At 52.6% G+C, this 135922-nt stretch overlaps 8 protein-coding genes across 13 annotated transcripts; 7 read left to right on the top strand and 1 right to left on the bottom strand.

Moving 5' to 3' along the window:
- Positions 1-2137: 2137 nt before the first annotated feature.
- Positions 2138-10576, top strand: SEPTIN4 (septin 4). Its single transcript, XM_086475360.1, has 12 exons — positions 2138-2173; positions 4091-4391; positions 4621-4714; positions 4861-4947; positions 5827-5950; positions 6101-6235; positions 6338-6455; positions 6816-6917; positions 7361-7457; positions 7620-7782; positions 10131-10230; positions 10517-10576. The coding sequence occupies exons 2-12, from the start codon at positions 4266-4268 to the stop codon at positions 10574-10576; spliced, it is 1206 nt and encodes a 401-aa protein (XP_086331486.1). The 5' UTR covers positions 2138-2173; positions 4091-4265.
- A 4837-nt stretch (positions 10577-15413) lies between these two features.
- LOC104341497 (lysophosphatidic acid receptor 1) lies at positions 15414-16382 on the top strand. The gene has a single exon (XM_009950787.2). It carries the CDS (start codon positions 15414-15416, stop codon positions 16380-16382), a length of 969 nt encoding a protein of 322 aa, XP_009949089.1.
- A 1993-nt stretch (positions 16383-18375) lies between these two features.
- Positions 18376-19710, top strand: ZNHIT3 (zinc finger HIT-type containing 3). 3 transcript variants are annotated; one of them, XM_086475330.1, is made up of 5 exons: positions 18376-18455; positions 18626-18657; positions 18731-18830; positions 18906-18982; positions 19213-19710. In XM_086475330.1, the coding sequence occupies exons 1-5, from the start codon at positions 18376-18378 to the stop codon at positions 19401-19403; spliced, it is 480 nt and encodes a 159-aa protein (XP_086331456.1). In that variant the 3' UTR covers positions 19404-19710. The 3 variants fall into 3 exon arrangements, with proteins under 3 accessions (XP_086331456.1, XP_086331455.1, XP_086331457.1); XM_086475329.1 differs by having other exon boundaries at positions 18731-18826; positions 18902-18982; XM_086475331.1 differs by having other exon boundaries at positions 18731-18776; positions 18882-18982.
- Positions 19711-20139: 429 nt separating this feature from the next.
- On the bottom strand, positions 20140-41106 carry MYO19 (myosin XIX). Its single transcript, XM_086475119.1, has 28 exons — positions 41088-41106; positions 40403-40592; positions 40165-40250; positions 39576-39602; positions 39045-39067; positions 37347-37491; positions 36406-36554; positions 36020-36133; positions 35134-35266; positions 34848-34917; positions 34383-34485; positions 34077-34173; positions 33519-33595; positions 33060-33150; positions 31876-32047; positions 31486-31559; positions 31276-31397; positions 29419-29532; positions 28851-29027; positions 27809-27955; positions 27228-27335; positions 26245-26315; positions 25182-25295; positions 23162-23321; positions 22359-22488; positions 22102-22187; positions 21476-21757; positions 20140-20581 (listed from the first exon to the last, which is right to left on the bottom strand). Exons 1-28 carry the CDS (start codon positions 41104-41106, stop codon positions 20453-20455), a joined length of 3210 nt encoding a protein of 1069 aa, XP_086331245.1. The 3' UTR covers positions 20140-20452.
- A 76-nt stretch (positions 41107-41182) lies between these two features.
- On the top strand, positions 41183-43029 carry PIGW (phosphatidylinositol glycan anchor biosynthesis class W). Of its 2 annotated transcripts, none has more exons than XM_009949760.2 (2): positions 41183-41409; positions 41490-43029. In XM_009949760.2, the coding sequence occupies exon 2, from the start codon at positions 41504-41506 to the stop codon at positions 43022-43024; it is 1521 nt and encodes a 506-aa protein (XP_009948062.2). In that variant the 5' UTR covers positions 41183-41409; positions 41490-41503; the 3' UTR covers positions 43025-43029. The 2 variants fall into 2 exon arrangements, with proteins under 2 accessions (XP_009948062.2, XP_086331396.1); XM_086475270.1 differs by having other exon boundaries at positions 41183-41391.
- A 4356-nt stretch (positions 43030-47385) lies between these two features.
- GGNBP2 (gametogenetin binding protein 2) lies at positions 47386-67435 on the top strand. Of its 3 annotated transcripts, XM_086475077.1 has the most exons (14): positions 47386-47410; positions 48381-48542; positions 52406-52486; positions 54541-54794; positions 55745-55843; positions 58952-59065; positions 60721-60930; positions 61925-62099; positions 63609-63803; positions 64449-64599; positions 64778-64903; positions 64983-65197; positions 65517-65765; positions 66777-67435. In XM_086475077.1, exons 2-14 carry the CDS (start codon positions 48450-48452, stop codon positions 66978-66980), a joined length of 2166 nt encoding a protein of 721 aa, XP_086331203.1. In that variant the 5' UTR covers positions 47386-47410; positions 48381-48449; the 3' UTR covers positions 66981-67435. The 3 variants fall into 3 exon arrangements, with proteins under 3 accessions (XP_086331203.1, XP_086331202.1, XP_009945186.2); XM_086475076.1 differs by lacking the exon at positions 47386-47410 and having other exon boundaries at positions 48425-48542; positions 64983-65134; XM_009946884.2 differs by lacking the exon at positions 47386-47410 and having other exon boundaries at positions 48425-48542; positions 60721-60924; positions 64983-65134.
- A 4743-nt stretch (positions 67436-72178) lies between these two features.
- On the top strand, positions 72179-96667 carry DHRS11 (dehydrogenase/reductase 11). The gene is made up of 7 exons (XM_086475352.1): positions 72179-72310; positions 87163-87372; positions 93346-93440; positions 93907-94036; positions 94720-94812; positions 95475-95540; positions 96533-96667. The coding sequence occupies exons 1-7, from the start codon at positions 72179-72181 to the stop codon at positions 96572-96574; spliced, it is 768 nt and encodes a 255-aa protein (XP_086331478.1). The 3' UTR covers positions 96575-96667.
- An 832-nt stretch (positions 96668-97499) lies between these two features.
- MRM1 (mitochondrial rRNA methyltransferase 1) lies at positions 97500-109792 on the top strand. Its single transcript, XM_086475120.1, has 9 exons — positions 97500-97626; positions 97867-98044; positions 98675-98831; positions 101141-101332; positions 101802-103018; positions 103471-103564; positions 105422-105542; positions 109468-109587; positions 109743-109792. Exons 1-9 carry the CDS (start codon positions 97500-97502, stop codon positions 109790-109792), a joined length of 2256 nt encoding a protein of 751 aa, XP_086331246.1.
- Positions 109793-135922: the final 26130 nt, after the last annotated feature.

Genomic DNA, 135922 nt, shown 5'->3' on the forward strand with positions numbered 1-135922 from the left:
CTGACACCCTGCCCAGAGCAGGGACCTGTGCCGCTGCCTGTGTGTCTATAGGGTACCCATCACACTGCTCCCGTTAAAGCTGTTGGTGGACTGTTTCCCACCTGAGATGCTGCTGACAGAACGGGAGGGGAGAGCTGGGGCTAAGAAACTGGAAATCCCGTGCGTCTGCAGGCAGGTCCGAGCAGGCACAGCCCAGGTGCTGGGTGCCCCAGGGAAGAGCCGGGCTGGTCCCGGCAGAGCTGGGTTTTGGTGGGGGCCACTGTCCCCTCATCCCACGTGGAGCTTGTGCCTTTGGGACAGGGTGTTTGTGCCTGGGACGCTCAGCTGTCACGCTGCCGTGGAGTGGGGCGTGCTGTGCCGGGGGTGGCACATCTGGATGTCACCTTTAGGTGGGCTGGGGCTGCCTCGACCCCGCCTGGCAGTGAAGACAGCACCTCACTGGGATGTTCCCTTCTTTTCGCCTGCAGAAACAGGCTGGGAAAACACATCCCATGAGGAATGTGGTGCCAGGCAAAAAGATGCTTGTGGGCAGCCGGGGGCTTTCCCAGCTCAGGCTTTGCCCGCTGCCCCTGTGCCCTCCTCTGCCACGGCCCTTGGGCTGTCACCGTGCAGGGAAGGTGCAACACAGCGTGACAGGCAGGGATGAGGCAGTGCGTGTGCCACCTCGCTGGAGCTGCCAGGCCGGTGACAGCCCCAGCACCGAGTGCCGGCTCGCGCGCGGTCAGGCGTGTAATCCGCTTACGGGGGCACCGGCACAGCCCCAGGCTTTCACGGAGGTAAATCCCTGCTCCTGCCGGGAGTGCAGGGTGGGACAGTTGGAAAACGGTGGGTGTTACAACAGCACCAGGAGAGCTGGGCCACACCGGGGTTTTTGGGGGTGAGGGCCACCACTGAGGGGTGCAGAGCTTGGCCAGGCTGGGGGGGTGGCAGTGGGGTACTGCAGCCTGCAATGGGGCAGGCGTGGGGAAGGGGTTGCAAAGCCATCGGGAAGCTCTTTTAGGGAGATTTGGTGTCAGCTGTGGATGGTGGCACTGCTCCCCTGGCACGAGGCTGAGCAGGGAGGGCTGAGGCCAGGTGGGGACAGCAGGGTCTCCGCCACTGGCGTTGGGTGGCCTTGAAGTTGGGTTTAAGAGGGTGGCTGGGACCCAGGGGTGCTGGGGACCGGCACAGAAGCATCCAGGCCCCTCTCCGTGTCTGGCAAGCTGGCGGTTCACTGCACCTGTCCTGGCACCACCCGATGCTCCGAGGCTTTTTAGCGCTTTCCCCGGGAAACGCCGCCCTTCTGACCCCAGCTCTGTGCCATGCCTGAGCTGCTCTGATGCGTCTCGACATGCATCAAGGTGAATCACTGTCCTGGGTGACCCCAGCAGTGACAGCTCAGGTGCCCTTGCTGCCACCCGCAGCTCCCCCTGGGGCACCGTTAACTCTTCACCTCCCCAGTGATGAGGTGGGGAAGCTGAGGCAGGGATCCCTGCCAGGGATCCCTGTGGTGGGCATCATCCCTGCTTCTCCCATAAGACCCAGCCGGAGCAGCAGTTTGGAACCTTGTGGGGAAGCTTTAATTGTTGGGCACAAAAGCGTTGCGTTTTCAAACCGTCTTTCACGGGAAACCAGGTTTCTCCCCTCAGAGAGGCTGGGGGGCACTGCTGGGGTGGTTGTGGGGCACTCCAGGGTGGGGAGCAGGAAAGGACCTGGTGTGCACTGGGACGGAGGAGGCTTTTGTCCTGGGATGGAGGTGTGTCCAAGGGCTGAATGTCCTCCTGGGCTGTAACCAAGCTGTGTGCTGAGCCCAGGGGGGGCTGGTGCTGGTGGCAGCGGTGGTGGTGATGATGGTGGTGGTCATACACCCCCCCCCCCCCCCGGACCTGTCTTGCCACCTCCTTGGCCAATGGTGCTTTGCTGGTCCTTGACAACTTGACAACCAGACAGGAGCTGGGCTTGGCTCTGCCCCGGGGCTCCCTCTCCCCTCCTGTGCTCCCCGCACTGGTCCTGCTCCCCCGCAGCACCTACAGGGGCCGTGCTGTGGGTGCCTGGGTGCCAGCCCAGGGTGGAGTTATGCTAATGCTGCTCCCCATCCCTCGGCGCAGCCGGTGCCGCTCGGCATCTTCTCCCTGCCACGGGCAACGCCGGCTCTGCCATGGCCACCTGCCCTGAGCTGCAGCCTGGGCAAGAGGTACGGGGGCAGCGTCCCTCCCCGGTGGGGCAAGAGATACGGGGGCAGCGTCCCTCCCCGGTGGGGCAAGAGAGAGGCCAGATGAGGATGGGGGACCTGGAGCACCCTGGTGCTGCAGGGAGGCGCCACAGCCGATGCTCCGTTCCCGGGGCGGTCTTGCTGGGGGTTGCGCTTGCTGCAGGACCCCCGAGGATGCGGTGTGCCAACTGCACCCCGTGCCACACAATTGCCAAGGCCGTCGGCTTCTTTGGGGTAGGGGACGAGGGGGGTAGCCCTGAAGGGGTGAGGGGTAGACCTGAAGGGCTGGAGCCCTGTGGGGTGGAGCAGCAGTGGGGCTGGGAGCGCTCGGCGGTGGCGGCATCACCTCCCACCCCTGTGCGGCCCCCAGCTGGGCTGGGCTGTGGTGGGGGCTGGTGCTGTGGCCCCCCGAAAGTCAAGGTCGGTGAGGAAGAGGATGCTGTGGTCACCGACTCGCTGAGCGCTATCGACCCGCTGGGGGAGGGGGGAACACGGGGGGGGTCTGCAGCCCCTGCCATGGGGGCACTGCCCACCCAGCCTGGTGTTGTGGCCCCCCGCCCCGTGCCGGAGGCTGCAGGGGCACCGAGGAGCGGGGGCAGGCGTGTGATGCACAGCCCCAGCAGCGCCGTGACCTTGTTTCCAGCCCACTAATTCGGTGCATCTCGCCTTGCCGCTGGCACGGCTGCCCTCCCCACCGATGGAGCGGGGACATGGGATGGGGGAGGACACGTGTCCCCATGGAAGGCTCTTGCCTTGAGGCCATGATCTGGGGAGGGGGGGGAAGGGGGGCACTGACCTCCATGTGTAAGCCTACAGGGTTGGGGGGGGGGGGGGGTGTGTGTCCCCCAGACCCTGTGTGCCCCCTCATTTGGGGGTCTCCGGCTGGGATCTCCTGGCAGTTGCCATGGCGGGGCATCGGGAACTCTGGTGCCTGCTTGGCAGGAGGGCTTGGTGCCGCAGGAGCCACTGCCGGACGTGCCCTTGGGAACGCGTCTCCTCCCGCCAGCGCTTGTAAACAGGATGTGGAGCCGTCCCAGTCCCGGCGCCCCGTCCCTCATCCCAGCCCTGCCACCCCACGGGGACCCCACCAGCTTGGGGACCGCTATGCCCAGGCCCCCAGGCCCATGCCTGCACCAGCTCCAGGATGGGCCGAGCTGGGGCGAGGGGTTGTCGGGGTCCCGGTGCATGTGAGGACACGGCCTGAGTGCGGCCGTGGGGTTTGAAGCCCCTTTGAGCAGCAGGTTATGTTGCCCCGAGCCCTTTGCACGTGGAGTTGGCGACGGCTGTGGGTCAGGTCCCCTGCCCTGGGTGTCCCCTGCAGGGATGGGAGCCCCTCGTGCCACCGCCTGCGCTGAGACCCTGCGAATGGGCACGGAGGGGGGGGCAGAGGCAGACCCCTGCCCACCCTCTGCCTCCTCCCTGGGTCTGGACCCCACTGCTAGTTCTTCCACTGCTGCTATTCATCTCTTCTTCGTGTCTCTCCCTCCTCCCCGCCACCCCCTCCCCACCCTCCTGGCAGGCCATGGGGTGCACAGGGATCCTGGCTACCCCAGAAGACCCCGAGAAGCAGCAGGGTGCCCAGGGGGAAGGTCTCCATCCCTGTCCCCTGGAGTGCCAGGAGCTGGCTGCCACCCCCGCGCCGCAAGCTGTAAGCGCCCGGGGTGCGTGGGACCGTGGTTGTCCCCACTGCCATCCCCACAACTGTCCCCGTGGCTGTCTCCAGGGTGGTGGCCGTGTCTCCCCTTTCCTCCCATCCCTGCCATCCTTGGGGTGCATGTGTCTGGCTGCTGCAGCTTGGGGGGGGGGCTCGTGATGCTGACTTGGGTGATGCCGACTTGGGTGATGGCACCTCGGGCTGGCGCTGCCACCGTCGGTGTCACCTCCTCCCTTGGTCCCCAGATAAAGCGTCTCCTGAAGGAGGACTCGGAGGAGGCTGAGCTGACCCAGCTCCTGCGGGATTGCCCCCCGGCCGACAGCCCCAGGAAGGTGGAGCCCCCAGAGAGCCGGCGGGAGCCCGGCCACCCTCTCTGCGGCGTGGGCAGGGTCCCCCCTGACGAACCCGTCGACGAGAGGGATGCCAGGATCTTTTCCCGGTCTCGGCCCTTGGATTTCCAGCAGCACATCGCCGCCCCCCCCGCCCCCCAGCCCCAACCGCCCGCGGAGCCCCTGGGGGCAGCTGGACCCCTACGACTCCTCCGAGGTGCAGGATGTGTCCGCGGGGGGCATGGGGCGAGGGGCTGCAGGGGTCACGGCGGGGGATGTTCCTACCCTCCGAACCCAAGGGGTTTGGGCAGGCATGGCTGCATCCTGTGGTGCTCCAGCCGTAGGGGACCCCTCGGAGGTGGGGGGGGGAGGGGAGGGGGTGGCCTGCCGGGATGGGGGAGGTGGGATCGTGGTGTCCCTATGTCCCATGTCCCCTCTGCCTGCAGGATGACAAGGAGTACGTGGGCTTCGCCACGCTGCCCAACCAGGTCCATCGGAAGTCGGTGAAGAAGGGCTTCGACTTCACCCTCATGGTGGCAGGTACAGGGAGGGGGGGGCGAGCCTGGCGTGGGGGATGCTGACCCCACTCTGCATCCCAAAAGTCATGGAGTGTTTGGTGGGGGGGTATGGGCTGCCCCCCGCGCCTCCCCCCCCCCCCTTTCCTCACCCTTGTCCACATGTCCCAGGGGAATCCGGGCTGGGCAAGTCCACCCTGGTCAACAGCCTCTTCCTGACGGACATGTACAGAGACCGCAAGCTGCTGAATGCCGAAGGTGAGGTGGGGGCACAGTCCCAGCGGTGGGGTGTCCTGGGTGTCCCAGGGGGTTGGCAGAGCCCTGTGCTGCTCACGGGTGGGCTGCAGCCCCTCTTCCAGCCCAGCTGGACTCCTCTGGGTCTCCAAAGCGGCGGGCGGCACATGGCCAGCTGCCTGCCAGCGCTGGAGGCCGCTCCAAGGCAGCAGCGACCCCCCCCCCCTCCCTGCGGGGGCTTTGTCCCCATCGGGAAAACAAGCCCCAGCTTGTTGGGGATCGGCCGGAGCCGCAGCAAATCCGGGAGGCTGTGGACAGTCGGGGTCCAGGGCACAGTGCCGTTTCAGCTGCAGCCAGGTTTTGAATTAAAATCGCCCAAACTTGCCCAAATCCCCAGGGGTTCGAGGCGGTTGTTTGATTTGTTTTGACGTGGTGGTTTCACTTGTTTCCGCTGCTTGGAGTGAAAGCCAAAGCGCGTGTGGCCACACGCACGTGAGGCCACGGGTGTATCCCTGGGGGTGCAGGGAGACGGAGGGGTCCTGGGGTATGCACAGTCCCGGAGGTGCGGGATCGCAGGTAGGGGGTACAGGGAGCCAAAAGTGCTCCCACAGTGATGCCCAGCCCCAGCAGACACCCCCCCTGTGCTGCCAGAGCCAGGCTGTCACCAAGGGATGGGTGGCTCATCCACGTGGATGTGGAGTGCCATGGCATGGAGCGGCATGCCGGAGCTCAGCCTGCGTTGGGGCTGATCCTGCAAAGCCACCCCAGCCTCCCAGAGTTGAGGGGGGGGGGTGTGTGTGTGTGACCCCCAGGGGCTGCAGAATCTCACCCGTGTCATCCCCATCATCTCTCGTCCGGGCTGCCCCCGCCCCCTCCCCGTCGGTGTGTCTTCTGCCGCTGCAGAGCGCATCACGCAGACGGTGGAGATCACCAAACACGTGGTGGACATCGAAGAGAAGGGCGTCAAGCTGCGCCTGACCATCGTGGACACGCCGGGCTTCGGTGATGCCGTCAACAACACCGAGTGGTGCGTCCCGTGGCGGGGGGTAGGGGGGTCTCCTGGGGACCAAGGCGGCACCACTGTGGGTGCCCATGGCGGTGTTGAGGGGAGGAGGGTTCAGGGAAAGCCTGGGTGGTCCCACCGCGGCGTCAGACGATCACCTCCCTGTCCCCACAGCTGGAAGCCGGTGGCTGACTACATCGACCAGCAGTTCGAGCAGTATTTCCGTGATGAAAGTGGCCTCAACCGGAAGAACATCCAGGACAACCGAGTCCACTGCTGCATCTACTTCATCTCACCCTTTGGCCATGGGTACGGGCAGTCCCTGCCTGCACTGCTGGGATGGGGGGCGGGGGGTGGGCGGGTTGGGGAAGGGGCTTTTTGGGACAGTGCTCACTGGGCTCCCCTCCACAGCCTCCGGCCCCTGGATGTGGAGTTCATGAGAGCCTTGCACCAGCGGGTGAACATCGTGCCTGTGCTGGCCAAGGCTGACACCCTGACCCCCACCGAGGTGGAGCGCATGAAAAACAAGGTAAGGGGAGGCTGGCCCAGGCTGGAGGCATCCCAGCGGGTCCCTGGGGGTGGGGGGTGCCCTTGGGTCCCTGCTTGGCTGGGGGCTTTCTCCAGCCCCTGCCCGGGCTTTGCCATGGAGCATCCTCCATGCTTGCAGCACTGTAGAGGGCCATGTTGTCCATGTGGCCCCCAAGGACCCGTCTCTGATGCTCAGCTGGGGGCTGGAAGGGTGTATGGGGGTGTCCATGACATCTAGTCTGGGGGCTCCTGCAGGGGGCAGGGTTTTTTGGGCCCTTGGGCGACACCAGGGCTGTGTGGCACTTTCCACCCCATTTCTGAGGGCCAGAGCCCTGCCCTCAGCAGGACTGTCTGCCTCCAGATCCGGGAGGAGATTGACCAATACGGCATCCGCATCTATCAGTTCCCTGAGTGCGACTCGGATGAGGATGAGGAGTTCAAGCTACAGGACCAGGCACTGAAGGTGGGTCATAGAATCATACAACGGTTTGAGTTGGAAGGCACCTTTGAAGATCATCGAGTCCAATCCCCCTGTAAAGGGTCGGGCTCCTCCAGCTCTACCCTTAGGCAGGCAGAGCCCCGTGGCTGGGGGGACGTGTCATCCTGGGGGTACCCTTGGGACTCTTTGGGGCTATGCAAGCCCTCCTGCAGCCCCAGCATGGTGGGGCTAAGTACATACCACACTACCCAGCCACATCACCAAGACCCTGTAGGTGCCACCTGCAGCTTGGTGGGATGGGGCTGGGGTGGAGAAACCCATGCCGAGACTGCTGCCGTCCCACCTGGGGTGCTCCGTAGCTCCCAGGTATCTTGGCAAATGGGTGCTGGGTACGGCCGAGGAGATGTGTGTAGAGGGATTTGGGCCAGAGCAGGCAGGACCTGCTAACTCCTGCTGTCCTCTTGCAGGAGAGCATCCCCTTTGCCGTCATCGGTAGCAACACGGTGGTGGAGGCCAAAGGCCGGCGCGTCCGCGGGCGTCTCTACCCCTGGGGCATCGTGGAAGGTAACGCTGAGCCGTGGCACGGGCGTCCCACCAGCTTCGGGGGGGCACAGGGACACAGCGTGCCCCATCTCCACGCTGCTCAGCCTTGAGAGGGGAGGCTTAGGGGGGATGTGGGGGGGGCTGGCTGTGGCCCCCTGACCCTGAGCTCCCCCCTCCCCGCAGTGGAGAACCCATCCCACTGCGACTTCGTGAAGCTGCGGACGATGCTGGTGAGGACCCACATGCAGGACCTCAAGGACGTGACACGGGAAACCCACTATGAGAACTACCGCACCCAGTGCATCCAGAGCATGACCCGTATGGTGGTGAAGGAGAGGAACCGCAAGTACGGGGCCGGGAGCGGTGGGCTAGGCTTGGGGGGGGTGGGCCGTGCGTGTTTGGGGGGGGGTATCCTCCCTCTTTGGGGTCCCCCCAGCCCGTTGTGAGAGGTGATCTTGGGGGGGCTGGGGCTGTGCGTAGGTGCCTGCTGGGATATGTGGTGGGCTGGGTGAGGAAGCCTTGGCAGCGTGGTGGGGTGCCCCAGTGTGGTGGAGGGTCTTTCCAGTGCCGTTGGGCTGGGGCTGGCTTGGAGGGGGGCGGGGGAATGCTCTGGCAGTGAAGGGGGACCCTGCTTCCCCCCAAGGCTGGGTCTGTCTTACGGGGGATGCTCCAGCAGCGATGGGAACCCTGTATCCCCCCAAGGCTGGGGCTAGCTGGCAGGGCAGGGCCAAATGCTCCAGCAGCAAAGGAGGACCCTGCATCCCCTTGGGGCTGGTTGCGGGGGGTGGTGCTCCAGCAGCAAGGGGGACCCTCTGTGTCCTCCTGGGCTGGGTCTGTCTCAGAGGGTCCAGCAGTGAAGGGAACTCTGTCCCTGCGGGCTCGGGGCTGGAGCAGGAGCCAAGCAAACAGCCAGCGCTGGGGCTCTGCTGCCGGCACCAGGGAGATTCATGGCAATCGCATCCCCTTTAGCCACCCCAAGATGCTGGGGAGAGCCCCCCCCCCCCCCCCCCCCCAAAGCAAAGACCCTGGTGGAACCCTCCAGCCAAGGGGCTGGAGTGGTGTGGGAGCGAGCGGAGGCTCTGTGGGTCACGGGGAGGGGGCTGAAGCAGCGGTGAGGGGCTGGTGGCAGCGAGAGGCACCTCTAAGCTGGTTTCTTCATACGTGCCGCTGGAGAAGGCGGCATCCCTCCACGCTGAGGCTGTGCTGTGCCGACTGCTCTGCTGACTGAGCCAGGATCCGGCCGGGGCCATGATGGGCCCCCGCCACCCTCCTTCCCCTGCCCGTCCCCCTGGCTCCTACATAAAGTACTTGCTGGTACCCAACGCTGTCTTGGTCCTTCTGTGCCCACGCAAGGGCCAGGCAGCTGCTCTCGGGGAGAGCCGGCCCTGGGGTCACCCACCAAAGTTGCCCTTGGGGTGCCGGCACCCCCCGGCAGTGCTGGGAGGATGTTGTGTGCCGGGGGGGGGGGTGTCACCCCGGCTCACCCAGGCAGGGTGGTGTTGGGGGGGGATATGTCACCCTTTGGTGGCACCTCGCTTTTCCCAGACAAAGGCTGCCCAAGGGAAGGGCTGCAGGGTGGGCACCCCCATCCTGCTGCTCCTCCTAGTGGGATGCGATTTTGGGGTGCAGTAGGCAGGCCTGCTGCGTTTTCTAGGAAGGCAGGTTTTCCTGGGCGGGTGAAGCTGCTTGCCCCGCTGCTGCTGCCCAACTCAAGCCTTGTCTTGCTGCCAGGGATGGAAGGAGCTCAATACGCTTCCCCCCCTGGGTGTCCCCCACAGCGAGGAGCCGTGACAACGGGCAGCAACTTCCAAAGCAGCTCAAAACACGGCCAAAACCCATCCCCTTGCTGTGGCACCCTGCCACAGCCCCCCCCTGGCACAACAGGACCCTGCAGGGCAGGGGCAACCCAGCCCACCCATGCGACACCCGCTGCGTCCATCACCCCTTTGCACGCGGAGGGGCTGCGGCGGCGGTGGCACGTGGCAGCACGCATGGATGGCAGCGTCCCAGCCACGTGGTCACCCACCGGGGCAGCACGTGGCATCCACAGGGACCCCAGCTGGTCCCTCCCCATTGCCGTGGGCATGGGAGAAGCCATCGATTCGGCTGGCCGCCATCCTGCGCAGCGGGGTGGCCCCTGTCGAACGCCTGCAGCTCCCTCCAGCAAGGATGGGCTGGGACGGGAGCTGATGCTCTGGAAGAGGGATGTGGAGCATCCCTGGGGCTGGCTGGGCAGCGTCGTGCCCGGGGAGTTTGTCCTGTGGTGGGGCCGCGTCTGTTGGGGTGAAAGGAGATGCTGAGTTTAAGATGTTTTAAAGCAGCAGAGAAAATGTTGGGCGAGGAGAGCCCGACCCCCAGCTCGAAGCACCCAAGCAGCGCTCTGTGCCCTGGGGGGGGGGGTCCCTGGCACCCCTTGCTGTGGCGGTGCCTCCCTGGGTCCCCCCCAAACTGGTTTGCAGTAGGTTGGGGGTGCTGAGGTTTGGGGGGATGCCTGGGGCTACCCGTGTTCCCCCCCCACTTGCTGGAAAAGGGATAAGTGGAGCCCTGGCCAGGGAGGCTCATGGTCTGTGCAGGTGGGTGTTGGGTACCTACAAGGTTTGGGGTCTCTGGGGCTGCAGCACCCACGGGAGATTGTTCCCCACGGGGGACAGGCAGGGCTCTGGCAGCACTCTCACCTTCTCTCTCTGCCTGCAGCAAGCTGACACGGGAGAGCGGGACAGACTTCCCCATCCCTGTCATCCCGCCAGTGCCAGACGCGGAAACGGAGAAGCTCATCCGGGAAAAGGACGAGGAGGTGAGTGCGGGGGAGGGCTGAGCCCCCAACCCACCGTGCCCCCAGCCCCAGCGATGGCACAGCCCTCAGGGGCCACCCTTCCTGCAGCCCCCCAGCAGCCGCTGCTCCTCAGGCCACGGTGAGCAGGTGTTGGAGGGGCATCGGAGGGTTCTTCCCTCTCCCCAGCCCCCAGCTCTTGGTGATCCCAATTCACTTGGGCTGCTTGACCCAAATACGTTTGCGAGGGAGCTGGGGTGGCTGGAGGGTGCCAGCACCCCTCCCTGACCCCTGCTCTGCTTCATTCCAGCTGCGGCGGATGCAGGAGATGCTCCAGAAGATTCAGAAACAGATGAAGGACTCGCACTAGCCCCCTCCTCCTCCCCTTCCTCCTCCTCCTCGCCCCTCCTCGGATCAGAAATGTTTACATCACGCCTCATCCTGCCCCAGCCCCGCCGTGAGACTCGGTACCAACACCGCACCCACCACCTTAAGCTGCTGCGGTATCGCCTTATTCCACCGGCCAGCACCCATCCCATGGGGCCAGATTGCTTCGGCTTTCCCTGCAGGTCTGGGGAGGGCCCCCAGCCAGCCTGCCCCCCCATGTCGTGTCTCTTGTCCCTGTGCCACCTCCTGCTGCCTGCTTACAGTCATTATGCTCAGCTAGGCCCTGGCTTAAGGATAAAGGAAAGGAGGAAACTGGTCCCAGACCCACCCCCCGCCGCCCCAACCACCCAGCTGCCCTGCTGTGGGGACAGGGTTGTTCCACCCCTGACCTTGGTGGGCATGGAGGGACAGGAGCTTCTGGAGAAAGTCCCTTGAACCCTAAATCAGAGACTGTGTCCCCAGCCTGGCCCCCACCTTGATGTTGGCCCTGTAAAGCAATAACGACTGTCCTGTGCCCTCACTGTGTCCCGACCCAGGGCAAGAGCATCAACATCTCGCTGGCATTTCAGCCCCTGGTGTCACTTGCTCGTCTGTGGTACCCCTCTGTGTCCCCAGGCTGTCCCTGTCCCTGCTGCTTCCTGACAGAGCATCACTCAGTGTCCCCCAAGTATTTCCCCCCCCCCATCCCTGTTTCTTCCCACCAAAGCACTGCTGCGTGTCCCCACGTTCCCCCGTGCCCTCCTCATCAGTGTTGCTACCCTGCAGAGCGCTGCAGCGTGTTCCCCCCCAGGCTGCCCTCAGCCGCAGAGTACTGCCATGTCCTTGTCTCCCCTCAGGGGGTCTCCATCTGCGTTGCTGCCCTGCAGAGCACTGTGGTGTGTCCCTGTGTGTCCCCCCCCCCCCCCCCCAGGATGTCCCCATCTGTGTTGCTTCCCAGCTAAGCACCGCTGCCATGTCCCTGGGGCAAGCCCTGGCCGGTGCCTCCTGCCTGGTGGCTGCAGGGCATCCCTGGGGAGATGGACCCATACCCCTCCCCCAGCTCCCTGGTGTCCCCCCACCCCGGGTAAGGGGAAAGATGAAAGGGGACGGCAAGGCTGCAGGGTGAAGGCAGAGCAGGGAGCAGCGGAATCCCTGGGAGCTCACCGGCGTGGGGATGCGTTCCCTCCGTGTCAGGCTCACCTGACCTGTGGTCCCCCGGCTGGGTTCGCCCCTGGGCCAGCAGTTTGCATCCCGGCAGCTTGGGCGATGGGGGCTGCATCTGGACGAGGCCCGGGATGGGTGCTGCAGGGTGCTGGGGCAGCATCCAGCGTATGCCACCCATGTCGCCGTGCCAGCCGGGGGGGTCCCTTGGCCCCCGCGGGCAGGGCCCCGCACAGTCTATTAGCGCTTTCCTTTTTTTAATCTTGCTATTTTCTTACAGAAGTACCTACCTTTGCATGACGGTCATAGAGGCATTTATTAAAGGATAAGCAGAGTATAGGTTTATAAATTCTTATAGAGCTAGTGGAAATATTTTTATCCCTCCACAACTGTTCTCAATAAATACGGCTGACCCAGCTTGTCTGCAACCCCGTGTCGCTTCTGGGCGGGCAGTGAGCACCCCACGTCCCTGAGCAGGTGAGGATGCTGGGGTGGCGACGGTGGCCAGCCTGTGGCCTCTTGCTCCAGGCTCTTATTTCCCTGGCAAGAGAATGGATATTGGGGGGGGGGGGATTTGCACCACACCCACAGGGGCACCCAGCTTAGGGTGGGGTGGGACCCAGCGCTGGGGATGAGTGGGACACAAAAGGCAGAAGCACCCCTGCCTGCCACTGGCTTGTGTGTGTCCCCCCCCCCGCTGACGTGCTGCCTTCGGGTCCCATGGCACTGGGCGCTGCGGGTGTTGGGGCTGTGATGGGAATTGCGAGGCCGGAGCAGGGAGCCTGAGCCAGGGATGGAATTGCCTTCCCCATCCTGCCCCCAGCTATCCTAATGCCCCCCCACAGTGGGGTGAACCCTGCTGGGAGACACCCCCATGGGCACTCGGCAAGGCTGGGCCTCCCCTGGGAGGGCCGATGCCCAGTTCCTCCAGTTTGGATTCACAAAAAGTTCTTGTGCTCCCCTCTGCTGGCACTTACCCCCCCTGCCTATAGCCCTGCCTGGCCCCACCCGGGTCGCCCCCCCCCCCCCCCCCCCCCATTCCTCTTTACCCCCATACCCCAGCCAGCTCTGTTCCCAGCTGCAGGGCTTTGCTTGGGAAAGAGACCCCGGGGTTAAGTGCTGAAAGGGAGGTGGGTGCTCCAGCCCCAGCGGTTCCCCGCCTCCACGTCCCCCTGGAGAGGACAGCCCACAGTGCCCAGTGCCACCCGGGGCTGAGCTGCTCCATAGCTCTTCCCTGCGGCCACCTGCACCCTCCCAGCTGGGAGGACGGCTTGGGATGGGCCATCCGGGAGAGCCCCGTGGGTGTCCCCAAAAGACCACAGCAGGGACGGAGCCCTCGCGCACCTCGTTGTCCTCGTCCAGGCCGCGCATGTCGGGGGACAGGTCGGCCGCCCGCTGCACCAGGTACTGCAGCTTCTGCTGGCACTGCTGGAGCTTCTCCTCCACGCTGCTGGCCTCCACAGAACCGTCCTGGAGTCAGAGAGAGAAGAACCACCGTGGTGGGGGAAATGAGCCCCTGGGGGTGACGGCGGCTGGTCACCGTGCTGTGCTCTCGTGCCACCGAGCAGCGGCTGGGGCCGTGCTCACCCCAGCACGGTGCCAGTACCTGGCCGGGCACGGTGATCCCACGCAGACGGGCAAAGAGGCTCTCGATGGCATTTTCAATCTGGAGCAGGACCTGCTGGTTCCTCAGCACCGGGGCTCGCAGCTGCTCCAGCCGAACCTCTTCCTGCTGCGGGTGCATCCTCAGCTCCTCCAGCCTCCTGCAGCCAAACACACTCACATCCGTACAACTGCGTAGGCGTGCCGAGACACCCCCAAATCTGCTGCAAAAGCTGCTCAGGTTGCCCCCCCCCCGCCGCCCCCAAGTGCGGAGCAGAGATGCTGCCTGCAACCCAGCTCCGTGCTGCTGGTCCCACTTCCCACGCCAGGCAAGGAGCAAGGGTCCCCCTGCTGCCACAGGCGGGAGCTTTGGGTGCCCTGCCAGGAGCAGAGCTGGGCGAGCACCCTGCCCAGAACACCTCCCGGTGCAGGAGGGGTGGGTGGCTGCAGGGGGACGGAGGAAGGGGTGCCCTGTTGGGACACGCATGATGCACGTGTCCCCCACGAGGGTAGTGGCGCGCTTGGCACGACTGCCCTGAGGCCAGCAGCAGCACCTGTTGGTCTTGGGGGACAGGCGAAACTTCGGCTCGGCCTTGCTCGCAGTCCTTGATACACTTCTGCAGGCCCATCGAGGACTTCTTCTGCGCCAGGAGCCTTCTGGGGATGTCCTGGCCGGGGGAGAGCACAAGGACTCAGCCCGTGGCGCTCCGGCACTGTTTGTTCCAGCAGTGCCCTCTGCTGATAGCACTGGATGTATAGGTCCCAAGAGGGGCTTTTTTTCCCCGCAAGTATTTTAAATCCAGCTCTCAAAAAATCGTTTAGCTCTAAAAAGACCAAGAAAGAAAAGCTATGACGCTATTTTGTTGTTTTATTAAGCTACAAGTTGCACATCGGCTTTAAACAAGCAAACGCAAAATATCTCGTGGCAAAGGTGTGAGTATGCATGTCTGTCATTTCCTAGCTACGTTCTCATCCAAGAATTAAGGTGGGAAAATGGCATTTGGAGAACTGCTTAGGCATCTTAAGTCTCCAATACAATTAACCTACTAAAGGGTTAAGCCATTCTCTTGTGCTTGAAAATTAATTCAACAACTCATTAAATGCATCTTTCTTTTTTTTTTTTTAGCTTGTGAAGCACCAGTACCTCCAGTTTACGCAAGAGAAAGGAAGGCCGTACTATTGCACGTGTATTCTGACAACTTCTGAGCGCTCCAGTACTCAGTACGGAGATATTTCTGTGGGCCCAAGCACAAGAGCACCTGTGGAGACAAAGACTCTTTACCTTTTTGGATCCCTTTTGAAGTGCTGCAGTTCATCGTATGGTTTTGCTCACCAGTGTGGGGAGTGTTCTGTAGATGTGATCTGACCGTGCTTACAAAAACAGCCACTGTTGCCCGCATCAATTTGTGACTCCAAGCAAGGGACAGGGAACAACTCGCTTCTGTTGTCTCTTGCTCAATTTTGAGCACTTTAGAAGTTTTGAGATGTCACTAGAGTTGATCCGACGTTCAGACTCACATCCTCACTGAACTGGGGTCCAGGTTAGTGACACAACAGTGACGTTTCTCTTTGAGTTCCATCAGTCACGTACTCCCCCCCCTGCAAAGCAAAAAGACTACTGCTCTCCATCTTCTGACTCACTAATCCTTTATCCATCTGATTTATTGGTGAATTCAAGCTGAATTCACACTCATTCCATTTTAGAATAGCACTAAACATTTCCAAACTACCGATGTGCTCATTCATCCTCACCAGAACCGGCCAGGTTTTGCGCTTGATAAAGGTTGCTTTACGCCGATCATCTGTACGGCAGTAAATGTGTTTTCCACTTTTGGCTGTCCTAGCAACTTAAAGGTAATGGGCTATGCCCTGGGTTGGCAACCCAAGTATTTGAAAACACGAGTGGTTAAAGTTTAATCCACCGCCGTCATGATGTTGTGGCAACGGAAGCCGTGCGCCAGGATTCATTCTCCGCCGGGAGAACGAGGTGGCAGTAACACGCACGCAGCATGGTCTGGTACGGACCATGGGATGAGTGAAGCAGACCTCGTTAACGGTCGAGAGTAGGATTTTCCGCCATGAATGGATACGCCAACTGCTCTGCTAACCACACCAACATCTGGAGCCATTATTTAGTGCTTGCGCTCGGCATCCCGCAGCTGACCATCAACATCGCATCTGTGATCTTCAACTGCACGGTCATCTTCACCAGAATGGCCACGAAGGACCTGCACAAGCCCATCTCCATACTCTTCTGCAATTTGGCTTTTTCCGACCTCTTCACCAGCTTTTCTGGCTTTTGGATTTCGATGCTGTTCATCACCAACCCTGACATCACCATCTTTGGCTCCAAGGACATGCTGGCACCTTACGCCTTGTACACTATGTCCATTTTATCCACCATCTACAACCTGGTGAGCATCGGCATCGAACGCTATCTGGCTGTGGCTAAAAGCATGAGGACAAGATTCAGGGTTGCCAGGAACCACTCCATAGCCATAGTTTTAACTAACTGGGTCCTCGCTTTCTTTTTGGGCTGCTTACCGTTGATGGGGTGGAACTGCTTGCATACGGAAAAAAACCTCTCTGTCCTCTACAGCCCCTTTTGCGTCAACTACCTCATCTTCATCGCCATTCCCAACGTTGTGGTGGCTTTTATCATCCCTCTGTTCACTTACCTTAGAATCATTATCATCTTGAGGAAGAGAAAGCTGAGAATGAAAGCGTGCGGACAAGCTACCGGCACCTACAAATCAGCTGAAATCCAGGTGGCCAGAACCAGCATTTTTATTTGGCTCCTGGCGTTGATCTCCTACGCTCCTTTTTTCGCAGGAGTCATATTCGATGCGACCAACCACCAGTGCCACGTCGATCTCTACCCAGACGTCTACATCTTCCGGAACTGCACGGCTATGCTGATAACCATGAACTGCTTGGGAAACCCCATCATATACACGCTGAAAGTCAAAACGCTGGGCGCTAAACTCAAGGCTCTGAAGTGCCTCTCCACCAACCGTGTCCGAGCCTGCGCCATCGAGAACATCTAGCCGGGACTTCTCTGTGTCCAGGACGGCTGCTGTGCCTGACCCGGTCAGCGCAGTCAGAGAGAACATCACCCACCGAGGAGGAGGGCTGGAGCTTTGGGGCTTCCCTCGGCAGCTTTCGTAGCCCCCCGGTAGCGAGGGACTCGGGCGCGGCGGCGGTTTGCAGCTTCCCTTCGTGGTCTGGTGCGTGGCGGCGGGTGGGTCTGGCCTCCGAATGGAGCCAGGAGAGCTGGTTTGCTCGGAGATAAAAATAACGCCGTTCGCCACGTCTGCTTTGTGCTTGGAAACGGGCTTCCGCCGCGCGCGCTCTGCTCCCGGGGTTCACATCCCTTTTGTGTTTCTTGTACGGCTTTGGAGACGGTCGGGTGGCTAGAAAATTTTCAGTACTGTGTATATGTGTGTGGGGGGGGTGGTGTAATTTTACTTTCTCATTTTCAGTCAGTCAAATTGTATCGTTGTTTGATGGATCTCTCTGTTCGCGGGGGCACTCAGCACTGTCTTACTGTTGTAATTTTAACTGCGGTACGTAGCTGGATTACGCGCTTTTGTGAGATGTTTGTGACCACGGTTTTCCTGTTTCTGCTTATAAACAGGGGACACTTGAGTCCACAGCTTTGGAAATCTGCACTGTTCTAGGAGAAAACCTCACCTGAACTCTTCAGTAGCGGAACAGCAGTCAGGTTGCTTGTACAAAACTAAATAAAAATGTCAAGACCAAGTATTTTGTGAAAGGGAAATGTCTTACCCCCTTCCTCTCCAAAAAAGAATTTGGCTACTGAATAGTTAATCTGTCAGATCCCAGTAGGATGAATGCTTGTTCTTACTTATACAGGGATAGAGCTGGAAAAACCTCTGTGCTTAAACGTCTGCTTTCGTGTACCGTTGCCATTCTAGGAGCCTTGGTGACATTAGCTCATCTTTCTGTTTTTAAAGTATGCTCAAACACTGCTCAGTGGTGTTACACCAAGGCGATAATCCATGCTGTGGAGACGTTCACACGTTCATGAAACACACACGCACGCACGGTCCAACCAAAATCAGCCCTTCCAGTACAGGTGGGGGTTTTCAGGGATTTCTTTCCAGTTTGCTTCAGCATTTCGAAAGGCTTGAGCGAACCAAGAACAAAATCCCGTTCTTCTGTCCCTGAGCGGGTATGAGAAAAGAGCATGTTTTGTGTAAGAAACGGGTTTGCCTGCTAATGTAAGAAACGGGCAAGTGCCGTTACGTTAACGAGTCCGACGGTGGGTTACATTCAGGGCTGTAGCCCTCTCGCCTGTGCTGCTTTACATGGAGGAACTCCGGGAGAACGTCTTTTGTCTGAATGACAAACCAGACATTTAAGGAAATGGATGGCGCTAAGCAACGCACAATTAAAATGAATTATTTAAATGGATAATGTAACTCAGGGAAGACAAATGGGGCTCCATTTTCCCTCCTGAACGCTGCTGCTCCTGCCCAGCCCCACCAGCCTCCCAAGGGTCCGACTGGAAACGGCCCATCTGGCTCCCGCGCGGCCTGTTTCAACCTCAACTTCACAACGGCAGCTTCAGCCCAAACTTCCCGCAGGGCAGATGGCAGGAGATCGACCCGGGGGTGGATTTATGGCGGGATATTTGCGACGCGGTGTGATTTCTGCTCGGGAGGGGAGGGAGCACCGGGATCTGTAACGCACCGCGCTCTCTCGCAGCGGTGGTGGCTCCAAAAGCAAAGTGACAGCCGGGATCCCGCCAGAGCACCCTCAAGAGGCGAGATAGATATAGATATAGATATAGATATAGATATAGATATAGATATAGATATAGATATAGATATAGATATAGATATAGATATAGATATAGATATAGATATAGATATAGATAGAAAATACACGTATATAGCAGCCCCGGGGGCGGGCCGCGTTGCGCTCGGCCCCGCCCGCCGCTCGGCGATGGACTAGCCAGCCTGGGTGGAGGCGCTCGGCGCTCCGCTCGCCGGAAGCGGCGCAGCGGCGGGGGCCATGCGGGCACCGGGGCCCTGCGGCGTCTGCGGGGCGGCCGGGGCGGCCAAGTACCGGTGTCCGCGCTGCGCCGCCGCCTAGTGAGCGCCGGGCCGGGCAGGGGGGGGTGGTGGGCACGGCGGAGGGGGGCGGTCCGGGGGCGGCAGCGGCGGGGGATGGGGGTGGCGGTGAGGCGTTGCTCGCCCGGTGCGGCCTCGCCCGCCCGGTGCGGGGCCGCCTCCCGCCCTCACCGGCGGTTCTCGTCCCACAGCTGCTCCGTGCCGTGCTGCAGGACCCACAAGGGTGAGTGACCGGCGGGCTGGCGCCGGGGCTGGGTGGGCCGCAGCGCTGCTAACGCCGTCTCCCCCTCCCGCAGAACGATGCACACCGGAGCCGAAGCGGGAGCGGGCGGCGGCGGCGGCGGCGGGACAGGCCTTCCCCGGCGGGGTGAGCCGCGCCGGGCAGCACGCAGGTAGGTGGGACGGGCTGGGCTGGAGGGCTCGGGGCGGCCCCGGCCCCCCCTGCAGCCTGGCTGTGCCTCCCGCAGACAGCCGCCGGTCGGTGGAGGAGCTGCTGACGGAGGAGGACGAGCAGGACCGCGTCCCGCTGCAGAAACTCCAGCTTTTAGGTAAATCTCGAGAAGGCAGAAGGCGGTGGGGGGGTGGGGGTGGCCCTTGCGGAGATATTCAAGGTTCCCGTGAATTCGTGGTGGAGCGCTGCAGCTTATCCTCCTGGCCTTTCACCACGTTTCTTTGAAAGTTTCTCCTCAAAATAAGGGTGCTCTGAACCGCATTTGTAACTGTTCGGGATTAGAACTCTTGTACCTTTTTCTTTGGTTTTGGTTTTTCTTTTCTAAAGGGGAATCTGAAGAACTGAGAGGCTTGCTTCTGAATCCGCATCTCAGGCAGCTACTGCTGGCAGTCGATCAGGCAGAAGATAAAAGCTCCCTCCTGAAAAAGTACATGCAGGAGCCGTTATTTGTGGAGTTCGCCGACTGCTGTTTGAGCATTGTTGAACCTCCGGAGAAGGAGAACATTCTTCCCGAGTGAGCTACTTTGGGAACATTTTTCTTTCCTTGAAGTTTTTTTCCCCTCCTGACAGAAGAGACTCGGCAGTGCCCTGTGCTGCTGTGCTGCGCCGCTCTGCGTTTCCTCAAGGTTTGGTCACGCCGTGCTCATGGATGTCAGCCCTCTTAATTTTCAATCCAGAGTTGATAAACCCTGACATAGTCGTGTTGGACAGGTTTGTAGGCGCTAGGAATTAACCTTGACGTTCTGTGGACTCGCTTTCTGTCGGCACAGAAATACTGTCAACCATGGGAAATCAATATTAAATATATTTGCATTTATTTTAATCCACAAACTAATCTGAGATGTTTTTGTTAACTAAACCTTGTTGGGAATGGTCAGACACCGTTATAGAGTATTGAATAGTTTATTTAAGTGGCATACACAGAAGAGCTGGACATGTTCAAGACCCATGTAGCAACACAAAGATGGCATAGAGTGCCTCCGAGAACTTTGGCCGAGGTCTTGCCACTGGCTGGGGAGTGCTAGAAACGCACGGCCGTTGTGAGAGTACGGGTATTTTGGTCCTAGAGATAAAAAAATCAAGAGTCCAGGCTCGCTTTTCCCTGAGACATCTGCCTTTAGTGTTACAGTTGATGGATAATTGCTGCCAAAGTCACCATCGGGGGTGTCACGGTGGCAGGGCACGCTCGGGGTTGGTCGGAACAGTCGCACCTCCCACCTGAGCCCAGCCCCCATTGGCAACACTGGCCTTGCTCTCCTGTTACCAGCCTCTTGCTTCTCCCGGGCGGTGCCAGAAGTGTTCAGTTCAAGTATATATTGCTTAAAGCACTTGATCTGTTTTAATTATGTTGAGTGTTCTCATAGTACTGATATTTCCTCTAACATGTGCGTGTGTGTGAGGGGAGGAATTCCCCCCGTGCGTTCTAAATTTGTAGTATATGTACAATGCATTGATATGGAAAGCTCTGAGGTAGCAGCAGAGATGGACGTGGACTAATTTGAAAGCAGCAGCTTGCAGACAGTCCTTCCCTGAAGGAAAAAGTACAGTATATGCAGATGGCCAAAACCTATGTTGGAAGGAGGTTTTTTCTGTCCAGTAAAATCTGGTTAAATCCAGTGATGGAACAGGCATCCCTGTGGGGGCTGACATTGGCGTAATGCAGGGGAGACTTCTTACAATGAAACTTGATGGAGCCCTGCAAGAAAAAGAGGTGGAGAGGTCAGTCGATGGTTTTGCCATGTTTTGAGCTCATTTTGCTGTTCAAATTAAGGAGTGCTTCAGTACGCAGTAACTAGTGAGTATCAGTGAGGAGGGAGGAAGACCTCCAACGGAGTCCTAGTACAAATGGATTGAAGAGAAATGATTACTACAAAGAGCACCAGTACTGCAACTGGAACTGAAATTAGCTTGGACTCTGAAGGTTTGAGTATTTAGTCAGTGCTTGGCAGTGCTTCTTCCCACTTGCAGTAGCTGTGACCAGGCACAGGCTCCATTCCTGCACGCGTAACTTTATGGAACCTCAAAAACTCATCACTTGTCACCCGATGGCAACTTCTGAGAGAGGCTGGTGTGGGCTGTGGCTCCTTTGCAGTAAATGGTATCTAAGACTGTTCTGCACGGGGGTGGGAGATGAAGAACGGGAGGGTTGCTCCCCGCTCACTGCCCTGAAAATCCCCCGTGTCTGTGCGGTGCCTTTAACACGGAATTACTGGGATATTATTAATACACCCGGTGCTTTTCCCCAAGTGGATGCTTTTTCATGTTTTCACCTGTTGTGTGACTTGAACCCCCTCATGCACAGCAGCAGATCCCTCCTGGGGATCCTCTGCTCTCCGTTTCTGAAGCAGAGCTTTGATCAGTTTGTCCCTGTGACCGAACTACCAGGAGTTTTCATGCTTAGTTGGAAGCCTCGGCCCAGCCCTGGGTCCAGCCTGACCTGCTGGTGCCAGAGCCCCCCTGGCTACTGAAGCCAGTGAAGAAGGGAGGGTGCAGCCTGAGGGCAGGCTGCTGCGGTGCTTTGCTCAGCAGCAGCGTTCAGGCTCCTGAGCTCTCGGGGCAGCTGCTGACTCGAGCGCACGAGGGTTGTTACCTGTGGGAGAGCTCTAATGGAAGTGATGCCACAGCCAAAGAAACAGCTTTCCACCTTGTAGCAGTCGCTCTCCTGAAGCCCTCTGAGGCACGCCAGCAGGGACAGGTCTCTCCGAAGTCCCGTGACAGTGACAGGCGCAGCAGCCAGGACGAGGCCAAGAGGCCAGAACTGAATTATCGCCTGTAGAGGCCGAGTTGTTTCCAACGAGCGGGGTGGTCTGGCCAAAAACTCCTTTTCTTCACCCTCGTCCAGTTCCGCTGCCGCTAACGCAGCCATCTTTGCCTGAAGGAGAGATGCAGAACAACATCCTTGAACGAGATTCTCAAACATCTTGAACAAAACTTAAAACTGCAAAACTAAAAGTCTAAAAAAAAGAGGGTATTTTAAGGGAAATTTTCCCATTTTATGAAGGTAAGGAACGAGTTTATTCTGCATCTGTATGCTGGTACCCTGCAGAAGCAGCTGAACAAGGCTGGCATCCATCGTCTGCTCTTCAGCTCGAGAAGAGTATCCTGGAGACTTGACAGTATTGGTTTTGTACAGTTGCTTGACAGAGGTGGAGTCTCTCAAACACTACAAAGCCTCGCTCGCTCCACTTCAGTGCTTTCCCCTACCAACGTACTTACTTTCCAGTTCCTCCAGCCGTGCTTAATGACATCAGCAGCCCTGCGCATCCTTTGGAAGCGATTCTTGGCTAACCAGGAACGAACAGCTGAAGATTTAATTAAAAGAATCTGAGTCCAAAGAATATCAGAAGCTCTTGCACACAATGTCACGGAGATGGCATTTAAGCTTTCTCCACATTCAATTAACATCACCGCTCCCGCCGCCTCAAACGCCCAGTGTAACTGGAAATGTTTTGGCCACACCCTTATCAAGTTACCTGCTTGGATGACCGTTGCAGACCATCTCTCCTTTGCTAGTTTCTTCTGTTTAAATCTTCTCCAGCAACACTGAATGCAAAACGCTTTCTCATTCAACACCTCCGCTCTTCTAGCTTCAAGCTGCTCCAGCTGCATTGGGGATACGAGCCGGCAGTTAATACTCGGCGACGGAGTTGTGTTCACAACTCTTTCCTCTTCTACAGTCTCTTGGTATTTGTTAGAAAACCACGTGCACGTTTCAGTGTCCTAAGACGGCTGGATGAGGCTTTAGAAGTGAGAGCACTTCGTTAGGGCTTATTAGGTAGCGCATGCAATGAAAATGTGAGCACCTGAGGAGGAAAAGAGTGTTGTGGAGGTAAAAAGTGGACAATCCTAAAGTCATGGTAGCAGCTGGCTTAAAACTAGCTCCACTGAAGGGGGTTCTTCGGCGGCTGCATCCTCCAGCGTGCAAACTTTGCACAAGTGCCTTTGTCTCCTCCATTTCTTTCACAAAGAAGCTGCTTAGGCCGGCCAGAGTAGCCCAGTCTGGCAGTGGAAGCTAAGGAAAGCTGTAATCTTTACTGGAACTGGGAGGAGAGCGACAGCGCTGGATGCAAGTGCAGCTCCTCGCCTGTTAGCAAGAAGGATGCCATTCAAGTGCTTCTGATGGAGGTTTGATTTAGATTAATAATTTGAAGGAAAATGCCAAATTCTGGTCACACTGGCGTTGGCAGTATTGCCCAAAGCATGATGGTAATCTGTGCCAGACCCCCATCATGCAAGGCCGCCCCAGCACGGTCAGCCAAGCAGGCAGCGCTCTTACCACAGCGTTGGCCATGAACACTTTGGTTCTGCCGCAGTACACCACAGCGTTCTCCGCTCTGTTCCCGGTTGGCTCAGCAGGAGCTTCTCCCATAACAACGTTCTGAAGGATCTCAACAACGGCAGAACGTGATGCCTTGTCCTCACCCGCCAGCGGAGTCCTGCCTGCGAGGGAAGCGTTGAAGAGACGGTATCACAACACTTGGAAATCGGGACCAAGTGATTGTCTTTACGCTGAGACTTCTCGGCCGTTTGGGGGGGTACACCTACAACCAGAGGGGAGGGGGCAACGGCCGAGACATCGCTACATCTGGCTGTGCTTAAGGGAAAAATGTGACATGGATTTCGCCACGTGCTAGCAACTAGAAACCCAGCATGGCTTGTTTGCACTAGGGTGTAGTGTGGGGGCTATCTTACCACCCCTGTTAGGTAACAGCTGTCATTTTGGGTAGATCTGGACAATGAAACAGTCATACGGGGGGGGCTCAGCTGTGCTCACGTTGTTTAAAGCATCCTATGTGGAAACATTAGAAAGCAACAGCAATGCAGTTTAAGAAGAGATTTGAGCAGCTCAGTCCTAAGAAAATCTGACGAAATACCCAAAACTGAAAGCTGTTGGGAATAAAGAGCAAACAGCAAGGAGTTAGACTCAGGGTCTTAATGCACTGAAAGATGCAGGAACAGAAAACAAATGCTACGCAGTTCTACAGCTTTGACGGGGCACCAGAGAGCAGCTACAGGGCTATGTACTAGGCAGGAGTTTATTGCAGCAGTAAGAGGTTATTAAAACCGATTCTGGGACACGGTCCACCATTTTTTTTACATTAGGAGACAAAGAGGTTAGCCAGATTAATCTATTTGGAAATAGAGGTAGACTTAATTCAGACCTGTCCTTGAAAGAGATTGTGTTGTTCAAGGCAATGCTGCATGAGTTTCTGCATGCCCAATGCTGGAACTTGATGGTCTTTGTATCTTTCCATCCTGGATACTGTTTGCTTTTCTGCTATAAATATTTCTAAGGAGATGAGAGCATTTTCAGGTACTGAAAACAAATATAAGCAATTCCTGCTCACAGGAAGACATCTGGTGACTATGATGGTGTTCGTGGGGCTGGGCTGATAAGGGAACCCAAAGCTTATCCCCGTGTTTAGGAAATTGTTGTGCTTTGTTTGCAGCTTATTACCTGCTACAGATAAAAAAGACTAGTAACCTATCACAATGAGGTATTCCAGCTAATGGGTTTATAATTGAGGGAGAAAGATACGGCGTGTAAGTGATTTTCCAGCCTGTACTTGGTTACTTCATTCCATTTCCGTGAGGTGAACAGATTTCCAGCCATTTTACTCATCCGACATAGGCTGGTACTTACTGGTCCTGCTTCCCACATCTACTGGTTACTGAACAGACCCACGGGGTGAAGATGGGATTAATCTGGGACAGAGGAGGGGGTCGCAGTAACCTTCAATATTAGATGCAACCACCTGATGCTGGTCTCCTTTCACGGGTTCATACCACAGATGTTACCTTGTAGATGGGATTGTGGGGGTTTTAAGTCCATCCTCGCTCTTGCTTAGAGAAAAGAATCGCGTACAGAAGTTTGTGAAAGGTAGAAGAGGCAGCAGGATCCAGGTAAGCTGGAAGGTCAGTGTGTTCAGCAAGAAAACAAGGTGGGGAGAAAAAAGAAAGGAAGGAGAAGGAATATAAGCACAAAGGTCAGCAGTTTTCAAGTGTACTCAAGAACCAACTCTAAATCAAATTGCATTGGGGGGGAACCCCAAACACCATCGGAACTGTTCTACCCAAGAGGAACACAGGAAAAACAGCACTAAGATGAAAGATTTGCACTGAGTCTGCCATAAGCATTAGGCAAATTGGAAACTCAGGTTGGTGACAGATGAGAAAAATATTTTGAGAATAGCGGTGTCCCTAGTGCTGAATACAGTGATTGTATCTGATGTGTGCGACAGCAGGTTGGTGCAGCGACAATTTTTCTTGATAGCAGAGGGATTCTCTAAAGAAACTTACCTTTTTTCTCGGCAGTAGGATAGTTGCTTTTATCACGCACTCTGGTTTTATTGGACCCACGTGATTTTCTCAGTATTTCATAGCGCTCAGTGAACCTTTGGAAAGGGATCCTGACAGACAAACACACCGTTAATTCTAGGCAAGTATCATTTACCAGATAGTAAATAACCTCTCCTTTGTGGGGGAAAACCTGCAGAATGGCTTCAAAGATCCAGTGCATGGAATGCAAACAGGCTGATGCCAGTTGCAGTCACCCACGTGCAAGAAAGTGTAGACTTTCTGAAGAAATCCAGGGGACTGCCTATTGCCCAGTACCAGTGACTTTTGCCTGTAACGCAGACCGGGCAGGAATTGTGCTCGTTTATGGTAACGGTGAGTTTCACCCTGTCAATACTGAGCTGTCAAACCTGTGACTAGCTCAGGCCTTGTTCCCTCCATCCTCTAGAGGTGGTCAAGAAAGCCCAGCAAGGCGACTGGCTGTGGTGAGATGCTCAGCTTCAAGATGACTACACTTAGACGAATGCCACTTAGAATTTAACTGTAATTGCTGAAGATGCTACTGTGAGGCCACATTCATTTAGAAAGTTTTAGTATGTGATAGTCCATATCAAAAGAGCTCTTCCCCAGCTTCTCAGACCAGAAAGGCATAGAGTGAGCTCTCAACATTACAGACCCATCTGGACTCTGTTAGTATTTGGTGTATTTTTGAGAATGCCATTGTCTTGAATGCAGGTTGCGCTCGCACTGCTTGTTGTGCTGCTACTGCACTTCTGGGCTTGCTGAACGAGCTGAGTTTTGTTATCCAAAACACAGAACAACAGTCCAGATTGGTGACGGGTGTTTTTGTCTCAAAAACATGAAAGAGACAGGCCCAAATAAGCTTAAAAGCAAGGAGTGAGCAGAACTCTTCAGCTAGCTTTGAAAGAATCGGTAGTTTTGTGGTCTGAAATGGACCGCAAAATATTTGGATTTCCTGCTTGTAAGCTCTTTTGACTAATACGCCGCTAATTGCTACAGAAATGGGTCATGGAAGATGTTGCTCAAGAAGCTCGGACTTACCTAATAGGGAAGCCTGCTGCGCTGATGGTGACGGCTTCGACTATTCCACACGCCCGAAGCTGGCTGAGAACCTGCGGCACAAATTGAGATGGTTCAGGGAACCGCCGTCTCCGTGGAAGCTGCCGCCGAGGCCTGCGTGGGGGGTGCTCGCCCCAAGCCCCCCCCCCCGCAGCTCCGCTCAGCCGCCACGCCAGAGCCCGCCTGGTGCGCGCCACCGCACCGGCAGCTGGGGAGCGACCGGAGAGGGCAGAGAAGGGGATTGTGCAGCCACCGAGCTCCTGCTTTGAGTAACAACCAGAGCAGGGTCAAGGCAGTGCTGAGGCAGAGGGACAGTCCTCGTGTGCCCTCTCTGGGGGCGTCCACGCACCCCGCACTGACCGAACGCAGCAGAATATGAACACCCAGCGTTGGTATTTTAATGCTGCTTGCGTGCAACCAGCAAATTCTCCCGAGTGTTTAAAATTACGACTCCAGCTGCTTGTTTTTACATCAGATGAGGTTCCCAGTTACAGCTCTAGCATCTGCTGCTCTGCTCCCAAAGACACGCTTGAGGGCTGATCTCCTCTGATTTATCCAAGGCTGGACTCCAGGAGCAAGCCGTTTTGTTGTGGGCGCTCACCACGAAGATACCTGTGTGACCAGGACTGCAGAGCCGTCAGATCACTGTCTGTTTGGACGGCTGGGATAGTAGCGCCCCAAATAACCCAGGAACACTCTGGTAAGAGAATTTCTCGTATAGCACCAACTAAGTTGCAGGTGGAAGAGCTGCTGTGCTTACTAGCTCTGTTTTAGACAGGCATCATGAGTGATTCTGAAAGGACATTTATCTTGGAAGCTCCAAAGGAGAAAAATGCTATTTCAAAATGGGCTGTGAAAAGAGCTTTGCAAGCGACTCGGGATCACAACAGACCCAATGCAAAGCCCTGCACCATGTCTCTAGGAAGCTTCTCTGACTCAGTGAGGAAAGGCTTTAGAAAAGTTACCTCTTCTCTTTTAAAAGTCATTGCCTTGCAGTCAGCATTAGGCTTGATGCATCGGATGTAATGCGGTGTGGTGCTATTCAAAATCTGCATGAGATGTTCGAGTGAACCCTGGAGAAAACAAATACAGGTGTAATTAGGGACTCCTCCTCCACAGGTAGTTCAGCTAATCACGGGTCTTCTATGAAAACAACGAGGCTGGTTTTTGCAAGGATGGCTTTACAGATTCAGTATTAGCAGAGCTCTTCTGTAAGGACAGCTTGAGTGGGAAAAAAAAAAAACCCTCTATGGATGCTCTTGTAAGATTGTTGATGGTAAATTCAGAAAGTTTCCAAAATTCTAACAGCAGGGCCATCAGTTGAAGCTAACCCCTCAAGAGGAACAGGGAGGAAGAAGCCTCAAAAAAGCAGATGCCCAACTGTTCAAGGTAAAATCAGGGTGAGTTAAAACCCGGAGAATATCAGGAGTCTTATTTGTGTTTTACAGCTGTTTCATTTTAGTAACATTTACTGGTCTTGGTCCAACGATTCTGTTTTCTCATCTAGTTATGAAGACAGCAGTAGAAAGCAGAAACTTGGATGTACCTTGAACTTTGACACCACTGTAACGACAGCTGCTCTGTTCGGGGTTTTGATGTTATTTTGGTTCCTTTCCGGCACAGGAAATAATTTTTGAAGCAAAGGGTCCTTAGAATTCTGCAAAACGTGGACCAGCTCTGGTGGAATGGGGTCCTGCAAACACAAACACAACTCATTAACGTCTGGACTTGGCAGAAACCTGCCACCTTTGAAAATGACTAAAAATTCCACATAAATAGACGGAATGGTGTTTCTGATGCCAACTTTGATTTAACCACAGCTGTAGTTTCCAATCTGACCACATACATTCATTCACAGTTGGGTTCAGGAACAGAAAACAATGTTTGGCTGAACGTTTTGATAATCTGGTCAAACGTACGGCTGCTCCTAGCATTGCTCTTGTTACACAGCTCCCGTGAGCTGGAAGTCTCAGGACTAGTTTAATCCCCATAGGACAGGCTGTAGCGGATATTAGAAAGTCTTCTTTTTAATTAAGAGGTGGTGTTTTATTGCATCAGCTAATACCACTTGCCATAATTGCTGGTGATGTCAGAGCTGACAAGGGACCCTCACATCTGCAGGTTAGTCCACTTATTCCCTGATGGCACAGTGAGGCCAAACCTGGAGTTTCCTGGGGCTTTCAGAACTTTTAGCAGTTCAGCCCATGCTCTTGTTTCTCACAAACTTGCCTGAATTTTGGGGGGAAATGAAGTGCTGTATTTATGGTTATATAAATGCCCTAATGCCATTAACACTTCTGCAGTGTCTCAGGAATGGAAGAAGCCCTGATCTGGCGATACAGGGTCACTTACTCCTCAGCAGAAAGGTCTCCTAACAAAGCATTTCCTCGCTGAAAATCAGACCAAGAACATTACGCAGTTTTACATGGCCTGAAGGATTTATCTGGAGCAAGGTGTGTATATCCAGTAAGTATCACTGAATATACTTGTTAGTGGTGCTTTGACTTAAATCACTTTTGGTCTGTAAGATTTTTTTGGGTTTGTTGTTGTTTTTTTTTCTTCAAACAGCTGTTTCTGAAAACACGTACCTTATTTTTCTCCACCATTGCTGCCAGCTGATAGCAGACCTTGCCAGCGTAATGTGAAATGATAAAGTTAGGCTTCTTACTAAACTTGTTTCGACTTAAACACTGATTATTAGACAAGGCTTTCTCAATCCGAGTTTGAAACAGGTCGGGGTTAGAGGATCTATTCAGACGGCACTCCTGCGTGACAAACAAGACAAAATTGCAGCGTCTCTTATTTGTAATAAAGAACTGTCTTTAAAAGCTAAAACGCTTTAAGTTAAAATCACAGCCGTTTTACTTTTAGAGTTGCTTTGAGGATGCAAGCCCTGAAATACTGGGGCGGGGGAACAACAGGAAAAAACGTAATTGAGTTCTTCATACTTGAACGGGAACATCCTGGATCAGAGGGGAAAAAAAGACGACTCAGAATAAGAAGCAGCAGTGTCATGACTGTTCTGAAAAATAAGCTCTGCAGAGATTTTATAGCTGACAAGTTTCCCCCTAATTTAGCGCTCGTGTTTTCTTTGGTGGCGTTGGACGGACAGCAGCAACTAGGCCAAAAGCATCAGGGGTTTAGATCCACACTTACCTCATTCAGCAAAGAAAAAATGCTGAGAGGATTGCCCTCTATCAGATCGAGGCAGGTCTGGTTGTCCTGGTAGTTTATGAAAGACCACTGCAGGCCTTCAGCTGCATATTCTTCCTGAGGGAAGGAAGAAACCGGTTATTCTGCAGCAGAGGGCACTAGAGCTCAAAGAACCGTATGCCTTTTTGCAGTTTGATGCCGTTACTGTTTAACAAGTTAATCCCAGGCTCAGCCTGCTCATCCAAAGCTCAGCTCGTGTTCAGTGGCAATCTTGAGGAAAAAAATACAAGCAAACAAACGAGGATATTCTACCCCAGGTGGCTTTTGAGTATGTGGCAGCAGATCCTGCCGGAGCGATTTGTTAAAGTATTTGGGAACCCCACAGATTTCTCAGAGCGCGCTGCAAGGCTGCTTTAGAGAGCAAACAGAGGCTACAGTGACACTAAGCCTCTCCTCGCTGCACTGGGTTTTGCCCTGAAGGGCAAGGAGTGCACAGAACTCCTTCCTTAGGCTGGGACACAGCCCTAAACCAACCCCTCTGCACCTGTGCTAACTGTGCTCTGTTTAAAATGAAGCCTGATCCAAGAGGACGTGGAGAGCGATATTGGCTGAAATGATTCATACAATATTTATGCTGAATTACAGAAGAAACTGTCAGGAGCGTTTAACAAGCACAAGCTCTGGCCAGTTGTTTTAAAAGTCTCCTGCCAAAAGCTTGCTCAGCATAGCCACTAATGGCGCTTAAGTGGTTTGGGACACAGCCAGATCAGGAGAGGTAAGAGGGCAGGCAGCTATTGGGAGGGGAACTGTAAACAGAGGTCATGAATCAGTTTCAAGGAAAGTAATTGTGTGCTTGAACTTGGTTTCCATCTTCACTGACCATTAACCCCTGGCATACTGACGGGGGCAGGCAGGACAACAAAGGCTGGGCGCATGAAAGCGCAAATTATGGTCAAAGAGATACTCATCTCCTAAACAAACGGACCAAACTATGCCATGAGGCAGAAGGTGCCATCATGTCGGTGCCATAAAGAAAACAATTTCCCAGATTCCAGTTAATGGCAAAGAGCATTGTGTGTCTGTAACGAGGAGGAGTTCAACGAGGACTGAAGTACATCTATCAGAGTGGCAGCCCAGGCCTGGCAGGGACTCCGTAGCTTTCAGAGCACTCAGGTGAGAACTGGAATCAGCAGTGTGCCACCAGGGAGGCCAGGGACTCCCACGAATTCAGCACGGTGCAAATACCTTCTCTGCTGTGAAACAACATTCCTCGTGTACCTCCTCATTTGAAAGCAAAAGCTGATGTGCCGTGTGGTTTTGTCTTTAAAGGTACTGGCGTGACAGCTGGGCTTGTGGAGCTGTTCTGCGGCAGAAGGCCTCCGCCAGGTACCGCGTGCTGGTGGTGGTCGGGTCACAGCGCTCTGTTGGGTCTCTGCCTTCGCACTAAGTTCGGGTCTGGAAGCTCCCCACCCATTTAGGTGCTTCATACTTGATGAAGAGAATTGACACGGGTTACAAGCAGCAGCTTCCGAGAGAATCTCAATTTAGGCTGCACTTGCCTCAAGAATTTAGTTTTAACTGTTCAGCTCTCTGAGGGAAAGCCGACAGTTTAACAGGCCACAGAGCCAACAGAGCTGAATTATAGGGAACAGATTTCCAGTACCCTAGGAGAGAAATCTGTCTCATTCCACCAACTGCCCCACGCTCTCCTCTTTAAAAAAAACAATTATTACTCAATTCCTACTGATTTCTGTGGCATTACTGACTCAACTGAAGGTTGCAATCTCACCAGAGGCACAGAAGTACAATTAAAGAGACAAAAGATTCGATATTTAACATTTGATCTTAGAGGGGTATTACCTGTTGTGCCTTCAGATAGTGTGCTACAAAGTGCTGCTGCAGCTTCTCGTTGGCATAGTTAATACAAAGCTGTTCCAAGTTGTTTTCGGGGAAGGCTTCGAAACCATAAACATCCAACAAACCTAGAAGGAATATGGGAAGACAGCGCACTTTGGTCTAGGAGTAGCTCGAAGGACTGACTCGGTTAAGCCAGGGATGAATAAACCATACCTATGAAGCTGGTCCACACTGATGGATCTGCATAGATGCTTTCATTGATGACCAAAACGAGCCATTCAAACAACCTGCAATGACAACGGGATAGTTGGAAAGTGCTGACTTAGAACAATCAGTGTTCTTTTAGAGCTGCTTTTACCGCTATCACATGGAAGAAACAAAAAATGATGGCATGAAACAGGAGTTCTCTGAAGATCTCTCTCTTAGATACTCCAGCTGTGTCAGTATCTACAACTGAATCAAGGGTGTGATGAGAGGGGAAGGGAGGGTTACACTGTTCCTCAGTCCCAGCAGAAAGGCAGGGAAAGTAAATCCCTCCGGCCTCTCTATTCCCCCCCAAAAGTTAAATGCATCAGCACAGCAGCCTGGCCTGCGTGTCCTTACTTGGCGTAGATCACTTTGGCGAGGCAGTCCCTCCTAGTCTCACATTCGGCTCTGGAGCATGGCTTCTTGAAGACTTGTTGTTGTTTTCCAGCAGTTATTGTTCGAATTCTTAATGATTCCAGTAGTTCCTCGACAGGGATCTTCAGCAAATCTCCAGCGGTCTTCACAAAATCTTGTTCAGGAAAAAAAGATTTGCAAGGTTACCTGGAGTGTCAGACAAGTGCAGCCCCTCTAAAGTTATGGGAGGTCTAGGGACCTCACAGAAAAATGACTCTTCCGTGAACTCACCAACTTAAATGTGGATTTGGGATCATTTTAGCCAAACCTGGGAGAAAGTTTTGCAAGACCAGGCTCTTAATTTGGATGTACAGTACCCCTAGAAGTTTACTCTATTTAACATGAACCAACAATACCAAAAAAGTCTGAAGTTTGCCACACTGAAGCAGGCGTTTTAGAGTGCCCTCTAGGTAAGTCTTTGTTACTTTTTCACCTTTTTTGAGCAGAGACCTCTAAATCAAACAGTCATGACCAGAAAAAAAACCACAGGGATTTTGGGCATAGTAAGGAAATGTAGGAGAATGAGTATTTGCTACCCAAGCATTTAAGATCTTGCTAACCCGAGCTGTATGCAGAGCTGTTTGAATATTAAGTGGTGTGAATTCAGAGCACGTGAAATAATAGCGGGAAACTTCACTAGTGTTTTAGTTCTGAAGGAAAACGAGATCCACAAGCCTCTAAAGACACACAGAGTGACCCATGTTCTATGCTGCATTCTAACAGATTTGCTGGTACTAAATTTTAGTCTTTATCATGAAGACTTCAAAGTTTTCATTTTAAAAGCCCTGCTCTCCGCTCTGGGTCAGATTTCTGGAAGTCTCGTGACGTCAGCATAAGATTACAATCAAGAGTAACAGTTCTGCCAATAATCCTTCTGAAATGACTGTCTAACGTCGCAGTTGCCTTGACCTGTAACAGAAGGGTATTATCTCTGAGCAGGGGAGCATTAGCTTTTTGTTTATTCAGTGCTTTGAAACCTGAGGTGCCGACAGCAACACGCTTAAATTTTGGTTTGCCCATGACCTCGATAGTCTCCCATCAAGCAGAGGAGCGCAGTAATCCTTTCTGCTAGGCACCTGCACTAAGAGAACAAGACTTGCTAGAGCACCGCATGCTTGTTGCCTCACCTTTGGCTTTGTCTTCTAGTTCACAAGGCTGGGATTCATCCACTGGATTAGAGAATTGAACGTTCCCAAGATGGAGAAGGCCTGACAACACCTGAAATATAATCAAGTACTGAGTTTTCTGCAACAGAGCTCCCCTCCAACAGCCTTCCCTCAGCCACATGAACAGGACAAGTCAAAACATTTCTGCACCAAAAAAAAAAGTAAGTAGATTCCAAGCTTCGATGTTAATTCCTAATGCTGCAATTACTGAAGGAAAACTGAAGTTCAGAGGTGCAGGCTTATAGTTAAAATCTAATATTTGGCTACGCAACCTAAGGTGTAGCTGCAGGCCCTCCAGCCAGGAGGACCAACCAACCCATGCTCTGCACATCGATCCAGATGTACTTCTGCAGAAACCCCACACTAAAACCATTCCAAACATCATGAGCAGCCTCGTGGTGACCACACTTTGTACCTGACCTTGAAAATGTTGTTCTGCGTGGAGCGGTCGATGCCCAGGTGAAGCATGGCATCTCTGGTCCCCTCGAAGCAGTCCTCTGAAAAGCCAAACGAGGGCTATTTACAAGAAAGCCACGCACGCAACCACGGGCCAGCGGAACGCTCCGCACCACATCCAGTTGAGCTGGAATTGTCAAAGGGGATCAAGGAAGCCAGATGCTCTTTTTGGTAAATCCCAGAGTCCAAGCTGGGGAACCAAGTCATTGACTCGGTTCCGACTCTGTGGGGCTCTGAAATTGGGCGGCAGGTTGCTGAAGCACCTCCAAAGACGAGACAGTTTCTAAACGTAGCCACAGGGAGATGCAAATTCGCTAGGCCAGAAACCGCCGGTTTAAGCCAGGTGAAAATTCTCAATAGCGCCAACTGAAACTTCAGAAGACTCACAGGTGGCTTTGCAAACTGTCTGCTGTTGGCTGACCAACCCGGGACACGGGATTTAACAGGACAGACACGTTTTTGCCTGCCTTCCTTTAGAGTTACAGCCGTTATTAACGGACAGTCTGTGAAACTAGTCTTTACCATCTAAGTTTCTTTCAGAATTTGGCAGCCAGCGGTAGTCAGCCCCTTCTGGAAGGTTCCATTCCAGCCTCTCCTCTGCAGTAGCACCTTTTGTGATCTGGAGACAGAAAACAAGGTAACGACTGAATTCTGCCTTTGGTATTTACAGCTCACAGAGAATGGAGAATGTACTGGGAGCACGATTTAGTTTGGAAGCATGGCAGACAGCAAAACTGTTAAATATTAGAAACTGCCACTACGCTAAATCTGATGATTTCATCCCCGCTGTTTGTTAGAAAGATCTAGCAAAATTAACTGAAGGCAAACCTGATAAAAAATATGGAAGTTTCTTTCATTGGGGGCCTGATGGGCAACTCTGGTCTTCTCCAAAAGGAAAGTCTGAATGGAAGCACTGCTCAGATGGTGGAATCTGGAGGGGGCAAAAAAGCAAAGATTTCAACCAAAATTCCTCACAGAATCCAATAGGTGTTGTGTTGTTACAGTACTGACTGACTATGAATGCTTTGCAGTTCACCTTCTGTTTTATGCAAGCTTAATGTAATATTTTATTCAGGGTTTTTAACTGCATCTCTGTTTTTTAATTGGTCTCTTTTACCGATTGGGATGAGAGGAAAAAAAAAAAAAAAAGGAAATAATAATAATTTAAGCTGCCAGCAAAGCAAAATATGTTCTGAAGACAGATCAAATACTCTATGGCAGACTGCAGAAGCAGGCTTGTAAAGATTTAAAGGAACAAGACAATAGGTAGGGTTTTTACCCCGTAATTATTACCTGTCTAACTGAAGCTGGATATATTTTCCAAAACGGCTACTGTTGTTATTCCGCAGGGTGCATGCATTTCCTGTGAAATTGCCAGTGACAGACACAGCATCATCAGAGTGGTTTTACTCCTCCGTGTAGGACATACAGATATAAAGGGTGATTTGTACATAGCTCCAGTATCTGAAGAGTTTGTCTTTTAAGGAGAGGACCAAGAGCTAGCTGAGACTCGTGTATTAACAGAAAATTCCCACAGTGGCCACTACTGCTTTTTGCTGTTAAAAAAAGCCTCATTTACCAAATGCTTCCATGACAGGGTTGGAATCCAACACTCTCTTCTCTATCCTTTCCACAGTTTCATTGCCTTTTGGGGAGACAACCGAAGCAGCCACAGAAGCATAGAATTTCATAAGGCAGCGAGATGTCCAGGTCTGCAAGAGAGAGGCTTGACAATAGGTCTTTGTTTTCACCACGCTATTAGTTATGTCAGTCAGTGAGACGGAGCTGGCTTCTGGAAACACAGCAGGCAGCTGGCGACGAGAGAGTCACTGGGTCAGGTTTATGGCTGTGGTTCAGTGGAAGGTTTTTGTGCGTACACTTACGTGCAACGGACACACTGCAATGCTGCTGGAGCCAGAATGCGTGCTGAATCGAGGTGGAACCATCTGGAAGCTCTGCTAGCATTAACAGCTAGCATCTTAAGATGAACTGAATATAAATGGACTTTGAGTCATTAACAGTCAGCAAATGGTTTTTGTTCTCAGGCTGAAAAACATCCTCATATCTTCCTGAATAGGGATGGACCATTACAGGTGAGCCTACAACAGGATCCGCTGCTCCTGAGCCTCTACACAGGGTCTGCCGAGACCCATAGAAGCTCCCTACGGACTAGGCTGAGACACTAACCCCGGTGCAATTCCTGCTGAATGATTCAAGCCCAGCCCTCACAGAAATTACAGATGTCACCTAAAGAGCAGCTATATTAAGTAGAGTCTGTTTAACTGCAGCAATCACTTAATGCTTTACGCATATTTCAAGAGAGTTGTGCCTCAGCAGACTGGCTACGTGCCTGTCAGAGGTTTTTTTTTTTTCTTCGTCTTTGCGTGCTCCCTGAAATACAACGCGCTACAAATCACCAGCAAACCTCAAAACTTAAGAGCAACGTCAGAAGAAAATCTCCTTACCTTCCCAGCACCACTTTCTCCGCTCACAATTATAGACTGGTTTACAGGGTCCATCTGGCTTTGGACGTTTCTGTAGGTTTGCTCAGCCACTGCAAAGATGTGAGGTTTTAAATCCTGGCAGCAAAAGAGAATATTCATGTTTAAGAGAACAGTAATTGCACAGTTGAACAGCAATGGACAGCAGAGGTCTTCTCATATTTATCTGAAAACAGTACTGCTCTTTTAATATTTTTTTAATATTACATTTTAATTATTTTAATATAATAAATAACTTGTATTTCACTAGAAATGGGTTTTACCCTTTAGGATTATTTTCTCATACAGATTTTGAAGAACTTGACACCTGGGTTCTGCGGAAGGACAGTTATTTCAAATACAAGGATTACCTGAGGACGAAGTGCAACATGGTACTCTCTCATAAGCTCCGGTGAATAGAGGCAGGAGACAGGCTGAAATGGATTTAAAGCCACCAGGCTGCAGCCAGCATTTGTATAAAACAAGTTTACTGTGTATCTTGCTTGAAGACACTTCAGAACTGAAAGACACGCCTTCTGTTAGCAACTTTTGCAAAGTGTATCTGACTCTTCCTGTTCCTGTTTGCAACAAAAAAATCTTCTGGTATGTTACCTATGAGGTTTCATGAGGTGATCAAGAGAGTGATGTAGGTCTAATATATATAACAATGTCTTTAAGAGTTGCCCTTATTTTTAAAAATCTTAAGGGATTTGCTAACTATTCCATTCAATAAATCCCGTGCTTTTGTGAGGTTTCACAGTCGGTCCTAGAAAGTGAATCTGTTCACTTGCAGAACAGACAGAGGCAAGAATTCCCCATCTGCACTAGGCACAGGCCTTAGCTTGCCTTAACAGGATCATCTTTAAAACCTGAGTGAGGAATATACTTTTCAAAACCAATTTCACGGATCTATTTTGAATCCAAGAGGTTTCTGATACCTTCACACAACACCAAACTGCAATCCCAAGGTCATGCAGGAGTCCTTCAATGGCACTAACTTTCACCCACACCCTGCCTACCTGAACCAACAATACCAATGTGAGCTCTGCAGGCAGAGCTTGATAAGAGAGCAGCATGGCTAAATCTACAGTAAAAGTATTTGGGGGAAAAAAAAAAAAAAATCCAGCCAAGCCAAATGTGACTTTCTAAGGCTTTGAACAGGCTTTAATAGGCTCTGAATCTTTAACTACTGTGTTCACGTATTAATGCGATGAGAACAGTCGCTGCTGTAGCCACCAGGGAGTGACTCCACCATTAGCAGCCACCAGGGAAAGCGACTCCTCAGGAGATGCTCCCCTGGCTGGCTACTCACCTGTTGTAGTTGTCACTGGATTAACTTTGGTGAGGTCATCAAAAAGATGCAGTTTCTCTTCATCACTGAGGAAAGCTCTAACTTCTTCTTCAAATGATTCACTGAGGTCATTCTGGATGATAGAATCTTCTTTTTGGCCATTTTCCTGGAGAGGATGTCAGAGCAGCACCAGTCAAAGGCTGAACATAGCTGGACTTTCACCTCTTCCACTATAGTTTCTAGCTCTTCTCCTGGTCCCAGAAGTTCAGTCCCAGCAGCAGTCCTAACTTAGCATGTTTGAGCTACTCTTCCTCCCAGTTGCCCTCTCCCTGCACCGATGGTTCCCGGGGGCTGTTCTGTTTTTAGAAAGGTATTATCCAGCCTGTGAGAGATGGCAGGCTGACAACGCTGTAAGCTGAATTCACCGCTGGTAATTCTGGCTGCAGGCAACGGCACTCGGAAAGAATGTGTCCTTAGACTCCCACCACCTGGCCCTTGCAGGATGTCCAGCACAGACACCCCTACACCATGTCCTTAACAGGCGTATTTCTAAGCCTATGAGTGTCGTGCATCTGCAAACGCTGCCTTGGGCAGAGGGAAGCACGAAGGACTGGCTGCAGAGGCTAAGGCAGAGCTGAAAGCTACCGTGGCCCAACCCAAATGCAGTTTTCCTAGCAGAGGCTTTCATTTTCAGAGCAGAGCTTGAGGGCTCCACGAGTGAAGTCGCAGAGCGTACACGTCGCAGCCAGGGGAAAGACGTGGTGGCACTGTAAGAGCTGGCTTGCATTTGGTGAAGATTTGTCCCCTTTGAATCACTTAAGTATTTAAATCTTAGCCTCTGGGCTCCCACGTCCTTGACAATATTAGTTGGAAGGACACGTTTGTTGTACAAACGTAATGGAAAACTGAGCCAGACAAGAGATTTTGGGTCCTGTTTGTTATTTCTGGGGGCAAGAAGAGAGAGGCTAGAAGGGAGGAGATGCCAGTCCTGATTTTTGCATTCTAGATATTCCTTTTCAGTTCCCCTTCTCTTTGACAGAAAACCCTCCAAAGTAACCCTGCTCATTTGTATTTAGTAGCCTAAATCTGCAATCCTTTACAAGTTAACCAAGTCAATGAACAGTATCACCTTGTTTATACAGAAGTGCTAAATTTAGTTAGCAGCATTCCCACTACATGAGCTAAGCTCATTAATAAAAGGGAAAATATACTGCAAAACCCCATTAACCCATTTCCAAAAAAAAAATAAAGCTACACTAATGTACTGATTTAGGAGCACTATTGCCTTTTGCAGACAGCCTAAGTAGTTCATTTCCAGTAACACAAAATTTTACACAGCAAGGGAAAAAATAAAAGCTTAGCAACACAGTTAAGCATTGCCATCAAAGTGATTTCTGTTACTTGCCTCTGAATGAACATTAAGATGCTGCTTTCACAGGGAACAGCCACGCAGTTACAAAATACTCCACGAACAAGGTGAGTTCTGCCAGTTTCTGCCCATTCCTCCTGTGCCCTCCCACGTGTTCGCTGCATTACGCTGGCACCGGCCAAGTTAAGCCCATTGTGCAGCCGATACTGCGAGACCTAGAAAGGGCTTCTTTTTCTCCCCTCACCCCCGTGCTCAACATCGCTTCACTGGAGAAGAGACGGTGATTGCTCAGCCAAAAGAAAAACAGTATTTGAAAATTTATCACACATAATTCCTGGTTTTCTTCTTACCTGCTTTGGCATCTTGTCCAGCCCTATGGATGGGAAAGTCGGAGAGGGCCTTTATTCTAGAGTAGCTCATTCAAATCAGACTGAAGAACGCTTAAATAAAAAGTAAATAAATAAAAAAGGCATTTAGAACAAAATAACTCCAGACACATCATTCTCCAGAGGGTTTCACAAGCGGAGCCCAAAGGCTTCAGCCAGAAGTGCCAATCCCAGTGGGGCCCAAGTAACACTGGAGCTAGAAAGCCTGCCCACACTAGCATCATAATAATGAGTAATAGTCACACCTTCGTTTTCCCCTGCAAATAAAGCTTATTTGGAGGCAGTAATATCTCTTTCCTTACTGTAGGAATAAAATCCTTTGTTTCTCTTGAATTCATAAAGCAAGGTTGCTTGGCAAAAACTTTGTTTTTGTTAAATTCCTCCTGTTAGGAAAAGATTGGCAGGTCTGACGGCGCCAGAGAAGAGAGCGCTTTTGGAAAAGGAGTGACTCAGAGAAGTTTGGTATTGCAGCAGAAACGAGATACGCTCGCTTGCCGTCCTCTTCCTGCTTCCTCTGAAATTCTGTGGGAGCCAACCCAAGGTGAGTCAAGCTCACCCTCTGAATTTCTGTGATAAACGCAGCGATTCCAGTCACATAGCTGGGAAGAATTCGGTCTTCTTCCAGCAGCTGGAACGGACTTCGCTTGACCTCACCTCACCTCACTTCACTTCTACCCTCTCCTATTTCTATTCCTGCTTCTATTCCCCATTCCCACTCCCCATTCCCGTCCCATTCTTACCTGGCACAAAACCACTATGTAGAGGCTATTTCGGTGCAGGAGCTGAGGTGCCCAAAGCTCACGGTACACACAGCCACGTTCAAGACCCTCTCTGCCTTTACAGGGTTTGTAGCCCAGTCACACCATTAAGCTTCCCTAGGAGAGGTGTTGCTTATGGCGGGCAGAGTTCTTCCTGCCAGTTAAACCAGTTCCCAGAGGACACAGGCTATCGCGGCTCCCTGCTGATGCCGCCTCCCCTCAGGCTTTGCCAGGGCACAACCCGACATTCGCCCGGGCCCCAAGGTCGTTCCCAACGCGCCTGTCGTGACACACATCCCCCCCCCCCCCCCCCCCCCCCCGCCAGCCTCGCCACTGGGCCACGGCCAGACCACTCGATCCCGGCTCAGGGCCCGGGGCTTCCCTCCACCCGGGAGAGCTCCGGGCCACGACGCTCCGGGGGCGGGGGGGGGGGCGTTAAAGGCGGGCGGGCTCCGGGCAGCGCGCGGCGGCGGCTCCCCTCAGGGCCGCGGCGATTCCCGCGCTATCCCCGGGCGGCGGGCACGGCACGGCACGGCACGGCACGGCACGGCACGGGGCACTCACCGCGGGCAGCGGGCGGGCAGCGCGGTGCAGAGCAGAGGGCAGCGCGGGCCGGGGCACCGAAGGAGGCGGATCCGGGGCGGAGGCTGCGGCTGCCGGCGGCGGTAAAGGCCGGTGGCGAATCGGCCGCTGCGGAAGAGCAGGCTGGTTCCCGCTGGCGAAAGTGCGGGTGGGGAGCGCGGTCGGCGTTTACCTGCGGGCGGGAGAAGAGGCGGGGAGGGGAAGAGCTGCGGAGCGCGGCCCGGGACCGGGGGTTGGCGGGGGGGGGGGTGTGCTCCGGTAAAGCCAGCGGAACAGAGCCGGGAGCGGCGGGGAAAGGGCCTGCAGGGATTGTTTTCGGGCCCCGCCGGCACCTCGGCCTCTGCAGGGGACGGCAGCGTTGAAATGCGGGTTTGTTGTTTCCCCCCCCCCCCCCGAGCACCCAGTCGTCCCCGCCGCCCCCGCAGCGGGACGCGGCTGCCCGGGGAAGGCGGCTCTGCCGCTCCCCGCACCCCGGGTCAAACCCCCGGCACAGCAAGACGGGCTTTGTCCTGAGCGGTTTTTACATTTACCGTCTGTTCTCTTGAAACAGGTCGCCCGAGGCAGGGGAGCCCGGCTGGGCAGGGTCACTGCGGGACCTTTTAGAAAAGCATTGGTTTTTGCAAGCGGGGGTTTTGGCCGCTGGTTTGACTGCGCGCTCTCTGCTGACCAGGCAACTGCAGCTTCATTAGGGTCACGTTTTTTACACACCCGCTTCGTTTATGCGATCGGGAATACGCCTAAGTGCATTCTACAGAGCAGGGCGAGCAGTAAGGTTATTCACAACGTGGATGTGCAGCAGGGTGTTTGATATTTAGAGATCTTCAGCAAAATTACGTTAAGAATCTCGCTGGAAAACAGCAGGATTTGTAACGGTGGGTCAGGCCTTGCCGAGCGTTTGCAGCACCGGGGCTGTTCTTCTGTATTCTTTGAATTGAAGAGTAACTGAAAAACACGGGACTTCTGAAATCAATGTATGTTTTAATGAACCGGTACGTAAGATTCATTTTTTGGTGATGTTCTAAGAGCCCTGTTTTACAAAACTAACTCAGTTTCACGTTTGTGTTTTCAGAGGAAGAAAGAAGAATGTCACAAAAACATCCGAAAGAAGCCTTTATCAGCAACTTAAATGGAACGAGTTTGCTGGAAATTTCAGTAGGCCTGTCTCTAGCTCCGCTCTGCCTGCTCTGTAGAGGACTCCTCTTGATTTTATACTACCTGCACTATGGGAAGCCTTTAAGCTCAAGGAAGTACAGCCTGCTGCTAGACTTCCTTGTGCTAGTCTCTCCTCTCCTGTTCTGCTGTACGGTCTTGTCTCCAATCATCTTCTTCATGCCAGCTATCATTGCAGCCTTCTGTGCCGGAATCTTCTATAAAATATACAGCCAAAGAAAACACGAGAGCAGAGTGCCTTTTAGGCAAATTGTAAAAGACTTCCAGGAGACGTACTTGGAGCCACAATACATTCCAGCAATAACCGTGTTCCGCGTCTATGTCAACGTGCTGACATCCATCAGCATTTTAGCAGTGGATTTCCCGCAGTACCCAAGGCGATACGCCAAAGCCGAGACCTACGGAACAGGGGTTATGGATTTCGGGGTCGGAGCTTTTATTTTTGGTAACGCTCTCGTTTGTCCTGAAGTTCGACAAAAGTCTGAGGTGACAAAACCAAGATTTTCCAATCTGGCCAGGCAGCTCTTTTCCGTTTGGCCGTTGGTTCTCCTGGGCGTTGGACGACTGCTTAGTGTTAAATCCATAGAGTATCATGAACATACTTCAGAGTACGGGGTGCACTGGAATTTTTTCTTTACCTTAGCGTTTGTGAGGCTTGCAGCATCTCTGCTTTTAGCCATATTTCCAAAAAATAAATCTTGGATTGTCGCTATAAATCTCACTGTACTCTATCAGCTTATTCTTAACGCTACGTCTCTGAAGATGTTTATCTTGCATGGGAGCGACGGCAGAGATACTCGGGCTGGCTTTCTGAACGCCAACAGGGAAGGGCTGCTCTCTCTGTTTGGCTACCTGGCCATATACCTGGCGAGCGTCCAGGTGGGACTGTGGCTGCTGAAGTGCAGAAGCTCGGTCGCAGGCTGGATCGCGGCAGCGCGGTTCTCGCTGCTGCTCGTCCTCGTGCTCTTCGTCTCCCTTCACGCGTCGCGAGCGCTGGCGGACCCCGTGTCCCGCCGGATGGCCAACCTGTCCTACTGCATCTGGGTGGTGGCTCACTGCCTGACCTTCTTCACCTGCTTTGTAGCCACAGATCTCGCCTTGGTGTTCACAAAGCTGCTCGTGAAGGGGTCCAGCGTGCCCTGTTGCTGGGACGTTGCAAAGCCCCCCGATACCAGTAAAAAGCCTGGAAGGGAGGCCGTGCCTGTGGGAAGGGAAGGCGAGCTGTCGCACGTTTGCCTGATTAGCGCCATTAATAAAAATCAATTACTGTTTTTCTTGCTAGCAAATGTTATGACTGGTATTGTGAATATCCTGATCGATACAATCCACAGTGAGACTGCACTTACATTGTGTATCCTGCACTTGTATATGTTTCTTAACTGTTTAATTATGCATATATTGCATGCCAAAAATATAGTATTAAAGTTTTGGTGATTCCAGTCTGTCTTAAGTGGACTAGTTTGGGACTTTGTTTGCTGTAGTTGAATGATGGTGTTTTAATAGGAAAAATAGTATTTTTCCTGGATGTTCTGCAATAATTTATAATTTAGTATATAGTGTTTTGGGATTTAGTGTTGATTATTTTTTGATGGTTTGTTTTACCCAATTATACAGTTGCTGTTACCTGTTGGAGCTGTTACACGTTCTCCTCAAAGCTTTGTTTTTGCTATTGTTTGCCGAATGCTCCTGCTGCTCCTATCAGCACCCCTGCAGAGGGGTAACAGTGCACATAAAGCCAGTGAGCTGTGTTCGTACCCCACTGCTGGAAGAATTCGGTAACGAGGTACAGCGTAGAAGCCAGATGAAAAGTAAGAAAATGAGTAATCCTATAGAGACTGAGCTGTGTCAAGATTTACCTAGTTAAGGCCCCTGCGTAAATATAAGAGATAAGAATAATTCTTTATATAAAATATATTGAATAAGTGGATACTTAAAAATGTTTTGGCCCCAGTCCTGCAAAGATTTATGCATGTGCTTGACTTTGATGGCAGTAATTGCCTGTGGAATGTTAATCATATGCTGAAATCTAAATTAGCCTTTAAATTAAAGCTAAATTTTCATCCTCGCTGATGAATACAAATGAAGACCCTAGATAAAGTGCGGTGCTCTGAAGGATAAAACTCAACTGCAGATGAATTCATAAAGCCGTTGTTGGAATTTGTGGGGCAGATAATAAGAGCAGCATAGCCTTTTCTAAGAAAATACAAAGATCCAAACCTAACTCGCCCCCAGCCTGCGTACCAACGTGTTGCGCCAGCTCGTCTGTAGGAACGCTGTAAAATACGGCCTTCAGCTCTGCTTTGAAAGTGCTCAGGGCCCCCCCTGCTTCTCTGTACAATTCTTTTAAACAGCAGCTCATTTAGTACCACATTGTGACAGCTGAGAGGCCTTCAGGTGGGAACTTTCCGTATGAATGTTTATTAGCAAACAGGGTGCAAAGGGAAGGAAGCGTGATGCCGCGGGTCAGGGTACCGGCAGGGCGTTGATGAGAGATGTGCTCAAGTTTCTCTGTCACAGCCTTCCTGCAGGCCCAGGGCAGAACAGCTTTTTTGTTCGCTTTCCTAACTGTGACAGCTCCTCCTGACCTCATTAAGTTGTTGAGAAGAGAAATGCATTTAAAGACTGTGAGGAATTCAGTAACGGGCGATATAAATGCTTAAGAAGTAGAAGACAAATGCTGGTTGATGATAGATGTCAGTGGAGTTACAGCAGTGCACACGGGCCATATTTCATATTTCTCCTTGTCTATCAAACGTGATGAATCATAAAACCCAGGAGATTAAGCCTCTAAATCAGATTCCTTAAGGCAGACAGGTGGTGGAATATTCTTAAATCTGCGAGGTTGTCTTAGCTGTTGGGCAATGGAAAGGTAAAGGCTGAGGATTATAGGCTGTGGCCATGCTGATTTCATGCTTGTTTACTTCCAAGTTAGAGGCACTTAGTCTTCAGAATTCAAGCAAAACAGCCTGTGTTATCCTGGGGACAAATGCAATTAACTGCCAACACTGTCTTATATAAACAGTTGTCACAGTTTCTAGCAGAGTTTTCTGGTAACTGGTGTCCGTATTTATTTTAAAACGTTTCCTAGCCTTGCCGAGGGAAGAAAGGCCGCCGTCGTGAACTGAACGGCCCTGCTCATTTATGCAAAGTTACTCATGGATATTCATTTCTGAAATATTTGAAGCACAAGACCTGCAGTGAGTTCTGCCTGTGAGCACAAGCCTATCAACGTGATTCAGAGCGAAGGCATTAATGGGGTGTGAGAAAGCGGAGCTGTGTCTGGACAAGCAGCAAGCTCTCTAGACGCCAGCTCCGTTTTGTGAAGCAGAAATTACGTGGGAGGTGTGCTGTGCCTGCGCAGAGCCCGCTTAGCTCCACGCCGGCAGCGGGCCGGCGGGTACCGACGCCAGGACCGGAGCTGCTGTTGGCCACGACCGAGCCGCCAAACCGAGGGGACGGTGGCGCACAAGTAACGAGGAGAGCGAGAACAACCCGCTCCTCTCGACGGCAGCACGCCACCGCACCATGAGGCCGTCTCCTGCTCTTAAAGCCGTATGAAGTATGTTGTTCACCGCTGAATTAATGAGAGACAATTAATTCTCATTGCTTATTGTCAGTAACAAATGCGGCAAGCTCTGCCCCGAAGCAACCAGCGTAGTTATTGATGCTGAATGTTTAGGCTATGAATAGATCCAGAGAATTAACCATGCCTCTGAAAGAACCAAGAAATGCAAGCAAGCATTCTTTGATCACAGAGCCTGTACGAGCAGGCGGCACCATAATGAGTCTGAAAAGATGTGGGAGAAGCCAACCCCACGATACTGCTGCAGACGCACCTCAATAGCTGTTCGCTCTGCGGTTGGTAGGGACAAGAACCCCGCATCTCACTTCGCTTTGGGGTGTGTTTCGACGAGTAAGCTGGTACAGATCAAGGATGTATTTTAAAAAATCAGAAACTCCAATTTAGCTGCTACATAATTAGTAAAAGTTAAAGATATTTCAACTAGTAAGACTAAAATGGTTCAAATACAGCATGCCGCCGAGTGCAGTAATAACAGTCGAGCAGAGCACCGGGAAGACATTTGCTGCCGTAATTCCACCAAATGACTTTTTTTTTGTAGGGCCGCAGGATAGAAAAACTGTGGTGGGTGAGTAGAGCTGATTACATTTATCCTTAACCTTGTTACTTGTCAAACACCAGTAGCTTCTTACAAATCTCATCATTTTTAAGAATCAACTCACTAGCATGCCTTCCTTTCCAGCCCGGTAGTGTCTCTTTTGAAGTCAAACATTAACAATAAAGATTTCAGGCAGTATCCTGTTTCAAAGCCACCATGTCCTAAAGAACAGGTATTTCTTCCAGGCGAAAGAGGGGCATGCAAATGAACGGCACGAACGGGGCCGTCTGTCTTTTCACTGTTCTGTAGATAACAAGCAAGCTGCATGTTCTAGCAGCTTAAAACCCCTTTTCTGTGGTTAAAAATGACACGGAATGGAATGGTGCTTTTCATATGTAGTTTATCAACGTGCACCCTGAGGATGCAACATTTGGGGCGTTGCTGTTTTGTCGATGTGATCCAACCGCGCTCTGGGAGCGGAGGGGCAGCAGAGACGCAGGAGCCCGCACGCTGCACGGACCCTGTGGACACGACGTATGCTCATCACAGCCCGGTGTGCTCACGATGAGGGAAACCATCCCTTGTCACAAAATGCCAGCTTTCTTTTTAGCTGAAGAAGAAACCCATGAAAATACAGCAACTGCAAACTGTGCAGCGATGTGCCTCTGCACAGGGGTTCCATTAGAGATGCTGCACGATGAGTTCAAGTCAATTAACTCCTCCGCTAAAGATGGGGTTTATGCAGAAACAAGAAAAAAAAAAAATCCTGCTCCCTAATTGCCTCCCCTGCGTTTTCTGGTGAGGACTTTAGTATCTCTATACATAAAACCCGCAAGAATGAACAGATCAGCTGTATTATTTAACAGGTCAAGAAAGGCTATGGGGGTTTTTCGGCTGCCTAAGTTAAGGAGCGGCGGGATTTCCCGCTGGTTGCACCGGGGCGCCGCAGAAGCCAACAAACAGCCTCACGTTAGAGACCCTCAGCCCAACTACAGCCTTCCCCGGCGCGTAGCCGGGGCGGCGAAACCTGAGGCCGCCCTTTGATGCTCGGGCTGCGCCTGAACCGCAGCCCCTCGGTGCGTTTTCGGCAGCTCCCCCTCACCCTCCTGCCCACCAACTCCACCTCACCGGGGGTCCGCCCGCAAACCGCTCCGGGGACACCTCCTCACAGGCCACCATGGACCCCGCACCTTTCCAGGGCGAGGGCCCGGCCGCAGCCCCCTCACGCACACCGTGTCCCGCCGGCTCCTCAGCGCCGCGGCGGGAAGGCGACGGGCAGCGGCCGCCTCACGGGATGGGAAGGCCCGAGGAACCCCCGCGCCCGTTCCCGCCACCCCCGGGGCCGCGGCGATCGCCTCCCTACCTCAGCGCTGGCCGCCATCCCCCCACTTCCCCCCCCCCCCCCCCCCCCGGGGCTCGAAGTCGAACGCAGCGCAGCTCCTCGGGGCGGCCGAGCCGGCAGGGGCGGGAAGTAACGGGCGAGCGGGCGCCTCCTGCGGCCGGGCCCGGGGCGGGGTGGGGAGCGGCGGGGCTGCGGTCTCTCGCGAGAGGAGGGCGGGACTGCCCGGGGCCGGGGCCGGGGCCACCGCCTTTAGGGAGGGCCCGGGGAGGGGGAGAGGAAGGAGGCGGCGGCTCTGTGGTGGAGCCCGGGGTGTCCGCCCGCCTGTCAGAGCGCCCGGGCCGCCGACTCGCGGAGGAGCCGGTAAAGGCCCGAGGGGGGAGAGACGGCCGTGGGCCGTAGGGCAGGGCAGCGGCGCCCCGGCGGGGCTGAGGGGAGGCGGGAGGAGAGGGAGGCTGGGTGCCGGCCCGCCCGTTGCCTCCGTTCGGGGCTGCCTCCCCGCCATCGCTGCCCCGGGCGGGGGGGCCCGCCGCGCCGCGCCAGCTGGAGGCCGGGCGAGGACAGGGAGGAAAGGGGGTGGGTCTGCCCGGGCTGCGAGCCCACCCGCCTCGCCCTCTATCCCCGGCCCGCCGGAGGGAGGTGGCGGCGGGCCCACGGGGCGCCGCCGATCCCGGGCTGGAGATGAGGAGCGGGAGGACGGCGGGCCCCTTCCCCGCGGGTTGCGGCCCGCCAGCAGGTCGCTCGGGGTGGGAGAAGGCGGCCCCGCTCCGCAGGTGGAGGCGCCCCGCCGCCGCTGCTCCTCTCCCCTCCCTCCCCAGCCGCCGCGGGGCGGGACGGGGGCGGTGGAGAGCCGCAAACCCCGCTCCGGGCTGGGCGGGTCCCCCGCCGGCCTGTCTGGGCCGGTGGCGGGCGGGGGTTGAGGGGGGGAGCAGCCCGCAGCGCCGCGGGCTCCATCCCCCGCCGGCCTCGGGCCTTCCTTCCCCCGGGCTGTACCCAGCGGAGGGCCGGGTGCGTTCCCCACCCCGCCGTCCCCTCCCTTTCTTCCATGTTATGTCGCATTTCCCAGCCTGCCCACCTCTCCCGTTCCCGGCCCGGAGGCTTTTTTTTTTTTTTTTTCTTATTTTTTGGGTTTTTTTTTTGTTTGATTTTTGTTTTGAGTCCCTTCCAAGGCTGGAGCGGCGGGTAGGCTGCGCGCCCGGGCGTGGGTTGGGGCGGCGGGGGCCCGGTGTGGTGAATCAGGCGATGGGGTAAAGCAGGCTGGTTCCCGGGGTGGTGAAAGTGTGCCGGGGAAGCGCGGCGGGTATTTACCTCCCCGGGGTTTGGCTGCTCGCAGGCTGGAGCTGGGAGGAAGCAGCAGCAGCAGCAACAGCGGCGGCAGCAGCAGCAGCAGGAGCGAGCAGAGATGGCGCGGCTGGTTGCAGTTTGCAGAGACGGGGAGGAGGAATTCCCTTTCGAGAAGAGGCAGATTCCCCTCTACATCGATGACACCCTCACGGTGAGTGCCTGCGGGCCGCCGAGCACCGTAGTGTCCCCGCACCCTCCCGCTGGCAGCGGGTGCGGGCGGTGTGTTGCAATTCCCAGGCGAGGCCTTTTCCCTGGACAGGCCTCCTCAGGCTCCTCCTTGGCTCCCGCAGCGTTGATCTTTGGGACTTTGCAACACTTCGGGTTAACAGCGCTTAATGGGGCAACTTTTTTATCTGATTCCCAGCTCTGAAAACATGCAAACCGCATAATAAGAAAGTTATTGCCGTATCGGGGCTGGCGCATAACTTGTTTTAAAGTGACAAGCGTGTCTCGGTGCCCGAGCCCAAATGTGGAGCAAAGCCATTTTTTCGGTTAAGAAGGAAGGGAGCCATATTAACGTTAAAACCCAGGTTTACAACTAGGTAATTATTATGCTCTTAAATAAGCAAGGAAAGGCTAAAGGGGTTCCTGAAAGCTTCATCTTAAAGTAGGGGTTATCGAGTCTGCAAAAACGTGCTGCTGTAGTCTCCAGTAGAAATCCAAGAGAGTTTGCATTTCAACGTGTTACTCTGAATTGAAGAACGTGGGAGTTTTGCCATTTCCAGAAAATTCAGTGGAAAAAATGAACTCCATGCAGCTTGGAGGTTCTCTAGTCTCTCTTCTCTTCCTCGTGTGTTTAGAGGAAAGCTCAGAAATTGCATCGTAGGTGAACACAGAGCAAATGGAAATAATTTTTCTAACTAGCCAGGTGTCGTTTATTTTGATTCTTAAGGTGTGAAAATGCTGGGTTGAAAATAAAATTGAACTTAGTGTAATCGGGTATTTTAATTGTTCGTATTTGACTTCTGTTGCTGTCAGTGGTGTGATAGTAACTGCTGTTACTTTAAGTGGTGTAAAACGTATCTGCTCTAAATTCCTGATCTCACGTTTTAGTATGGAAGAATGCCTGACTTGCATCAGCTGGCTTGATCAGCTTTGTAATGTAATTTCTTCCATCTTCCAGAACGCAACCGTTGAGTATCTTCAAACAGCGGTTAAGCATCTCTTAACCCTCTATCCCACTGTTAAAGATTATCTGTCTCAATCCCATCTGGTTTTGCTACGTTTGAAGAAAGGGTCTTTGCTGTACTTTAGTTTTTGTTGTTTTAAATGAGGGCATATTATTAATTTACCAAATATCATCACTGTTCTTGGGCTTTACGCAGTCTATCATCTCTGGTTAACTGTGCTTACATGTCAGGCAAAGTTTCCCCTTCAGTTGTCCAACTCTAGCTGTCTTAGAGTGGTTGATTACTTGGAAAACCCAGCGCTGTGTAGGAATAGTGTAGGTTTGAGGCTTTTTGGTCTCTTGGCCACACCTTGAAAGTTATTTTGCCCCTCCATTCCCCCATGTAGTTTTAAGAGCTTAGATTGCCTTTTTTTAAAATTTTTTCCCCACCCACCTGGGCTCCCTAGTAAAAATTACTCATTAGGTGGTGTCAAGTGGAAGACTTACTGTTGTTACCTTTGTTGTGTTTAATAGGTTGAGAAAGTGAAAATTCGGGTATGCCAGGCGTCAGGTAAATGACTTCAGCTGACCTAAAATTCCATGGGTGGATTAGTTCCAGAATTTAACACCAGGCCCAAACTTGGTGTAACTGCACTGTGTTGTCGCTGTCCCTCTGCTTTTTACACCAGGAGCAAGCTGTGCTCATGGCTGAAGAGGTTCCTGTAGCTGTAAGTCAGTTTTGTGCCCATCTGGATGAGAGGCATTTATGCAAGTGCAAGTCATCCTCATAATGAAGAAATCTTATCTTGCATCCTTTTTTTTTTCCCTATTCTGTTACTGTTGTTACAAAGTACTCGGGTTTCTGGGCGGTTTCTGGAGGCTTTTATTAAATACATCTCCAGAAGCAAGTGAAGGAACTCTTGGCTTCCTCGTCTCAGTTTTCTATAATTTATGTTTTAAAACCTTAGTGAGCTAAGGCAAGACATGCAGTTGTCTTTGAAACGTAATTTTACATCTGCAGCATTATCTTTAAAAAATAGTGCTGTTTATTAATAGTAACTGGCTTCTGCGGACCTCTTAAAACTCAGATTTTAAAAATAACGGGACTGCTTCATTTCTGTTGGTCAGCTGGACGGAAAGCAGCGTGCCTTCAGTCTAGAAATGGTGAATCAGTGATTGCAGATCAGCGAGCGAACGGCCTGTGATGCTCTTCAGCTTGTCCCATCGCAGCGCAGAAAGCCGTCTGGGTGCAGTGGGGTCCTGCTCCTCTAATGAATTGGTCGCTGTTGCACTTTTCTGTTCCTTGTGGCTCAACTAGAAATTAAAGGAAGCCTAAAGATTTAACCCTTTTCATTTCTCAAGCAGCCTTTATGGTTTCTAGAAGGCAGGCCATTTGATGTGGTACTACGGGAATTTTTTTCTTCCAGGTCAGGGTGTGATGGCGGTTGGTGTTTAACCACTTAATAAAATCTCATCAGACACAGGAATTAATTTGGTCTTAGATAATTTCACTCTGTTGTAGAGAACACCTAAGGGTGGTGTCTGATGGTGGGAGATGAAGGCGAGGGGATAAAATACACAGATTCATCTCTCCTCTCTATTATTAACAGGTAGAGCTTTTACTTTTGCATGTAGCTCATTCTCCACAGAAACATTGAATTAGCAATGTAGGAAACCTGTAATTCTGCAGCAAAAACCTGTGCTGCTGCTTAGCGTGTGTGGGTCAGGGCAAGGGAAACTGGAAAAGAAATGCATGAGAGGTCAGAATTAGCCCTGACTCTGTGGCCCTGTTCTGCACAAAGGTAAGGCAGCTGTGCTGTGTTCAAATTCTAGCACATGTGAGATCAAAATATTGCCTTGCTTTCTGGCCCTAGAGAATAGGTGTTTATTTTGGAGCGATGCTGAGTGCCTCTAAAAGTAAATGTGTGAGTCCTCTGGAGGCAGCGTCAGCAGTTACGAAGACGGCAGGGAATTCTGTCTTTGCTAGACAATTGAGGGAAGGTGGAGGGAGGAAAAAGGATGAATCGAACAATTTCACTTGGTGTTGAGTAGTATTAGAATTATTAACCAAAGTTGTTGTCTTGTCTTTCAGATTTTAAAATGAACTTTCAGTATTCACATTGATAAACTCTGTATTTCTCAGTTTGGACCAAGGTGGTCAACTGAGCCAGTCTTTACACGGTTTTCTAGTTGGTTTCGTTTTTCTTCATGATTGTGAAGTTGGATTTTTTTGACTGAAAATTACTGGTTTCTGCTCCACCCCCCACCTAAGAAATTTCCCTCTTTGTTGCCCAGCAGTTTGGAAAGAAATATTATTAATTCCTTACGAGTAATCCCATTGCTCTGGAGGCTGAACATTTTGCTTTGAGCCTCTTGAGAGTTGCAGCTGCAATCACACAAAACAAAGTATACCTTGGGGTACCTTGCTGGGTTAATATAGTCTTAAATTAACCTTTGAAGGCCTCGACTCAGACATTAAACTGTTGTGGCTGTTTCCTCAGCTTTATAAATTGAGTTAGGCTGTTGGATCTGTTTGGATCTCAGTGGGTTGGAGTACAGCTGTTTGGTTTTGTTGTTTTTTTTTTCAATTGCAGCAGGGTCAAGTGGTGTAGATAGTGTCATATAAATACTGATATGCCATTCAGCAGCTTTTTCTTTATAACAGCTATTGTTGAGTTACAGTTGCTGTTTATAAACCGCCTCTAGAGCGTTAGTGAAACATTTAGTTACTTCACTGAAACAGTCACTATCCTAAACTGTTGCTTTCCCAAGCTTCCAACGGTTGTGTGAAAAGAACAAGCATTTAACCTAATTTCTGTCTTATTTCCCCCCTAAAATGTAAAATAAACTAGTGCTTTGTGTTTGACCTTTTTTTCTGAAAGCTATTTTCCCCTTCTTTTGTGTAGATGGTGATGGAATTTCCTGATAACGTGCTAAACCTGGATGGACATCAGAATAACAGCGCACAATTAAAACAGTTCATTCAGGTAAATACATCCTTCTGGTTTTTAAGAAGGCCACGTGTCGGGTCCTGCTTTCCTTAGAGTCGTCCTTTCGCTTCTCCAGGAGGTGGTTGCTCCTGGAATGACTTAAGACCCGTCAGCACCCGTATGCAATTATATATGGTACCAGAGTGCGCTGGGTGCGTTAGTGTTCTGCGTCTCGTGGCGTTTAGGCTCTGTCCTGTCAGGAGGCAATTGCTGCAGATCTAGTTAGAATTGAAGACCTGTAAACACAATGCGTCTCCTGGTTGCTGCCAGTTTATACCTAGGGGAAACTGCAGTTTCTAAATACAGTTTGATTTTTTTTTTTTTCTTAATATTTTTGAATTGCTTTTGCAAGTGGCAGTGTGCATTGCTTGAGATGGAGTTCTGGTGATTAGTACCAAGCTAGAATCGATGTGCCAGTTCATAGATTATATATAGTTGACTAGTGAGAGATGGTTTTGTGGTACCCTATTATTAAGCTTTAATAATGGAACTTACCTGCTAACACTCTGGCAGACAACGGTAGCGCTGTAGCACCTGTAGCCACTAACAGATTGTGCCGCTTGATGTCCAGAGGAACAGGCCGGTTTGCTGATGGGCAGCTTGCCCTCCTTCCCCTGTGGTTTGACAGCAGCAGTTCAGACATGTGCTGCATGTAAAGCGTAGCTGTGTTGTGAAAATAGCTCGTTCCTGCTGTTGCTGTGACTCGTTCTATTAATTACAGGAAAGAGGATTATTGCAGAGTGATATCGCTTGTCAGATTATTTAATGTGCCTGCCTTTAAGAGCACAAACCTTAAGTGTTGTCTGATAATAGCTTTACTTTTCATAACATGTGTTGCACAAAATGAGCTGAAAATATTTTCTCAATTGATGTATCTCCACGTGCCATGGGATGGGTTAGTTTTGCCATGTTGTGTGGTCTTTTCTCTCTTTCCCCAGAAGCCGTGACAAGGCATTTCCACACTAGGAGTGTTTTAAGTGGAGCGATATGACAATAACACAGAAAATACTATCGTGGCAAAACATTCCCTGTATAGATACGACTAAGCTTACAAAGCTGTGCTTGGTGTAACCAGGGAAAAATGACGCTCACGGTTAATACACTGACAGGACTCTGCTTCTGCAGCTGGTGTTGGAAAGTGCCAGTAGTGCTGATACTCTGAGTGTACGTGTGTTGGTTGGTGTGTGAGGAAGGGACTCTGACTCCTGCATAGTTGTGCCAGTGGCAGTTCAGTGTTGATGAAGTCCAAACCAGTAATGAGTTGGAAGAAGAAAGAGAAGAGTATGTGCTTTTTGTGGGTATGTGTGCCTGGATGTGTTTGACAGAGGAACCAGGAGAAGCTCCTAAACTCGTTTATTGACGTAAGAAATACTAGAAGGTGTTCTCTTTAATGTGCTATTATTAGCACACGTTGGATGTTCGCTACTGAAGTAAAATGCTTCACCCTGAGCAGTGATGTGTGCTTTGTTTAATTTCAGGTATTAGAATTGTAATGGGGAATGGCATTTAGCCTTCCAGGAAAAATATTGCTAAAGTGTCTTGGGCTGAACAGAACAAGTTTGTCGTAGAGGAGATTTCCATATATGCCAGTGAGCATCCAGGAAATTCCTTTCTATGTGCCAAAGATGAAAGGAGCGTGAGTAGAAGATGAAAAAGAAGAGTTGTACGTGAGACCCTTTACTAAAACATCTGTGCTGAGGTGGAGGGAAAAAAAAAGGGCTTCCTGATAAGGACAGGGAGGCGTGCCATTTGTTTGGGAACATTTGCTGATTTGAGAGGGAGGAGGAGGGAGCAAGAGGAGAAAAACACCGTCTTCCTTCCAGAGGGTGGAGGGTAAGACTTGAAGCAGAATTGCTGCTATGGTATCGGCAAGTGTGGTTCTGTTCACACGGCGAGTGTTTGAAGGGAGCTGCGGCGAGAGCGACCTGGAGCTCCGAGCGCTGCCTGCGCTTCCCGCAAGTGTGTTTTGAGAAGGAAACGCTGTTGAAGGCGAAGAAACCGGAACAGTTTCACTTACTTGTTTTTTAATTATTTCACTCCTTGTTCTTTAGAGACACAGCATGCTTAAACAGCAGGATCTGAATATCGCCATGATGGTGACATCGCGTGAAGTCTTGAGCGCCCTCTCGCAGCTGGTCCCCTGTGTTGGCTGTCGTCGTAGTGTGGAACGTCTGTTTTCTCAGCTTGTTGAGTCTGGAAATCCAGCACTTGAGCCCCTAACAGTAGGTCCAAAGGGGGTTCTTTCTGTAACTCGGAGCTGTATGACTGATGCAAAGAAGCTTTATACACTGTTTTATGTGCATGGGTAAGTGTCTTAGAACTGCTCAGATTATTCTTATCTGGGGAAAAGGCAAGCTACCTGCTGTGCATTTGACTTTGCAGCTTTTTTGGTGAGACTAAGTTGTCGCAAGTTTGACTTTTGTAGTAGATACTTGTCTCTTACAGCCCTGTTAAACTAATTATTGCCTAAACTGGAGAGAAAAGAAACCCAAAGGACCTAATCTTTGATGTAATCAGTTGTAATTCCATGATTGGAGTTGAAAGATACCAATACTAAAATGTTTCGTTGTGAATCTGAAATAGGCACTGTGGGGTTTTCGTATCTCTGGAAGAAGAGTGTTTCTTTGCCCTGCTACTTAGCCTATAAAAGAATAAAATAATAAAAAAAATTAACATTCACCCCCAACTTGCTACTCTTGGGTGTACGGGTGACGCTGAGGAAGTGAACCCTTCTGGTTTGGCTAGCAGTCTCCGTGCCGTTTGTTTCTCAGCTGTCAGTGGGCCGCACAGTGACTGCTCGCCACAGCGTGCCTTTGCCTGCCAGTTGGCTTCAGCTCGTTCCGCTTCGTGCTCCAGTGAGAGCAGGAAAAGCTAGTGCAGGGCTGGGGACGTTGGGATTTGGAGGGTGAGGGAGTGTGACTTGGTAAAGTGGTTGTAGTGGTTCCCTGCACTTTTGAAATAGGTGTCGTTGGTCGAGGTCTGTTACTTACAAAGTTAGGCAGTAGCTTTTTAGAGGTGGGTTATCTTTATCTTTCTTTCTAGGGTTTCTCTGGGAAAATCTATGCTGTATTTTCCTTGTGTACTGCAGGATTGTAGGCCATAAGAAGTAAAAATGGGGGGCAGGAAGGAAGTTTGAGATTTAAATGTTCATTAGCATACTCGTTTCTGATACATGAGCTGAATAAATTCCTTGAAAATTTCTCTGGATAACCCCATTTTCAGAATACTAAGTTAGGTTTTTTTTTTTTTCCATAGGTCCAAACTGAATGACATGATTGATGCAATTCCCAAAAGCAAGAAGAACAAGAGATGTCAGTTACACTCCCTGGACACACACAAACCAAAACCTTTGGGGTAAGTTTGTGTTGAACATGCACAATTCAATCTCAAGTATTTTTAAGGAGCCAAACTGTTACCTGTTTGCCAGAGTAGCAATCTCCAAGCTATTTGGGTTATAGTAGACCGAAATAGTTGTGGAGGAGAGGAACAGAGGCACCCAGGAATTCTGGACATCACCTGTTGTAGGGTGTGAGCCTGTCTCCATAGGTTTTCACAAGAAGGGAGTTAGCCCTTTTTCGTGCCCCAAGAGTGATGGTCGTATCAGTGGGATGTTTAATACTTTCCCCACTGCCCTTGCTCACTCTTTGACTGGACAAAACTGGTGCTACGAGGCCTCCTGCCCTCCCAGTGAAAGCTCCGTGCTCCTCAGTGTGGAGAGTTGTCCCTCTGCCCTTTGTCGGAGCTCCCCAAGGCAACGGGGGATGCTTTCTGGTAAAGCTTAAGGCTGTACGAAACCAGCTGTTTCCCAGGGCTTGCTGGCTAAGTTCTAGCTGTCCCACGTTTGCCTCTTGGCTTTTGGGGTCTTTTATGTGGTGGTGGGGGGGTGGTTTGTTTGGGGTTTTTTCTTGCTTTTTTTTATATATATATAAAAAAAATCCATGTTTAATTTCAGAGCCAGTTGCCAAAGCTCAACTTGGCATTCCAAACCAGTGCTGTCTGATGTGCTTTTCATACCGTGGCTGACATAACTTAGGATATAGTCTGCTCAGGGCATGGATGGCTTCTGCACTGTGGTGTAAACAGTGCTCTAGAAAGACAAACTGGTTTTCGTGCTCTACCCCGAGATGACTGATCAGCAGTTTTTCCTCACATTGAGGTGAAAGGGTAATGTGCTAAAGAAATATACCTCCTTTTGCTTGGGATTATTAAAAATGCCTTGTACAACTGTTAATAAAGGGCTTGATGGTGGCTGGGCTGCGAGGCTAAAAACCAAAACTCTGTGAAATGCGTTGTCTCAAAACGTGACGGCGTGGTTTGAATGCAGCGGTGGAAAAAGATGCGTAGATGCCTCTGTGTCTTGAAGCTGAAATGGCTTATTCCAGCTGGTTAACCCGGAAAACACTCCCTGTGAATCTGTTGTGGATTTTGGGGGATGATCTTGTTTGGGGAGTGTTTATTTTTTTTTATATGATGACCGATAAATTAGGCAACTCTGCTTAGTTGGAGAGTCCAGGACGTTGTTTTAGTCAGCTGTGTCCTGCTTCCCGTTAAGCATACAACCTGTGAAGGCTTGATCCTGGCTTCCACTTACAGGATGTGTACTTTTCTTGGCAGACTTGAGTCTTTTTGGGTTTAGGTAAATCCCCTGAGATGCCAGGCATGTGGAATGTGACACCTGATTTTTACTTGTGCTGCTTGAGGGTAGTGGTAGCTAATCATTATCTCCTATCATACTTTGGTTACGGGCCTTTCTTATAATTAGTTTAAAGCTTACGTTAGGCAAGCAAAAGATCGTAGGGGTGTACTTTTTTAACATAAAGCAGCTTCAAAGCATTATGAAAGTGTTAATTTTTTTTTTGCTTTGTTTTTAGTAAGATTAATCTCTTCTGTCTAAGCGTATATCACAGAACCTGCACTTCCCATTTTGGCCAGGCAGAACAATTCTGAAGTTGAATGAATAGAGAGGAAAATGCTGCCTTTATTTCCTCAGTTCATGCCTGAATAAATCCCTTTAGTATTTTGAATGCTGGCAGGTTAACAGGGGATATGTGGAGGAGCAATATTTTCATGTACTGCAAGTCAAGCTTCCAGCTTTATCGGGTAACACGGTTTGTGGGCCATCGGTGTAGCTTGCTCAAGAAACACGGCTTGCCCTCTGCTTGCTCAGCTGATGCCCGTTTGTAGTGCTGCAGAAGTGATCAGGGTGTATCAGTGCTGATATTTCTGCAAATAAATTTGCTGCCTTGAGTGGAAGCAGATACGCCAACAGCCTGACACAGAGGCCTCGCATGGAATTGTCCTACAGAACGACTTTTATTTATCAACTCAGAGTGTCTGTGTTACTTCATTACAAGAAACTTCTTCAGATGAGTTGCATCTGTTAGAGATTTTATAGACACGAAAAAGGCTTTGAATTGTAATTGTGAGTTTAATTGATACCACTTGTGAGTGACTCGGTGTCCTCGGTTTCAGTGTGCCTGGTTTGTGGCTACTGGGTTTCATTCTGGGCTAAGGAGCATTTTAACCTCTCACAAATGCAAGCCATATGAGCTGGCAAACTAGATAATAGCCCACAAATACTCTTGAGGAGCCAATTATTAAATAGAAGTGCTCCTTTCCCTGTTTCCTGCCCTGGTGTATCCATACATGAGCTTAAACAGAAATGACCGTTCTGATAAAATGTCAAGTGTAGACAAGCCTGGTTTTGCTATTGAAAGTTTGTTCTTTGCTCTGTAAGGGTACTTTCAGCTTATCCATATGTGTTGTAAAGTGTTTGGGGTGTTTCACTTGGGTTTTTTTAACAGATTTTGGAAATGCAATGTAAGGTGTCTTATCATTTCTTTTGGTGGTAGATGTGTGGAAGTTTGGGGTTTTGTTTTGCTTTTTTCTTTGGGGTTTTGTTTTGGTTTTTTTAGTGAGTTGTCATATGAAACTTTAATCTGCCAGAAGTATTAAAACTTGTATGTGTTTATACTTAAGGTAATATTCTGAAAAATTACTCCTGGCTTTCAGCTGAAACTTTAAAAACTCATTATGAATCTGGGTTTATAAACACGGACGGCAAAATTTGTATCTCGCGTCTGGCCCTAACTTTACTGGAAGCTCAGGCTTGGCCTATGCAGGATTCAAGGTAAATTGAGGAAAACGGTAGCGTTTTCATGGTATTCATTTAAGAAAAATACCTAATTCATAATATGTATGGTATAGGCTTACAAAAATGTTTTTTAATACCATGTGACAGTGAAGGGAGCAGTAGAACACTCAGTACAGAGAAATTAAGCGCAGATAAGAAAAATAGTGGAGACAGCGGGAAGGAGGAGAGCAAGGTAGCATCACTTTCCGCTCTGGACCTTTCCAGGGAGCAGTCAGGTAAACTGCCGATGCTTTGGGTTGCTGCTTTTCTCAACCCCTGACGGGACAACGTACGGCCTTTTGCTTCTTATGATTATTTTTCTTTTGCAGGGGTTGTTGGATGGATGTGTGGGAGCTCATGTCCCAGGAATGCAGGGATGAAGTAGTTTTAATCGACTCTAGTTGTCTTTTAGAAACATTAGAAACCTATCTACGGAAACACAGGTATGTTAAAAGAATAGAGACACCTTCCTTTTGAGGAAGACGTGCTGCATGTTTTCGTGAATCAAAATGCTGGTAGAGTTCACGCAGCGTTCAAAAGCCTAGAGGACTCTGCTGACACCCTTCCGAAACTCAAGACCTAAGCTTCGTGGTGGTGGAGAGCCCCGCCAGCTTGCCTTGTAGCAGCTGAGACGGTGAGGTGCCCTCTGGGTTTCCCCCGTTGCTCTGGGTTAGAGCAGGGGAAATGTGGAGACCCCGGGTGAAGCCACAGCTACTTGTTGTAACTTCTTTGGTCAGGGTGAACTGGTGACTCACAACTTGACGTGTTGCTGTGTGCGCTCTTTCACGTGGAGCCCGCTCTGTTTGGGACTGTGCCGCCTCCGAGGCTTTCGGGGAGCCTGTGCGGTTTCAGGAGGATGTGAACCAAACGAATAGCAGCAGGTTTTTAGGCTTGGTCTTGCTTGTAAACCACGGGTTTAAAACGGCTGTTTCGGAGTTGGTGGTGCTTGTGCTACTGGGTCTCTCTTGCAGTGGCAAAAACAGGCCAGTAAATTATCGTTGTGTGTGTAGGGTAGCTACCATGCCGATTAAAAAGCTTTAATTTCCAGTAGTCTCAAGGTTCTGATTTAAACTATGGGGGCACAGATGGGTGCGGGGGTGGGGGTGGTGTGGAAATAACACTTGGGAAACAAAATAACTTTAATCTCCTGTGACATTAAGTGGCGTTGGCAGCGTTCCTGGTGCTAACCTGCAATAATATTGCTGTTTTCTTTCACCACAGAAACTAGCCAGTTATCGTAGTTGTGTCAAACATCAAAATATGTTTGTCTTAGTGTTGTCAAGTGGCTGGACAAGCTAGGAAAGGGGAAAAACACCATCCAGAGATGGCGGGGAGAGCCAGCTCTTCAAGCTGAAATGTGAGCAGCTTGTCTGACTTGCATTTTAAGAATAATACAGCAAGAGGTTTTGTAGCTTCTCGGAAAAGTACTTCCTCTTAGAAAATAGACTGAGCTTAATTTGGTTGTATCTTAATTATAACAGACTTCATAGCTGTACTCTTCTCGGTAGTTATCCGAGCTATCACATCTTTAAATCAAATATGTTATGTTATAAAGAAACTGGTTTGGCTGTCTGTGCAGTAGTTAATAATTTGAAATACGTTTAAAGGTGCCTGTAGTGGAAACGTTGCTCGCAGGCAGCAGAGGAAACTTCTTTTTTGTTACTGTTTATCACTCGCTTGAGTATACTTTAAATAATCGCCATAAAGCAGTGTGGAGTGTGTTACTGGAGAGCAATTTTGTCCTGGCTTGTACTAATGATTCGGTTTGCTCACCGTTAGATTTCTGATCTTTGGGATTGCATAATCCCTATGGGAATCTCTCCATGTTAACCCTCAGCCTGACTTGTGCCTTGGCGCGGGGAAGTTGACACCAAGGCTTGTAATATACGATAGGTGGGATAGCGCGCGTGGTAAACGGACGTGGCTTACAGCCAAAGCCTTGCTGTTTTACCTTTTGAAGTAACATAAACCTCCTGTGACCTCCCTTAAATATAGCATGCACGATTAAATAGCTCAGTATTTTATAACTTAAGCCTAAGCGGGTCTAAATTTCTGCTTGAATAAGGGTTCAGGCCTGTTACGTTCTGTTTGAGCGCAGGTTTTGCACCGACTGCAAGAACAAAGTCCTGCGGGCGTACAACATCCTGATCGGCGAGCTCGACTGCAGCAAGGAGAAGGGCTACTGCGCGGCGCTGTACGAGGGGCTGCGCTGCTGCCCCCACGAGCGCCACATCCACGTGTGCTGCGAGACAGATTTCATCGCCCACCTGCTGGGCCGGGCCGAGCCAGAGTTCGCAGGAGGGTATGAGTATGTAATTTGCTAGAGTGGGCTATCTAGCGCTTTGCTTCTTTATTTTTATTACTGAATGTATTTTGCCAAAGTGATTTTTTTTTTTTTGCCTCCTTGCTGCGTAATAAGCTGCTGAATGTAAATATTCCTCTTGAAGGAGCCTTTCAAGACGGCGCTTCAAAGTAGCGAAGGTTCTATGTGCGCTTTTGACTTTCAAGTGCCTTTAACTCTGAAGGCAAGACCGAAAGGAACTGCCAAACGTCTTCTGGTTCATTTGTTCACTCACTAGGGCTGCCTGCTTTTCCACTGAGGGGTTCAAAATATGCGAAATAGAAAGAGAACCTTGGTTGACAGTTTTTCCTGAGGGTTCCGTTTCGTTTTGTTGCCGTTGTGACTTCTGAACCTGTTTTAGCGTCTCAATCTTCCAAGGAAAAACGCAGTTCTGAGCCCAATACCTGTAGAACTCGGTCATAACTGTTGGATTAGGAGCGTGAATCCTTTTGTAATGTCTTTTCCTTAATAGGTGATAGGTTCAGATTAATACTGAAGTGGTTTTGCTTTGCACAGTAAGTGAAGTGTAAACGTCAGCGTGTGCCTATTCAGCTTCAGTTAACGGGCGCATAAATATTTCAGCTTCCTAGACGCTTGCTATATAAACTAAATGGGAATTCCAGGAAGCAAAAGAATGGCTGCATCTCTCGGGCATGAAAACCGCTGACCCCTCCTGTTAGGAGCCAGCAGAGACCGAAGGGGCGACACCTCCGCGGTCGCAGGGGGGGGAAGGCAGAGCGCAGCTTCCCGCTGACGTGGCGGGAGCGCAGCGGCGGCTTTGACCCGGTCCTTTCTATTTTGCATCCGCATGCGGCGCAGCAGAACTCCGGTTTAAAAAGCTGTTCGTGCAAATGTATCTGCCGTTGTACAGAAAGAAAATACGTCACTGAACTGCTTTGATCTCTTGGTGGACTTCCAGCTGCTTTAACAATACCCTGCTTTGGTTCAACTCTTCCTTTAGACGAAGAGAAAGGCATGCTAAGACAATAGACATAGCCCAAGAAGAAGTTCTGACCTGCCTGGGTATTCATCTTTATGAGAGATTACACCGAATCTGGCAAAAGCTGCGGGCTGAGGAGCAAACGTGGCAGATGCTTTTCTACCTAGGGGTCGATGCTTTACGCAAAAGCTTTGAGGTAAAAATCAAGTTTTACCTAACTGGTATTTGACTGGTTTTAGTGACTGTGTGCATTTTCACTAAAATTATTGTTCTGCTTTCTGCTCACCTTGGGCTGGGAGGAGCTTCGAGGGTGGGGCGCCCAGTCCCTTGCTCACTGCAGGCCACGGTTGCGTCGTGTCATGCAGCAGAGTCGCATCCCGAGGTGAAGTCTGCTGGCACAGAGAGGGTTGAGCCCTGCTTTTACTGTAACTACACGTTACAGCACCCTGGATCTTCTGCGTGTTTAACTCGCAGGGAAGGTGTCTCTACCTGATGGTATTTAAAGTAGCTCTGGCTGCAGCAGGTTTTATTGGGCTGTTTTAGTAAAAACGGAGGATGTGCTTTTGAATTACAAGCACGACTGCAAACTCTTGCATTCGGGGTGTTCCAAGCGCACGCTAATCCTGCGGGATCTCGAACGTCAGGCAGAGCGCTCTACCTCCTTTAGCGTGTGCCAGGGGTCTGCTGCCCCTTGGGCATGGCGTACAGCTCCTTGGTTACGTTTCTCTTCCATCCATAATGTAAAAACTTCTGAAACAGAGGAGGAACAAAATGGGTTGGGGAAGGATCATAGTGGAACCCACATCTAGTTAGTTCTTGGAGGTTTATTGCAAATAATTTTCTTGAAGACGTACCGTGCTGTGGCAGTGGCGTTGCACTGAGTAGACTGTGGCGTTTTTGTCAGGTTTTGTGTCTGTGGTTTTTTTTCAGTTTAGTAAAGCATGGTGTGGAAAACTCACTGACATTGTAAAACTCGGGTAATTATACTGGTGTGCACGGCTGGCTATGAATTTGAAATACAGAACTGTTACATGGGGGTCTCCTCTAAAGAGAGAGGGAACGGTGGTGTCTCATTTTGGCTTAAGGGTTTCCCAGAGTGATCTAGAAGAAAAACCCCAAACCCGTGAATCTATTTTTGCTGCTGTAGGAGCATTGATCCAGACCAGCTTACTGGTTTCACTGCGTTCCTGACACTTCGTATGTAGATGTGCCACTATGATATTTGTTCCAGCTTTCGTATTAAGGAACATATTTAGATCCTCGCTGTGTTTTGGGATACATCTACGCTTCAAGCTTGGATGGCCTAGAAAGAAAATCAGTTAAATTTTCACTGCTTACCCTAGAGCGAGCCGCAGGAGCTCTGTAGCAGTAGTTCTGACGTGGGGTTTTTGTGCTGCTGTGTTAAATAAAGTATCTACCTTGTACACAGATCCAAAAATCTGTTCAAGTCCCCGACTTTTCACTGAAAATCGCGGCTCTGGCACATAAGTTAAACGCAGTGCTCCTCCCCATAGGTATATCTCCTCCAGCAATCTAAACTTAGTGACCAACTCTGGACAGGCATTTTCTTTCTACAGTCAGTAGTTGTGCTGCTGTGGCTTTGTTACAAAAAGTACTTACCAGCTATTTTCCTTCTCCTTTCTTATAAATGTAAAAGTTTGAATTGTGGAAACATCTATAAATAGATCTAACCTCTTATAACTAGATGGCTGTGGAAAAAGTGCAGGGTATTAGTCGATTGGAACAGCTCTGCGAAGAGTTTTCGGAAGAAGAAAGAGTGCGAGAGCTTAAACAGGAGAAGAAGCGCCAAAAACGAAAGAACAGGCGGAAAAACAAGTGCGTGTGTGAGATCCCTGCTCCTCTGCAGGCAACAGAAGAGAAGGAAATCAGTCCAGCCAAGGTAAGCGCTGATAGCTGTGGCTGCTTAAATAACTGGATTCCCAGCTCCGTGGTTGGTTCATCACCTCGCCGTTCCATCTTAGAGTTCCTGAGAGGTTTTTACTGAATTTCAGTTTAAGGAACGAGGTTCTCATCACTAGTGGAATTTAATTCTTTTTCAGATTAGTACAGCCTTTGTAAAGGCGTTGCCTGGAACTCGTTAGCTTTTGGGGGTTGGGGTTTGGTGGGGTTTATTTCCAAAAAACCCCACTAATCCTAAGTGGGGGGGGTGAGGTTATGCTGGAATATTTTTTTCAATGTCCTCTCTTCAAGATCACGTAGAAGATGGGCATTCAAATGCTGGTTGCAGACAGTGACCATTGAATTTTTGGGGAGGGGGAAGCTTTAATTGCCCGAGCGCAGTTACACTCTGGATCTCCCGACTGCGCCGAAGGGGCCGACTGTAGGTCACGGTGTTAGGAAAGGAGTTGGGGCGGCTGCTTAATTGTCAGGCGCTCCTGACGAGCTGTGAGCAATGCTGTGGCTGTTACCAGTCAGCATCAGCTGGGTGGGTGGTTTTTTTCCTGTGGAAGGAGTATCCTTCATAAAGACGCTGGCTGAGCTACTTTCAGTACTTGCAAGTATTTTTTCTTGTTCTCATTTTAAGGAAAACTCGAGCTTCACGGAAAGTAGTTGCAAAGCCTGCGGTAGCACCGAAGATGCGAACAATTGTGTAGAAGTAATTGTTACTAACGAAAGCACTTCTTGTACCTGTCCTAGCAGTGGTACTCTATTAGGTTCACCTAAAATCAAGAAAGGTACGTTGCATGTTGTTATTTTTCACCTCTAAAAACACTTAAAATTTATGGGATAAACAGCGCTCGGCTACTTTTAAAAATAACTTTTTCTTTTTTAAGAATTCTTTCTCGTTAGAGGCATAACTACAGAATGTGCAACAGCTACTCTAGATTACGGTAACTCTTCCCTTCATCCCAGGGTTATCTCCACACTGTAACGGTAGCGACTGCGGCTACTCGTCCAGCATGGAGGGGAGCGAAACAGGATCTCGAGAGGGGTCGGACGTGGCCTGCACCGAGGGCATTTGCAACCACGACGAAAACGGTTGGTTGGGTGAGGACGGAACGCGGGTGTCGTGCCCACAAAACGTGAGCGTCTGAGAAGGAAGTTCCCTCTTTTGCAGGAGACGATTCGTGCGTCCACCGCTGCGACGACAAAGAGGAGGACGGAGATAGCTGCGTGGAATGTTGGGCGAATTCGGAAGAGAGTAACACAAAAGGCAAAAACAAAAAGAAGAAAAAGAAAAGCAAGACTTTGAAGTGTGAGAACGAACATGTAAGGAGCGTGGCTGTTCCAGCACGCTGGTTGAAACGTGCGCGTTTTGAAGTCGCTCCAAAAGTATTTCGGGTGTCAGTTGCTGGGAGTGGGGTGACGAGGAGCTCTGCTCTCTCCATCCGAGTTGTGAAGTCGAGGCCCTTCCTAGGTCAGGTGGTGGCGGGAGGAGTCTCTCCTCTCCCGTGTGCCGAAGCTCTTGTGCGCTCTCGGTGAAGGACGTGCCGTTCCCCCTCCTCCCCAGGCACGCTCGTTTGAACGACAGACATCCTTGCTCTCTTCTTGAACTTCCTCCTTTCCTCTTCCCTTCCCGCTTCCATCCGAAACGGGAACACCTCGGGTTTAACGCTGCTGGTAGCTCATTACGGGCTGTTTTCAATTTTAGATCCAGAAACTTGGAAGCTGTATGGCAGATCCAGGGAGCAGAGAGACCTCAGGAAATATCATGCACACAGAGTTTCATCGCGACAAGACCAAAGACACACACGCTGAAAGCTGCTGTAGCTCAGAAAAAAGCGGGCAGCAGTTGCCTTGGTTTGAGCATATGAAAAAGGTGTCACAGTTTGCAGAACCTACGGAAATGTCACTTGTTCCTGATACTGGAAAAGGTGCCAAGAGCTTAGTGGAACTCCTCGTAAGTAACCACTTACTTTGACTTGGAGGTTGTAGCGTGCGGCTTCAAACCCTCGGGGGCTGAGGATGGGCTTTAGAGCTCAAATCCCCCCAAAGGACTCTTACAGGAGAGACCTTAACTGACCCAAGATTCACAGCTCGCTCTTCCAGCGCGCAGTTTGGTGGCTTTTGCGTGTGCTCTGTCACGTGTACAATTCGGGCGCTTCGCAGAGAAGTTGCCTGTCACTGGAGCGCGAGTGACAGCACTTGAACGTGTTCGTTAGCAGGGGCTGCGTTATTCCATGAAACGAAGCGTGCGTTATTGCTGCCTTCGTGCCTCCAGTATTACTTCCTACTCCAGTATTACTTCCTACTCCAGTATTACTTCCTACTCCAGTATTACTTCCTACTCCAGTATTACTTCCTACTCCAGTATTACTTCCTACTCCAGTATTACTTCCTACTCCAGTATTACTTCCTACTCCAGTATTACTTCCTACTCCAGTATTACTTCCTACTCCAGTATTACTTCCTACTCCAGTATTACTTCCTACTCCAGTATTACTTCCTACTCCAGTATTACTTCCTACTCCAGTATTACTTCCTACTCCAGTATTACTTCCTACTCCAGTATTACTTCCTACTCCAGTATTACTTCCTACTCCAGTATTACTTCCTACTCCAGTATTCTCAATTTTCTCCTCTCTCCCATTCCTTCCCTTCTCCTTCCCCTTGCTTTACACCTTATTTTCCTTCTCTTTTTGTTTTAAACTCTAATAAAAGCCATCCTTTTCCGCTGGAAAGGTGCTGAGGCCCTGGAGTTTATTCTGGCAGGTTTCGTGACTGCACAGGCTGCCTTTTCCCCGGAAAAGAGCAGAGCGTGGCGTGTGAGTCAGGTGGCGGGATGAGCCGGCGCAGCCCTGCCGTGTCGTGACGTGTGAGGGCTGCCTCTTCCTTCAGAGCGACCCTGGGCAGCGTGGGCGGTGGCGGGAGAGGGGTGCTCGGGTTCTCAACTGCCTGTTTTCGTTTGTAGGATGAGTCTGAATGCACTTCTGATGAGGAAATCTTTATCTCCCAGGATGAAATACAGTCCTTTATGGCAAACAACAAGTCTTTTTACAGCAATAGAGAACAATACCGACAGCATCTGAAGGAGAAATTTAATAAATACTGCCGCTTAAACGATCACAAGGGCCCCATTTGTAGTGGTTGGTTGACGACGGCTGGAGCGAACTAAATACAACAAAATAGCTCTGTCTTTCACTGAAATTCTCAAGATGACTACTGCGCCTTCTCTTTCGAAAACTTAATTTAGTGACTTATGGCAAAATTTTATCTTAAATTAATGTGATTCTTTTTTTTTTTCTTGTTTTTTTGGGGAGGCTGGTGGAGGTGATTTCATTAATTTTGTTCTTTCTTCAGGCTTGTATCTTTAGTTGAGTAGCTGTGCAAGCCTCTCTTATAATTTAAGCCATCTCTTTTCATTAAATGTTTCTCTTACTGTGAGACTTACAAAAAAGCAAACTAGTGGCAAAGTAATGTTGTACCTATAATTCTGTACAGAATGACAATGAGCTGAATATAAGATTTTACAAAGTAGACATCCATTTGCAAAATGTTTTGGATGTAATATGTTAAAAGCGCAATGTGCAAAATTTAAATAAAGAATATTTATTAATATGCATAGTAGAAGTCGGTCTACCTGGTTTTGCTTTAAATGCTTCTTCCCAGCAGTCCCAGTTCTTCGGCTGGTGGGGAACACTTAAACAGTGAAGGGAAACCTCCCCAGGGGAAGGCTTACCCTGCCTGGGCTAGGGGTGAGGTGAGTATAAACTTCCCTGGGAGAGGTACAGACCCTCCAGCCGCGCTCAGGGAGACCTGTGTGAGCCCCCACTGACCCCGGGGGGGTCGATCTCCCGCTTCTTGCCGAACCGGGGCTCCGTGCTACCCTCGGTGGGGGGGTACGGCGCTGCCCGGCGTCGTGGGGCTGCTCTGCTGGCGGCCCCTCGGGTAAGGCAGGGGCGTGGGGCTGGGCGCGGGGTCCCCGGGCAGCGCGGGGGGTGCGCTGTGAATCCTGGCGCTGCTGCTCTGCCCCGGGTCGGTGTGTTCAGGTTGGCGATGGCTTCGGATTTGTCCCCTTTTGGGGGCTTCATTTTAGTTTTTCCCCTCCAGACAATTACTGATACCAGGGGGTTCGTGCTGTGCTCCTTCTCCTCTGCCCCGGCGCCTCGGCCGAGAGCCCCCGGCGCCTCGGCCGAGAGCCCCCGGCGCCTCGGCCGAGAGCCCCCGGCGCCTCGGCCGAGAGCCCCCGGCGCCTCGGCCGAGAGCCCCCGCACGAGCCCAGCCGAAGGCAGTCAAACAAAAAGCAAGTTTTTCAACACCTTAGTTTTGACATTTCCTTAACGGTGCAGTGAGCTCTGCTCTGAGGGCAGAACAGGAGTATTTTTGTATGAACACCCTTTCAAACATACCTTGTTCTCACAAATATGGCATCTAACAGCGTGGCTTGGGTGTGAGAGGGTGACCCGGCGAGCGGGGATAGGGGAGATGACGAAAAAAGCAGTTCAAAAGCTGGTACCGAATCGACGAGGCGGTGGTTGGGTTGTGCCCGGTGCGCATCCGCGTTCAGCCGCCGGGAGCTGGCTTCTGCTGCGCGCTTACGCCGGGAGGCGGTTATTTATCGGGGTGCGACTGGAGGTGGAGGCTGGTCCTTGTACAAGTGCAACTCAAAACCTGTAGGAATTAAAACCGATGTATGCAAATTGAAATCAGGATAGAAACGTCATCATAAAAAAGCGCCAAATAACTTCCGTGTTTAAAGGAGATCGAGCTCTGTTGATGCCCACCCCCACGTGGTTATTTTCTGGCTGTTTTACAAAATCAGGTGTAAAAAAAGAAAATATACGTTCCTGAGTGAGCTTTCTCTTCATAATTTTTTCCAAGCCAACTGGCAATGCTGATAAAGAATCCCTTTGGATACTAGCTAAGAGATATTTACCGATTGTTTGACGCCATTACAAAACACAGAAGAAAACTCTGAAGGTGTGAATGCTTTTTTTATGCAGCAATGCTTTGGTTTTGGTAGCAGCTGCCACTAAAAGAAGGAAATTTTGGGGTTGGGGGGGGTGTAAGCAGAATTACAGAATATTGTTCCTAATTTTCTGTACTGTGATCCCTTAGTTTTCCCAATAAAGAGACAGGTTTGTTTTCTTGGCTTTGTTTCGTGCTTCAGACGCATTATAGAGAGGCACCGTGCCTGGCGCGGCTGAATTTGCTCTTAACCCGAGAGTTAATTCGTGGTGAATAGCAGAGAACAGATTTTTAACTGAAATTAGGCTTCATGAAAACAAAGTTCCAGCTTCCTCGGAAGCAGCATGGGCGCTGTCGCGTTCGCTGTGGAAAAGGCTCGTTTCAGGGACGGAAAGGCCGGCCTTTCGCCAGGTGAGGAAGGGGAGTCCTGGTCGAGGTGGGTTCTTTCATCAAATACCCCGTTTGTCGGCTACAGGAAAGAGGCGGTGACCTTCGAGGAGCGGAGCTGCCAGCTGCACCCTGCTCGTGCACCCCCAGGGAGCTGGGCCGGTTGGGGAGCTGTCCCTGGGAACGGGTGGAATCGCCGTTTTCAAGCGGAGTGTTGCAGGACGGCAGCGTCTACAGCCCTCCCTGCAGCGCTCTCATGGCCGAGGGGCCTTTTCACTGCAACAGCTCCTGCGTCCCGCTGCCCGGGAGGGGGGAAACACCTTCAAAGATGGTTTTTCCAGCAAGGAAAGATGGTTTTCCCAGCAAGAAAAGACTGTTTTCCCACCTTCAAAGATGGGTTTTCCAGCAAGGAAAGACGGTTTTTCCAGCAAGGAAAGATGGTTTTTCCAGCAAGGAACGATGGTTTTCCCACCTTCAAAGATGGTTTTCCCAGCAAGGAAAGATGGTTTTCCCAGCAAGAAAAGACTGTTTTCCCACCTTCAAAGACGGGTTTTCCAGCAAGGAAAGACGGTTTTTCCAGCAAGGAAAGACGGGTTTTCCAGCAAGGAAAGATGGTTTTCCCACCTTCAAAGATGGTTTTCCAGCAAGGAAAGACGGTTTTCCCACCTTCAAAGATGGGTTTTCCAGCAAGGAAAGATGGTTTTCCCAGCAAGGAAAGACGGTTTTCCCACCTTCAAAGATGGGTTTTCCAGCAAGGAAAGACGGTTTTCCCAGCAAGGAAAGACGGTTTTCCCACCTTCAAAGATGGTTTTCCCACCGTCAAAGACAGTTTTCCCACCTTCAAAGACGGTTTTCCCAGCAAGGGTGTCCTTGCAGCACGTGGTTGTCCCTGATGGACCCTGGAGGTCAGCAGCTCTGCTCCAGCTCTGACCAGCTCCAGAGCAGAGGGAGTTCCCCCTTCGGTTCAGCCCAGACACCCCGGGCGCTTGCTGTCCCCGCACGCTGAGGGCGGCAGAAGCGTTTCGGGGCTCAGAACGCAGCTGGACGCGCACACGGAAGCCGCCGGGCTCGAAGGGGCAGCGACTCCAGCTGAGGCGGTCCCGGGCGGCACGAGGCTGCAGCACATCGCCACCTCCTCCCTCGGGTGTGCGCTCATTGTCCAAACTTCTGCTGCTCCTTACGACAGAAGACGCTTCTGCTTTGGAGGGAATTTGGTCCATCCCGCTGCTTCACAGGTCCTGCTAAAGCCCTGGGGGGGCTGGGGAGAAAAATCCCCCAAAGCTGCAGCCTGTAGGAAGCCTAATTTCCCATTTCTGATGATTCTGTTCCACGTGGAGGGTGAGAACGTCCTGTCGGTCTTACCTGAGGGGTGTCGGGGATTTTGCGGTGAAGCTTACGAAAGGCTGCAGCTGGGTCCAAGCACCGCCGAAACCCCGCTTTTCATCTTCCTCCTCCTCGTACCGTGTGCGTACTGCTGCGTGCGCCATCCAGACCGGAGCCCGGATCCATTTTTAAGTTCCTTCTTTTATCTGTGCCCAGTGGGAAACCTGAATGTCGCGTTTTCTCCTCCCTCAGGCAGACTCGGGCGGGGAGCCCTGCACAGCCACCCCCTGCCCCGCTCGCACACGCCGCTGGCTCCGTCTCCCCCGGTGCTTTGAAGGCGCGTGGGGTTTGGGTGCCCGAAATCTCAGCTGGGATGGAAAGATCGGTTTGGCAAGAACCGCAGGTGCTCGGCCTCCTTCAGCTCTGCGCAGTTACTGCCCGCGGCGGGGGCTGACGTGTCTGTTTATCCACACTCGTATATTTACACCTCCCCACGGTTGCCCAGGGCCAGCGGGGAAGGTCTCGCCCGGGCTCACTGCCCCGTTTCCAACCCAGATCTCCACTCCTGCGGGGTTTAAGCACAACTGGCAAATCCCGACCCTTTCTTCTTCCGAAAATCCAACCTTTACTCGTGTCCCTTCCCTTTCAATCAACCCCCTTCTTCAAAAGTCTCTGCGAACCACCCCAACGCGCTCCCTGGCCCTCGGGAGGGGGATGAGACAGCAGCCCCTTCCCAAAGCTGCTCTCCCTGTGCCAGAGCTCGGTCCTCTGACCCCCCCCAGCCGCCCTTTCCCCCCCCCCCAACCCCACCGCTCGCCCTCCCTCGCTGGGTCACTGTGTTTGGGCTCCGTGTGTCCATCCCAGCACCCACAGCTCCTTCCCTTGGGGGCCGTTTTTTGGGAGGTGGGTGGGTGCCAGCTAGGTGCCGGCATCTCCTCTGCTGCAGGAGGGCCCCTCCGGCAGCTCCCGCTCTGCCACGGGGCGGCTGTGGAGGAACAGCAAAACCAAGTGAGAAGATTCCCCGGGCGGTCCCGTTGCCAGAGCCCTTTCTGGCATTTTTGGATGATTTTTGGCTTCGGTACAAAATACCAAAGCAGCTTCTCCTCCCGGCCGCCCGCACGAGCGCGCGGGTAGTTCGGTGCCGGGGTTACGGTGCAGCTCCCGCCGTTCTGACGCGGCTGAAGAGGAGGGAAGGTGCCCGTTTTCACCATATTTGTGATTTAAACCCGCCCGTCCCTGTTCGCTACCCGGCTGACATCACGGGTTTTACCTTTAGAGCGAAAAAGCCGTGGAACAGCCCTTCGCCTTTCCGGCTTCAGGACACCCCGGCGACAGCTTGAGGAAGAAAAAAAAATCAACCCCCCCCAACCCAAACCGTGGGAGCCGATCGTGTCCCCGCCGCCCCCTCTCCCGTTGCCCACGCTGCGGGCTGAGCCCTCACAAACTCGGTGCACGCAAGGCGGCGGCGGCGGGGGGGCGTGGCGCGCGGTGGGCGTGGCGCGCGGTGGGCGTGGCTCGCGGTGGGCGTGGCTCGCGGTGGGCGTGGCGCGCGGTGGGCGGGACCACAGGCGGGTCAGGAGGCGTGGCCGGCGTCCCCGTGGGCGTGGCGGTGGGCGTGGCCGGCGGAGCGGGCGGGCGGTGCATTGTGCGCGGCGGCGGCGGCGGCGGCGGCGGGGCCGGGGCCGGGCCGGGGCCATGGAGCGCTGGACCGGGCGCGTCGCGCTGGTCACCGGCGCCTCCGTGGGTATCGGCGCGGCCGTGGCGAGGGCGCTGGTGCAGCACGGCATGAAGGTGGTGGGGTGCGCCCGTAGCGTCGACAAGATCGAGGTACCGGGGGCGGGGACCCGGGAGGCACCTTTCGGCCGGGGCGCGGGCAGCCCCACGGCGGGAGCGCTCCACGGGCGGGCCTGGGCCGCGCCGCTGCCGCCTTTCCCCTCCACAGGCCTCGCTGGGGCGGGAGCGCTGCCGGCGGGGCCGGGCCCGCGGGGCTGCGTGAGGCGGGGGCGCGGCGGGGCCGGGCCGGGGCTCCACCGGGCCGCCGTGGGACGGGCCGCGGGCCGGGGCCGCTGCGGGTTCGCCCCGGGCCGGGCGGGGACACGGCGCGGGCTGATGCCGGAGCGTCGCCGGGCTGCGCTGGCCGCCGGGCCCGGCCCCCTCCGTGGTCCCATCCCCGCTCCCAGGTGGGTCCCCGGTTCCCGGGCAGAGCCGGGGCGGGGCGAGGCTCCCGGGCTGGACGCGTTCACGGAGCCCCGGGGGGTTCCCATCCCGGAGGAGCAGGGACGGTCGGTTGGAAGCGTCCCGAGGAGCAGATGAGGTTTTGGGGAGGGATGCGGGGCGCTGGCTGGTGCGCGCTGGCCTGCGGGAGGTGGGACGCGCTGATGAGTTAATATTAAAACAGGGTTTTGGTCCTTAACGTGTCACCGCTGCGACGAGCATCTCTAGAGCCAAGTCAAAAACCTCACGGCGGTGGCTTAAAAATAAAGATGCTCAAATAGCTTCAGCATGACCCTTCTTTGTAGCTGGATGCATTTGCAGGCTTTGCCTCGCAACAGCGTGGGCTAATGCTTATTTACTTTTTAAGAAGTTTCCTTAGGGGGAGGAGAAAAGTTATAGTTGGCAGCTTAAATATTGTCGTCTTGGTTGGTTGGTGCCTGCCGAGCCAAAGGGGATCTGTACGAACATCCAGGGGTTGTATTTCCTGAGCAGAGGTGGCAAGGACTCGCTGCGCACCGTTGACCACACTGGGAGTAAATTGCCCAAAAAATCACGGGAAGCAAGGCTTGGCATGGCTGGTGCTGCTGAGAAGTGGGGTTAAATCGAGAAACGCTCGGAGGAAATAAAACTTTTCCTATTCTTCGTTGTGAATCAGAAAGACACCGCTGGCAGAGAGGAGAAAATCCACCAGCGTGACTTATTTAACTGTCCTTTGGGGCTTGCTTCTAATTTTGGACTCCCCCACGCTTTGATACTGCGGTTTGCAGGGGAAGCCCAGCTCGCCAAAGGCTTTCCCACGTGCGGCTGCCGGTGTTTGATGTGCTCCCGTAGCCTGGCTTCCTGAGGCTGCTGGAGCCTCGCGGTGCCCGGTAAAGGATGCTGTGAAGGACGCTGCTGCTTCCCATGCCCCTTCAAAAAGGACAAAAAAGCCATTTCCAATATTACTGTTTCCAATATCGCCCTTTTTTGAAATATTTTGATTTTCTTTGCTAAAGAGAATCAATGAAACTTGTATTTTCCTTCAGTGCTACAGAGGAGTTTCCTTCCTTTCTGAAGCCTGACAGCCTTCCTTTCTGAAGCCTGACAGCCTTCCTTTCTGAAGCTTTTCTGGCAAAAATAGAGTATGGTTTTAAGAAAGAGTAGTCTTTTAAAAGCTTTGCCTTTTTATTTGAATCTGCACAAAATGCACTGACATTTTTATCTGGGTTGTACGGCGTGCAGATGTACTGAGCGATGCTGACTGTTCAGCATCCTCCAAGTCTCTTGTTACTGCTGTGTTGCAAAACCATGGTTTGTGTTACAAAAACATGTCTAACACCGCAGCTCGTGCTTGTCCCTGCTTCGTTCGTTCTCCCGCCCTCTCTCAGGACCAAATCGTGTTTGCAGCGCACGGTCATTTGTTTTGGTAGGTGTCTGGACAGTGTTTTGCTCCGTTGCTGTTCTGGTTTTATTTATTGTGAAGCGTGTTTCCTTAAAGAGGAAGAAAATCCCAGAGATGCTGCTCAGGCGGGGAGGGGAAGGTGGTAGAGCACGGGGTGGTCCAGGGCCACTCCGGGAACAGGTCCATCACCTCGGACTGGCTGCCAGGGACGCTTGTGTCAGCACAGATGAGGCGTTTTACCGACTCCTGCCCTGCCTTCGGAGCGCAGTCGTTTATGATAACGAAGCTTTCCTCCAGGAGCTTCACCTTGTGGTTTTTTCTTTAAAAAAAAAAAAAGGGAAGATATTCAGGCTTCAGACTATTCAGCTCCCGCTGGGACTTGGGACTTTGGACGCGGCCGTAAGAAGCCACCTCGAGGAGCAGGCGTTGCTGTGGCGTGCGGGGGATGGCCGCGCTGCGGCTGGCACGGCGGGCGGTGCAGCCAGACCCCATCTCAGGCGCTGCCGGCGGGGCTCCTGCCCGCTGGAGGGGCTTGGGATGCTCCAGGCGGTGGGAAGGCAAGGGGAAGGGCCGTGCTGCCGGCGCTCGGCGAGCGCGTCGTTACCTTGCTTAGTTGTTGCGTCACCGGGTCTGTCCACGAAATACACGCCTCTGTTCGCTCCGGCCGCTGGTTTTCCGAGTCATGGTTGGTCGGGAGCTGGCGGACGGCATCCTCGCAGGGAGCCTCGGTGGGGGTTCGGAGGGTGCGCTCGTTGGGGGAGAGCGGCAGGATGGGGGAAGCGGCGCTGGGGCGCGGGGACGGGGGGATGAGAGGAGAGAGACGTGAAGGAGCTGAGGGCTTGGTGCGGCCAGCTGGGGCTAAAGGAGAGGTTAGAGCATCGCAGCCATGATTGCTGCAGGATAAACCTTGTTGCCGTATAAAACGGAATCATTGCCTGGATGCGGCTGTGCATAATGGTGTACAGAGGAGCGAACCCAAGAAATAAATCAAGGCAGCTTGAGGTGGAAAGAGTGCCAGCGGTGTAGTTTAAAACCAGGAATACAGTACTCACTTTGTAGCACAAAAGCATATGTTTTTGTTAATGCTGTGCACTAGTCATCCGTTTTAAGGTCAACTGGCTGGAACCGCTCTGTACGGTGGTTTTATAACCCACTGTAAGCTGGTGACTGAAAGAGTGTGTTGTCTTGTGGGGAATTTAACTCGGGCAATAAATGCGATGTCAAGATTTCTTAATCTCTTGGAAAATCGGATAAGGGCTTGAGGCAAGATAATGAAGGAATTGCAAAGTTGTGGTTTTAGTATTAAACCCGTGTCATGACTCCAGTGCTCTTTATTTGACTTTTGAAATAAAAACGTTAACAGCTTACAAAACAAAAGTCTGGTTTGTTTTTTTTTTTTTCCTTGCAGTGGCTCTGTAGAAAAGCCACGCGCTCAACTTGCCTGGAGTTAGTGCTTGGGCTGACTTTGGTGCTGTCGTTTCAGAATTGGATTTGATTTTCCTTCGGTCACATCTTCCTATGTGCGGGCGCGGCAGGTGCGGGCTCCGGCGGTTGGGTTTTCCCTCTGCGATGGTGTCTCGCCGTGACCCTTTGAACCACAGCGTTGACCCTCCTGCACTCCCTGCTCACAAACAGCCTCGCGTTCCCCACTTGCGCGGCTTTTGTGAGTGCAGACCCTTCGTGTGGGTCGTCCAACGGTAACTTTAACAGTCAGGCATCAAGGAATAATGTATAATTAAAATGGCTTTATTGTACTTTTGCATGCCAGGAGATAATTTGGGTTGAAAGCTTGTTTTAGATGAGGAGCCCAGAGGTACTAACAGCTGTCACAGGCTTCTTGGCGTGTGCTCTGGCGGAGCGTCTGCTGCGCTTCAGATACCTACGCGCATTCCAAGTCGGGAGCGAGCGTCAGGGCTTTAGTGAATTAGCCGAGGGTTTTCAGCAGCCTGTAAGACCAAGCTTGGGTGGAACCTGCTCCCCGTTGAGTGCTCACCTTCACAGGGACCCCCTCGCTGACCGCTTGGGTTTCCAGCGTGCGGGAAGACTCGCTGTGATTCAATGACTTGCCACAGCTTAGCTGGTACGCGACAGCACATTCGGCCACAGGCACCCCGTCCTGCAGATGAAAGGCAGAGCAGCGCTTTTCATGGCTTCGCTACAAGGCTCTTCAACTTTCTCCTGCCTGATGTTTCCCAGAAATTTGTATTTAGCGTCTGACTTCTTGCAGCAGCACAAAAAAGCGAGAGCGTTTCCCCATGCTCGGGACGAAACATTTCCCCCCCTGACTGGCAAACCTCTCTCTGGTCTTTTATTCAGCGTGATGTGCAAGATTTATTTTGTGCTGTTTTTCCCCTGGGGTGGGGGAAGACTTGGGAGGGTTTGTGGCAAATGTAGGGTCTGGCTCAGAGGCACCGTAAAGGCGTCGAGGTACTTCGGAGCACAGGAAGGTATGAGACAGGGAGCTGTTTCCAAAGAGTTCGCAGTTGGCGCTTGGTATTACGCTCCTTTTTAATAATAAAATTTAATTTCGTGTATTTTTGTAGTTCTTTTTATGTTTGTAGAGAATGGCAAAAGCGCTGGCAGAGGTTGTCCCTTTGGCCCCGGTGCCGGAGCGCTGGATCCGTGCGTGCCTGGCGGCTGTGTGGCCGGGGCCGTCGCCGATGGGACAGTCCCACCTCCTTCAGCCCAGGCAGCACCTGCTGCTGCTGCACTCGGTTGTGCTGGAAATCTTCCAGCAGCTCATTCCTTCCTCCGATACCTGGCTGTAGGGTGGCCGGGGGCAGCTGTCACTTATTTTGTGGTTTGTTTTGGGGGGTTTTTTTAATTATTTTTTTAAATTTTACTCTTCTCCAAAGCCTTCCAAGTGTTGTTAATTCATCGCTTAGAAAAGACTCCTCCGGAGAGGCGCGGGCAGTCAGCTGGCTCCCGCTGTCCTTCCCATCGCTGCTGGAAATAGCTGAGCTGGCGGGGTCGCGGCGTCGGGTCGGAGCGTGCGGAGCTGCGCGACCCTCGTTTGGCTCGCCCCGGCTCCCGCGCTGCGGCGGGAACGCCCTGGGCCTGCTGCGGGCCAAACGACAGAGGGTCTGGCTGCTCCAGGGGGGGAGGGGGACGGCGAGCATCCCCTGCGGCAGCGGTACCTGGCTGCCCTGTCAGAGGGGTGGGGGGGGGGGATGGGGGGGGACCTGCTGCCCTCCCAGAACAGCCAGGCTGCGTCGAGGGGAGATCGGGGCCCGCGGGCGATGGCTTGCTTCAGGGCGTTGGAGAGATGGAATCGTGGACGTCGTGTTCTAAAAAAAAATAATATTTATTTGTTTTTTTTCTTTGTTGGGGTGCGGAGAGTGAGCAGTGCAGGAAGCAATAAACATGGCTTAAAATACAAGGTTTAACCGGTTAATTCTAATGCGTTTGTGAAAGTTATTGATCAAAGGTAACATTTATAACCGGGGACTGCGTTGTCAAGGTTAGGTCTTGCTCAAGAAATAGCCTTTGATAAGCTGCGCTATTGATCGCAGATTCGAGCAGTCCAATCCCCGAAGAGGTTGGTGCTCCCTTCATCAAGCAGCGCCGTGGCGGTGTGGGAGGAGGAAGAAGTAGCTGAGCCTTCCTCGTGGGAGCTGAGCATCCCGAGAAGCCGTTTGTGGGCTGGCTGAGCGCTTCCGCCCATCGCTGCCCGGGCCGTAAGGTGCAAGGGAGGCTCTTGACCCCCTTGGTGCTCCAAGGCGGTTAATTAACAGCTAAATTGTTTCGTAGTACCTGAATGTGGAATCTAATTACACTGTGTGAAAATCACATTGGTGGCTTGGAGGTCAACTGGTTAAAATTTTGGCCTCACCCTGGGGATGTCTGTCTGGGGAGGGTTGAGCTGTGGATGTCCCCGCAGTGCTGGGTGTCCACGGTGGGGTCTGTCCCTCTGCCCTATGGCCGGGGCCGGGTTTTGTGGGGCATTCCCGAAAACACAGGTGTGCCTCTGCGCCCATGGTGTCTTGTCGTGTGCCTCGCAGCAGCGGGCTGAACGCGAGACGCACGGGTTTTGGTGCCCGGCTCCCACCTGCCGAGCGGCCTGGCCAAGGCTGCCCGTGGGCTCGCGGCTCTCGTCCTCCCCGTGGTGAAGGTGGACGGGTCACTGTCCCCAGACACTCATCGTAGACCTCATTGCTCCCAATCTTCTCTTCCCCTGCACCCGTCGCTCTCCCAGCAGGCAGGCTGCAGAGCTGCTGGGCTGCACGGTAGCCCGAGGAATTATTATTATTTTTTTCTTTAAGGCAGGGTAATCCCGAGGCACAGTCCCCATGTAAATGAATGACCTTCAGAATCTCCTTGGCCTCTGGAAGGGCTTGTTTTTGTGTTTGGCGAAGGCCTTGCCTCGGGGATGGTGGGCACTCAAGGCCTCTGAGGTGCTTTTATTGCCGCTTGTCCCTGACCAGATCCTTTCCTGATAAATATGAAAGAGATCCCTTAATTGCTGTCCTGAGTAGCGGGAACAAATGCTGGTGGTTTTCCTCAGCCTTGAAGCTCAGGAGGCACATGGGGGGAATGGTCACTTTTTAAACCAGGTTGGAGTCATCCTCCTTCCCCCCACGAATGTGCTTTAAAAATGTCTCATTGCAGCCGCCGCCGCTTTGCTTCCCTTCCGTGTCTGTTGGCTTTCCAACAGAGCAGCAATACCGGGGTGTGTGGTGCTCGCAGCCCTAAAAATAAGGAATTCCTGGGATTTTGGAGATGTGGTGGTGCTTGTTCTGCCTCTGCATTGCAGTGTAACGAGGCAGATCAGATAGCTGTCCCGTGCCTCAGTTTCCCCCGTTCTCCCAACTGCTGCCCCTGGGGAGGTGGGAGGGCTGTAGGGGAGCAGCGTTCGGACACAGAGGGGGGTTTCTGGCCTGTGTTTTCGGTTTATGGAGAGTGTCCTGGGGCAGGGAAGTCCGCACGCAGCCGGCACAGAGTTGGGGAGTAAATATGATGGTTTTCCTGAGGGCTTGTTAATAGTTTAAGCTCGGCAGAAATTAGCAGCCGGGCTGAAGTCGAGCTTTAACCCTCGCTACTGCCCGTGCCCGTGTGGGAAATGTTAATGGTTATTTCCTGGCTGACCGTATTATGGTTTTGCCTTGCTTGCTCCTGGGTGGGTCGGCGCCTGCCCTGGTTCTGTAGGGTAGAACGGGCCCAGGGTGCTGCGGGAGCAGAGGACCCGCAGGACCCGCGGTCTTGCTCCTTCTGCCAGACTTTTCCCCCCGTTAGGCTCGTGCAGATCAGCTGCAGCTCTGCTCAGCTTAACCGGGGATTAGCATCGGCGTAGAGGCGAGCGGCGCTGAGCCCGCCGTGTCCGGTGGCGTTGGCGTCGGTACGGATGTTTAATCGCGGCACCTGCGCGGCCCTGGAGGCGGTAACCCCCGCTGCCGCTTGCTCCGACCGCGGCCGGGCTGGGGCACGCAGGAGCCTGTGTCGCGCTTGTCGGTGGGTCGTAAATCTGGGGTATTAAATTAAAATTCAGGACCCATTGTGTGAATTTTGGCGCTGGGGAGCAGCGAGGGAAGGCCTGCTGCTCTCCCGGCGTGCGTTAATCTGTCTTTTCAGAAGAGGATTCGTGGAGGATTACACCGACGCAGGACGGGAGCCGAGAAGACAGAGCCATCGCGCGTGGGCACCGCGGCTCTCGCCCTGCCCTCGCAGCAGGAGTGCTTGCTGCCGTGTGGATGGCGCTGGGGGAGAGCGGGAAAACACCCAGCTCCTCTTTGGAGAAAAAGCCGGGGCTGCGCTGTGGGGTGTTGAGAGGAGAAAAGGCCAATCTCGTGGTCCTGCTGCTCGGGTACAGCTCCTCTGGTGACGGCAGTGGGTGCTGACCGGCGTGGCGTGGCGCAGGGCTTGGCCAAGCTTTGGGAGCCCAGCGGCCACCATCGGTGCTCAGGTTTTCCTGCGCCCCCGAGCGAGGAGCTCGGAGCTCACCTGTGCTTTGTCTCGTGGGTGGGGATGCTGGGGCTGGGAAGGGGGAAAGCCCCTCCCGGTGAGCTCATGATGGAGCTGGATGTGAGTCCTGGCTGTCCTCGGGAGTGCTCCCGAGTCTTGCCCACAAGGTGCAGCGATATCCTCGGTTACAGCATACGTTATTCCGTGTGGGCATGTGCTGATGGTTTCCATGGACCTCTGATCGCACCCTAGATCTTCAGGGTATTGCTAGGCATCTCAGACCTTCACTGCTGCGAGATGAGGTGGGGTTTGATTTAATTAAAACAAATAAATAATTTTTTTTCGACTCCCTGAGCGTAGTGGAGGTGTGCTCGCCTGCGGTGGAGGTGACACAGAAGGCGTTTGCCGTGATCCGAGGGTGTCAGGCTGAAGCTCGGGCTCGGCTCTGCCCTCCGAGTGGTGTGTTTGCAGGTTGCCTTGGAAATCTGTGCTCAACGGGCGGCGGTCCAGCCTGCGACTCGTGGACTGTCGGGTCTGCTGCGTGCAGGCATTTGGGTGTCTTGGAGCTAGGTGGTCTTTGAACCCCGCTTGCCGAGGGCTGGTGGAGGACCATGGGTGGCTGCAATACAGCGGCTTCAGTTTTAATGAGAGTACTGGGGTTTTCTGAGGCAGGAAAGCATGGATGTGCCGGGCTGCGTGGGACTGCTTTATGCGTGTTGGAGCTGAAGAGCAGGCAGGCACCTATGATGCTTGTTTTAGGATGGTTGTACCTCAGAATAAGCAAGAGATATTGCTCTAATGAGCTGTCATGGTAGGAGCAGTGTATTTCCTCCTCCCCCACGCCAGCCCGTAGCAACGTGATCTGAGCAAGCAGTAGGGGAAAAAAAAAAAGCTTTCAGCCTTGACGTAAGGAGCGATTGTTTGAGTGCTTTAAGGTAGCCAGGACGTTCGGGGCAGCGTAAATGGGGCAAGTTGGCTTGTGTGTATGACACTGGAAACTGAAAATGAAGTGAGCTAGGAACAGAATAAGATGATATTAACTACTGAAAAAGTGCAGAGAGGGCTTGGAAAAAAGCAGTGCGAGTCTGGAGCGGTCTGGGAGGACAATTACCAGTATGGGGAGGATGTGACGGCTCAGCCAGACTCCTGCTTAGCATCATGCCTGGCCCGGGATGAAACCAGCTGAGTGGCTCCTTGGGCCACATTGAGCCACGGGCAGGAGATGCTGCTTGGCCCCTGCAGAGCTTGAGGGGTGGTTTTGCTGGGCGAAGGGCAGGTACCGCGTTGATGTTCAGTGTCCAGAGCCTGGGTCGCGTCCAGGAGATGTCCCGGCCAGCTGATGCCGAGGGTATGCCAAGATGTAACTTTGCATGGTCTCCGGAGGGTATCATGAATTGTGACAGCTCCACGGGTGCGAGGAGCCCGGCAGGAGGGAGGGCTGCCTTGCCCGCGCCTTGCCGTGCTGTGCTCTGCAGCCCTGACGGTGACCGCGGTCACGGCTACCTGGCTGGGACTGTCACCCCTTGGATGCCTCTCCGTGCTCTGCGTCTCGCTGCTGGAAGTTGATAAACAGCAAAGAGGTCCAAGAGGTTCCCCTGGGTTTTATTTCCTTCTCTTCCACAACATGAGATCTGATTTTTCTGCGTTGTTCGTTATATGAGTGCTGATTTTGTGTGCCGCCTGTGAGCCTTTGCAAGGACTGTGAAGTCACTACGTTTAGGATGATGCTGGGTGAAAAAAACACATACAGGGACTTAGATTTTGTCCAAGTTTGGATCACTCTTTTCCTTTGCCTGGGCTGAGAGGTGGGTGGGTTTCTGGAGCAGTGTGAAAGATTCAGGCTGCTCTAGGAAGGGGCTCAATGTTATTATCTCCATTTTACAGGTGGGGAACACAGCTCTGGATCTTGCCCATGGTCGCAGAGCACGCTATGGAAATAAACCCCAGTCTAGTGCTTTATTCACTGCGTATCTCTTCCTCTATTATGCTGTTGCACTGGTATTAAATCTTAATTAAAAGAAGCTTCAAACTTGCCAATCAGTAAAATGAAAGGATTTGTAAGCCCCCAGTTTTCTTTCACAGCTGTGATGCTCTTCGTTAGGATTTTTCTCCTTCATTTCCTTTAGATAGCAAAAGTAATTGGGGTGACTTCGGTTTCTTTCCAGTTGGTTTCTTGGTGCAGCAATGTGTTTAAGCATAAGCTAAATCAGTAGGATGCAAGTACCTGTGATGAATGGCAGGTCAGATTAAAAATTACCTAATGGTTTCTTCTGGCTTTAATCTCTCTGAACTAAATGTGTCTGAAGTTAATAGGATGGTTTGCCAAATAAAGCCCTACGTGACTCTCTTCTTTTTTTTTTTTTTTTTTTTTTTTCTCCCCTCCCCTTAAGAGTCCCCTTAAATGTTTCTATCAATTAGTTTTGTAAAACCATTTTACCAAGACTGAATCTAAATGCATGGCGCTGTGCCCTTTGCAAGTGTCGTAGGCACAAAGAGCATTAACCCCTTCTTGGGAGAACTGAGGTACTCTAAACATACGGAAAACATCTCATGAATGCGAGGCATCCTTTTAGACCTTTAAAAGCAGACCACTAAATGGTATATAGTAAGCATCAAGACCAGGCATTTTTCTTTGTCTTACTTACAGGTGGGTAGGTGTTGGGTGGTTTTTTTCATTTGCTCGTGCATTCATCCAGCACCGCTGGAAGCTCAGAGAAATCATAGTGATGTCAGTGGGAAAATTGGTGTCTAAGCAAGAGGCACATCACAGCCTGGTGGCTCATAGATAGTGCTGTGTTGGCTCCTTATATCACACGGGGGGTTTAGATGCCCTTTGTGGAAAGCTGGTCTTTCGTGGGTGTAGCAGAACTGGCTGGGTACTGTGTTCGTGCTGGGTCGGGTATCAGAATTACAGGGGCAAGGGCTTGCGTCCGTGGCAGTGGATGGCTCTAGGTTAAACGTTTAACACACAGGCTATCTATTTCTTCTTTATGTTGCGTTATCCCAGTGTGTGCCAGTAGCTGGCTGTCCATTTCCAAGCATCCAGTGATAACTTTGTGGTACAGAGATGCTCAGGTCTTGTTTCGAATCTGTATCTCCAGCTGCTGGAGATGGGCTGGCCCTTGTCTGTATTGGTGTTGCAGGACGTGGTCACTCTCAAGTTGCTTATGAGATCTGGAAAACCAGCTTTTTTCTTTTTCTTTTTTCTTTCCCTCCTTGTGCATGTGGTGTGCTTAAAGCGGAATGGGCATTAATTGAGTGACTTAACAGATGCTCTGAAAAAATATTGCAAGCTCCCTAATTCAGGGAGTTGCTTTACATAAGTCTTCTCTTGCAAACTTGCCCACAGTTGATGTTTCTTTGAAGAGCCTGTGATGACTCTTTATCTAGAGATGGTTGAAGCACATTCAGCTCCGCCTGCATGTCAGCGGTGTTTGGCACTTCATTTTCAAAGAGAATTTGTTAACACAAGTGTAGCCTGAGAGATGAAAGGATCCGTGTTGAGTCTCATTTGAGACAGCAAGACACCAGACAGGAAAAGAAGGATCTTGAGAGAGATTTGATTTCTCTGGTCAGTTGTGGCAGTTTCTCTGAGTGAGAAAGAGCTTTCTCTTGGTGTGTCCAAGACGTAAGCTGTGGAGATGGTCTGGGAAAACAGGATGGGCAGCTCCACCCCAACGGCCACTGCTGTCCGGAGCACCCCTTGTTTCATCTGCTCCTTCATCTGGGTTGCTGTGCTGCAGCCCGTGGTGTTTACGCCCTGTCTGCCTCCCACGAGGAGCTGTACTGAACAGTGGAAGGTTTCACCGAGTAGTGAAAAGTGACAGCTGAACATGGGAACGAAGATACTAAACACGGCGTTTCCCTCTGGGCTGTGGATGAGCTTGTCTGTCCTTTCCCGTCCATGCTGATGGGCCCTTCTTCCTTCCAGCCAGCTCTCCTGGCATGAATCCTCTTTTGGGACGTCCATCCCAATCCCTTGCACTTGTATTTCTCATCTTTTAAAATCACTGGCGTTGCTTGATTCGAGTTCGGCAGGGCTGGGTTCGGCTGGACCGGTTCCTGCTGCGAGCTGTAAGCGTTCCTCCGGGGTGCACCAGCATGCTCAGCCTCGGGACGCGACGGGTGCCCTACTTTCCCTTCCTGCGGGTGAGTGTGCTGACTTTGAAAGACAGTGCCCCGCTTTACCTGCCACGGGCACCGACACCAGCAGTGAAAATGGAAAGATAACTCAGCCCAGCTCTCGTTCAAGCAAACTAACTGTGGCCTGGCAACTGCAGGAGGGGCCAGGACACCAGGCCTCTTCCAAGAGCAAATTGAGACCATCCTCCTGGCTGTGACCTGGTGAACTAGGAAGAAAAAGTGTCAAGACGTGAGCCGTGATACTTCACAAGCAAACACTGAATGGGATGGATCCCTCAGTGGAGGGCTCAAATTTGGGCAGTGGGATGGAGAGAGCTCTGAAGCTGTCACCTTTGTCACCTTACAAAGATTGTGGCTGAGGGCCCCTTGCCCGTTTTTTCCCTCCTGTGTCTTTGCAGGAACAAGGCCCCATCTCTGGAGTGGTTTAGCACCTTCCAGCAGCCCTTCATACTGCTTTTAATTTTCTAAATGCTACTCTTGCAGATTTTTTCCCCCAACTGTTTTCTCAAGTGTGCGCTCAGAACTTTAAAAAGTATATGTTTTTGTACTATTATCAGCACATAATCAACAAGATTGCATGTATAGCAAAGTGAAACCAGCCCCGGGAGGGTACAGAGAGGTACGATTCAGTCCCGGGGGCACCTTTGTTCTCTGTCGGGCAGAAATATTGTCTAGCTCAGCCCCAGCAGAGCTCTCCAGAGAGCACGATGCTGTTGGGATGTATCGATCTCCGGGCTGAACTCAGCATGTCTGTCCCCTTCTCGCTTGGCGCTGTGGAAGCAATAATAATAATTCTTGTCCTACTGCAATGCCTTCACAGAAGCAGTACCCAGAAAGGAGAGTGGCTTCTGGATTGGACCCTTAGACCTGGGCTGGTTTCAGCTTGTGGTCCCTGAAGGCTGTGGCTTGCTGTGAAAGGCAAATCAGAAAAGCTTAAACACACCGTTCAGGGACTTGGCCCTCCTCGGCAGTGGTCTTGGGTATTGGGAAAGGTTGGAAATCATTTACCAAACAGAGCCATTTGCCCCAGAGTAATTAAAATTCATGTGCTTGGTGTGCAGAGAGGGATTCGTAGGTCCTGGCTCGTCTGTCCCTCTCCCAGTGAGGATGCTCAGCCCTGCTCTGTGTAAAACTTGGCTAAGAGAAAGCTGGACGCTAAAAAAGCCGCTGACAAGGAGCACGCTGTATGGTCTGGAGTTGGGAGCCAATCCACATCTCCAGGTGGATTTTCTTCCCCTTTTTTTTGGACTTTGTGGCATCTAACCAAGCTGCTAGCCCTCCTTGTTAGCCTGAGGCACGCCGCTGTCCTGTGTTGTGCTGATTCTAACAAAACCTCAGGGACCAGGACCTGCAGGTTGCCCGGGCGCGTTGGCATCTGATCTGCGCGATGGCACGCGTTGGAGGCCGGCTGGATGGGAGCTGGCCCCGTGCTTTGGGTTTGGCATTCGCCACGTCCCGTGGTTTTTGTGAGCTGATGCAGCCCCATGAGCTCTCCCGCCAGCCTGCGCCGAGGGAGCAGGTGCCGTGCTGTCTCCCGTGGTTTTTCTTCTCTTTCCACTTTCCCTTATGTTCCATGGTTTGGTTTTTTTTCTTTTGTCTAATGTTTTCAGAATTTAGACATCAGGCTGGCTGACAAACTCGGCGAATGTCACCGATGCTGGGTATTTTGGGGGGCAAGTCTGCCCCTGCGGCAGCCACCGAAAGACCAGCTCTGCTAAATGAAAGGGACAGGGGACCGTGGAGCTTGCTAGCTTCCCCCCGGGAGAAAGACACCTTCGATGCTCTGGTTTGTCACTCCGGCTTTCGTGAGAGCGAGCGGTGTCTGAGGCCAGCTCGGCTCTCCAGACGCCTCCCCGAGTAGGGACAGATGGTGGGGCTGGTTTCAGCATCTGCCTTCTCCAAAACCTGGGAATTTTTATGTGCGTCCTCCTGGAGGGCCAGGAGGGGCTGGGACAGTCTGGGAGGTGATGCAAGCAAGAAAAAAAGTCAGCATCTCTTTGGAGCGAGCTTCCCAGTGGTGTATCGGCTGCTCCCGGGTGCTGCGGTTGGTGCCTCAGCTTCCCTGTGTCCTTGTTTCTGGCTTGAGCTCCAGGGCAGGCGCTCTGCTCCAAGCTCGCTGGGGCCAGGCTGTTCGGCTGCCACCTTCATGTGCAATCACCATCCTGCGTCCTTTGCTTCCAGCCAGGCGACTCCTCCTGTGCTGGGCCTCGCTCCTCCTTTTATAAAGGGCTGTGAATTGCAGTCCTTGGTATGCAGGGAGGAGCCGGGAGGAGCGGGAAAGCTGCCTCTGGCAGGAGCAGAGCTTTATTGCACCCGCTGAAATGTCACGTTGGTGAAACCGCCGCGGGCGATGGCGTTCGAGTGATTTGGTGGACGTTTGTAGCCAGAGTCCATCTCTCCGCAGAAACCAGACATCACGTGGCTCTCGCCTCGCGCTGGAAGCTGTCACTGTCGCTAATATGACACATCAGAGATGAGATGCTGCTTCTCATTAGCGTCAGGGGGTAAAGGGCGTCCTCCGGAGGATTTGGTGCGGCGGCTGCCGCATCATTAACGCAGGCGGCCAGCGGCAGCTCTTGGCCTTTCATTTGCTTTATATCGTCTGGTCCGATAAGAGATCGGGATGCTTGGAATAATTGTTGGTAGTGGCTAATGAGGAATTGTCAGGCATGCGATTGCCACGTCCTTTATCTGCGTGGCGGGCTTGCAGCCTGGTGCCACGGCAGTATTTATTTCTATTTTGCCAGCACCTGCCCACCTCGGCCTGTGTTGCCTGGGGTGATGGATGAGCGCAGAGTGTGTCCTGAAGTTTAATAACTTAGAGGCTGAAGCGCTCAGACTCTCATGTATATCGATATTTCTTTTTTCTTAATTAGCATTTACAACGATCCTTCCCCTAGTGCCTGCTTTTAAGACGGGCTCGCCGGGAAGCCTGCTGTGTTTTGTTAGCCCTGGGGAGTGTTTTGAAGCAAGCGGCTGGATAAGCTGCTCCACAAGGAGAGGAGGCTGATGGCTGTTTTCTTCCTTCCTTTCTCTTCCCTAGAAATTGGCAGCTGAATGCCAGAGTGCCGGCTATCCGGGGACCCTCATCCCGTACAAGTGCGATCTCTCCAACGAAGAGGAGATCCTGTCCATGTTCTCCGCCATCAAGACCCTTCATCAAGGAGTTGATGTCTGCATCAACAATGCAGGGCTGGCTCGCCCGGAGCCCCTGCTCTCGGGGAAAACGGAGGGCTGGCGGACAATGATAGACGTGAGTAGCGCCACTGGGAGAGTGGGAGCTGTGCTAGACCAGCCACCATTGTCCCCATCTTCTGGCCACCAGCACCATTGTCCCCATCTACTTATTTCACGTGTGCAGAGCTGAGGACCTGCTGCCTGGCTGGCTCTGATGTGGCCTGGGTCTGCTGGTTGGGAAGTGGAAAGACATCACGCGCTGCTGAGCCACGTGCCTTCACCTTGGAGTATGAAACCACTGGATAACTTCAGTGGCAGTTTTTTCCTCAATGGCTTTCTAAAGGGTGATGAGCCTCACTTTTTTTTTTTCCTTCAATAAAATAGGAAATTGAATGCCAAGCACTGGCTTTTGTAGCTAATCCTGTTAGTTGTAGCAGTGGGTTGTAAAATGGGCAGATTCTTTTTGACTTAAAAAGCTGTAATGCTTTTTGTCTTTAAAGCTTAATTTTCTGCCCATAATCTGGTTAGAGCTGGATGCGAACAAGGCAGTTTCATATGCCGAGGTGGGAGTTTGTGCAAATGGGCCGTACCATTTGCTAGCAGCGCTTCTCCCTGCGTCTTGCTGTCCTGAGGTGCTGCTTTGGGACTTCGCCACCTTTTGTCGTACGTGATGGCCCTTTTCTGCCCACAGCGGTGGCAGCCGCAGCTGTGGGACCCCAGGCCAGTTTGCGTGCCCTTGCAACGGCCCTTTTATACTGGCCTTCCTGCGGCTCTGGCTGGTGAGGTGCTGGAACAGGAGCTTTTCACAAAGGGGGTTTTCCCTTCCTGCGCTACCTACTTTTGTGCATGGAAGTGTTACCCTCCTAGGAACAGGAGTCGAGCTCCTGGCTTTAGGTAAGCACCTCCAGCAGCTACGAGCACTTGTCCTGGCGAAGGAAAAGACGCGTCTGTTTGAAAAGCTGCTCAAAGCTGTAGGCTCGGGGTCACTACGTCTGACAGCGGAGTCAGCCGGGATCTGTCGGCTCCTGCGGCAGCTGGTGGCTCCTCATCCAGCAGCAGTTTCAGGGGCTGTGTAAAGCAAAACGGAGAGGCACGTTGAGGCCTCAGGCTCCTACTGCCAGGGCAAGAGCTGCCATATCCTGGCTAATTAAGTTCTTGTTAGGATTTTTGGCCGGTCTGCTGGCTGCTGTGACTGCAGCCAAAGCAAGCTCAGCTCAGCTTTGTCTGCACAGCCAGGCTTTTATGGGTTGCCCAGCCTGGGTCACTGCACAGCCGCATCTCCCCGTCCCCAGTTGCCATGGAGTCTTTAAAGAAAATGAAGTGAAGTGTAGCTGAGGCCGAACTGGTGTAAAGCAGGGCACTTCCCAGTGTTGTTTCGCTGCAAGCCTGGCCCTGCGGGTCGCCTGCGCCTCGTAAACTCCTTGTCCTGGTCGCTGTGATCGCGTCTTGCGTGGATGCCTCTGTGGCTGCTGCGTGTCCCTCGCGCTCCTTTGTCTTTGTTCTTCTGACCTTTTGTTCTTTGTAAGGTGAGCAGGCTGGGGGGGACACGTGGGGCTTTTGCCAGCAGAAGGCCCTTCCCCTCTCCGTGCTCCCTTCCCTGGTTGCTCAGGTGGGAGCGCTCTCTTTATCTCACCTTCCAGCACTTTTAAGGAGAAAGATTTTTGGAATGGGGATTATCCTGTGTGAGACGCTCCGGTGTTGGTCTTTACAGTGGCTCAAAGTTTGGGAGCCTGTGGGGTCCCCCCTCTTTGCGGGTGCTGCTGTGTGCACCCTTTGGAGTTGCTTTGGGGTGACGGATGGGATGGCAAGGTGGTGGTTCTACAAGGGCAGCATTAGGATACCAAGCTGGAGGCATGTTTTATTCCCGGAGGTGGTCTGTACGGCTCTGTCTGCTCTCATGGCTTGGCAAAAATGCTGCTGTAGCACTGGGAACAGACTGAGACACACGCAAGCTTTCTTCCTATGCTGGCAGATTTATTTTTCCTCTCGCCACCTTCCCAGCAGCTGGTGGGTTTGCTCTCTTGACTTGTGGGTAATTAATAACACTCACACCTTTAATGCAAAGATGAAGCCCCGGGACACTCCAGAGCCAAACATTTCACCCGTCTCAGCCTGGGCAGCCTGACAAACCTGGGCTTTGCTTTTTAGCTGCTAGGTGGTAGAAAGAGCTCGGGGTTTTTCCTTTTGCTGTGTGCCACCATTTTGTGGCTGCAACCTCCCTGCTTGGAAATCTCGCTCTCCAAGCGCGCCGTGGCTGTGCAGGTGCCGGTGGGGCAGTGGGGTTTGGGGAGGGAGCCGCGGTGACAGCTCTCCCCGCTGTGGCACTCCAGCCCCAGGGAAACGCTCGCCAGGCCCATTTCTCCTACATGCTCTGAAGCGCTCGGAGGGTCAGGACGGGGGAAGGTTGCCAGCACCTTTCACGGGCCGCTGGGCTTTGCAGAGCTGAGCGGGAGCAGGGAGTCTTCTTCCAGAGGTCCTCTTGGAGAAAGGTGTTAGAAAGCAGCAGGGTTTGAGATGCTGTTGGAGAGTTTCAGCGTACCTCTGGGCTGCAAGACAGGAAAAGTTTCTAAACAGCCATCAATTTATCGATTTAGGAGGCATTAGGGCCTTAAATTAAAGGCATTTTTTTCTTTTTGGTAAATCGATTTTTGTTTCCATGCATTTTTTATGAGCTTTGGGGCTCCGTCTCCTTCCAGGCTCCCCTCGCAGTGTGCCTATTCTATGAAATTCCTTGCTATACATTTAACAGTGGAAATCATATTATCGTTTACTTATTCCTCCTCTTTTTTTAATGTTCCGATTCCTTATTGTCTGGTATTTATTACCGAGGGGGGAGCTGCTCCCACCCAGACTGCAGAGGTCTCGCGTTAGGAATTGTGTCTCTGTCGCTTTACAGCAGTGCAGAGCCCAGCGTGGCCAGCCAGCAAATTCGGTGTGCGTGCAGGAGGGAGCGTGCTATCGCAGGCAGGTTCTGAGCCCATCATCTCTTGGTTCACAGCTTCCCCCTTGTCTCTCTACTTGTTTGTGAGGTTGTGCTTGACATGAGGCTGGAGCAAAGTCCTCCAGCCGTCCTTGATCCACGCGGGAGTACCCGGGGCTGGGTGCTGTGTACACACTGACTCCGGGCTCTGGGATTTGAACAGCTCCTTCATGTTTTTACCTACTGACCTTTACAGCCAGGAATTCAAGCTGAACTTTCCATTCGCACTGTTCAGGGCACAAAGGACTGCAGCACACATCCTCTCGCTCCTCTAGACACTAAATAGGTTTGATTCTTCTTGGCATTTATTCATTGACCAGTGAGGCTCTGTTCTTCTTGCTTTTATATACCCTCTGTGCAGAGAGATGTTTTCTGTAACCTGCGTTTTTATATGTGCTTAGGAGCTGGGATACTCATTTTGATGCCTTAAAAAAAGGCTGATTCTGGGAAGTGAAACGCTCAGCGCTTCCAGGAACAGGATCTTTTATGTTCTCCCAACCTGGCAATTGGAACTCATTAATTACTGGAGAATGTGCCTTCATTGTTTCTGTTGCATTAGCGCACACACGCGGCAGTCGCAGCCCTGCTGCTTTGTGCGGCATGCTGTGCAAAGGCAGAGCGCAGATGTGTTGGCCATCTTTGCTAAGGGACCTTTGAACCTTTTGTTCTTAAAATAGGAACGAGGCTGAAAAACGTCTTGTGCGGATATTTGTAACAACGACCTTCAGATTGTTCCTCAAAGTGATGCAGCCCTAAGCCTTGCTCATTTTCTGGGCGAGTTTTTAGGTTCCTCGGTGCCTGTTCCGTGTTTTGAAGTGGGTTTTCACCCAAAAATCCTGTGGGTACTGTCGGGAAAAGGCAACAAGGCAATCCCAGCTCAGCTGCCTTCCAGCCAGTTGTTTTGTTCTACCAGGGTGTCTTATCGTACGGGCTCTGGACTTTCCCATGTGGCTGTTGATTAAGTTGTCAAAATGTTGTAACTCTACCCACGCAAGGAAGCATTGCTCAGCGTGAGTCACGGCGTTGGAGCTGGGTCTCAGGCTTTAGGCTGATGTTACCCTCTAGTGGCCTACGGAGACGGAGTGGAATCAGGGAGCGACTGCACCAAAGATGCCGTGTTTGGTGGGTTCAGGGCGTCTTGGGGCAGGGAGGAAAGCAGGGATGTGGCTTGTCGTGGAGGGTTCTTAAACTAATAGCTGCCCAGATCCGTATCTGAAAGGACTGGCTCCGCACTTGGTTAGTCTGTCAGACTGGAGTGGGTTACTCCTGCTCTCCTTGACTGCCTTACTGTGCAATGTAGAAGCCTTCAGATGCCCTGCCTGCTCTGGGCTTCACTCCAGTGCTGAGGTGCCACTTCTGCTCACATGTCTGCTGAGTTTCTTCCTTGCCCAGCCAAGGTAAATCTTCAACCTGGTGCCAGGGAATTTATCTGGGTAGTTCCAGATACATTGACTGAGATACCTAGGAGTGACTGTGTGCTCAAAGTGCACTTGGGTGAGGATGATGACTTTACTTGCCGTGTTGCCCGGGTACTCCAAGATCAGATAAGCATGCTATTTATCTGTCGCCAGGACAAAACCTCACAAGCATGACCTCTAGTAATGAATGGGAAATAACGAGCGAAACAAAAGCAGTGACCGGAAGATCCTTCAGCTGACCCCACTCATCTTTTGTGTGCTGCTCAGCAATTACATCTCTCAAATCCATCCCTTTTTGCCCCTTACTTTCTGGTCTCCAAACTCATGTTCCTCTCTTGCATGTCCTTTTGTGCTAGCAAGTCCTAGTTCGCCTGCTCCGTTCTTGTTGATAAGTTTCACAGCGATGACAGCCAGCCTTCTCGCGTATCCTTCGCTTGCTGCCCGCACGGCCTTGCTCCTGCTGCTCCTCCTGTTCGTAGTTGCCTCTGACTTCTGATTCATCAGAAATTTAGTGCTTCCCGGACATTCAGTTCACAACGGTGTTTTTAAGACCTGCCTGGTCTGCTCATTTAGTTAGCAAAGTGACGTGCTACTACAGTGTGTCCTGCCTTGAAACGGTTACGTCCTTTCTAGAGGGCTTCAGCAGACCTTTTCGGCTTTTCAGCCACTTTTCCAAATCTAAGCCCCTATAAACTTGAGCAGTTAGCACTGCTGCTGAGACAGCTTGCTCGTCAGTCTTACACGCACCTCTGGGTGCTTTGTATTCCAGCTGGGGGGAATTTCCATATCTCCGTCTTCCTGGAAACTTTGAGTTGGTGTTTTATGGTCAGCAAATGCTCAAGGCATCTGCACGTTAACGGTGGCACATTGCAGAAGTGATACGACTGAGTTTAACCGAACCGCAGGTCTGGGAAGTGCTGGTCCAAAGAGCAAGAGCCTGGAAAGCTCTGGATCTGGTGCTAAAGGACTGGATAAATTGCTGTGTCCTTTCTTCCTTGGCTGATCCAGTTAGGGCTGAGGAAGATATCAGCAGACAGTGTGACAGATTCCGTATCTGCAAAGTTACTCGCCCGCTCTGGCCCTCTCCGTGGCACGGTGTGATCTTTGGCGTCATTTGTGCACGGGGAGCTCTTTGCTGGCTGTGTGGTTTGCAGTGCCTTTGAGCGCCTGGCTCTCTGACAGGCAATATCTGGGGATTTCCTCGTTAACTGGCTGACCTAATTACCTGCTGTTAGTGTCCTATCAGCTGCCCAAACACCACTGTGCTCGGTGCTGTACAAAACAAACAACTTGGGCACTTGGACGGAGCGCTGACTGTGGGGAAGTGGGTTTGCTCTCCCTTACTTCGCACTCTACCCTCACGTTTGCCCGTAAAACAATTAAATCCATTTATTTCTGGCAGAGGCCAAGGCTGTCGCACAGAGCTGGGTATCTGTGCCTCCCCTGCAGCCCCAAGCTTGGTCACGGCGTGGTGTGGGGTGCGCAGCAGGCGTGCGGGGTGCGTACGTGCATTTCCCTCTGTCGGCATTTGCAGGAATTGCCGTAGGTTGGGGCCTGGAACCTGCAGCTGCGGCTTCGGGCACGCAGGGGACAAGTCCGAGGGTGCCAGGCAGGGCTGCTGGTCTTAGTTTCTCCTTCGTTCTTCCCTCAGGTCAATGTGATGGCTGTGAGCATCTGCACCCGAGAGGCCTACCAGTCCATGAAAGAGAGGAACATCGATGATGGGCATATTATTAACATTAACAGGTATGCAGGGGGGGGGGAATGTGGGATCAGCCACGTCGGCTTCTTCCTCCCCGCCTCTCAGAGAGGATTTCAGCAGTGGTGCTTTAATCTCGGAGCGTGCTGATGGTGTCCAAGAAGGGGTTTTCCAAGGATTGTGACGGTTGATTTGCAAACCGCTTTTTTTTTTTGACCTCTGCTGGTCTAAATGCAAGAAAGGCCGAACCAGGGAGAAACAGATAATGCCAACCGCTTGCGATGGTGCAGGGTTGACGATGGAAACTTCTTGACCAGCTCCAGAAAACAGCTGTGTTGAGAGGAGCGGCTGGTGGTGTGCGTTTCCCGCAGGAGGGGGGAATTCCTCAGGTAGCCACCGTGTCAGTGTCTCTTTCTGAGGTCGTTACGGCGGTTTGAATAGCCTGTTGGTTCCTTCTCGGGCCACTGCTTGCCTCCCCACCTCTCAGCACTTTTCTTTCTGCTCTCTCCTCAGCATGAACGGCCACAGCGTTGTGCCGCAGTCAGTGGTGCATTTTTACAGCGCCACCAAGTACGCAGTGACAGCCCTGACGGAGGGGCTGAGGCAAGAACTCCGAGAAGCAAAGACTCATATACGAGCTACAGTGAGTACTGTGGGCTCTCTTCCTCTCTCCTGCCTTTGTAGGTGGTAGAGAGCCGGCTGGCTTGACGGGGCAGAGGTTTTTCCCTTTGGAAAACAAGCAAGGAAATGCAAAAATAGCGCGCAGCACACTGGGAACATTCAAGGCCTGTGGCCAGCTGTCTCTGGCCACCTCTCTTTCCCAGGCTGAGAGAGACTGGGGTGCAGAAGGCACGGCAGCAATGAGCTGTGTCAGGGAATAAACTGGTTTTGGGTGCACGAAGTGGGCAGTTGCTTGTCAGGGAGCGAGCGGGGCTCGTGACGGCAGAGGGAGGCAGCCAGCTGGGCTGTTCGCTCTCATTCAGAGCGTGCGTCTTGGGAGCGATGTGTCCAGAAGTTAATTTGCTTTGCAAGCTTTTCGGTCATTTTCTCTGCTTTTCTGTCCCTTTGGGGCATGAAGAGGGAAGGACCCATGAGCGGTTCCCCAGAGGTACCTGCCACGATAATCATTAAGGCAAACCCTGCTCACTTAAACTCTTCCCCTAGAAAAAGGGTGGGGAAGGAGAGCAGTAGAAAGGGGGCTGGGTTTTTTTTTTGTTTTTTTCAGTACTAAAAAGCTTTTTTTCTCCTTTTTTCTTTTTTTTCTTTTTATTCTTTTACTGAAGGGGAATTACAAATCCTATTAGGATGTGCTCTGCTTTTTTCCAGTGTATATCTCCAGGACTGGTGGAAACGGGATTTGCTTTTAAACTTCATGATAATGACCCCGAAAGAGCTGCTGCAACCTACGAGAGCATTCGGGTAGGACATGGAGAAATGGAAACAGAGGGAAGTGGCTCTGATTATAGTTTAACAGTCTCTTTCCTGGCTAGTAGCACAAGGAGCTTGTTCTGCAGAGTGCCCAGTGCTTTCCAGGATGTCATCAGCACCCCCAAAGTATCAGCATTCAAACCTCAGGTTTTGCACTGGTATTTACACACTATGTAGATTTTCATTCAGGTTGTTTCCAACTCCCTATATTTTTCCTTTTATTTTGATATTGCTGTAAATAAATATCAGTCAGCTTTGGCATTTTGCAGGCTGTGACTTCTTTATTGAAGAGAAGATATAACAAGCAAACATGCCTACACAAGAAGAAATGTGAGAGCATGTTGTCTTGCAGGTGGCCAGCACAGGATTTGTTGTGCTTCTCTGGGAATTCTTGATAAGGATGGCAATGCCTGACCTGGCAGAATTCCTGTACCAGTAATAAGATTATTCACAGCAAATGGAGAATTATCAGCACCAGACATGTCCTTTGTTAAATTTTTAATGGATTCTTTCTTTTTCCTGCTTGCTTGCATCTTTTTGACATGCCCCAGTGACACTGTCGAAACTCATTATTGATGGTTAGGAAAGGAGTGATCTTGTGGTTCACTTTCGGAGGTGCCCTTTGACTGAGAATCTCTTTCCTGTCTTTCCAGTGTCTCAAAGCTGAAGATATGGCTAACGCTGTCATATACGTCCTCAGTGCCCCACCTCATGTACAGGTAGGCCGTGGGTGGGTTGCAGCGCTCTGCTGAGGGCGGGCAGGGTAACTGCTGCCCTGACACTGGCTAATTGCCGTTGCGGCCGCCGTATCAGCGGTGTGCTTAGCAGAGCCTGGGCCGGGGATTAGCACTGATCACGTTTGTTTACCCTTCCCTTATGGCAGCTGTGGGATTGCGCGGCTGCGAGCAGCCCTGCGGAGCCAGCAAAGGCTGCTCTGACCCCAGAAGAGGACTGTGCATGGCAGGGGGAGCGGGAGGGATGTGGGCATGTTTTGCCCTTTTTTTTTAATTTTTTTTTTTTTCCCTGGATGGTGCCATCTGGGATTTGCCGACAGCCTTGCAGCCGGGTCAGGTTCTGCCAGTTGCCAAGTGGCGTGTTGGGCCCGACCCTGCCAAGCGCTGTGCACCTCCGCAAGGGTGGTGCGAGGGGCTTGTGCTGCCAGAGGGCCTTCCCTCCTGTGAAACCAGAAATGAGTGACCAGCTTTGAGCTGGAGGCAGGAGCGGTGTCAAAGTTTAGTGTGTGCAACGTAGAAGTTCCTGTTGCAAAAGCAAACTTTGATCGTGAGAGGTTTAGCAGCCCCCCGACCTGAACTCTGCTCCTTTGGGGCAAGATGTGGCCGTCTTGAGATCGGACCAGTAGTGATAGCTGACTTTCTTGTCTGAAGAGGATAAAAAGTCCTGCCCGTGGCTGATCAAGCAGTGCTTCTGCTTGACCCTCTGCGAGCGGGTCCGAACTAAAGACTTGAACGATGAGAGCTTGTTATCGGTGTCACCTTGCCCTCTTTTTTTCTGCCCATCTGTGCTTTTATCCCTCCTGCAGAGCAGTCCCGTCCACCTTTGTAATATCTCAGCCAAGCAGGCTCATTTCTAGTCCCAGGAACTTTCTTCGTGTGCAGCTTTGCCCCTGTAATGGTGCAGCGTGGACGTGCCCAGTGCAGGATTTAAAACGGGCTTCGGTGCGCCAGTCAAGTTCTGTGTTGGTCTCTTCTAGATTGGAGATATACAGATGAGGCCCACGGAGCAGATATCATAGCAAATGAAGAGGACTCTGAGCAGCACCGTGTATCCACTCCACTTCGAACCCTCTGGCAATGGAGGGTATCGTCGGCTGGCTAGCAACCTTTTAATCGAGTACCAAGGATCATGTTTGAAGAATTCTTTTTCTCTCCCTCTCTCTGAGCTGGTGCTGGTGCTGAGCCAGTTTAAAAAGAAATAGTAGTGGGTCTCTTTCTCCCCCCACTCCTTTCTGAAACTGCTTAAGAGTAAAATGTATTTGAAAATAATGCAGGGAAGTGGTTTGTGGAAGATTGTTGTCTCCAGGCTGGTTTGTTCTTCCTTTTGCTTTCTTTTCAAGGTTGGTTTGATCTGATTTGCTGATGCTGTGTCTGGGCATAGGTGAAGTGGCACAAGATGTTTGCCAGCTTCAGTGTGCTTAGGGTTTGAGATTTTCACTGGCTGTCATACATGAATCCATCTAATTTTTGTGGTTATTTTCATCAGATTGATTACTGATGGTAATGATGCATGTGGTGTTTTCCGCTTCTTTTATACTCCGCTGCCCTAAACCCGGTGTACAATCTCACCCACCTCCCCAAACCCTCCTTTCCCATTCACATGAATCATGCCTGCCAAGTTGGAAGAAGTATAAATGTGTGTGCTTGCTATTTCTCTTTCTTTCTAGGTAGGTAGGTAAATAGTTGGAGGAAAAGTACCTGCACTTCTGCGGGTTAGAATGATCATCTAAGTGGCATAGTTACAGTAAGAGTGAGTTGTTTGGTATTTTTAATAAAAACTAAATGTGTGCTGTCTTGTGATCACCTCTATCCTTGGTATCATCTCCCAGCACTCTTGATGTTTTTGTATGTGATATTTGCATGCATTGACACTTTTCTGGAAATATTGGTCGGTCTTAGAAAGATGTATGGTGCTGTTTAAATGCTGGTGCTGATGAGTTGGAAATGTCGGAAGTTTGTTATATGCAGAAATACAAACTTGAAGAGAGAGAGAGAGAGAGTGAAATGAACCATGCCGAAGCTGTCCAAAATGAAAAGATACCAGATGGGGCGTTTGCCTACGAAGCAGCAGGTAAAAGGTCTGGTTCAGATCTTGTACTAGTTCTGCGCTGGTGCAGCCCCGTTGTTTTGCTCTGGATTTGTTCTAACTTGGGGGAGAAGAGAATCAGCCTCAGAGCTGACACGTGCAGAGCTGGAGACCACTTGAGTTGTCTTAAGGCTCCTGCAGCGTGGCAGAAACACGTCCGTGTGTGTAGCCCAGCTGCTGCAGAGCTGTGGAGCTGTTAGCGTACACGTTGCCTTAAGATTGCAGGCCAGCTCCTGCTGCGCTCTGGACTGTCTGTAGTGTTTCGGAAGGTGAACCGTTGGTTTGGGTGGAACAGCTACGGTCAGTTGATTGGAGCAGAGGATTGGGAGCCAGAGAAACTTGGGTTGGATTGTTTTGCTTACACCAGTATAGCTCTGTGGGAGTTCATGTGTGGTACACCACCGTAAGGGAGAGCAGAGCTGGGCCGCTACGTCATGAGTTTCAACTCCCTTTAGAGCCTTGGGCAAGTCACTTTACCTCTCTGCCTCAGTTTCCCCATCTGTAAAATGGGGATAATAATACTTACCTACCTCACAGGGGTGTTGTGAGGACTCACAGACTTTTGTTAAGCACTTTGAATACGAGAAGCGCTATGTAAGTGCTGAGTGTTGATATGAAGTATTATTATTAATTAAATCTTGTGATACGTAGAATTCCTTGTGCCAAAGGTGAGCAACTGTAGAAGGATACAAGGAGAAAACTGGCAAAATGTTCCTTCGTAATGGCAAAACAAAGGCAATTTGCCCCTTTTTTTCCTCTTTATAAGTCCATGCTCGTGGTGTGTTCTGTCCATTCTGTCACCAGTTTCTACTGGCAGGTGCGCGTAGCCTCGTCTCCAGATTTGGCCTTTTAATTTACCGTGAGTGAAATTCACGCCCCGTGGCGAAGTCTCGCACGACTGTAACGCGCCGCGCTCCTCCACCTCGCCGAGGCGGGGGCTTCGCGTGGGCTCTTTGCACAGAGCTGCGTGTCACCCACGGCGCTGGGTTAGAGCGTGTCCCGCAAGGAGCGGCCGGTCCACGTCTGCACGCAGCCGGCGATCCTCACCGCAGCAGAGCGCCTGCGCCGGCTGGAAGAGCTCTTCAGTCTCCACGCCACCGCGATCCTCAGTTCGGAGGCACTTGGCCAAGGAAGATTCAAGCACTACCGTGCTTTTTTTAGAATGCCCCTGTGACGTTCAGCTAGACTTGGTATGAAAACTCCTGGTGGTTTCTGTAGCGTTTCTTTTGCAGGAGCAGGTTGAAATTTTGCAGCTGCACTGTGCAGCGTGTGCCATCTTTTTCAGAGAAGATGGTTGAGTTGAACTAGGAGTTGGAGGCCAAAAAAGAAAAAAAAAAAAAACACAAAAACACTTGAGAAATGAGGATCTTCTGAGCAGGAAAAAAAAAAGAAAGTAGGGGTGTAGGTAGCACTGGTGAAACATCTGAATTGGTGGCCACAGCTGTGTGCAGAGTTAAGCAGATGTTGAAATGCATGGCTGGGAAAGGACCTAACTTCTCTGTAAAAGCAGGCTTCGGAGAGAATTGCTTTGGAAAAGGGCCAGTCTGGGCAGTTGCTCCCTGCAAAGACAACCTGGCTGACCTGCAGCCCTGGAAGTTTGGGTTTCGTTGTTTTGTTTTGTTTTGTTTTGTTTTTCCCCAAGAACATTTGTAACATTCCCAAGTCTATAAAATAACCTTGAAATGATATCCAGTATATTTTTCCATTTCAAATGTGTTTTAAGGGGATAATTCCTGCTGCCCGTTAACTTCCCATGTGAAGCGCGGCCCACGGAGGGGTTTGTTGTGGGTTGTTTGGCCGCTCTGCCTCGTGTCATCTGGTGGCACCTTGGGGCACCTTCTTGGGATGAGATGGGATTGGCAGCACGACTCTGAGGCATCTAAAAACCCCAAACAGGAGGGTGAACTTTGTGGTTTATCAGTAGGTTTCTAATAGTGAACTGTAAAATAAAGAGTAAAAAGAGAGGCACACTGTGGTTCTTTTGTTGTATATATTGTAGGTTTTGTGCTACAACATCCTTTTTACTGTTCACAGCTAAACCTTTCTTTTGTGAAGCGTTCAAACAGAAACGTGTGGTTTCGGTTCTTCGTGAGGAAAAAAACGTGATTGCTTTCCAGAGCAGAATAGCATCCAGTTGTCTCACGGATAACCTGTGGAGGTTGGACTCGCCTGTCCTTGTTCAAATGAAGCCACGCTCCACAGGGGTTCGCTGTAAATCCCCAGGTAGGCTGCTGGGCACGGCTGGGTTTGACTAAAGTATTCAAGGGATGAGCTGCTCTTGCTCCTCGGACTTGGATATTGAACTCTCAGTCTCTCGTGCTTGCCTCTAAGCAAGACAGACGATCGTGGTTGTGAACTGAAGGCGTTTTTGCTCCCCAGTCCCCTTTCAGCTTGTCCCAGCACAGAGGCACGCTCCTGAGCTCAGGTTTGCTGTCGTTGAAATACAAGGTTTTTGCAAATAAGTAATGAATGGCTGAATTGGCTGCCCTTGCCGGATTTGAGGCAGATACTTTGGATACCTTGTAAAGGTAGAGAGCATTTGTAGAATTAAAACCGTGGGTTTTTCCTATTCTTGTGCTTTGTTGTTGTTGTATATAGTATATATATCATCAGTTAACATGTTTGGTGGAGGTACAGCAGTTTTACCTGGCAGATGATGTGATCTCGGGACGCTAGTCTCAGCTCTCATTTTTTGGCGGGGAGGAGCCATGAGCACAGCTGGCTCTGGCAAGCAGTAGGAAAACCACGATTTTACTTGAGATCTCCGAACCTGCAAAACCAATTTCACTATATTTTTGAGGCCTGATGTAGCTTGTCAGTGCTTCAGACTAACAGTCTAGAAAAGGAGTTGAAACGCTTTTGGTTCTCTCTGCAAAATCCTTTAGAAATAATATTGCTGTGGTTTGTCCCCCATGGCACATGCAGGCGTGCTTGCCTGAGGGATAAACCCCTGCGAGCTCTAAACCTATTGCTGCGAGTGACCTGGTTCCTTGCTTACACACCCTTTGTGTACCCATTTATGAAATTAAAAGGTGGATATAAAATACCACGTAATTAGAAGAGCAGCGTTTCGGTGTAAAGTTACAAGTTTGGCCCCGTGGCAGCTCCTGGGCCTTGCCCGATGCTCTCGGAGCCCTTTCTGCCCGTGTTTAGAGGAGCACGTTGCAATGACCCTGCCTGGGCGGTAAATAGGCCAGGACGTCGCCCTCGGAACGTGCGTTTCCAGCCCATTAGATGCTGTTGGAACCGTTTCCATTGTCCGTGAGGTTTTACAGCCTTGCCTGAGCATACGCGGCCTTTGGGAACGGGGTCAGAGAGAAATCCCCGCTCCCTGGCCTAACTGCAGTTCAACTGCAGTTTATATATTAAAAATATCTGGGCTAGGCCAGGGCTTTTGTTGGGGGACCTGAGCGGTGCTGGTTGTGGATGCAGCCCCTGGCCCCAGTCTTTGTGAGATGCCCTAATGCAGCGGTTAAAAGCTGTTTTCTGGTTAATTAAGGCCCTGCCAGTGGAAGCCGAGGGAGGGGGACGGTGGTGGCGGGTCGGCTCCGTTCTGACTCAGGGCAGCCCCAGCCCTGCCCTTCGCAGCCCTCACCAGCGGGGTGACCCGGCTCGGCCTAGGGGGACGAAGCTGCCCTCCTCCCTCACGGCTGCCGGGGCCCCTGGCAGGCCCTGGCTGGCAGCGGTGCCGGTGAGGGGAGGTGAGGAGCGGTGATGGCCGCGCGCTCCCCTCAGGGGCGGTGATGGCTGCGCGCTCCCCTCAGGGGCGCGCTCCCCTCAGGGGCGGTGACGGCGGCGCGCTCCCCTCAGGGGCGGTGATGGCGGCGCGCTCCCCTCAGGGGCGCGCTCCCCTCAGGGGCGGTGACGGCCGCCCGCTCCCCTCAGGGGCGGTGACGGCCGCCCGCTCCCCTCAGGGGCGGTGACGGCCGCCCGCTCCCCTCAGGGGCGGTGACGGCCGCCCGCTCCCCTCAGGGGCGGTGACGGCCGCGCGCTCCCCTCGGCCGCGCGCTCCCCTCGGCCGCGCGCTCCCCTCGGCCGCGCGCTCCCCTCGGCCGCGCGCTCCCCTCGGCCGCGCGCTCCCCTCGGCCGCGCGCTCCCCTCAGCCGCGCGCGCGCGCGCGCAGCCAGGCCCGACAGGGCTGCGCCCCCGCCCACCGCAAGGGGGCGCTGACGCGGGGGGGCGGGGCATCCCCGCCGCCTACTCGCTGGTGCGTCCCCCCCGCGCGCCCGGAAGCGGCGCGGCGCACGCGGACGGTAGGAGCGGGGCGGCGGCGGGGCCCAGGCGTGTCCGCGGCGCCCGGTGCCACCGGCCGCCCCTCCTGCTGCGCCGGGGAGCGCTTCCCAACCCCCCCCCCCCCTCCAGCCCACCCACCGGGGGGCGTATCCGTGCCCCTGCCGCCTTCCCGGTTTTGCGGCCGGGGGCTGTGTCTGGCGCTGAGCTCGGTGTCGTGTCCGTCTCCCCCGCCGTGGTGCGGGGCCGCCTCCCGTGGGCAGGCCGCCCGGAGCGCCCCCCCCCCCCCCCCCCCCCCCCCCCGGCCTCTCCCGCCTGGAAAGGCCTTTGGGGCCCTAATGGAGCAAGCGCTGAGGGCCCGCGTGTGGCGGGCCGCGGGACTGATAGCCGGTCCCTGCGGCCGGTGGTGGTGGGGGGTGAGGTACCGCGCCGCTCGGGAGCACCGGCCCCGGCCCTTCGCGCCGCTAGCCGCAGGAGGGGATGAGGAAGGGCCACGCCGAGGTAGGGATGGCGGTGGTCAGCTCCCCCGAGAGGCCCTCCCGGAGGTTTCCCGAGCGGTGGCTGACTCCCGTCCCTCCCGTGAGGGCCTGGCCCCGCAGAGACAGCACAAGTCGTATGAGAGAGGGGCCAGGCGGGCTGTGCCGGCCAACAGGGACTTGAGCCCGTGGGAGGGTGACTCCTCAAAGGCGAGGAAGAGGCTGGAACAAGAGCCTCTGCCCATCGAGAGGACTAAGGGCTCAGAGATCTTATTTGGGATCGCACCGTGTGCTCTGGCCCTCTCCCAGTCCAGAAGGGACCTGTTCAGGTTGTTCCTCAAGCAGAGCAGCGGCTCTCAGCGGCTCGTTATGAATGAGTTTGTCCTTCAGGCCACGGCCCGGGGAGTCCCCGTGCACCACGTCAAAAAGAAAGAGCTGGATGCTCTTTGCAGAGGTCGGGTCCACCAGGGAGTTTGTTTGGAGGCCACCCCTCTCCGTTTCAAGAGTTTGGAGGAAGCGGAAAAGCCCGACTTGGGGGATGAAGAGAGTCCGAACCGACAGCTGATTTGGCTGGCGTTGGAGCATATCCAGGATCCCATGAACCTGGGGGCAGTGCTGCGCTCTGCGTACTTCTTGGGGGTGGACAGAGTGGTGACAAGCCAGAGCAACAGGTATGGGCTTGGTTATCTGCTCCTTCAGCTTTTCTTTTTTCCTCCTGGCTCCCAAAGAGGTTTCTAGCCTGCGTAGCTCAACAGCTTCTTTAAAGGGCTTTCTAGGACCGAGCTTGAGAGCTGAATTTGGGTAGCTGCTGCTTTGTGGGAGGCGGCAGGGACATGGGATTCCAGGCTGGTAAGGAAGCATCTTGGGTGCTTCTTGTTTTCATCCCTTTTGTGTTTCAGTTGTCCATCTGTGCGCAAAACTGCCGTAACCTCTTTCCTGGGTTAGTTTCTGAGCTTCCCTGTTCTCCATAGGAAAGTATGTCTGTGTAGTGAGCGAGACCTTTAGTGGACTAGTTGGAATTGGGTTGCAGAGGCAAGAGAAGGAAACACAGAAACAAAAATCCTCCTCGTTTTCCTTTTTTTTCTCTCTCCTATGACACTTTCCCTTTCTTTTTCCCTTGCAGCTGCCCCTTGACTCCAACAGTGAGCAAAGCTAGCTCTGGAGCTGTGGAAGTCTTCGATGTGTACGGCACAGATGATCTCCGGAGCTTTTTGAAGGTAGAATGAGCCACATTTTTTTTCTTCCCTTTCCTTTCAAGAAACCTCAAATATTGCCTTTGTTGAACAGAGAGGAGGTGCAGGGAAAGGACTCGCTCAGTTATTTGCAGCGTCCTGTGCTCCTGCTCTGCATTCCTGTTTGCTGCCGGTGGTCTGTGCTGTCGGACCACCTCTGGCAGGCGTGCGCCCCCCCCCCCAGTCCCCTTCCATCGGGCGGGGTAGCGGGTCTGAGCCGTGGGGCTGTTTCTGGAAGGTGGCGGTAGCAGGATAACGCCGTGTCTGTCTCCCGTCCTCAGCCTGCGAGCTCGGTAAGGCGGGCCCTGCCTCCTTTTCTGTCCGGGGGGGACGGGAGAGAGCGCTGCTGCCTGCAGCAGGGCTTGCCCAGCGTGCGGTGGAGGCAGCATCCTGGGGCCCAGGCACATGGTGGCAGCATTGGGCAGCCTTTGGAGCAGGAGAGAGAGGAGAAACCAAGGCTGTGAGCTGCTGGGAGTCCTTTTTTATGCTGCACCTAAGCGGTGAGGTGAGGTAGGGCCCTGGGCAGAACGTGCTTGCAAAAGGAGAGGGAACACACGTGGAAAAAAACGTGATTTAAATGGAAACAAACCCAGGGTTGTTGCTTTGAATTGGTCCATCCCCTGTGATGGCACCGTGGGACTCCTCGTGGAGGTCCCCTGTGCCCTGGCTGGGGACCCCCTGAACATTGTGTGCACGCGGAGCAGGGAGCTGCCGGCTCTCATCTGCCCTGGGAAATAGCCCCCCTGTTCCTGTGGGATCCCCCTGCCCTGGGGGAGCAGTGGGGTGGGAGGGCAGGGGCTGCAGACCCTCAGGGGAACGGAGGCACCTGGTCTGTGCTCCCCGGGGTCGCGGTGTGTCTGTGTCCCGTTGAGGAGGAGCTCTTACAGTCCGGTGTGACCGTGAGGAGGCCTGGGCTCTTCCTCCTTGGTGCTAGAAAACCCTTCTCCAGCTGTACAGTAGGTCTGTGACAGCTGGAGCTCTGGATGATGGTGAAATGAAAGATAAAATACATAAAATACATTGATGTTTAATTGAAAGCTGGAAGAAGCAGTTTGTCACCGTAAAGCTTGAATTATTAACGTTTTCAGCCACTGCAGCAGTTGGTTTAATTGGACCCAGCGTCGCTGGCCTAACCCTTGGCGTTGCCTGGCCGGTGTAAAGTTGAAAGTGCCAATTTCACAGGAAATGAAGCTGGCAAGAAGCAGCAGCTCTTTTATTCTTAAAATGGGTTTCCAAGGCAAAAAAATTCAGGCTCTTTCTACTAGGGCGCGGGAAGGAAGGCTGGTTCTTTGGTTCTGCGAGGCACCGAGTGTTGAGTGCCCTGCCTTTTGTACGAGCTGAATTTTGGCGGCTGAGTTTGAAAATGGGCACTTGTGTTTGAAAACGTTGCTGTGGGCTTCTGATGGCTGAGCCTGCACTTGAGAACTTCCACTGCGTTGCTCTGTGGATTAGCCTTATGCTAATTTGTTTAACACTAGTCTTTTTGTATGCTTTTCTGGCAAAAACCTTCCTAGAACTGTTGTATGGGCAAAGAAAAAAAAAAAAAAAAGCTTTTCAGTTGGTGTTTGTTTGCTTGCTGAAATGGAATAAACACCAGAAGGAAAATTACTTTTTTTTTATCATCTTTTTTTATTTTTTTTCTTCTCTTGAATCGAGGTTTGTGTGCTGGTGCTGGGAGGGCTTTGGTGGTAAAAGTTCAAGGGATGCAAAATTCTACAAAAGCCAGTCAGCTGTACTGAAAATGTAAAAAGAAGGAAGTGTGTTTGCCTACGTGACTGACTTGCTTTTAACGCTTGAAAAGTAGGCGATTTTTTTTAACGTTTGTTTCCTTTCCCTGTCTAGGCTAAAACTGCAGAAGGCTGGGAAGTCGTGGGAACGGTCAGCAAGCCTGAGGATGTGGAAAACGTTCCTGTCGTCAGCTGCTTGGAATTTCGGTGGAATAAACCCGTTATTATAGTAATAGGTATGTCAGTTTACGGAGCGTTGGGCTCGGTGGGGTAAGGATCGGGGTGATGTTTCCCTCCAAAGCTACTTGCAGATGTGTTATGTTACGTCACCTTTTGGTCTGGACAAGAAAAGCTGAGCAAGAAGTACTCGGGTGATCTGGCTGCAAGTGACATTGACACCCAGAAGAAGATGGGGAGCCGAGAAGCTTCCCAGTAGGAACTGCGAGAACAAACCGGTTCGTGTGGATGAGCAGGGAGTTTAGTAGCTGCAGAGGGTCTAGATGGCAGGTTTCGGTGGCAGGAGAGGTCTGGGTCAGTGTAGCCACAGCGAGTTGTTTTGTGGTGCTTTTGATCCTGTCCTAGAGCCCCGAACCGGGATTTTCTGTGTTGGTGGGAGACGCAGGAGGTTCGTGTTCGCTCTTGCTGCGCTGAGGCTGTAGAGGGTGAGCCGTGCCACGTCTTTGCTCTGTCCTGTTTCCTCTTCAAAAACCAGGAATATCTCCCTGCCCAGGTCTGGAAGGAAGCACGAGGAGATGTTGCTGGGGCTGGCCTGACCACAAAAGTCAAGCTTTGTGGCACGGAGACCACCAGGGAGTCCAGTCAGTGGCTGCTTTTGTACGCCCAGGAGCAGGCAGGAGCTGTTGGCTGCTGCGGTACCAGCGGGAGGAGAAGGTGTAACCTCCTGCCAGGCCTGTGCGCTGTTTGAGCAGTGGGGGCCGCTTTCCTGAGCACCCAAACTGGGCGATTGCTTCTGCCCCCTCCTTGTGCAGAGCGCACTTGCAAAGGGTGCCGTCTTCTGTAGGCAGAGTTGGGGGTTGTGCAGCCTCCCAGAAGGTGAAGAGAAGCGGAATAACAGCCTTGTGGCAGCTGGAGGGAGAAATTCTCTCAGGAGTGCTGCTCTAGGCACCCTTGTGTGGCTGTGCTGCAGCCCCCCTCTTTGTGTCCCCTGGCCCAAGAGCTGGTTTGAGCTTTTACCCTTGGAAGTAGTGTCGAGCTGGCGATGAGCCGCCAAGGGGCTGTAATCCTGCCCCGCGCTGCGGTTTTCTTGGCTCAGAAGCCGTCCCTTTAATTAAAATGTTTATTGAACTCCTAGAAATACTGACAAGACAACGCCGCAAATCTGGCATCTCTGCAAGATGTGTGGAGCTATATTATGAAGGGAGCAGGGAGGCTGGCAGCGCGGCTGATGGACCACAAAGAAATGCATCCCAGAAACGACGACACCACCAGGAGAAAGGAAGGGGGTGAAAGTGGCAGTGGTGTCGTTACCTTGAATTATGAGAGATTTCTCCAGGAAAAAGTCCAAATATCCTTTTGTCAAGGGAGATTGGAGGCTGATTGGTAGATGCATGAGGAGAGCTCCCGGACCTTGCAGCAGTAATGATTTCAACTCTCTGCTGAGCACTAACTCTTCGCTGGAAAGAAAATTGAACATTACCGTCGTCTGCTGCTGAGGTTGTTTGAAGAAACATCCTAGATCTGAATATGTAGCGTACCTGCAGCTGCAGAGAGCAGCAGAGATAATTTAGCATGGTAGGGAGCTTCCTAGCATTGCACAGATTGTCTTGTAAGTTAAACATTTGCAGACTTGAATTCACCCTCCTGGCATCCTCGCTGGCTTGGCAGAGAGTGATTTGGACAGCCCAGCTTAATGTTGTCTGCGCCGGAGTCGCTGCCGAAGGTGACAGGCAGGCTGGCTGCCCTGAAGACTGGGAGCCTTGCGCCAACGGGAGCAGCTTGGGAAGCGGTTAGATGTCTGAGCAAGAAGAGTTCCTGGGCAATTTGTTCTTCTCCCCCACTCAGGCTTTGGTTTGGGGTTTCAGGCTGTTCACGGAATCGCCGGTTTTACCGAGATGCTCGTTTTGCGCCTTTCTCTGAACTGCCAGCGCGGCTGCTTACGCCTGGATTTGACCTTCCTGCGCTGGGAGCTGCAGTTCTTAGAGCGGTGTTAGTTGTAAACGGGGCAGGAAACCTGTTTTATCGTTTCAGCCAAGCTCTAGCTCTGGTCTTTGGGGCCTGTCAGTGAGGGCCAAAGCGAAGAGGTGGAAATCAAAGCTGTGAAGTGGGAAGTGTTTTGTTCACCAGTATAAACTAGGATTTAATCGGGTTCAGTCAATACTCCCTCCCTGGTGTCACACTCTGCGCGAGTCTTTTTGCCCTGAATTTATGGTTCCTAATTATTTTAAGCAGCCAGAGCCATAAAAAGCTTTGTAAAAGCTGGAAGCAAAATTGCTGCCTTTATTAGGGATCGTAAGACCCTTATCAGAGAGGATTGCTCCAGGCCCTGTCGCACCTCTGGCAAGAGCTGCTGTCCCAGTTGGAGAGTCCCACAAGAGTGTGGTTTGAGAGGCTCAGGAGACGAATATGACTGGAAGTGGTAAAACTTTTCTGTGTTGAACCAGTAAAAAGTAGGATAATTTTTTTGTTTTATTTTGGAGGATCCCTAGAGAGCCACAGCCTAGCGATGAAGAGGCAGGCTGGGCCGTGGGAGGCCTGGCTTTGTCACCCAGGCTTCCCGTGCGACCTTGGATAACTCACCCAGCTCTTGTCAGCACTGCTGGCTTAAAGGAGGAGGAAAGAAAATTACGTGGTTTTGGTTTTCTGAAGGTTTGCTCACCCCAGCCAAAGGATGCTTTTGCCAGCGTGGCTTATGTCCTGTGGGAAAGCGATGCAAGATGCGTTACCCAGGGCATTCTTCTGCTTGCACAGGATGCATCTTGCCAGTTAGATCAGACCAGCAAAACATGAGACTGGGCCTCAGCTTCCAGTCTGTGAACTGGGAATAACAGCCCTTCCCTACCCTGTGGGATCGGAGGGGTGTCGCGCCGATGGGTACGTAGGGCCCTGCCGGGAGGTGCTGGAAGTAGGCAACGGGGGAAGAATTTTGTGGCAACTCAGCCAAGCAAGGAGCCAATTTTGCCTCACGGAGGAGCGAGTCTCTGGCGGCACAGAAAGCCTAAACCACCCATGCGCCCTGTTAAAACTTCAGGTGAGCGCCTACGTTTAGGTGAGCTGAAGGAGGCCTCGGTGACAGCCCTGGTGACTCAGGCAGAGGCGCAGAAGCCCCTGGTAGGCAGCGTGTGCCCCGGCAGTGCCGTCCCAGGGCGAGCCTGGGGCTTGGCTTCCAGCGTTGGAGGGCGAGCGCGCCGGTGAAAGGAGCTGGCTGTTCTGGCAGCCGTGTAGCTGCCGGGCAGCTCTCCATAATGAATGTGGAAGAATTCTTTGGGGAGCCGAGCGGGCTGGGAGGTCTGTGGTCTTCCGCGTTTTCGCTTGTCTGCGTGCAGGATTGTTTAAAGCCTCTCCCTTTCCATTTCCCTTTGTGACAGTGTGAGTCAAACAACTACTAATGACCTGGGATAGATTTCAACTCCGTTTCACCAGTGTATCAGCCCAAACATATCAGGGCTGTTGGATGGTTTAACAACTAATCAATTGAAGCCTCTGGTTAAACTGTCTGCATTCACAAGTTGCACCCAGCTGGTGGTACTGTGTGCTGAAAAGGCTGAACCCGTCACTCGCAATAGGGGTGTGGGGTTTGCTGGACCAGATCAGGCCTGTGGCCTCTCGTCTGCCTTGGCCCTCTGGCAGCGGCCCCTGTACGTGGGCAGGCGGCTGCTGGCGCGGGGGCTGCTGGCGCACGGGGTCTTCGCCCTCGGGCTACGAGGCTCTGTGCCTTGTGCTGGGTGGGTCTTCCTCAAAAAACCGCTTCAGATACTGGAGAGCGGATCTGGGGAGGCTGGAGAGGGCTGGGAAGGGGAGGCAGGTAAAGTGCCCGTCTCGCCTCTGGTGGTCCTCGGCTGTTGGGAGCCGGCGAGGCTGCGGGTGAGCTTAGGGGCAAGGGTGTAGTCGTGGCAGAGCGTTAGCCAGAACTGTACTGGGGAGGGGGCAAAACGGCCGTGGCGGCGGCTGCGAGCTGACCTGAGCAGTGTCTGTCCTCTGCAGGGAGCGAAGGTGACGGGCTCTCCCTAGAGACGCAGCTCTTGTGCCATCGGATGCTGGCCATACCCCCTGGCAGAGCGCTTCACCCTGGGATCGAGTCGCTGAACGTCTCCGTTGCTACTGGTAAAAGCAGTTCTGAGCATGAAGGCACCCCGGTCCAGATTTCTGAAAAGCCAAACGAACATCCAGGCCTGCAGAACCGTTTCCTTGTGGTTTTAAAAAAAAAAACCCAACCAACAAAAAAAAAAAGACCTTTATTTATTTTTACCTCCCTACAGGTATTCTCCTGCACTCCGTCTGCAGCCAGAAGCTGAGGCGCGCTGACTGAGCGCTGCTCGTTGGGCGGGGAAGCTGCTCGGCGTCCCGTGGCCGCGCTGTCGGGGAGGGTATGGGAGTGCTTCTTCCGCCGTCATCATCATCGCTGCGAGTTAGAGGGAGAGCCCCGCTGACCTGTGCTGCACGACACCGCCGGCACCCTGGCTTAACGCTGCCGTCGGGCTCCTCGTGTGCCAGGTAACACCTCGGAGGAGCAGCTGTAAGGGAGACAAAAGTAGGTTTTAAAAGCAGACACCCAAATCCTTCAGGTCTTGCCGTAAAACACCCGGTGACGGCCTCGAGCTTTCTGCCTGTTGCACGGGGGACTTTGTACCTCGCCGGTGCTGCGGAGGGAATCCGGGCTGTGGCTGAGCGATAGCTGGGGCTGCCGCTGAGAGCAGCCCTGCCCCCAGCCCACCCTGCGCCCCTTCGCAGCCCAGAGGGTGCTGGTGAAGAGCCGGGTGTGATTTGGGACGGCTCGGGAGCGATTGTTTCGTGATGAGGCGGTTTCTCTGTTAACGTGTCGCTGCTCAAGTGTCTGAAAACACCTCGGGTTGGATGTGGTTGTCCGCCAGGCCCGCAGCCCTGCCAGGGCCTGGCCGTGAGCTGTTGGGAAACGGCTGCGGTGGGGAAAACCGCAGCCCAGCGAAATAAAGCCTCTGGTTTTAGACTCAAATCAGTCCTTTTTTGTGTCATGTATAAATCCAGAGTGGGATTAGCGGAACGGAGCGCTTCCTTCGGGTGGGAAGGGGGATCAGGAGCTGCTGCTCTTCTGCTGGGGAAGTTTCCTTTCCACGGTGGGCCTGATCCTACTGGAGGCTGAGCTGCCCCAGTGCCACTGTCCCCGCTGATGGCCTGGGGGGGGGGTGGGGTGGGGTGAGGGTAGCTTCGTTTGCAAACACCCTGGTTGAAAACCAGGCTGGCCAAATTATTGAGAACCAAATGAATGTTATCACTTAGCACCTTAATTATTTTATTTAGCTACTGTGGCCCTTTGCATAGGATTCCTCATTAACACTTAATTTACAGTGCCCTTTAGGGATAATTTCAAACAATTCAGCTTAGTCTCCCCCTTCCCCCACTTCCAAATGAACAAGTAAATCACTCAGAGTGACTAATTAGGACTTTCCTTTGAGCTAAATGAAGTCTGTACGCCCGTCTGTGGATGTGGAGGTTTTTCAGATGTGTCCCTGGGAGGGCCTGGCCGGTGGGTGCTGAGGTGGTGGGTGGCTGCGGGGCTGGGGACACCCCCGGAGCCCGGGATGGGGGACAGGACCGGCCACGGAGCTCGGCTGTGGCTGTGATGGAGAGGGAGCCTGGCGCGGGGGCCTGTATCCTGAGCTGTGCCTGCCCCTTCCCCTCTCCTGGGGGGAGAGGACAAACCCCAAACCCCTCCGAAGTGCTGTCGTGCTGAGCAGGACTTCGCTGCCGGAGCCCGAGGGCGAGCTGGTCACTGACTTGAGGGTGAGCTGGCGCATCGCTGGGGCGACAGCCCTTGCGTTTCGCGGGCTGAACGTCTCTCTCCTTCCTTTTTTTTTAATGCTGAAATCCAAAGGCTGCGGGCCAGGCGCCGCGGATGCGGCCGCGGGTGGGTGCCCCAGCAGAGGGGGCCCGTGGCTCAGATTTGCTCGTTTTTCGGAGAAAAGATTCAGCACCCGAGGCTAACTGAATCCTTTCGAGCAGCAGGGATGAGCATAAAGCCCTTGTCTCTTTATTCTTGACCTATAGGTAAGTGTATATATATTTCTGATTTCGTAGGAACTGCAGTTTTTCCCTTTTTCCTTCATTTATTTGAGCAGCTCTTTCCTAGAGGAGGCTCTTCCCTGAGTTTGCGTGTGTTTGGGGGGAGCCGGGCGCCGTCAGGCTGTGCTCAGCCCTGCCCGCTCACCCCCTCGCACGAGGAGGCAGGTGGGTGACGGTGGAGCAGCTACTTCTGGAAGGCTCCCAAAAAACTTGGAACCCTCGGCGTCCACAGCGGCTCCGCTGCCCGTTGCCCTCGGTGGGAAGGTTTGGCCTCGCTTGGGTTCTCTGGGATGCCCCGTCTGCTTTTGGGTGGATCTGCTGTGGTTGCTGCTTCGTCCAGCAGCCCCAGCTCCGTCCTGCTCCGGGCTGAGCCCCGCCAGGGGCACGGGGACCTCTGCCCGCTCGCACCTTTGGAGATGGAGCTTTGTGCCGTGCGATTTGCCCCTGATCTAATAAATGCGATCCATTAATTGGATCATTGCCTGCTTCTGCAGTTAATTTCCTGGATATTTTTAAATGTTAAAATGTAGGTTTTTATAGTCTTTCATTATTTTTAGCCTTAAGCTTGACTATAATTGTCCCTGTAATGTAACTTTAAAAAAACTCCCGGCTTTATATCATAAAGGAGGACATTAATTGTCATTTTTTTTTGTGTACATCAGCAAGATCAAAACATGCTTCCCGATTACTTCTGTTTGTACATACAGTCTCTTTGATATTTAGATATGAATAAAGTGTGCGTGTGTAATTTGAAAGTCAATTCTTCCCTCCCTGCTGCTTGTCATGGGTTCCTTTCAGAGGCTTATTTACCAAATTGATTTTAAAATTTAGTAATTGCCCTTCCAAAATGATTTCTCAACAATCAAAGCGTCTCTAAGCACAAAAACATTTGTCCTCCTTGGCTCAGAGAATGCACGCCACGCCTCGGCCTCTTTATCCTCAGGCGAGGGCCAACACGAATCTTCTCACCCCCCCCAAATCAAGTCCAGGCAGCGAGAGAAGCTCACCTCGTGCCCCAAATCTCGCTTTTGTGCACAGATTATCAACATGACCGAAAAATCCCTTTCCACCACCTCCGTCACTGGGTCCCAGTGAGGTGTCCCGAGGCTGGGAGGGCTTTGGGACAGAGAACACCTCAGTCTGTGCAAAGCCGGGGGTGGCACCGCGGCCGCAGGGCTGGGGCAGGAGCGGCTGGCGGTGGGGAATCCTCCGCCGCGCCGCAGCCCCCGTCCGCGCTAGTAAATGTAATCAACCTCGAGGTCTTGTTGCTTCCACAGGTGCAATTAACATTACCATCTGCTAATCCGTGATTAACGATGTTTACAAATATGCTACAACATGTTAAAATGTGCCGGCACTCTTTCCCCCCCCCCCCCCCCCTCTTTTTCTCCCCCCTCCTCCCTGTTTGGGCGCGGGAGCTGTGACGCCGGCAGCAGCGCAGGAGGGATTTCCCGGCGGAGAGGCTCTCCCCGTACCCCACCCGTTAATTCACAGACATTTTGTTTTCATTATTTAAAAGTGCTGTTAAACTCCAAACCAGCTGCAGGAATGACAGGTTCAAATCGGGAGGTCAGTGCTGCTAAATGGGATTTAATTGCACGAGGCTTGAGGTACAAACTGGTGAATCGGAATAATAAAACTTTGTGGGGAGCGACATATGGCGCGGTTTAAAGTAAATTTTTATTGATCATCCCACAACTGATGTGTTAATGGGATGGCAGCCTTTGCTTTGGGTTGGATATTGATGGGGAGTTTTAATAATGTCACGCAGGAACATTGTGTTTTCTATTAACTGCCTTTTGCTTCTTAACACGGGGAGGAATGCATCATATCGCTGCTGTGTGTCCTCCAGATCTAGGTTACATGTAATTGCTCGGTAATTGGTAGAACCATGTAAAAGCCATGGTATTTGCCAGTAAACCCTCCTAAGTTACCATGAAATTGAAGTGTGATATTTATTCTGTACAAAACTCGCTACCCAAATATCGTGTGCCATCACGTTTGGTCACCGCAGAGGCGGTTCTGCGGCGGCCGTGCCGTGCGTCACGCCTCGGCCTGTGCACCGACACCATCCCAGGGGCTGGGGGGGCTCCATCTGGGAGGTTAAGGTGTTATTTTCCTCCAAGGGAAGATGCTTTAACCCCCCTTGGGCTTCAGTCTCAGGATTAGTCAAGGTATTTCGAGGCCCAGCTCAAAACGACGGAGTTTGGAGGCAGCTGAAGAAGTTCTCGTGTTTGGGAAGAGTAATTACACGTACGGTGGTTTTCGAAGCCTCTGGAGAGAAAGTATTTGTTGGGGCACTGGGGGTGCATCCTCGGCTCACCCATAGCTTAGCTGCTTCTTAAGCAGGATGTCCAAAACCGCCTTAGCAATGTCCGTGATTGAACCACGACTCTGGTTGAGAGACCTCCAGCCCCGCGGGCAGGCGTGGGCTCGCGTGGCAGGAGCCTCCGCTTTGGGTTTCCCCTCGGATGGAGGCTTTTGGCCTCCTCCACGTGAAGCGGCTGCGTGGGTTCAGCGGTGACTCCTTGTCGCCTGCCGCGTGGCTTTAAATACGAGCAGAAGTAGTTGATATCGTGATCGATACTTTTATGTACTTTAAAAACGTAACAATACCCTGTGAACTGATGCAAAGTTAAACCTGCCAATTGTTTATATATATTTTTTTTTTTTGGCTGGCCTGTTTTGGAAGCTGCGAACTCAGCAGTGTATCCCCTGCGCTGGGGAAGCGGTCGCTCGGCTGTTCTCTCTGAAGATCCCAACACCGCATCCTGCCGCGTCCCACCGATCCCGCCCCGGCTCTACCAGGTCCCGTTTCACGGCCCGGAGGGAAGCGGCGGTGGCTGCCGTTGCCTATAAACCTCCTTTCTTAAACGCGTTTTAAAGCTGCCTCTGAAAGGTTTGTACAGCAGATTGAAAAGGCCGCCCGACCCTGCGGGTTCAGGGTCCTGGTGGGGTGTTACCGACACGTCCGAGCCCCCAACTGCCCACGGGAAGGCGGGCAGAGGGGACACACTCCGCCCCATGGAGCACCTCGGGGTCACCAGCACTGCCGAGGGCTCCGAGGGCCGCGGGTCAAAACCTCCGAGCCCCTGTACACCAACCCCTCGCTGCCACCCCACCGTCCCTGGGGTGCCGGTGCTTCGGGAAGGGTCCCCTCTTCCTGCGTGGTGGCGGGGGGTCGGGTACCAGCGTGGGGCTGGGGCGGGGGGCAGCTGGAGGTGGGGGACGGCAGCGAGGGGGTCCCGGGGTGAGAACAAGTAGGGGATGGTGGAGCGATGCTGCAGGCGGCGCAGGGTGGAGGGTGTCCCACCGGTGCTGCGGCCGAGGGTCCGGGTGGCTGCGTCTGCCGCGGTGTGGGACAGCGTCGCCCGTGAAATCCCTGTGACGTGGAGTTACAGCGAGGAGATCGACCCCTTTTCCCCTTGGGCTCATTCCTGGCACACGAGCTCCATCCCACGAGCGGCAGCTGGGGGGAACCGGGCAGTTCCGCAGCCCCCAACCCAGCTGCTGGCACGGCCCCGTCCCTGCCCACCGAGTCGGTGCCACCGAACCGCCTCGAGCGGAGCCCGGGCGAACGCCCCGCTCCCCGGCGGCACCGCGGGGGGACTCGGCGAGGGGGAAGAGTGGTGAAAAAGCGAGGGGGGTGCAAGAGCGATGGGCGAGGGTTCGCCTGAGCCAGGAGAACGGAACGGGGTGGTGGGGTCTGGCGGCGCCTCGGGGGCTTTGCCAACCCTCGCCAGTGCCTTTCAGCAGAGCGGGGCTTGCTCCAGCTCTGTCACAAGCCTTTGGCTGGAGATTGTGTCTGTGCCTAATATGCATTTTTACACAAACAGGGGTACTAAATGGCCTCTCGGTTCCCTCTAAATGTCTTTTTTAATGGAAAGTCCTGAATTAAGAACATATATATATGACTCCAAGAATTTTCTAAGTGATATTGAAAACCTATTGTAAAGCAGGATTTCTTCTTGCAAAATTATTTTAATGAGGTTCCAGTTTATTTTCTGGCTATATTTTACTTATTTAATCCTCCAGAGGGGCTTTTCAGAGGCAGCATCTTATTTTCAATGCAACTGTTCTTAACATTAGGGAAAACTACCTTTCGGAAATGCATGAAGGGAAAAACAACAACAACAAAAAAAAGAACCAGAGGAAGATGTACGAGATAAGAATAAACTTGAAAAGCTTTGAGGTGGTTTATGGCTTCTCTTGAAAGAATAACAGTTCATGTATTTTTGTTATGGTGTGGTTTAATGATGCTTGCAGAAAAAAGATAAGGTAGAAATGGAAATATAAAATTAAACCAGCAAAGTGAATGTGATTATTTTAGTTACTAGTATTACCTGGGGAAAACGCTCTTGGGGTTTTTTATCTAGACTCAATATTTGCTTTTCTAACAGGGAAGGCCTCTGCGTCTCCCAGCACGAGGGTGGGAAGTGACATTTTCCCGTGGTCCAGCTACCGCGGGAGGACGGAGGTGTCTCTGCTGGAGCCCCGGCCCCGACATGGGTCGTCCCGAGTGGCTCTGAGCTCGCTCCTCTGGCCCTGGGGAAGGGGAGCTGGCTTCGCACCGGACGCTTTTCTGTTATTTTTAAGGACACTGGGACTGTTTTTAAGGAATGCGGCTGTTGCTGCTGTATTTGCTGCCTCTTTGGATGCCCCCCTGCTGCCAGGGACGCCCGTCAGCATCTCCAGCGGAGCACCCGACAGCGCCTGCGCCTCGTCCCGGGGGGCGCTTTGCACGAGGCTGGTTTTTTGCCGAGGTTCCGCCGGGTGCCACGATGGGGAGGTGGCCCCGAGAGGGACTTCGCAGCCTCACCGCGGTGTCCGTGCTGCTGCGCCACCACGGGCGTCCCAAGCGGGCAGAGAGCGCGAGGGGGAGGCACGGTGGGACCCGGTTCCCAACGACTGGGGGTGACTGGGGCTTTGTGCCTGTTCTGGAGGACCTTCCTTCCCCAGGACCTGGGCATGGCTGATCCCCAGGGCGGCATGGTCTTGTCCCATCCCGTCCATCCCAAACCGTGCCATCCCACCTGTGCCATGCCATCCCATCCCCTCCCTCCCTTCTCATTTCACCCCACCCATCCCCATCCCCAGCTGTGGGTGCAGACCTGGCTACACCCCGCAGCAAAGAGCTCAAAGACCGTAACGCTGCCCCAATCCGAGAGCTCCCGCCTTCCCCGAGCAGCCCTGCAGGTTTCCAGTCCAAGTGGAGATGTTGCGGGATCCTGCTGGCCGTGCGGTTTGATGGGGACTCGACAGGATCGGCCAAATCCCAACTCTGGCGCAACAAGTGCGGCCCTGAACACCCAGCTCCAGTCGCCGTCGGGTGAGCCCGGCCGCTGGGTCATGAGAGGTGAGCTTACCGAGGGGTTAAGCCTGACATGTGGCCTTGAAGCCTCACTGGGTAGTTAATTTTTCAATTGCTTTCCTGGATCTGGAATAGCAAAGAGTTTGCTTATAATTAAAGTACTTGAAGATTTATACTTTAATTCAAATAGCTGAAAAGAAGCAGTTTCTGTGTAGGTTTCTTCACTATCAGAATCTAAACCAGATTATTATGTAAATTTTTTCGATCCTAAATTCATTATAATATTCAATTTCAGGAAATGCTCTTGACCATCTGCTGCTGCTCTAAGAAATGAGTCTTGGAGATTGTTTACTACCAGAAATATTGTAGGTATTTAGGGTAGATCACAGTGGAGTGTAAGGGCAATGTACTGGTTTCTGAGTCTGGTTATATAAACCCGCCGCGCTGATGCCATGAGCCGAGCGAGTCGGAAAGCGCATCCGCGACGGCGGCAGCTTCTGCTCTGCCAGTGTCCTGGTTTGTCCCAGTTTGTTCCCGGCTTGTCCCAGCTCGTGGGGCCGGTGCCGCCCTCCCTTCCCCATCCGCAGTGATGTCCAGTCTCCGAGCAGAGGGTGCCGGTCCCTCTGTCTCGTGGGGAGGCAGCGTGGATTAATTCCTGGTCGTAATACAAGTGGTTTGGGATCCCTGGGAGGAAAAGTACCGCGGAAGTGTCATTTGCAACCTCCAAACTGGCCAAGAGAAGCCACGTGCTGACCCCCGGTGAGCTTTCCCTCGTGATGGCGAGAGCAAGAGGGGACGAAGCCCTTGTCCCCCGCACGGGCGCAGGGCTGGGATCCCAGCAGGACCACGAACCCGGGCTGAGCTTCGGTCTGGGCTTTCCAGCGCGTTTTATTTCCAAAGCCTGTGTGTCGGGTGCAAGGGATGAAGCCCAAAAGTGGTGACACGGCCGTGAGGCAGGACGGGCGGGCTCCTCCCTGGCTCCCAGCACCGGCTTTCACTGCCCTTACCCAGCCCCTGCAAGACGCCAAAAGATGTTGCTGCCCCCCCCCCCGCTTGCCCCCCTCCACGTTTGGGTTTGGCTTTGTATGGAGGATGGATGTATGAAACGGGGTTTCTTTCTCTTCCACCGCAGCCTCGCTCAACAAGTGCGGCGCCCACGGGGCCGGCGGCTGTGCCTATCGATCGGGGCCGGGGCCGGGCCTGCCCTTCCCGGCGACTGCGCCCGGTATTGACGGATCGAAGCGGCGAGCGGGGCCGAGGCTGGGAAGCAACGGCTGCTGGCGGGGAGCGGGAGGGGGCCGCGGCGGGGGCGTCCCCAGGGCTCGTGCTCCCGCTGGACCGGCGGACGAGCATCACCCGAGCATCCTCCCGGCACGGGGGGATGCGGTGCCACGCCTCGCCGCGGGGTCGGGCTGGGGACGATGCCGCGCGGAGAATGTTCGTTAACGTTGGATAACGCACAGTATTCGGAAGGATGAGCTGGGATGTCGTGGAGCTGACTTCAGGAAGGCACTCGTGGCCGTCTGGGTGCCAGGGGAGGGTCTACGCGCGGCGGCAGCGAGCGTGTCGTGCGGCCTGAGCGGTGCCTGGAGGAGCGGGCGCCGAGGGCTCGCGGCACCCGTGGCCTGCGGTTGGATTTTCAGCAAGCCCAGTTTCACTACAAGGCTCTGTGCTCTCAGCAGCGAGCAGGGAGGCGGGTAATATTGGGGTGGTTCTACAGGACAGGGACTGTTCAGCAGCCCTCGGATAAATATCAGAGCACAGACTATGATGGAGAGGGTTTTTTTTTTTCCTTCCTGTTGTTCTTCATTCATGTACAGACTATGAAACCAGCGTTTTCTTATCTGGAGCTGTCCCAGCCTTCAGTATTCAAACCCTGGCGATCACTAATCGCCTTATTTCCCCTCCTTCAGGGAAATTTTAACTCTTGTCCTCTGCTGCTCAGTAGATCTCTAAGCCAGTAATAACGTGAGACAGAGGGAAATTAACAGCCTCGTCCTGCCCCTTCCCTGGCTGAAAACCGCTAAAGAATTGAAAAGACATAAATTCGCATTCAAATTATTTTCCTGCTGATGGGGGGGCTCGGTTTTAGCGGGGTGCGAGGGAAGGTGGAGACATCTCCTGCCCTCACCCTTCCCTTCCCCTCTTCCACCAGCCCCCAGCAGCTCCCATGCTTGCCGGGGGGCTGGGGTGCCTCTGCCTGCCCCAGTCCCAGGGATGGCCCAGGACAGGGCTCTCGGCGGCCAACAACCGCCCCAGCGGCTCGTTCCCCTGCCTTGAACATCCTCATCACCATCAGTGACACCCGCAGAGGGGACGAGGAGGGCGGGTGGCCTTCCTCCACTGGCCGGGGATGCTGCGCCCCGTGTGCTTCGCTGGGGTGTGAGTCGGGGGTGGGGTGGGGTGGGGGGGAGCAGGGCCACGGTGGCCTTTGTCTGCCTGTGCCAAACAGATGTGAACGAACCCGAGTTCGATTTCCGAGACCGCCTGGGGAATATTGCTAACTAATTATAGAAAACAGAAGATGCGCTCCCCTCCTCTTGCATTTTTTGATAAACATTGTCTCCTCTCAACAGCTGAGTGTTTAATTAGTGTTGATTGTTGTTCGCGTGTTCAATAACCACTCATCAGGAGGGGGGGGGGGTGTCCGCTGGGGCAGCGTGGCCTGGAGCACAGAGGAGCGGAGGGTGTTCATAATTAAGGATGCAATTTATTTGAGTAAGTCATGTGCACAGCGCCCTGTGTTTTAGGTTAATTTTCAAGGTTAAAGGGTAAAAAAAAAAAAAAAAAAAAGGCAAAAAGCTCGCGACTTCAGAGGACGAGGAGCGACGGTTGGCAGCGCAACACCAAAAGCCATGCGTGGGGCGTTGTATATCGGTGTATAAAGGCACGTAGGCACTCGCACACACGTACCGTGTCCGAGCCTCTGTGTGTGAGCACCCACGTGGCTGCGGGCGCGCACACAGGCCATGGAGCGGTTCCCATCCTCCTTCCCTGCAGACTGCGCCCGTTTCCCAAGTTTTGGCTGGCAAACGCTGCCGTGGGGAGCCGGACGCTCCGGCTGGGGGAAGGTTCCTTGGGAAGCAGGTTTAACAAAAAGGGAAAAGCAGCTTTTCCTCGGCGCTGCTGGGTGTGGGAAGGGCCGTGGGGTGTATGGCATCGCGCCGTGGCGGGCGCGGGGCGCGTGTTTCGGCCTCGTGCCTGTGTTTCCCGAAGGAATGCCCACCCGCACTGGCGTGAGAGGGGGTTCAGCTTCGCTTCCCAAACACCATACGGCTCGCTGCCGTCTGGAGGAGGACTAAAACCTCAAACTCTGGTTTTAAAGCCGTGTGGCGATGCTGTCTGGAGACAGGATGAGTTGGTCCAAGGGATCTCCTTTCTTTTGTCCCGGGGACCGTGCACCCGCATCGGGCTTGCACCGCTGTCCGGAGCAGGACAGTGACGGTTCATGGGGGGTGTAAGAGCATCCCCACCAGCAGGGACATGGGGGTCCCTTCACATGGTTTAGGGACTTTGCTGTTGCTGTGTGTGCCCCTCCGCACCGGGCAGGACTTGTCCGGGTCCCTCCCGGCACCGGGAGGGGTTTAGCCCCGGGGGCCGGGGCAGCGGGCAGGCGTCGGGCACAGCCCCATTCCCTGCACAGCCCCTTTCCTGCTGACAGGATGGTTTGTGTGCACGGGTAGGGAGGGAGCGGCAGTTAAAACAGTAAATAAGCAAATTCCCGCCTCCTCCCTGCATGCTTTCCCCTTTATTTATTTATATGTTTATTTTGCCGTGCCTCCTGACAGCGGTGATGGAGCTGTCATGGTTTGGTGGCCACCGGCTCGTGATCCGGCACCTGTTCTCCGTGCTTTAATCTCTCTGCTCATAGAGAGAGTCTATACATAACCCCCAGCCAAACAAAACGTGAAGAAAAATCAAATCTAATTACGTGCCATTGATTTCTTTCCAAATTTGCTTCTAATACACTTTTTGACTACTCCTTGATTTTTTCTCTCTCTTTTTTTTTTTTTTTTTTTTTTTTTTGTTTTTTTCCTCCCACTTTTCCTTTCTCCTCGCCTTCCCCAGTCCGTTCTCGCAGCAGCAGCCTCTTCCCGGGGAAGCGAGCGGCCGCAGTCCCCGCGCTGGACACGCCGAGCCCCGGAGCAGTTAGGAAACGCACAGACCGACCTGTTTTTTTGCTCTTAATAGGCAGTAGGGATGATCTGTGCGCTGAGCCTCTTCCTAAGGGACAGGTAGGACCGAACAGCTTCCTTCACTGCTTTTCCCCTTCCCTTCCTTTTCTTTTTTGCAAGCCTGACCTTTGTTTTCAGTGCCAGCATCGCGGTGGCAAGGGCTGCGGGCAGAGCTGCCGGCCACCAGCATCTCCTCCAGCTCGCCGGGTGCTGAGGAGGCGGCAGCAGCCACCCCACGGGCTAAACCCAGCCGCCCTGGCAGGCATGGAGCGGGGCTGGGGTGGGCAGCGGGGGGCTTGTGCTGGTCCCAGCCTCTGCCACCCACCAGCGTGAGCAGAGGGTTGGCTGTGGAACAGCCCCCCGTGTGCCTGTGCCCGGCGGTGGCTGCGTCCCCCTACGCCAGCCTCGCTCGGGGGGAGCCCGGCAAGCGTGAGACCCCGGGGGACGTGGGGGCCAGCGCGGGGCAGACCCTGATACCGGCTTGTCCCGTCGTGTCCTCGCCCCAGGGCTCCCGCAGCCTTGGGCCATCGCTTTGGGCTCGTTCCCATGCAGGGGTGGCTTGGCGCAGGTCTGGCCTCGGCTGGGCAGGGGGCTCAGTGTGGGGACGTGGCAGGGCCCGGCTGGGGCCTGGTTATGGCAGGAGAGGGGCTCCCCGCTCCTACGGGGCTCTGACTTCTGTGGCGATGGCGGGGAACGGCTCACGGGCAGCCGCTCCCCGGGTCTGGCTCCCTCCGAGCTGCCGCCGCACGCAGGAGCCCGGGCGGATCCACCGGGTTAGCGAACGGGCGCGCAGCCGGACGCGGGGTGCGGGTGGGAGATGTGGCTGGAGGTCCCCAGTGCCGGTGACAGCTTTGCTGGGATGGCAGGGGAGGCTGGAGGCGAGCTCTGTGCAGCGGCTGAAGGGTTAAAAGCGGTGGGATGTGGAGGCGCAGGTCACTGGGCAGCAGCTTTGGTTGGAGCTTTCTCTTGTGCATCGATATATTGAGTATCCTCTCATCTGGATGCGCGGGAATCGGGTATGACCCGTGCAGAGCAGCAGGCGTGCCTTGTCCTAAGGGTGACACGGGACGGGAGGGCTGAGCGGGGCTGCCCGGCCCTCGCTGCCCGGGGCAGCTTTGGATGGAGGGAGGTGGAACAGTCCCCTCGCCTTCACCGTGTCCCCAGGTATGATCTGACCCGCTGTTTGCAAATCAGGCTCCTAGAACTGTTATCAGCTATGAAAAGTAGGAAAAAAAAAAGAATCCGAAATAGAGGAAAAACCCCCAAGGATTGCCCCATCCCTTCCTTCTGTGGGGAGACCCTGAGGCCACGTCCTGATCACGGCCACCAGGGCCACCCTTGCGTGGCCCCAGTGTCACCAGTGCCAGGGGGGCACAAACCCACACCGGCGGCACCCCTGGAAATACCCAGTGCCAAGAGAGCGGCCGGATTTATAGCACAAGGAGATGTATTTAGGCCGAAGACAGTTCAGTTGTGTTAATTATGAAAATCTAAAGATCATCTATATTTAATGTCAAATTTTTCTCAAATTTACTAAAGAATGAGGAGAATATATGCACATGATGACATTTAAATGAAGAACAAGGTGCAATTAAACTCCAAAATGTACAGTAGACTAATTGGGAGAGGATGACAAATATAGTTCTCATCAGCAACTAATTAGGGACCTGCTTTAGCTTTGCCTGCTTGATTAATCTTGACTAGGTGTTAATAAGTTACGCGGGCCCGGCCGTAAGTTGTGAACAGGCTGTTTGTTGCTCCGTCTGGCGTGGCCAGGAGGTGGTTTATGTTTGCAGCCCCACGGGAGGATGCGTCGGGCTGAAGAGGGATGTTCCTGTTAAGGGGTTTGGTTTAATCCGGGGGGCTGGCGAGCGAGGCCACGTCTTGGTGATGCCAATGTCCCCGCTGTGGTCACCGGGCTGGGCACGGTCCCCTGCCCTGAGCCGAGGCTCGGTGCACCGAGGGATGAGGACGAGCACCCGGCCCTGGCCCCGGGAGGGCTGGCTCAGCTCTGTTGACACATCCCTTGTCTCCCAGATTTACACTCTTATCTTTTTGCATTGAAAGGTAAGAATAATAGTAAAATGTTAATGCCGTACTCTACATATAATACTGTACATAAACGGATGACATGACATGGGAGACAGATAAATCACCGCCGCGTTCAGACAATAATCTGCGGGAGACAGAATAACACATGAGTTCTCTGAGCGTAGGAATGTGCTTGGGAAAATGGGGCTTTACAGCCCAAACCCTCTCTGATTTTTGCTGGTATGTTTATTAGAGTTCAATTTTATGAAATTAGGTATATTTTTAAATATGCTGTTCCCTGCTTGTAATGGACACTCAGCGCTGTAAGAGCCTGGAAATGCTCTCAGGTAAATGACTCGCCGCGACTTGGTGCCCATTAGGACGCTGAATGCATCTGCTCGAGCTGCGCTAAAATGGGGAAGAAAATGTGTTTCTGCCTGGAAAAACATCTGGGCGCACGTCCCTGGCGTGGCTTTCCCTGGGGGTTTGCAGTTTGTCGCAGTTCCCCGGGGAAGCTGCAGCCCCCCGTAAAGCCCCGGCTCCCCTGTGGGAAGGTGGTGGGGGACAATTCCCTGGGGTGGACGTGGTCCTACAATCGTCCTACACCCATCCTACACCATCCTACAACCATCCTACACCATCCTACACCATCCTACAACCGTCCTACACCATCCTACACCCATCCTACACCCATCCTGGGCTGTAGCTGTGCCAACAAATACGAAAAGCCGTATCGTGTGCTGGTCCTGCTCCATTTCCACATGGAGCACATTTGGTGGGTGCTGTGCCATGAGCCCCTGGCACCGAGCGGCCGGGGGGGCTGGGGCCACCACCCTTCAAACACGGCCCTTCTGCCACGTTTCGAGGTATATTTACACCTCGAAAGGGCCGGGGGGGGGGGGTCTCTCCCACACGGTCCCCGGGAGGGTGCGGCGAGGAGATGCCGCTGACAGATCGAAGGCTGTTTTTTCCCCAGAAACAATCCCGCGCGGTGGTGGGAGAGCAAAGCCATTACCGCGGAGGATGAACTTGGCTCAGTCGCCATGGAAACGCTGGCCGGGACCCGGCGCCGCTCGCGTGTGCACGAGTCCCGTTGACCTCACTTAGAATTATTACCTTTAGCCAAATAAAATAATTTGTGTTAATAAAGAGACCATTTTCTCTTGGCTTCCAAGCGAGCCTTCCCCAGAAGGCAGAGTGACTCCTTAATTACACTTTTACTGCAAGGTGATTAATGTTCAATATGTGATACTCCGTTTAAATAAGTCACTTATTAACACCTTTAATATGTTTTAATTTTTTTTTCCCTTTTTCCCCCCTTCCCCCTCGCCTTGGCAGGCCGGGCTGGCGGCGGGAGGGGCTGCCGCAGCACTAGGTGGAGCTCTGATATTAGGCATGGGTGTGCGTGGGCACCCACCCAGCACCACCCCTGCCCAGCACCCACGGGTGAGCCCTGAGGCTCTGCCACCTCCCAGAAGGACCAAACGATGGAAAGCGGGAGGGAAAAACCCCGAGCACCGCCGTCCGGCGGCCGCACGAGCGAACCGGGGAGCGCCCCAGGGAACCCGCTTGGCTTCTCCTGCTGCAAGGAGGTTGTGGGGTGACGTGTCATGAGCCGGCGAGGGCTCAGAGCACACAAACCCCCCCCCCGGTGAAGGGCTGCGGTAGCTCTGGGACGTTGGGTGAGAGCTGCCGGGGTGCAGGACGCAGCCACGCCGGGTTTGGGAGCTCCCACCGTGGTTCAGCTCTGCCCATCTCCTCTGTGGCTGCTGGAGACGGCGCATCCCTCCCCTGAGAGACGCAGAAGGACCAGGGCTGTGCTGAGGAACGTGCTGGGCCATGGCAGAGCGCTGAGCAAATAGGGGAAAAAAAAAATGAAACCAACCTTTTTTTTTGGTCATTCCGCTGTTAGTTATGGAGGGGCTGGTTTGGGGCTGGGTGATAGGTGCTGCTGCGGTCCCTGCTCCTGCGCCTGAGTGGAGGGGGGTGAGGGAAACGTCACGTGGACTCATCATCTCTTTGCCTTTGGATGCTTGGAAGCGGCTCAAGTCCCCACGGCAGCGCGGTTTGGGCAGGGCCGCTCTCCTTCGGGGCGGCGGGATGGCGGCACCGGCCCCGGGCACGGGGCGGCTGTGCCGCAGGACGGGCTGGGTGTCCCTGTGCCCTCGGTGCAGGTGGGACCCTCCCGGTGCCCAGCACCACGCCGAGCCCCCGCTGAGGCTGGGGACCCCCATGAACGTCACGGGTATGGCGGCCGAGGCCGTCGGAAACGCTGCGGCCGTGACGGGTGTGACGGCCCGGAGAGGTAGAGCAGGAACCCTAATGGCAGCAATTTGTTGTGCTGCTTGAAGCAAGGTGTATAGAAAAAATAAATGTATGCACGTACGTCAGCCGAGCTTTCAGAAACACGGGGAGGGTCTCCTCGTTCTTTCTGAAACCAGCCCGTTCGAAATCGCGCAGCTGCCGGTTCCCAAAGGGAAACACCTGAGTCGGGAACGGGCCCTGGGAAGGGGAGCCAGGGTCACCACATCTCCAGCTCAGGCCGTTTGCTCTTCTCTGTGCAGCTCGAGAGAGAGAAGAGAGAAATTTTGAGGCACAACCCCCCCCCCGTCGGCGTGTCATTTTAAGGTTCTTTTTTGCTTCTGCTCGTTGTTTGGTTGGGCGCTTGGCTGGTGTTTAAAAAAAACGAAAGAAATTTCTGTGACTGTCTGAAATGGATTGTTTCTCGTGATTGCAGCTGAATTTCTAAAGTTAAAAAGTCATTTTATTTTATATCAGATTTGGTTTTTTTAGAACTCTTTTTATTTGTGCAGCAACAGATGTTTATAAATACAGGTTATTATTTGTCGTATAAAAGAATATAATAATGGCAGTTGTTTTACCTCAACATGTGTGATTTTTACAAGGTGCATTTTAAACAAATCTCGACGCAATTTGCTAAATTTCTACTTTCCCATGGCCAAGTCTCACGTCTGAGACTTTCCTTCCCACGCGCCTGGGTGAAGCGCGAGGATAGCTCCAGACAGGAGCACATCCCAGGCCAGGCACCCCAGGGCGCCCACAGCCACCCCACTTTGGTTCCCAAAACGGGAACCCACTGAAGGAAACAAACGGAGTCAAGTTTGGAAATAACGTTGGTGGCTTCTCCCTTTGCAGCCCCGCGTGCAGGCGGAAAAGGCGGTGGGAAACGCCGGCAGAGGCGAATGCGAGGGGGGAGCGGGGCTGTTCAGCCAGAGCATCCCCCGTGCTGGAGGGAGAGGGCGAGGGATGCTCCGAGAGATGCTCCAAGGGATGCTCCGAGAGATGTTCCAAGGGATGCTCCGAGAGATGCTCCAAGGGATGCTCCGAGAGATGCTCCAAGGGATGCTCCGAGAGATGTTCTAAGGGATGCTCTGAGAGATGCTTCAAGGGATGCTCCAAGAGATCCTCCAAGGGATGCTGCGAGGGTTCATTCCTTCTTCCCGCACTCATGTTTGTCGGGACAGGGTGCACACACAGGCTGATGCCATTGTCCCCAGCGGAGGTACCCCGCCGTGCCTGTCACTCCAGTCCCAAATTCGCCTCGCAGCGCGCTGTTCCTTGCTAATTTATTTCGAGCAGCAATCGCTGCTTGGCCTCGAGCCTTGTTTTGCGGGAACGAGCGAGCAGAGGGAAGCTGGCGAGAGGGCAGAGCCGCGCTGGGCAGCGTCCCGACACCCCGACGCCTCGGCAGCCGTCGCCGTGTTTCGCTTCCCGAACGCTGCTGGGCTTCTCCAGCAGCGGGTTGGGCTGTGACGCCGGTGCCAAGTCCCGGCCTGTGCAGCTGCGTTTGCTCTTGGGACGTGCTGGAGGACCAGGGTCTTGCCTTCAACCCTGGATGAATCCGGGGCATGAGCCAACAGCGGCAAGGACAGGAGAGCAGCAAAGGGACGATGGCGAGCAGCGAGGGGCGGTCGGGGGGCTGCCTGGGGAGAAGATGTGAATCCAGGGAGGCGCACGTGAAGCAGAGGTGAGATAACGTGGTGGGGTGGAGGAAAACCCCGGCGTCTTCACCGCAGCCGGCCGCACTGCTGGGACTTTGCACAGCTCACCTTTGCACAGCCGAGGGGCCAGGGAAGCAAACACATCCCGGATCATTCACGTTTGAGTTCAGGCCCCGCATCCCTGCCTCCTCTGGGGCAGCCGTGCCGTGCGCAGAGCTCCACCCGTCCAGGAAAATGCTGATGAAAAAACTTCCAGGCTCTTTTTTTTTTTTTTCCTGGGGGAAACGCCCTCCACGTTGCCCCATGGGCTGGTTTTTGGCCGGTTGGTCGCAGCATCCCCTGTCCTTCCGCAGTCCCCCACACCCTCAACGGCCATGACCATCTCTTGGTAAAAGAGACTTTTTCTCCCCAGCGCTTGCGGCGTGTCTCACAGCCGTACGCTGCTGCACGCTGGTGTATTATCCCAGAGCTCTTCGTTGTCTATCCGCAGCGCTTCAGGCTGCGAGCTGCTCCGGGGAGCCGTGCGCCTTGCGGGGCTGTTTGTCGTGTCTGAGGGGGTGTCGTTTCTCCTGTGCTGGAGGCCTGATCCAGCCCATGGCTGAGCTTTCCTCGGGGGTAGGGGGTGCCCGCTCCAGCAGCAAACGGCTCACACCAACGCGCCCGCCTGCCGCTGCCCTCTGCAGAATCGCCAGGTTTCATGGAAATGGCTATAAAACCCCATGACAGGAAAAAAAAAAAAACCCTGTTGAAACCTAAAAAAAAGCAGACAGCAGGACTGCACCGCAGGCTGGTCCCCGCAGCGGCCGGAGGTTGCTGCCACGTGCTGGGAACTGGGGACCAGGCTGGTTGTTCGGAAAAGCTGGTGCCTGATTGTAAAGGAGCTCAAGGATGCTGGCGTTGCTCGGGGCCCCGCAGCTCCCCGAGGCTCTCGGGGCAGTTTTGACCCCCCTACATTTGGGTCACGGGTTCCCAGAGCTTTCTGCATCCTCATGGGAGCAGGATCAGGCCCCGCATTCGCACTGCATGGTGTTACCGTGTGATCTATGGTGTCCGTCAGCGCCACAGCCGTAATGCTGAGAGCTCCCGTACACCTTTTTAAAGAACTCCATTTACTGCTACAATGAACACAGGCTGCTCGGCGGAAAAGAAATGGAGACGAGGGGGAGCCTTTTTATTTATATAGACAGCTAAAAAAGGACAACCTCACGCGAGATGGCATTTACCCGGCAGACAGCAGCTGCCTTCCTCAGTTGGGTTCTTTCTGCTTTTTGTCGTCGAGTTTGGATCTCCAAATTCCTCCGAGCCAGGGTGGCAAGGGATGCTCCGGGGAGGTCCCAACGTCAAACGCGCCAATTCTGGGTCAAACTGCCCAAAAGTGCAACTCCACATGGTGGGGGCTGACTCCTACTCCCCCTGCCTTTTCCTTGCTTTCTGCTGCAAATGGGGTTAATTATTTCTCTTGCGTGGAGAAATATTCGAGGGAAGTTAAAGAGCTGCCCTGGCTGCTACTGGGGCAGGTGTGTGTACTGAGGAATAATACTGCAGTGTTAAATAAAATCACAGAGAAACAACTGGTTTCTAAATGAACTTGTCCCTTAACTGGTCAGCGAGAGCTCCTGAGGAAGCTCTCAGGTGCTCCCAGTTCTCAATCTGGTGGAGCTTTGCCTCGGGAACCTCAGTTTCCCCAACCAGCTTCCAGGTAAGGGTCGCTGAAGATTATAAATGCCTGAAATGCAGCTTATCTCCTCGAGTTATTTTCTTTTTCTACCCTCAGCTTGGAGCTTTCTGAGGGAAGTCAGAGGTTTGCTGTTGGCTTTGCAGGGGTAGGGTCTGGTCCCCTTGCTTCTGATTTCGTTTTACTGATTTCTCCTTTTTCTCTTCTTGCAAAGAGGCATTTTACTGGGGACACGAGGGGTACCCCTGAGACCCCCAGCTCCTGCTGCTTTCCTTTGTTTGCCCTGAATTCCTCCACTTTATTAAATAGGTGCCAAGAGTTGGGAGGAAATAAGCTGAAAACCAGTTGATGTCACTTCTTAAAATTAGCAGTAGCCCCCTTTGGTTGAGGCTGGAGGGGACCCTGGGAATAATGGCTCATTAAAAGATGCTAACAATTCTATTAATAGAAAATGCCTTGTAAAACCCCGTCAGAGAGGTAATACCTCTGGTCTTCTCTCTTGCTCTTTATTTTTTCTGGGGAGGGGGCTGTTTCTTGGTTTGGTTTTAGTTTGTCGTCTCCTTTGAGTAGCTTTGGAAAAGGGAGGCGCTTTGCTTGGGCTCAGTTTGTGAAAATACTAAAGTTCTGGTAGAGGAATAGCTGCTTAGCTGGTATAAATTCTGTAAGCTCTGTTAATTTCAGTGCTAAATTAGACATTTTCTTAATTGTTTGTCCTGTTAGCCCCCTCTCCGAGACAGAGAGGCATCAAACACCCCCACAGCCCCCTCCGCTGCGCTTCACCGCTAGGTATTTGGGAGTTCATTAGTTCAGAGGGCTGAGCTATACATCATCCAGCATTTCTTAATAGTCATCTATTTCAGGACTAATTCCCACCGAAAATGAGCTTTTATTGCATTAAATAAAACTTCAGGTAATTCTGAGAATAATATTTCTCTAATGTTCAAGACCCAGAGAAAGTCACCAGCCAAGTCGATGCTGTTTAATCATCGTGAAACTACAGATGAGGCAGCGGTGGTGTGTGTAGGTTCCTCCCCTATCTCTCTTTTTTTTTTTAATTTATTTTTTTTATTTTCTAGTTTTGCACCTTTAGCATCATTTTTGCTTGCAGCCGGATATTTCGCTCCGTAATTTCTTTCCGACCTAATGGCACTTGCTTTTACCGGGTGTTTAAGCTGAACGAGGTAAGCAGCAAATAAAGGGAGGTTTGTCTGGTAGGCAGCCACTTACTGCCCCCAGCCCTTGGGGGGGATGCGGTTCTGATTGTGCCTGGTGTGGCTTGCCCCCTGCCAGAGACATCCAGTGTGGGCTGGGGGGAAGGAATGGGAAGCCCCAGTGTTTGCATTTTTAGGATGACAGGGGTGGGGGGCACTGCGGTGGCGCCCCTGGGCTGCTGGTGCTGGTGGAAGCCTTGTTGTGAGCAGAAAGGGAAGGGTTAATCCAGCCAGCGCACCCTTTCCAAAAGCAGAGACCAAACTTCAGGGGGGCTCAGCTGGGACGTGCAGGAACTGAGCGAACGAAGCTCCGACAGGGGACCCCATCCTGCGCCGCCACCAGTGGGGACAACGCCATCAGGGACCTCAGTTTGGGGGAGAAAGTCCGCGCTCGGGGTCGGCGCCGGCCTTTCTGTGCCCGCAGGGAGACACCAGCGTGTGTCCCCTCCCCTGTGCCACCAGCAAACCCACGCTGTGCCCAAAACCCACCTCTCCTCCTCCGCGGTGACAGCGCGCAGCAAAGCCAAGCAGCGGCCGCGGGGACAGGCAGTGCCTCCCCTACGCGTTAAAAAACTCCGTTAAAACTTAACGGCGGCCAGTAATGAACCAGCAAAGGTTTATGGCCTATAAAGGATAAAATTAATGCGAGTTATCCTCATAAACTCTCCTGAGTTGTGCTGGTCTTTTCCATTCTCGCCGCCCGGCTCTGACAGCCTGTTCTAAACGTGCTCACCGGGAGCTCTTCGCTCTTGCCGGAGCGGGTTGCTCGGCAAGTACCAGCCCTGGGTTGGGTGGCACCTTCCAGGGGTGCCCGGGATGCTCCCACGGCCTCGCCATCCCGCGGCAGAGCCGAGGCAGGAGCGACCGTTGTCCTTAAGCTCCTTCCTCGCCAGGGTACGGTCCTTGGCAAACGTATTTTTCGAGCGACTGCTGGATCACCCTGAGTTTTGTTCCGCTGGCAGCCCAGCCCGTGCTCCTCTTCCCTCCACCTTCCTCGTGACCGACCGACTGCACCCAACTCCCCATCATGTGAATAATTCTTAGAGGAGGGTGAAAAAAAAATCATACCTTGGTTTTTTCTTTCTCTCTAATACGGTAGCTAAAACCGAAATGAGGAATTCAGGAAAAAAAAAAGTACAGAAGACAAATATATAGAGGCATGTAGCTCTGACTTACAGTCTGCAGCGTGTTTTTATGGTGGTTACTTATTTCCAGTAAATTGATGAGGCTTAAAGGGGAAGCTAAACTTTTAGCCGATATATATTAAATTCCCATATTAAAGATCATCATTAACCTGTTTGGTTTTTATTGGGCTAACAGTAAGCACAACAAGCTGTGAACAGGGTGTTTAATTATTTCAATGAATATTTATAACATACAGGACCTTTAGAGTAAATAAAGAGAAGAAATTGTTCTACGGTGATTGGGAGCTTGATAAGCGAAGTCTCGTCTTCAAATTAAAGCGAGCAAAATAAAGCACACCTGCACCATACGCCCTCAGTTTTGCAGTTGCTATATATATATATATATTTTTTTTTTTTTAAGAAACGAATACACCTCTTACCAAGCAACTGAAGTTATTTGTTTTCAGTGGACATTAGGTACATTTGGGATAATTTTGATCTTAAACAGGAGAAGTATTTGGAACCTGATACTGCAGCTCAGTGACTCGTGATGCAGATGGCATCACCGATTTCTGTAAAACCCCCCGGTTTTGGTTGAAGGAGTGCCTGGAGTCCTTCTTTTTCCCCCTTCCCCAAACCCTCTTTCTGCAGCATCCTCACTTGGTGCTGTAGCTCCAGCGGTGTATCTGTGCTTGCCAGATGTTCAGGGAGCTGGTTAAGGAAGAGTCGCACAGGGACGAGGTGGAGATCCGCACAGCTGCTTACTGGGAGGCTGTACGAGGTACCACAGCACGGACTGAAGTCCTTTGTCCTACATTATATATAAGGGCACGTGTATGTTTAACCAGGACAGAAAGATATATGTTATACACCTCTCAATACAGACAATAGGATTGGATGCCATAAAGGGACGTGTGACTTGTGAATTAAGAGACTTGGTAACTTGTAGAATGATGGTTTAAAATGACTTTATTTTATAGCTACTTTCTGCCATCTGAGTGATGTTGCATGTATTGGTTGTATTTATAACTTAATAGCTTTTCTCAATTTTATTATACTTTTTATGATACTTGTGGCTTTATGGTACTTCATAATTTTTCTCAGATTCATTAAATCCAGTTGAGGGTGGAGCTAATGGCGGAGCAGGTAGGGCATTCCCGGTGCCGTGGAGCCATCCGTTATCCCCCCGCAAAGCGCGGGAGCCGGCCCCGGGCTGAGTTCACGCCGTGCGAGCTGAACCTGGGGCTGCGGGTGGGAGCGGGTGGTGACGGCTGACACCCCACCGCTGCTGGCCGGGGCACCTCCTGCCTGCTCGTGGTCCTTCTGCTGGCAAAGATGACCTGGTCCTGGTGGAGAAGCAAGCGCTGCCCGGCTTGCCAAGCACATGGAGATGCTCAAATAGTCGCTCACGGCCGTATTTAGACCCCATCCCCTTTGCTAATGCGGGGCGGTGCGTTTGCAGCCGGGCTTGGGCTGGGCGGGGAGCTCAGCCTGGGACAGCAGCAGAGAAACAGCATCTGTTTAGCTTTTACATCCCACCAAAACAGCTGGTCGCAGCTTGGGTCTCCAGTATCCCCGGGGCCAAGCACGGGAGGGACCCTGGCCCGTCGCAGCCGTCCTGCCTGGGCGGTCCCGGGAGGGCCGGGAGGGGATGGATGCGCCGGGCGGGCAAGGAGGCAGCTGGACGGTGTTTCTTGTGCTCCTCAGTGTCTTCGTTTCACAGGTGCCCCTGCCCGCGGAGGGATTAGGGTGATTTTTCTCTTCTGAGCCAGTTAAACCAGTCGTTCCCTCCCATAACCACGGCGGAGGGAAGTCTCGCATTTAAAACGAAGGTGTATTTCGGGAGCTTGGGCTTCGGTGTTGAGAAAATTCTGTAGAACTTCTCTTATTTCTGCATTAACCTTTGTCTCTGCCATGCTTTGTTCATTGTAAGCTTTCTGGTTTGGTAGATGCCACGTACCAAAGGTGACGCTTCTGTGTTTTGAGGGTGTTAAGTGGTTTTGGTGTTAAATCCTTCCCGTGCAGACTGGCTGATGCCAGCCCTTCTCGGTGTGTGATGGCATCTCGCTCCGGTCATGGGGGCCGTTAATACAGCCAAAAGATCTCTGCAGCTTGTCAGCTTCAGCGTTTCCTTCTGCACTTGAAACTCGCGCAAAATTATGCTAAATTTAAGAAAATTCAGGTGTGGCTCTGCGTGGGTGAAGGCACGAGGAGCCCTGTTGGCGTAGCCTGGGCTGGCTGCAGTTTCCCACCGGTGTGACAAGAGGAAGGCGAAAGCTTGGGGCACCGGTCACCAGCCAGATCCTGGGGCACACGGGACCCACGGTAATGGCTCGATGGCTTTTTTGGGATGTTTGGGTCAGTCCTAACATTGTAGTCTCCGGGACAAAAATAGCAGCATCTTGTCATTCTGTGGGTTTTTTCCTGTTTCTTTTTTAAAAACCAAAGGCAACCAACCTCAGGAGCCCCCAAACATCACCATTTTTGAACAAAAATGTCATTTTTGTTAGTACCGAAATCGAGGGCAAGCCGCAGAAATGCTGCGGGCCCCCAAGGGCAAGTGCCACGGATTCCCGGTGCCCGCGGAGCCTGGGCTGTAATTGTGTCTGAAACAGCCATCGTGGAGGAGAGACGCTTCTCTTTAGAGGCAAATCAGGTCGCTTTAATGTATTCCCAGGGGAGTGGGAGATGCCGGGATTATTTCTGTGGTGTAGTTTAAAACAATTTAATTCTGAATCCCACTTTCCGGAAAACGGGAGAAGATGGGAGTTGACTTCTCGAAGAAGGTCTGTGTCCCCGCGGGAGGCCGGTGGCGGTTTGGGAGGGGGACACCAGACCCGCTCACCTTGCCTCCCTCTACCTATTTATGATCCCAAGAGATAACGCGCTACCCAGCCCCACAGCAGCCTTCATTACAAGCTGTTGGTCTGCGGGACCGCAATGCATTTATAATTTTTATTGTTATATCTTTTAATTTTATTTTGCTTTCCTTGCTGTCTCGGAGAAGGGAAGATAGGAGTCCATATTTATTACAGAGCAAACGATCTACCTCTGCGAATGTATGTATCAGTTAATTTAATCTCACCAGTTTTATTTAAACTGTTTTTCCTTCCTTTCTTTACTTCCCTCCTCCTATCTCCCCCCTTTTCCTCCTCCTCTTGATGCAAGGTGATCAGTTTGTTTAAAAAAAAAAAAAAAAAAAGGCAAAAAAAAAAAAAAAAAGCTGGAAAGTAAAACTATCCCGTGCCTTTTATAATCTATATTGAAAAGGCTTTTTCTGGTTGCTACGGAATCGCTCTGCCTTTCACTGCTTACGCCTGTGTGCCTCCCGTGGCCCCCGTCTGATTGACATTTACAAATTACCAAGCTGAGAGTGTTCAATCTTTGACCCGTGTGTTTCTATTCAGCAATGAGTGAGATTTGCAAGCATTTTGTCATATAATTACTGCAAATCCCTTGAAAATTTCCACAACAACGCCTAGATGAATGGTAATTTGTGCAGACAGCCGCTGATGCCTTTACAATACACTAAGATGCAAAAGAGTCTAATTTTTTTTTTTTTTTTTTTTTTTTACCCTAAGATTTCTGGGGGGAAAAATGTTCTGCATGTGAGCGTTGTAAAATATTTGGATTGTTAGATTTATTTGCTTACATAGCCTATATTTGTGCTGATTTTATTGTATTGACTGTATGCATTTTTTTCCCTCCCATTCTACAGTTTTATTGTGTGTTGGTCATATGCATACATCACCCGCATTGTTCTCCGGGAAATTTATTCCACCTTTCAGCATGCTCTTGATAGGACTTATTGCATTACTAGTTAAGTGCTGAGATTTGCTACTACAAAGATTTGAAACAGCCCCCTTGTAATGTTTATTTGCCAGACATGGCTGAGATCATATGTTTTCATAACACTTGGAGTACATCTGCACTTCGGCAGCTAGCGGGGTTGGCCCGCTCAGGGTTTGGTCTTGCGGGATGGACCGGGTGCTTCTCCAAACTGGGCAGCCAAGGGGGAGAGCATCAAAGACCCCGACGGAGGTGGATGCCCAACACCTGTTGAAATAATCACCCATATTTATTCCTGGCTTGCCTTGAAATTGTACCCGTGCGATTGCACGCGCACCCACGTACACCCACACGGGTTGGGCTAACACGCCCAGCGTCGCACAAACAGTGGCAAAACCGCGTGAAGCACAAGGCTCCCTGGAGCTGCGACCTTCCCTGCCCGGGGGAGGCAGCGCTTCCCCGGGGAAGAACCGCTGGGCAACGCCGGGGCCACCGATGGGTGCAGAACTGGCACCCATGAGCTTCCACCCCGTGCCAACGCCGCGCTGCAGGGTGTCAGTGAGGGCTGTGCCGGGGAGAAGACGCCAGAGTTGCGTCTAACCTGGAGCAAAGGATTTAGACCCCGGCCATGGGAATTCTGGATTTGGGATCTGTATTTTAAAATAAGCTCTTTTTGCCACTATTGTTTTGATGGAGTTTAGTAAGTATTTGCCTTTTAAGCAATGCTTTTGAGTCATTCAGATCACATTTTCAGAGTTTCCCCGCACTGATGCATGTATGTATCTATATTTTTTCATATATACGTGTTTGCTGCTGCTGTCGTGGCAGTGGGAGCCTTCACAGGCTTCAGCTCTCACAAGGACCCACGCTCGCTGCCCAGCGTGAGGATCATGATACGTGTTTTCTGTTCGTTTGTTTAAAACCAAAACAGTTTTGCAGGAATTGTCATAACCAAATCGTGGTTTGGTGTTGCTTTCGTTTTCTGTCTTCTAATTCTGGCCCAAGCGTCACCAGGCAAGGGCAGAAACCTCTGCTTTTCGAGGTGTATTTAACGTGAGGGTCGTTGTGCCCGTTGCTGGTGCCATCACCCAGGTCTGGAGGGTACAAAACCAGACATGTTTG

The sequence above is a fragment of the Leptosomus discolor genome, chromosome 18, assembly GCF_034619465.1.
Source record: "Leptosomus discolor isolate bLepDis1 chromosome 18, bLepDis1.hap2, whole genome shotgun sequence".
NCBI lineage: Eukaryota > Metazoa > Chordata > Aves > Leptosomiformes > Leptosomidae > Leptosomus > Leptosomus discolor.

What these genes read in the sequence shown, in the direction of transcription:
- LOC104341497 (XM_009950787.2), top strand. Translation starts at nt 15,414, where the DNA reads ATGAATGGATACGCCAACTGCTCTGCTAACCACACCAACATCTGGAGC.
- MYO19 (XM_086475119.1), bottom strand. An exon ending in GAGGAAGCAGGAAGAGGACG is followed by an intron (nt 39,068 to 39,575) that starts GCAAGCGAGCGT and finishes TCCCATCCATAG; the next exon opens with GGCTGGACAAGATGCCAAAG. An exon ending in TTTTTTCTTTGCTGAATGAG is followed by an intron (nt 29,028 to 29,418) that starts GTAAGTGTGGAT and finishes TTTGTCACGCAG; the next exon opens with GAGTGCCGTCTGAATAGATC.
- GGNBP2 (XM_086475077.1), top strand. Translation starts at nt 48,450, where the DNA reads ATGGCGCGGCTGGTTGCAGTTTGCAGAGACGGGGAGGAGGAATTCCCT. An exon ending in CTTTACGCAAAAGCTTTGAG is followed by an intron (nt 62,100 to 63,608) that starts GTAAAAATCAAG and finishes TCTTATAACTAG; the next exon opens with ATGGCTGTGGAAAAAGTGCA. An exon ending in GTTTTGAAGTCGCTCCAAAA is followed by an intron (nt 65,198 to 65,516) that starts GTATTTCGGGTG and finishes TTTCAATTTTAG; the next exon opens with ATCCAGAAACTTGGAAGCTG.
- ZNHIT3 (XM_086475330.1), top strand. Translation starts at nt 18,376, where the DNA reads ATGCGGGCACCGGGGCCCTGCGGCGTCTGCGGGGCGGCCGGGGCGGCC. An exon ending in CCGCGCTGCGCCGCCGCCTA is followed by an intron (nt 18,456 to 18,625) that starts GTGAGCGCCGGG and finishes CTCGTCCCACAG; the next exon opens with CTGCTCCGTGCCGTGCTGCA. An exon ending in GTGCTGCAGGACCCACAAGG is followed by an intron (nt 18,658 to 18,730) that starts GTGAGTGACCGG and finishes CCCCTCCCGCAG; the next exon opens with AACGATGCACACCGGAGCCG.
- MRM1 (XM_086475120.1), top strand. Translation starts at nt 97,500, where the DNA reads ATGTCGGAAGTTTGTTATATGCAGAAATACAAACTTGAAGAGAGAGAG. An exon ending in GTTTGCCTACGAAGCAGCAG is followed by an intron (nt 97,627 to 97,866) that starts GTAAAAGGTCTG and finishes TTAAGATTGCAG; the next exon opens with GCCAGCTCCTGCTGCGCTCT. An exon ending in GAACGTCTCCGTTGCTACTG is followed by an intron (nt 109,588 to 109,742) that starts GTAAAAGCAGTT and finishes ACCTCCCTACAG; the next exon opens with GTATTCTCCTGCACTCCGTC.
- SEPTIN4 (XM_086475360.1), top strand. Translation starts at nt 4,266, where the DNA reads ATGCCAGGATCTTTTCCCGGTCTCGGCCCTTGGATTTCCAGCAGCACA. An exon ending in ACCCCTACGACTCCTCCGAG is followed by an intron (nt 4,392 to 4,620) that starts GTGCAGGATGTG and finishes CTCTGCCTGCAG; the next exon opens with GATGACAAGGAGTACGTGGG. An exon ending in CCCCTGGGGCATCGTGGAAG is followed by an intron (nt 7,458 to 7,619) that starts GTAACGCTGAGC and finishes CCCTCCCCGCAG; the next exon opens with TGGAGAACCCATCCCACTGC.
- PIGW (XM_009949760.2), top strand. Translation starts at nt 41,504, where the DNA reads ATGTCACAAAAACATCCGAAAGAAGCCTTTATCAGCAACTTAAATGGA.
- DHRS11 (XM_086475352.1), top strand. Translation starts at nt 72,179, where the DNA reads ATGGAGCGCTGGACCGGGCGCGTCGCGCTGGTCACCGGCGCCTCCGTG. An exon ending in GCTGGCGGACAATGATAGAC is followed by an intron (nt 87,373 to 93,345) that starts GTGAGTAGCGCC and finishes TTCTTCCCTCAG; the next exon opens with GTCAATGTGATGGCTGTGAG. An exon ending in CAACCTACGAGAGCATTCGG is followed by an intron (nt 94,813 to 95,474) that starts GTAGGACATGGA and finishes CTGTCTTTCCAG; the next exon opens with TGTCTCAAAGCTGAAGATAT.